This window comes from Oryx dammah, unplaced genomic scaffold, assembly GCF_014754425.2.
Source record: "Oryx dammah isolate SB20612 unplaced genomic scaffold, SCBI_Odam_1.1 HiC_scaffold_14, whole genome shotgun sequence".
NCBI classification, from domain to species: Eukaryota; Metazoa; Chordata; class Mammalia; order Artiodactyla; family Bovidae; genus Oryx; species Oryx dammah.
Genome location: NW_024070198.1, coordinates 36440375 through 36584553, shown reverse-complemented (window position 1 = coordinate 36584553; position 144179 = coordinate 36440375). Strand labels below are relative to the sequence as shown.

The 144179-nt window shown below is 41.8% G+C and overlaps 1 protein-coding gene across 1 annotated transcript; it reads left to right on the top strand.

The window, feature by feature from the left end:
• The first annotated feature begins 64455 nt into the window (after positions 1–64455).
• On the top strand, positions 64456–142172 carry PDZD8 (PDZ domain containing 8). Its single transcript, XM_040254768.1, has 5 exons — positions 64456–66072; positions 92006–92131; positions 106562–106664; positions 134607–134769; positions 138890–142172. The coding sequence occupies exons 1-5, from the start codon at positions 65201–65203 to the stop codon at positions 141082–141084; spliced, it is 3459 nt and encodes a 1152-aa protein (XP_040110702.1). The 5' UTR covers positions 64456–65200; the 3' UTR covers positions 141085–142172.
• The last annotated feature ends 2007 nt before the right edge of the window (positions 142173–144179 follow it).

The following is a 144179-nucleotide window of genomic DNA, read 5'->3' as shown; positions in this document are numbered from 1 at the left end:
ACTTAAAAAAATGTTGACCAGTAGCAAGAAGCTTGGAGGCCCATTCCTGACTTTGCTGCTTACCAAGGATGAGACTCAGACACTTTGCTTTGCCCACACTCTAAGGGGTCATGCAGTGATCATGGTTACCTTTCACTAAGCACCTACCACACGTCAGAAGCTGAATAGCTGCTTTCAGTGAGCATTGTCCTCTGTGGTTGCCTGAATTATCAACCCTGATTCTTCATTCCTCCCTGCGCTCATGCCCTTGCCTTGGGCCAATTGTGGGCAGACTGTGCTTCCTGATCCCTGTCACCAAGCTCAGCCACGTGACTTACTTTAGACAATGGCATGTTAGTAGAAAAGATGCAAGCAAGGACTTGAAATGTGCTTGAGCAGTCTTTTTCTTGTGTCTCTGCTCTGGCTATGAGAAGAGATTCCCCTAGGCAGCTGTTGCCACCTCAGCCTAGGCCCGCAGTAAGATTCATGGAGGAGACTGGAGTTATCCAGACACACAGCTTGAACCAGAGCTGCCCAGCCTAGCCCAGCTCTAGCAGCTGGTCCCAGCCAACCCTTGGAAACATTAGAAGTAAATATTTTGTTATTGGATGTCACTGAGATGTACTGGTTGATTGTTACACAGCAATAGCTAGCTGACACAGTATTTAAACCTCACAACAACTCTATGAAGTTTTGTTTGCTATCATTTTCTAGACGGATAAACTAGAATTGAGGTTTATTCTTTGGCCTATGTCATAAAATTAGCGTGTAGCAGAGTTGGGATTTAAAGCCAGGACTTTCTGGAGCTAAAGTCCTCCAAAAGGTTGGTATTGGTGCTGCTTCAATAAAGCCTTTGCATTGATACTGATTCTGCGATGATGTGAATTTGGATGTGATGTACTAGACAACTGGCCCCTAGAGCCTGGAGCTGCCTAGTTGCACAAGTTTATTCTAGTTGTTTTATAGACTTATCAGTGATGCTATCCTAATTCATTTGTATAAAAATTTAAGTGCCTGTTTAATAGCAGGTTTTGTGGTCCTGGGCTGTCCCTGGTATGCAGGAGACCCCGGTTCAATTCCTGGGTCGGGAAGATCCACTGGAGAAGGGATAGTCTGGCCACTCCAGTATTTTTGGGCTTCCTTGGTGGCTCAGCTGGTAAAGAATCCACCCACGATGAGGGAGACTTGGGTTCGATCGCTGGGTTAGGAAGATCCCCTGGAGAAGGGAACAGCTACCCACTCCAGTATTCTAGCCTGGAGAATTCCAACGACTGTATAGTCCATGGGGTCGCAAAAGAGTCAGACACGACTGAGCAACTTTCACTTCACTTTGTGGTATTACAGCAGGTTTTGTGGTATTAAAATTCAGTAGAAAGCAGGAGCAATTTTTAGAATAAAACTTAAGTGTCTTGGAAAGGGAGAAAGAGAAATGAAGGAGATGGATTGTATTTAAGAAGATAAAAATCCCAGTGAGGGAAAGAAGGAAAAAGAGATGATTACTATTATTCATTTCAGGAGGCTGGAGTGGGGCTAACAGTCCAACTAGGAGATTGTGAGAAGACGCTTGTGGTTATCATCAGGCAAGTGACAGTGGTAACTTGAGCGAGGGTGAAAGGGTTAAGTGAGCTCCTGGAGAATGGAAACATATGATGTGGCAAGTGTCCTAAAGCCACGCTGTGAGGGAACTGGGCAAGTCAACCAACCTAAGATCAATGGCATCCTCCAAGTTCCTCCTCCCCATCCAAACTTAAGAGCTACAGAGCCCAACTCTAGGTCAGGGCTGGTTTCCAGTTAACTGAGCACCTCATCTCTTCTTCAGCCTGGGTTGGGGTCCCCAGTTAGCTGGAGTCCCCAGCAGGATCCCACGTCCTCATAGCAGGAGGGCAGCTGTGTGACCTGGGCCGAGGTGCGTCCCCACTCCCCACTCTGCTTGGCCTGTTCCAGTCTCACAGGGAGGGTAGATTGCAGACCTGGGTCAAGGCTGAAGAGATGCTGGAGAAGCTTCCAGTTTTCATAGAGGCCGAGGTGGGGATGGGGAACAACGTGGAGGAATCCAGGCTTGAACTGCTTTGGATCAGAGACTGATCTGTCTGCAGGGCATGAAGTGAAAGCCAGGAAGGGGGTTGATTTATCTACCACAGGATGAACCAGACCTCTGCTCTTCACCCGATCAGATTCAACTCGCAAGGAAGGCCTGGGGACAGGGATCAGAAGCCTTTGTCAGGCAGTCTCTGGTGGTAGCGGACATCTGCTTCCTGCTCCCTTAAAACTCAGCAGTGGAAAGTTGGGCAGATAAAGGACAACCATGTGGGTCACCAAAAGATACCAGGACCCCAGCCTCGCTGCCTCCTGTATCCCTGGGCTTGGTTCCAGAGGCCAGTTCTGCCAAGGGTGGAGAAGCCTTTCCCTGCTTAAGCATCTGGGTCATGGCTTTGCTAAATGTTTGTTTCTGAGCAGGCTGACTTCCTTAGGCAGTGACTAAGCTTCAGAGTCATAAAACCCGGTACTAAACCTGTCAGTGAGGCTGTCAGCTGGGCCAGGATGCGGACGGTAGGTGGTGTTTGCAGCCAGGCAAGGCCCATACTTCCAGTTCCTCCAAGTGCCCCAGGCGGTCCCTGTCTGACCTGCTCTGAAATCCACAGGCTCTCCAGGTCCTTTCTGATGGGCCGGGAGGTCCAGCTGGCATCTCCCTCGGATGCAGAGCAGGGCTGTGCCTGGGTAGAAAGATGGGCCAAGATCAGTGTGACTTAGATGACCTACACTGAGTCACTCTGAAACCCTTTCTGAATCTGTGGGCAGAGAACCCTGGGATGTGACTGAGGGGGCTGTCTCCCAAGGGGTTTCAAACCCAGCTCATTGCAACACCATGCACTTCCTGTGGATGGTTTTCACACACAGTGGTTGTGAAACCCACAGTCTGAAGAGACTGACCTCAGCACAGCTCGGCCACATGACTTGGGCAGGAGGCATCTTTGCTCTAAGCCTCAGTGTTTGTCAGCCATAAAGTGGGAATGATAGTATCACCTGTCCAGCCTGCTCCACAGGCATTTGGAAAAGCTCAAGAGAAATAATATACTCAGAGGATTTTAATAAGGGCAGAGTGCCCCATAACAATGAAAAATAACAAGTCTTGAGTTCAACCCAGCAGACCTTTACCAAGTGCCTCTTCTGTGCCAGACCATGTCTGGGCATCAGAGATCAGAGACGAGGGACAAGGATACAATTCCTGCCCCCATGGGCTCAGCACTCTGCTGTATGCTCGGGAGAGACAAAAATGTCTCCTAATGGTAGATTCCCGGGTGGTGCTAGTGGTAAAGAACTCTTCTGCCAACGCAGGAGACTTAAGAGATGCAGGTTCAATCCCTGGGTCAGAAAGATTCCCTGGAGAAGGAAATGGCAACCCACTCCAGTATTCTTGCCTGGAGAAATCCATGGACAGAGGAGCCTGGCGGGCTACAGTCCGTGGGGTCACAGAGTCGCCGGACATGACTGAGCACACACACACACAATCGTAGCACTAGTGACATTCATTTTAGTAATAACAGCTTATTCACTGAGCACTTGCTGTGGCCCCGGCTTGAGTTAAATACCTCACATACATGTAATACTTGGACAACTAGGCAAGGAAAGCATGGCTATTTTCATTTTACAGATGAGAAAACTGAAGTTCAGTGGAGTGCAGTCATTTGCCCAAGGTCACTCAGCTAAGCAGCGATTTCAAAATCTCTCTTCCCAAACGTGCATTCTTCTCTCCTGGACTCAGCCACCACGCACTAGTTTCCTTTTGCAACCTTTAGCAACAGGACTAAAGAGCTTTGAGCTTTATTGTGTCAGTGTAGACAAGGATGTGAGTATAGAGTCTCTATATATCAATAGAGCACCAGTGTGGAATGGATGCTTTTGAGCTGCGGTGTTGGAGAAGACTCTTTAGAGTCCCTTGGACTGCAAGAGATCAAACCAGTCCATCCTAAAGGAAATCAGTCCTGCATATTCATTGGAAAGACTAAGACTAAAGCTGAAACTCCAATACTTTGGCCACCTGACGTGAAGAACTGACTCCTTGGAAAAGACCCTGATGCTGGGAAAGATTGAAGGCAGGAGGAGAAGGGGACGACAGAGGATGAGATGATTGGATGGCATCACCAACTCGATGGACGTGAGTTTGAGCAAGCTCTGGGAGTTGGATGGACAGGAAAACCTGGCACGCTGCAATCCAAATCTGAATCACAAAGAGTCAGACACAACTGAGTGACTGAACTGAACTGAACTGGAAGCATCTTGTCTGTCTTCCTATTTAGACTGGACCCATCTCCCGGCAGGTGAGCAGCCTCTCTGCGCAGTGCGCCCACAAGCAGCAGTCACAGCATGCCCTGGCCCAAACTTCCGCTTATTTAAAAGCAAGCAGACTGTTCCAAGCCAGGCCTCCTTTTCCTGCAGCAGAACCTTGGGCAAACTCTCTCACTGACCTAGTGTTCGCTGTGACACGAGAGGAGAGTGACACCTGCTTTGAGGTGCTCTCATGGAGGTGACAGAGAAGACGCTGCTACAAAGCGTGTGGATCCTGGAGAGCCTTCACCGCCGGCTCCTCCCCCACTCCTTCCTGCCCCCGCCTCTCCATTTCCGGTCCCAGGCCCTCAAGGTAGACGCTGCCCTCAGCCTTCCGGGCAGGCCGGGCTCCCGCTCTGGAATCTTCTCCCACTTCTCAGAGGGCTCAGCCCAGCAGAGGTTGGCAGTTTTTTTTCTTGTCAGGATGAGACGATTGTGGTGACTGGCTCTGGCACTCGGGAAGGTGGGGAGCCTTTCCCACAACACAGGCTGTCTTAGATGTGGCTCCAAACAGACATCTGGGCCAAACACCCATTTTCAATCATCAAGCGTGGGGTGGGCTCCAGCTGGTCTGAAGGCTCAGAGAACAGAGAAAGAAACCTGCCCCCAGGGGCTCCCCAAGGCCAGACGAGACACAGGCTCACGTCCATGCTATAGAGGGCTGCAAGTGTTTCCATGATGTCTTCCTGAGCTCTGGGGGCCCAAAGGTGAGGCTGGGGATTCCTGCAGGGAGGAGAGAGATCAGGGCTGGCTTCCTGGATGGGCACCCCCGTCGTGAGAACTGAAGATGCATTCAGGTGGAGGCAGGTGGAAGGAGAAGTGAAAGCAGTGGTGTGGGGTTTACAGGTTCAAGGAGCTCCCAGGCCTACCCTTCAGGAGTAGCAGCCCTTCCCTACCACAGCAGCCTACAATATCCATGGGCAGTACCTATGCAGAGGACTGTGTGCAATCTCAGTCGTGGCCGACTCTGGGACTCCATGAACTGTAGCCTGCCAGGCTCCTCTGCCCATGAGACTCTCCAGGCAAGAATACTGGAGTGAGTTACCAGTTCCTTCTCTGGGGGATCTTCCCAACCCAGGAAGCGAACCCAAGTCTTCTAGGTCTCCCGCCCTGGCGAACGGATCCTTTACTCCTGCGCCACCAAGACAGCTGCCTGCTCTCCCTGGGGCTCCAGCCTTTAAACTTGCCTTTGCCAGCAGTCACAGGCTCACTCTGCTATTCCGCGTAGCTAGCTCCAAAGGGCAGAATTAGACCAGAGGAGGAAGCTGTGGGTATTTTACTTTAACCACATCTAGTTGAATTTGTTGTCATGCAAATATAGGATTTTAAATACATTTGGGGAGATCAGTCCTGGGTATTCTTTGGAAGGAATGATGCTAAAGCTGAAACTCCAGTACTTTGGCGACCTCATGAGAAGTGTTGACTCACTGGAAAAGACTCTGATGCTGGGAGGGACTGGGCGCAGGAGGAGAAGGGGACGACAGAGGATGAGATGGCTGGATGGCATCACCGACTTGATGGACATGAGTCTGAGCGAACTCCGGGAGATGGTGATGGACAGGGAGGCCTGGCGTGCTGCGATTCATGGGGTCGCAAAGAGTCAGACACGACTGAGCGACTGTACTGAACTGAACTGAACTGAAAATAAAAGTGGGGATTGGTGGAGAGGAGAGGGATGAGGTAGGTGGATGGGATAAAGAGAACTTTCCATGGCTTGTTTGCAGTGAGAGATTCTGGTTGACCCATCCCAGACAGGGCCAGGGCAGAGTAGGGGAGAGAATGATGCCAAGCTCTTACCTTCTTCTTCTTCCCTTCCTGCTCCCAAACACTGGGTTTGGTATCCACAGGCTGAACCCACCCTTACCCCTTCAAATCTTGCTCACTCTGTCCATTAAGCTTATTCAGAGACAGCACTTAGACTCTCACACCAAAGCTGATCTGAACCCAGAGCTGGGGTGAAGCCTCAAATGGCGACCATTTGATTATTTTTCCATGTAGCTCATGGTCTTGCTTTGACACTATTTTTACCAATACATATAAAGAGATTTAATGTGTGATACTTAGATATACCCCCAAAAGTTTAAAATTTAACCTAAGTACCACCTGTATGCCCACCACACGTTAAGAAACAAACTTTTTACCAATAGAATTGAAACTTATCACACTCTCTCCTCCCTCTCCTCAAAAAAATCTGAATTTGGGGTCCATCCTATATATCTATTGGGATTAAATTTGGCTACAAATCAGAGAAACCCCAAAACAACTGCTTAAGCAGGATAGCAGTTTATTCACCTTTATAAAAAGAGAGCTGGAGAAAAACAGTTCGGGGCTGCTGTGGGAGCTGCACGATACTCAAGGACCAGCTGTGCTGTGTGCCAACATCCACAGCACAATTTCCACCTGCTGGACTGTGATAGCTGCAAAGATCCTGCCATTGCATCTACTTTCAAGCCAACAAGAAGGAGAAGGGAAGGAAAGAAGATGACTTCTTAAAACTGCTTACTATGATTATCACATATCCCATTGCCCGGAACGTGGTCACAAGGCAACACTCAGTTGCAAGAGAAGGTAGAAGATGTACAGTAGTTTCATTCCAGCTAGCCCTGTGCCCAGTTAAAAATCAGGAGTCTCCTTCTAAGGAGGAAGCAGAGAGTGAGATTGTGAGACATCTGGTGGTCTCTGCCACATCACAGTCTTAACCAGAATACCATTTTAGCACCTTGAAATGCTGAAGATGCCTGTTTTTGGTTTTGTTTTTGGTAAAGAAAATGCAAATATGAATAATAAAGCACAATAAATTTTCACAAATGGATCAAGATATAAAATGTTACCAAAAGCCCAGAAAGCCCCCGTTAAAAAAGGACTCAGAAAATAAAATGCCAGGTTAGGAGCTAGCTCTTCCTGTGTTGGCTCACGAGAATTCCATTCGCATTACTCCTTGGTCTTACAGTGCTGTATTCCTGCTTTCCCTTCTGGAAGTCTGCCTCCTGATGAACAAGCTGAAGTGGCACTTCCCTTAAGAGAAATCCTGACCCACAAGGGCTTTGTCCGTGGATTTGGTTCTAAGCTGCATTAGCTACAGAGAAATTTTATTGTGCAACTATGATGTTGTCAGTGGATGTACTGAATGAGGATGCCACTTTTTATTTATTTATGTTTGGCTGCTCTGGGTCTTCATTGCTGCACGTGGGTTTTCTCTCGTTGTGGTAAGCGGGTGTTACTTTCTAGTTGCGCTGCGTGGGCTTCTCACTGAGTTGGCTGCTCTTTTGTGGGGCGTGGGCCCGAGGGTGTGCAGGCAACTTTAGTAGTTGTGGCGTGTGAGCTGGTAGTTTTTGGCACCTGGGCTTTGTTGCTCTGAAGCATGTGGGAGCTTCCTGGACTGGGGATCAAACCCTTGTCCTCTGTACTGGCAGGCAGATTCTTAACCACTGGACCAACAAGGAAGCCCAAGATGCTGCTTTTGATGCCGTCCACACTCCTGGATCTCCCACTGCCTGGGGTATGTGATGTCACCTGGGATAATATTGTGATGATTAAAAGAGAAAAAAGTGGCCCAAGTGGTCTGTAAATATGAAACAACTTAAAGACGTTGCCCCAGGCTTGCTGTTGGTCCTTTGCCAACGGGATCTGAGCTGTGAGCCCTCTGCTTCGTGGACCGCAGCCTTCCCCTAGGTTTCTGGAACTCTCAGGCTGCCTACGTGCTCAACTTCCATGCTGCCTTCTTCCCTCCCTCCCTTTCATACTGTGCCAGCCCATAATAGACTTAGTTCTTTTAATCTTGCTTCATCAATCATTTCTGTAAGTCAAGTCCCTGAAAATGTTTCCCCTGAACTCCCTCCAAACCGTATCTAAAACACTTACCTTCTGGTAAATGCATCATAGCCAATTCAGTCTGCCACCGCAGTCGTCCTTAGAGAAAGAGATGTGGAAACTGCAGAGGAGAAAAGGCAGGCGCTGGCTCTCTGTGGACTGCTGTGTCTCTCTTTTGTCAAGATGCTGAAACAGCATTGAAAAGCCCTGAATGTAACCTACATTTTGGTCTTTACCATAGCAGTATAATCTGGTGGTTAAGGGTTTGGACTCTAGCTTGAGTGCCTGGGTTAATATCCTGGCTTCATCACTTGTTTGCTGTGGCCAAGTCACTTAACTTCTTGGAGCTCTGACTTCCTCAGCTATAAAATGGGAATGATGAGTGTTTTCTTCACTAGGCAGTTATGAAAATTAAATGAGATAATGCATGCATGGTATTTAATAAGTGCTCCAGAGCTATGAGCTGTTAATTTATCCTGTGGCCCACCCAATATCCAGTCTCTCCTTGTCATTATTAGCAGAACACCGATTTTATGCTGGGTGCCAATACACCTTGGTTTTAAAAAATGATGATACTAATGTTTCCTGGCTTCCTTTGCACCCAGTACTCATGTGAGACTGTTCTTGCCAAGGTGACATCAGCTGGAATCTCCAGTAATGCACCCAGGGAAACTTTTTAAAAGGAGCAGACTAAATTGGCAAATGCTTGTCTGCCCTTCTTCCCTTTCACCTTTTTCTTGTTTAGAATGTGAGTGTGATGTCTGGAGCTTCAGCAGCTATTTTCTAACCATGAGCCAACTTTGAGGATGGGAGCCATATGCTCAGAATAAAGGAACAGAAAAATAAAAGGAGCCTGGAACTCTTCCCCCAGATGATGCTGTGGAGCTACCATACTAGTTGTGGAGTGCCTGCCTTCAGACTTCCCATTACCGAATGAATGAACAACCCTCCCAATCTGCTTAAATTTTCACTTATCAGGTTCCTGTGGTGGCTCAGAAGATAAAGAAACTGCCTGCAATGCAAGAGACCTGGGTTAGATCCCTGGGTTGGGAAGATCCCCTGGAGAAGGGAATGTTTACCCACTCCAGTATTCTTGCCTGGAGAAATTCACGGACAGAGGAACCTGGCAGATGACAGCCCGTGAGGTCGCAAGGTGTCGGGCATGACTGAGTGACTAACACTTTATTACTAGCAACCATGCACAACTCCTAGATCCTACAAGCATTAGGCTTCTTCTGATGAGGAACAACTCCAATTAGAGCTGGGCAGGAGAGCATGAAGTGGTTTCCTCATTGCATGCCACAGAAGCTGGGCAGTTCCATGGATCCTGCTTCTCAGACTGGAGATTGGGAGTGGGGGCATAGGGGACCCCATTGCCTCTTCCTACCCCATCTTTTTTCCCAACTTTCATTTCAATGTGCTGGAGGGAAGAGGAGACCCACTTAGCTTTCATTTAAAGAACAGATTTCAGGGCAAAAAAAGTAAAAGGTTTAGAAACGAATGTTCTTTTCCAACCCCCTCATTTTACACACGAGTGATCTGAGGCCCCAAAAGGGAGGTCACTTGTCCAGTCGAGCTCAGCCAGGCAGAGCCAAGAGGAGAACCCAGGTTTTCTGCTCTTTCCGGGTGCCCTGCCAAGTGCTGGAACTGCCACAAAAAAAAAAAAAAAAAGCAGATCCAAAGAGTTTACAATGTCTGATGAAGCCCCAACCCTCTGAGCCCTGATCAGCTGCCGGCTTGGGACAATGGACAGACCTCTCCAGTTTGAACTAATGAGGCCTGGGAATGCCCTTTCAAGGATCTAGGCAGCCAGTGTGCCCTCCTGCTGAGAAAAATTTGGACGTGTTTCCTCTTCTAAGTAATTCATTAATTGTTTGTTTATTTTATTTTTTTTTTTAACACACACACTGGATGCAAAGGAGGTAAATGGATGGTGTGAAATCCTCAGTACATGGGGTTCTTTGTCCCTGTTCCTGTAGTTCTCCTTTTCAAAATGCTGGCTTAATCAATTCAAGATCAATGGCTGCTAAGTTGCAGCTGTAAACAGCGCCTTCTTTCAAGGTCAATTAGAGAGCAGCCCAGTGTTCTACAGCAGGAGGTTGGCTGTGGGAGGACCAGCCTGGAGGGCCTGGGAGACTGCTTTACCTGGCTGGAGGCCGTGTCCTTGCAGGGTTTCCCTATTCAGGCACACTTGATCTACTCAGTAGAAAATAAATGACCACTTGGGGGGAACTGGTGGCTCAGTGGTCAAGAATCTCCTGCCAAGCAGATTTCGATTCCTGAGTTGGGAAGTTCCCCTGGAGAAGGAAATGGCAACCCACTCCAGTACTCTTGCCTGGGAAATTCCATGGACAGAGGAGCTTGGTGGGCTACAGTCCATGGGGTCACAACAGAGTCAGATACCACTTAGCAACTGAATGACAACACTGGGTGGTATAGTAACAATTCAGAATATCTCATTCTAGGACTTTAACTAGAAACTCTTTTCCTTCTCCCTCCAGGCCATCCAACCATCCATCTACCTAGCCAGTACGTATCAAGCACCTACTCATGGTCTAGCACTGGTCCTGAAGAAGACAGGCAAGGTCCTCATTTGCAGCTTATTTTGCGGGCTACGGGGAGAGACTGAAAACCAGCACGTTAACAAGCAAACAAACAACAGAGCCTGTGGAAGCCGCCCAGAGGAGGCCACAGGGTACCTCCAGGGCAGCCAGGACAGTACAGCGCTCCCCCACTCTCCCCCAGAACCTGCAGTTCAGGCAACCCAAGTTTGATCCCTGGGTCAGGAAGGTCCCCTGGAGAAGGGAATGGCAACACACTCTAGTATTCCTGCCTGGAGAATCCTATGGACAGAGAAGCTGGGCAGGCTACAGGCCATGAGGTCACAAGAGTCGAACATGACTTACCAAATAAACCACCACCATAACTGTCTTATAACTATCTTATCATGCAGTCTTCAGTTCAGGTCAGTTCACTTCAGTCGCTCAATCGTGTCTGACTCTTTGCAACCCCATGAATTGCAGCACGCCAGGCCTCTCTATCCATCACCATCTCCTGGAGTTCACTCAAACTCACGTCCATCGAGTCGGTGATGCCATCCAGCCATCTCATCCTCTGTTGTCCCCTTCTCCCTCTGCCACCATTTCCTCCCAGCATCAGAGTCTTTTCCAGTGAGTCAGCTCTTGGCATGAGGTGGCCAAAGTACTGGAGTTTCAGCTTTAGCATCATTCCTTCCAAAGAAAACCCAGGACTGATCTCCTTTAGAATGGTTGCATCTCCTTGCAGTCCAAGGGACTCTCAAGAGTCTTCTCCAACACCACACTTCAAAAGCATCAATTCTTTGGCACTCAGCTTTCTTCACAGTCCAATCCTCACATCCATACATGACCACAGGAAAAACCATAGCCTTGACTAGACGGACATTTGTTGGCAAAGTAATGTCTCTGCTTTTGAATATGCTATTAGATTGGTCATAACTTTTCTTCCAAGGAGTAAGCGTCTTTTAATTTCATGGCTGCAGTCACCATCTGCAATGATTTTGGAGCCCAGAAAAATAAAGTCAGCCACTGTTTCCACTGTTTCCCCATCTATCTGCCATGAAGTGATGGGAGCGGATGCCATGATCTTAGTCTTCTGAATGTTGAGCTTTAAGATAACTTTTTCACTCTCCTCTTTCACTTTCATCAAGAGGCTCTTTAGTTCCTCTTCACTTTCTGCCATAAGGGTGGTGTCATCTGCATATCTGAGGTTATTGATATTTCTCCTGGCAGTCTTGATTCCAGCTTGTGCTTCCTCCAGCCCAGCGTTTCTCATGATGTACTCTGAATATAAGTTAAATAAGCAGGGTGACAATGTACAGCCTTGACGTACTCCTTTTCCTATTTGGAACCAGTCTGTTGTTCCATGTCCAGTTCTAACTGTTGCTTCCTGATCTGCATACAGGTTTCTCAAGAGGCAGGTCAGGTGGTCTAGTATACCCATCTCTTTCAGAATTTTCCACAGTTTATTGTGATTCACGGAGAAGGCAATGGCACCCCACTCCAGTACTCTTGCCTGGAAAATCCCATGGATGGAGGAGCCTGGTAGGCTGCAGTCTGTGGGGTTGCAAAGAGTTGGACACGACTGAGTGACTTCTTTCACTTTTCACTTTCCTGCACTGGAGAAGGAAATGGCAACCCACTCCAGTGTCCTTGCCTGGAGAATCCCAGGGACGGCGGATCCTGGTGGGCTGCCATCTATGGGGTCGCACAGAGTCGGACACGACTGAAGCGACTTAGCAGCAGCAGCAGCATTGTGATTCACAGAGTCAAAGGCTTTGGCATAGTCAATAAAGCAGAAATAGATGTTTTTCTGAAACGCTCTTGCTTTTCTGATGAGCCATTGGATGTTGGCAATTTGATCTCTGGTTCCTCTGCCTTTTTTAAAACCAGCTTGAACAACTGGAAGTTCACGGTTCATGTATTGCTGAAGCCTGACTTGGAGAATTTTAAGCATTACTTTACTACCATGTGAGATGAGTGCAATTGTGTGATAGTTTGAGCATTCTTTGGTATTGCCTTTCTTTGGGATTGGGATGAAAACTGACCTTTTCCAGTCCTGTGGCCACTGCTGAGTTTTCCAAATTTGCTGGCATATTGAGTGCAGCACTTTCACAGCATCATCTTTCAGGATTTGAAATAGCTCAGCTGGAATTCCATCACCTCCGCTGGCTTTGTTCGTAGTGATGCTTCCTAAGGCCCACTTGACTTCACATTCCAGGATGTCTGGTTCTAGGTGAGTGATCACACCATCGTGATTATCTGGGTCGTGAAGATCTTCTTTGTACAATTCTTCTGTGTATTCTTGCCACCTCTTCTTAATATCTTCTGCTTCTATTAGGTCCCTACCATTTCTGTCCTTTATTGAGCCCATCTTTGCATGAAATGTTCCCTTGGTATCTCTAATTTTCTTGAAGAGATCTCTGTTCTATTGTTTTCCTCTATTTCTTTGCATTGATTGCTGAGGAAGGCTTTCTTATCTCTCCTTGCGATTCTTCTCCTCCACCACCCCTGCCTCTTTCAGCAAGCCCTTAATTTACTAAAGCTCACTTTCCTAACCTATAAATCAGTGATAACACTATCTTACTCATGGAATTGTTATGAGGATTTTTTTTTAAGTGATGCTGAGCACATTTCTGGCATGGAGTAGAAGCTCCATGGATGGTGGCTGAATCTGCCTTGAGGCAGGGAGTCTCACTAAGAGTTCAGCAGGGTGGATTGAGGCCCGGGCACTGAGGGTCTTCCCTAGGCAGGAGCCTTGGGGTTGAGAACAAGGGCTGGAAACGATGTTGAAGTGCAAAGATAGGTGGGCCTGCACCACTTCCTAGGCAGGAGTGGGGACAGCCATTCAATGGGGCAAGAAACTGGGAGAAGCTTGGGAGACTTGCTGAGAGTGGTGCCATTGACAAGACTGGAAACCCCAGAGATGCTCAGTTTGGGGATGCCAGTGGACCACCGGGTAGGCCTCAGGAGACATCTGGATAACTGGGAGTTAGCCACATGGTGGTAGTCATGGCAACAGTGGCTGGCAGGCTCCTGAAGGAGACATCTGTTGTTTCTCACTGTCCAGCACATGAACACACACCTCTTCTAAGAGCTGCTCCCCCTTCATGCCCATTAGAAGCATCTGGCAGGACCACTGAGCCCTGCCCCACAATATACGAGGATACATAACACAATCCTAGCACACAACTCGCTTGGCCACATGACTGCTCCAGTGATGAGGATATGACCCAACACAGGGTGCTCAGAGCCCTGCCTTGAGACTTTTAAGTTGCAGTTGGAGGAGAAGGGCCTGGTTTTTTAGTCCCAGAGGGGGAAGAAATTGAGGGCTGCCAGGTACCAGCCTCTGTGTTGTGTGAAAAAGCTAATATTAAGGAGAGAATAAGCCAAGCAGAGTTGAAAAATAAAGAATTCTGACAGCAGCATGCTCCTGATTCCAGTTCACCCACATCCACAAAGTGAAACTTATGCTGTGCTCCCTTGAGTTCTTTGGGCTACTCCAGGCTTGTAAGTCTCTAAATTCTCTCTTTGTCCAACTTGGCTTAAGTTGGGTTTCTGTTACTTGCAACCCAGAGTTTCTTGGCAACCTCTCTTCTCAAAGGCAGAAAGATTATATAGCTGTGGCTTTTAACACTTTACTATTCATGGACCCATTTGAAAAGCAGATGAAAGCTACAGATGCATACACAAAATGTTATCTACAATCTAAGGTCCTAGCCTGGGGTGTTAGAACCTCTGGGATACAGGAAACAGCAGAGAACCCAGGCTGACCATTGAGGGGCAGTTCCTTTCAGAAGGCCAGGGGAGAGACTAAGGCCAGAGGAGAAGCAAGGATGTAAGATGGAAGGAGAACCAGGAAGGGGTGTCATGGTGGAAGCCAAGGATGGAGTGTTCCAAGAGGGAGAGTGCTACCAGTGACTGACTGAGGCCATGAAAGGCCATGAAATTTGGAAGCAACTGAGTGGATGGTGATTGTAGCCATGAAATTAAAAGACGCTTACTCCTTGGAAGAAAAGTTATGACCAACCTAGATAGCATATTCAAAGGCAGAGACATTATGTTGCCAACAAAGGTCCATCTAGTCAAGGCTATGGTTTTTCCTGTGGTCATGTATGGATGTGAGAGTTGGACTGTAAAGAAAGCTAAGCACTGAAGAATTGATGCTTTTGAACTGTGGTGTTGGAGAAGACTCTTGAGAGTCCCTTGGACTGCAAGGAGATCCAACCAGTCCATTCTGAAGGAGATCAGTCCTGGGTGTTCTTTGGAAGGAATGATGCTAAAGCTGAAACTCCAGTACTTTGGCCACCTGATGCAGAGTTGACTCATTGGAAAAGACTCTGATGCTGGGAGGGATTGGGGGTAGGAGGAGAAGGGGATGATAGAGGATGAGATGGCTTGATGGCGTTACCGACTCGATGGACGTGAGTTTGAGTGAATTCCGGGAGTTGGTGATGGACAGGGAGGCCTGGCGTGCTGCGATTCATGGGGTCGCGAAGAGTCAGACACGACTGAGCGACTGAACTGAACTAAACTGAACTGAGTGGATATTACAGGGAGCTCAGCAAATGAAGCATGGGGAAGGTTCATGGAAGCCAGGTTGGGAGATATGTAAGAATGAATGACAGTTGGAAACACTATGAAGTGAAAGTCACTCAGTCGTGTCCAACTCTTTGCAACCCCATGGACTGTAGCCTGCCAGGCTCCTCTGTCCATGGAATTCTCCAGGCAAGAATACTGGATTGGGTTATCATTCACTTCTCCAGGGGATCTTCCAAACCAAGGAGTCGAACGGGGGTCTCCTGCATGGCAAGTGGATTCTTTACCACCTGAGCTACCAGGGAATTTGGTGAAATGAGCCAGATACAAATGGCCACGTATTCTGTGATTACATTTATATGAACTGTCCAGGCTAGAATAGGTGTATCCAGAGACAGAAGTTTAGTGGTTGCCAGAGACTGAGGAAGGGAGGAATTGGGAGTGACTACTGATGGGTATAGGGTTTCTTTTTAGGGTAATGATAGTGTTCTAGAATTAGATAGTGCTGATGGCTTCACACCATAGTGAACACACTAAAACCACTAAATTGTACACTTTAAAAGAGTGACTGTTATGCTATGTGAATCATATCTGAGTTTTTTTTTTTTGTAAAAAAAGAGTGGGTAAAAAAGAATGGGAAACAGCAAGAGTAGACCCTCCTCCAAGGAGCTTAGCATGGAATCCAGGAGAGCTGGGTAGCACATGCACACAGGTAGCAGGACCAAAGAAATGGTTTTTCAGGATGAGAAATCCTGACTGCAGCGAGAAGGTGAGTACAGAAGGCAAAATATGACATGTGTATGCTCAATCGCTAAGTCATATCCTATTCTTTGCGACCCCATGGACTGTAGCCCGCCAGGCTCCTCTGTCCGTGGGGTTTCCCAGGCAAGAATGCTGGAGTGGGTTGCCACTTCTTTCTCCAGGGGGGGATCATCCCTACTCGGGGATCAAACCCGTGTCTCCTGCATCTCCTCCATTAGCAGGCAGATTCTTTACCACTGAGCCACCCGTTAAGCCCATGCAGAATATGATACACACACACACACCCCCCACCAAATGTTCCTGACTTAATCCCTGGAACCTGGAAATATGTTACCTATCATGACAAAGGGGAATTAGGCTTCAAATGGAATTAAAGTTGGTAATCTGCTAACCTGAAAATTGGAAGATTATCCTGGATTATATGGATGGGACCAAAGTGATCACAAGGGTCCTTAAATGTAGAAGGAGGCAGAAAGAACAGTGAGTGATTCAACGGGAGAAAGACATAACCAGCTACTGCTGGCTTTGCAGGTGGATGAAGAGGGGGCCATGCGTCAAGGAACATGAGCAACTTCTAGAAGCCAGAAAAGATAAAGGAAATGGATTCTCCCCCAGACCCTCCAGAATGAAGAGCAGCCTGGCTGACACCTCGATTTTGGCCCAGTGAGACCTGTATAAGACATCTGACCTAAGAACTCTAAGATACATTTCACATTGTTTAAGTTTTGGGTACTTTGTTGTTAATACATTAGCCACAGAAAACTAATACTGTAAGATATTCCAGTAACAGAGATGATTAAAGTCAAGTCAAGTGGATGTGAGATGGTGGTGATATAGGAAGAATCGGCTAAGAGTCACCTGACATGTGAAACCCCAAGCTGCCACTAAACTGACAGAAAGAGAGAGAGAGAAATCAACCCTGGCCAACCTAAGAGAAAATACCAAATCCTTACTGAAAGTATTGTGCTAAGTCTCTCAGTCGTGTCTGACTCTGCAGCCCTGTGGATCGTAGCTGCCAGGCTCCTTTGTCCATGGTATTTCTCCAGGCAAGAATACTGGAGCGGGTTGCCATTTTTCTCCTCCAGGGGATCTTCCTGACCCAGGGATGAAAGCCTACCACTAGCACCACCTGGGAAGCCATTGCTTAGAAAATTAAACAAGAAGCAGAAAAAGAGGCAAGACCAAGTTAACAGAGAACACAGTCACGGTCATGCCACAAGAAAAGCTTGATTAAGACATCACTCTTGGCACCAGGGGACACTCCTGGTCACAGTCATTACACCAGCAACAGCGGCTACCAGCCGGAACAGCCTCTGCCTCTTTGGGTCACTCGAGATTCCAGGTTCCAGGGGAGAGAGCCACTGGCCAGCACAGTTAAGTGCTGCCCCCTAGTGGACAAGAACGAAGAGACGCCCTCTGCTGGGCTTGGCCTTCCTCAGGGAACTGGAGGCTCCGCCTCCCACCTTAACCCATCCTGTGGGAGAAAGTCTCCTAGTACCAAGCAGTTTCACACGCTGCTGCTGCTGCTGCTGCTGAGTCGCTTCAGTCGTGTCCGACCCCATAGACGGCAGCCCGCTAGATCCCCTTAAAAAGGTCTAAGGTCCCTTGACTTCAGATAATTACCGTGGATGGGGGAATTCCTTGGCAGTCCAAGGGTTAGGACTTGGCACTTTCACTTGGCGTGCCTTCAGTCCCTGGTCGGGGAACGAAAATCCCGGAAGCGGTGCGAGGCAGTAAACATAGATCGATATAAATGGATAGATAACTACTGTGGAATGTTCCTGCTGGAAAAGACTTTTGAGATCTATAATGCAGCACTCCTCTTTGGGAAGCTCAGAGGGACTGGTCCCCAGCGGAGTTGGAACTAGAACACAACCTCCCAGCTCCCTTTCCAGTGGTTCTCTGCCCCCACTGCACTATCCTCCAGCCTGTAACTAGCCTGCTCCAGGGTAGCTCCAGAGAGGAGGCGGGTGTTGCCATGGCAACCGAAAATCACAGCTTTTCCAAGACTGGATGGATGTTTTGAACTGTCATACTTTTCTAAGGAGAGATGAGTAGTATTTCTCTGTGATTTACTCCTTCTACCTTTGTTAACATAACTTTCAAGTGATGACATTAACAGTTTAGCAAAACATCCCTTTGCCTGGTTCTGTATATTCTTTCTGAGAATCTGATTGCCCCAGGGACAGACAGGTTACAGAGCACCACTCAAGGGTCTCTGGGCAGCAGGGGGCCACAGTGCCTGGGGTGAGAGGATGAAGAGGAAGCAGGAGGGAACCTGGGCAGGCAGGGAGGGAGCTGGGACTTCTAGTGAATTCATTACTTTTCAGCAAGCTGGCCAGGCAGCACTGCATCTTGGCTGGATAGGGCAATTAAACAGCTTCCCGAGCTCCTAATGAGTCGCTTTCTTGAGATTTAAGCTGCCCTCGGAGTTTCCCAAGGGAATTTATTCTCAAAAGTGGCTTCCCCTGGATGCACCTGGTCCACTTCCACTGGGTTTGGCCAATTGGTGGGAAACCGGGAATTCTGGGTTCAGAGCCACAGCCTGTAATTTGCAAGGGGTGATCAGTTGCACAGTTCAGCCTTAACTCCAGCAGTCATAATCATGCCTGCCAAAGACTCTTCCCCTTGTGGGGGCAGCTCAGGGGTCTGCTTTCTCATAAACCTCTTCCAAGATGCCCGTGGAGGGTCTACCATGCTTTGCGCCTAGTTCACCAGGAGTTGGACACAGCCCCAAAGGCAGGATTTATGACTGACGAGGAGCCAAAGCTCTGTCCTAGAGCAGACGCTAAACCAACCAGACTCTCTCCTGGGGCACTGAGAGCTGCAGAAAATTGTTACTAAATATGAGCATGAGCAGTGGAACGATTTGCTGAGAGGAGGGGAATGATGTTGGAGGGAGAGGAGTCTTCCTGAGGCATGGCTGCTTGAGGAGGTGGAGCACTTCAGTTTCCGTTGTAATCTGGAACAACCTGAGTGCATCTCTGATCCTGTGACCCAAAAGATCCTCTTTCACACAGCCACACACACACAGAGAACCAGGTGGACAATGGTCCACTTCCATCTGACTGACTCAAGGCAGAAGGACTCCGCCTTTGCCTCACACTAAGACATATGTGTGTCTAGTTGCTCAGTTGTATCCAACTTTTTGTGACCCCAGGACTGTAGCCCACAAGGCTCCTCTGTCCATGGGGATTCTGCAGGCAAGAATACTGGAGTGGGTAGCCATTCCCTTCTTCAGGGGATCTTCTCAACCCAGGGATCGAACTCGGGTCTCTGGCATTGCAGGCAGATTCTTTACATCTGAGCCACCAGAGAAGCCCCAAGAAGACATATGGGATCTAGAAAAATTCAAGAACTGTCCTCAGTTCCTCACTTTAGTTTTACCATGAAACGTGGGCAGGGTCAAAATAGCCTCCTTTGAAATAGAGTGATCTTGTACATGTTTGGTTTCACCAAATTATGATTTGTGTGTTGATGGGCCCATCTCTCCCAAGAGACTGCGCTTATGGATTGAAACTGGGTCTTACTCATCTCTGGAAGCCTTGTGTCAATGTCCCAGTTACGTACTGCTACGTAACTATCCCAAAACTTACTCACTTAAAATAACACTCGTTTCACATCATGCTTTTGTGAATCAGGAATTTATACAGGAGTCATCTTGGTGATTCTTCTGTTATACACAGTCTCCACTGGGGTGACTCAGTGACATTCAGCTGGCCACTAGCTGGGCTGGAGAGTCCAAAATGGCTTCCCATATCACTGGTGCTGCAGTGGGATGGCTGGAAGATTGGGCTCAGCTGGGACCCTCTCTCTAGTCCCAGAAGTGTAATCAAAAGCAAACAAGACATAGGCTGAAAGAGGCTCTGAAGACCTATCCTTAGAAGTCCCTGAATATCATTTCAGCTGCATCTTATTAGTCAAGCACATCAGTCAAAGCAGGCCAGATGCTAGAAGGAAATTCGATTCTACTTCTTGTTGAGGGACAGCATTCATGAACTGGAAGGGAAGACATTGGTGGTCATCCTCCTTATACATAATCTACCACAGCCTAGTACAGTAATTGCCAATAATATTAATGGATAAATGAATTAATATGAAAACAGATTAACCCTACTTAGTTCACACAGATGATGGAGTGGTTCAATGAATACAAAGCACGTGAAAATGCTTTCCAAACCATCAAGTGCTACAAAGAAATAAAGGTTTGTCTTAGGAGAAAACTACGAAGCTTACTCTATTTACAAATGAGTGTTTGCAGGGTTCTCTCTGGGCTCTCCCTTCATGACAGACATCACTAATCAACCACAGCTCTTGTCCACTGATGCTGTACACAGTCCTAGAATCCTTCTCAACTCAACACTCCAGTCACCCAATACAAATTGGTCAAAGTTATCATGGGAGTTGAAACCTCTTTACTATCAATTTTCTTGCCTAAGTTCCTAGTGCTAACCCACCCCCAAAGAGTCCAGGCCCTTAGTTTCTTAAAACATACACACAAACTGCTTCCTTTTTAAATAGAAAAACATAAAGTTTAAGTCCTGAAGAAGATGAAATAGCAGGCACCATCACCTTCCAAAATTGGTTTTTTAATGGAAATTGAAACTGATTAATGGCAGTGAGCTCTGCCACTGTGAACTATTTTAAAATAAATAACTGCATGTAAGAATAGTCATAAGACATTTCAGAAAGGAGAGAATTTGTCTACCTTGACAAATTTTCCGCCATGGAAACTGCATTTCAAGGTGAGGCAAGGCAAAACTTGTGCATTTGGATGAATGCAAGTTGAGCTGCCTGGCCACCGTCTGCCTCCATGCTCATCACCCACCCACTGATTCCCCTCACACCCACCCTGCTGGCTGTTCAGCCTTTTGGAAAATACATTTTGATGACTCAGCTAAAGTAATTGAGGAAAGATAGAAAAATTCACAAAACAGCCTCTGGTTCTAACATGGCTTTCTGCCGTGTGATTGTTGATCCTGCAAGGCCAGCAGCAGGTCATGCCTCCCATGGGGTGAGTGGTCCTGAAAACTGCTTCTCTTCCCTCTGCAGCCTCCAGTCCTGCCCTGTTCTCAAGCAAGAAAACAAAAGGCTGAAAATCACTGATAGAATTTGGGGAGGCCAACTAGACAGCTGTAGGTCACAGGATTTGGAATAAGGAGACGGATTCCGGTCTCTGGGAGGTTGGGCTTCCAATGGCTCAGCAGGTAAAGAATCCACCTGCAACAATGGGGACATGGGTTCCATCCCTGGGTCAGGAAGATCCTCTTGAGAAGGAAATGGCAACCCACTCCAGTATTCTTGCCAGGAATATCCCATGGACAGAAGAGCCTGGCGGGCTACGGACCATGGGGTCACAAAAAGTCAGACCCGACTGAAGTGGCTGAGCACAGCACAGCTCACTTATTAATCGCAGGTCAGTTTACATCCCTGAGCCCATCTGCTCATCTGTGCAATGGGAGCTATACTAAGACTGGCCTCGAGGGAGCTGGACAGTTCAAAGGCAGTGACAGATGGGAGTTGGGATCCCTTTCTACACAACTGGGCCAGGAGCCACCAGCAGGGTATGGAACCACAAATCCGATAGTCAGCTTTCCATGTCAGCATCCCAGCTTTCCCAAATGTGGAAAATCCAGGTCTGTAAAGCTGCCCTCCCCTACAGAGAAGGAATCAGGCCATAGTGTCTGGGATGATGCTTCGTGGAGCTACGTTTCATGCCATCTGCTTAGAAACAACCCAAGTAGAGGAGTCCTAGCTGACCCTGCTGGAACCGCACCTCAAGCTTCTTCGTGAAGTATTCCCAAGGAGTCCTCTAAAGTAGGCATGAGGTGTTATTGTTCTCGTGTTACAAATGAGGCAACAAGGCACAGAGAGGTTAAGGAGCTTACCCAAGGTTCCCCAGATTGTAGACTTGGGATTCAAACCTACAGAATCCAGCTCCAGTGGCTTTAACCTCTAGGCTACACTACCTCCCCCAGAAGATGAGGGTGGCTGGAAAGAAGTTGGGACCCAGCAGCCCACTCAGAAAGGGTCTCTTTCCCTCCACTTCTTATACTTTGGGAGCAGACTTTTTATTCTTATACTGCAGGGAAAATAAATGAGCCAGAGTCCCAGCAAAAACCACAGGTGACATCAAGCATCCTGTAGAGTTAAAAAAAGCAGAAGGGATGATGTCATTTACCTAAATGTTTTAAAACATACAGAAAACATGATATTTTTTCTAGAGATTCAGACATACACAGCAGCACTGAGACATTCCTTAGAATGATAAACATCATCTGTAAGATTTACCTTGGGGGCAGGGACATATTGGGTAAGGGTACCCAAAAGGCTTCAAATATATCTATAATTCTGCAAATCATTTTCAGTGATGGGAACGTGAACATTCAGTAAATCCCTATACGTTTCTGAATGTTTGAAATATTTCCTAATTTAAAAAATAACTTTCTGCCTTAGAATACTAACATCTCAACATTGACATCTGATTCATTTGTTGCCCCTTAGGTTATATATCAGCTCCCATTTCTTTGTCAGCTGATGATCAGATTGCCTTGAGCATCTGCTAATAATAACATTAATAACAACAGTAACTAACACTTATTGAGAGCTTAGTATGTACCAGTATGTGCTTCCCTGGTGGCTCAAACAGTAAAGAATCTGCCTACAGTGCAGGAGACCTGAGTTCAATCCCTGGAGAACTTCTGGAGTCAGGAAGTTCTCCTGGAGAATGGAATAGCTACCTCACTCCAGTATTCTTGCCTGGAGAATCCCATGGACAGAGGATCCAGGCAGGCTACAGTCCATGGGGTTGGCAAGATTCAAACACAACTGAGCAACTAACACACACACATATACACACACACGTACCAATTTTGTTAAACGCTTTTTAAATATCAACTCAGTATTCCCAGCAACTTTGTAAGGTAGGAACTGTTATTAGTCCCATTTCATAGGTGAGGAAGCTCAGGCTTAAAGGAATTGGAGCATGTCTATGGTTCCTCAGATAATATGCTACAGAGCTGAGATTTGAATCCATTACTGCCTGACTTCAGAGCCCGATTTTGAAAAAAACTCAGGTGCTAGGGGAGGGGAGAGGCAAGTAGGAAGAATGATGTGGCCCCCAATTTCAAGGGGCTTCCGGTCCACAGTGGATGCCATGATGGCCTCATTTCCCTGAGTCACTGGAGGCGCTGCTAGCCGCAGCCCTCCGCTGAGCCCCTCTCCAGGACTTGCCCTGGGCTGAAGAGAGAGAAGTGGCCCAAGGTCACGCCTTCTTCCAGGACGAGCTGCCTCCAATGACTCGACGAGGGGGTGGAAACGCCCAGTCTTTGCCCAGTTCTGAAAGTGCTCCCATCTTAGCGCTCCTGGAGGTTGGCTGAGACCAAGGTTGCAGGGCTGCAGTTCATCTTCTCCCTCTGCCCACTCCTGCACCGGTTACTCCCCATGAGCCTGGGCATGAGAGTATCTCCAGTAAACTTCTTGTGTGCAAGAGCCTGCTTCCCAGGGAACTGGCCTGGGACCCCATCTGACAAGAGAAGAAAGGACACAGGGACAGTTCCATACTACACTGAAAATATCCCAGGGAGAGGTCTAGAAGGGCCCGAGGAACTACAGAGCCTTCCTGGAGGAGACGAAGATCCAGCTGAACTTTGAAAGATAGGGAGAATGAGAATATTTCTATTTGGCCATAGAAAGGAATGAAGTTCTGACACACGCTACGATACCCAGAAACCTTGGGAACATTATGCTAAGTGAAAGAAGCCAGTCACAAAAGACCACGTGTACCATTCCATTTATATGAAATGTCTGGAACAGGGAAATCTATTCAGAAAGGAAATAGATTATGGGTTGTCTAGGGCTGGTAGCCTGGGGCTGAGGGGACTGGGGAAGTGATGGCTAAAGCTTATCGGGTTCTTTTTAAGGTGATGAAAATGTTCTAAAATTAACTGTGAAACATTGCACATACCTGTGAGTACACTAAAAACGATTTTATCTTACACTTTTGGTGGATTGTGCGGTATGTGAATTGTGTCTCAATAAAGCTGTTTTTTCTTTTTTTTAAGAGGAGAATCTGGAGGAGAGTGGGAGAATCGCAGATGGGCAAAACCACAGGCAAATACGTGGAGACTTCCATGAATGTGTGTGGGTATGTGTAGGTGTGATGAGAAATAGCAAAAAAAACAAAGGTGGCAGGAGGCCGTGGCCAAATAAGGAAGGTCAGAACTCCCTCCAGAGAGGAAGTTTGTTTTGGAAGGTCTGGGAGTAGTGAGATGAACATGATGCTACCTTCCCCTCCTTTTACATTTTGTGACTGCTTTGTAACATTTTTTTCTTCCATTTTATTCAGACTACACGTTGCCATAATTTTAATTTAAAGAATCTCAGAGGTCTCCAAGGCTTCCGATTTCTCCATCTCAAAGGCAGCCACCAAGGAGATCAGCCCTGGGATTTCTTTGGAAGGAATGATGCTAAAGCTGAAACTCCAGTACTTTGGCCACCTCATGCGAAGAGTTGACTCATTGGAAAACACTTTGATGCTGCGAGGGATTGGGGGCAGGAGGAGAAGGGGACAACAGAGGATGAGATGGCTGGATGGCATCACTGATTCGATGGATGTGAGTCTGAGTGAACTCCGGGAGTTGGTGATGGACAAGGAGGCCTGGCGTGCTGCTATTCATGGGGTCGCAAGGAGTCGGACACGACTGAACGACTGAACTGAACTGAACTGAACTGAACTGAACTGAACTGAAACTCTTTGCTTGGTGATATTTTTGCTACATCTGAAGTTGTACCATCCTGGGAAAGGAAATTAACCAGCCAACAGAGATGTCCTCAGCTTTGCTTGGAATCTCAGTTGCTCTCTCTCCTGCTAGATCAGGTCCAGAACAGCTAAGCCAAACAACTTAGAGGGGGAATCCAAGAACAGCAGCCTTCAGAGATGGGGCTGCAGAGACCCAACTGTTTAATTAAAATATGAAGTCACAGGACACTTAGCTTTTGATCAACATGCCTCTCCTGTTCCATTTTAAATCCCAGTGCTGGTGGCTCTGCCGGGCTTGGGAAGAGGTTCTGCCATCTGGTGTAGATCAGTACTGACATCCAGTGGTCGCAGAGAATTCTCTGCCTGAAGCTCTCCATCTCTGTCTTCCCAGAATCCAGTGGGTGCTCACCCAAGGAAAGGAGGAGCCATGGAAGCTGACAGCTACCAATACGTGCTGTTAACTTGGCAAATGGTGTGATCTGTAGCCAGAGGCCAAGCAACTCAGTCGAAAGCCTTGCCAGTTTACAAGATGCCCAGGGGTTATCTGAATGACGACCCTAGTGTCATAGGGAGAAAATGGGGCCATCACTGGCAATGCAGTAAGACCATACAAAGTTAAAATGTTAAAGAGCCACAGAGCCTTGAAAAACACACTGGCTTTTAAGTTAGAAAGCTTGGTTCAAGGGACTTCCCTAGTGGTCCAGTGGCTAAGACTTTGCACTCTCAATGCAGGGCACCTGGGTTCAATCCCTGGTCAGGGAATTAGATCCCACGTGCCACAGCTAAGAGTTCAAATGCTGCAGCTAAAGATCCTGCAGGGCACAGGGAAGATCGAAGGTCCCACATGCCACAGGTAAGACCCAGCACAGCCAAAGAAAAAAAACCTTGGTTCAAGACCTGCTGCTCTGTGTCACCTTGAGCAAGCCCCTTAAACTCTCTGTGCTTCAGCTTCCTCACCTTCAAAGTGAGGCTGGTGCTACCTTCTTAGCCAGCTTCATAGTTCTGTGGTAAGTGTCACATGAAAATGTTTGCAAAGCATTTTGTAAGCTGCAAAATGCTGTACAGCTGGGGCTTCTGGGATGAAATGGTGATGGACAGAGTAGGGCAAACAGGAGCTGGTAAATACATGTTGAGAAGTGACTCTGGAGGTTTGGACAAATGACAAATAACACTTCCAGTTTCCAATTTCACTGAGGCTTTGGAGACTCAGCCTTGGACTGCCAGGGTGACCTCATCAGAAAAGGGCATTCTACATTTTCCCCTGGACTCAAGTCTCTGAGAGTTGAGTAACTTCAGAGCCCATCTAACTTCAAAAATCATATATCAAACAGGTTTTTAAAAATAGAATCATAACCCAAAGGAAAAACACAAAGCACCATTTCTTCTAATGTCAAAGGGAGATATTGTTAATGCTAATTGCACTAGTAGACTACACCCTTGTACATTTCTTTTTTATTTTTTCTCTTGTTTTTCCATTTGTATTTGGACTAGGGTTTTGGCAAGGAAGACTAGTCTTGCAAAGTGGCTCTAACTGAAGTTATGAGATGACCAGAGATAGCAAAATGGGATGTGCATAGGAGAGAAAATGTGGGGAGGTGATTTTGGAGACTCAAAGACCATTGTTCTGACTCTTTCAATGCCACCAGATTTCATAAATTACCAGAGAGGAATTTTTTAAAGCTCAGTCCAGTCTTTCTACTTGAGCTTAATTTGAAAGAACTATAACCCAATTATCCCCTGCTTCCTTGAGGTATCAGAGGGTGTCGAATCCAAAGAAATAATTATGTTGCTGTGTAAGTCTATCTGTCAAGGAAAAAAATTCTATTCTTGCCCTGCAAGTGCTGCGTGCTAAGTTGCTTCAGTTGCAACCCTATGGACTGTAGCCCACCAGGCTCCTTTGTCCACGGAATTCTCCAAGCAAGGATACTGGAGTGGGTTGCCATGCTCTCCTCCAGGGGATCTTCCTGACCCAGAGATCAAACGCTGTCTCCTCCTGCTTTGCAGGTGGATTCTTTACCACTGAGCCACCCGGGAAGTCCATTCTATCCCTAGAAGGGTTGTTTTGTTCTGTTTGGTTTTTTACAGTTTATAGAATTATAGGAAGGGCTGGAAAAAAAAAAAAGGTATAATTTCCAGTCACACAGCAGAATCAGGCCACAGGGAGCAGGTGCCTCTTCTGTTACCAGGAAACCACCTACTGAGCTGGGAGGACTGGAAGCTTCCCTCCCTTTTTTTTTGGTGCCTGGCAAGATCTATTGCCATGACTCTAGATCCAATTCATTGGAATGAGGCAGGTGCAGTTCCTTGAAAAGGGGGAGCAAAGCTGAGAAAGAGAATAAGGGATGCTGACAAGTCATGATAAAAATGTCCATGACACCTCATGGAGCAATTGTACAGATCAACTGATAATGGGTACAGAGCTCCCACAACATGGCATTGTTTAAAGCCTCCTACAGTATGCTTCCTGTCATTTGTAGGCAGAGCCACTGGCAAAGCTCAGAAGCCAAGTGGCTGGGCAACCAACCCAGGACTGAGAGGCAGGCGTGATTGGTTTGTAACTTGTGACCAAGGCTGAGTCACAAAACCTCACCAAGTTCAGTCCTGTAAGAATTAAATGATGATATGTGCCTGCCACAATGTCTAAGGCGTTAGTACCTTCCTTCCAACAATTAGAATCATTATGGAAGAAGGATTTAGAAGCCCGATGGTGAAAGTCAGATTTCTAAAGATGTCAGCAGCTGGGCAAACTGAGTGGGACCCAATTGTCTAAGGGGGGGGGGGGACAAAAAAACACTGATACCAAATCAGCCTTAACCTGGAAAAGTTTTAAGTTACTATCCATAGCAATGAAATGCCAAATGAAGTGTGAGTTCAGATGTGCATTTTTTTCCTTACTCAAGCCATTGTTCAGTTAATACCCTTTTTTTAAAAAAGTTGAGTCTGATATCAGTTCTTTGGGTTGCAGAGACCAAAACTGGGTAGGCAGTGTGCATGGGGATTTCTTCAACTGTTTGTCCACATCCTTCATTGGCCATAGGCCCATCACTGCATGCTGGGTGTACAACCTAACAAGACAGGTTTATTAGCATGGTGCCTCATGCCCCAGGTCTTCTAGGACTGGCCCCATTTCAAATAGCCTGCCCTGCTCTCTTCAGGAACTCACGCACTCACTCTGCATCCCATTTTGCTTTCTTCATAGCACTTCTCTTGTTTCAAAGTGTCCCTGTGTGTTCATTTCTTGGTTGACTTATTTATTTTTCTGCTGCCCCCAGTAGGACATCAGCTGCATAAGAATAGCCCTCATCTCCCCAGCTCATTACAACATCACCAGCTCTTAAAACAGAACTGGCTCAGGGGGGTGACTCAGCAATATTTACTGAACGGAACTGAACTGAATCAAATGACTGAAGAATTGTCAGACCATGGGGTCTGTTTTTCTTTTTCCCAAGAGATAGTCACAGCACTTGAATTTGGAACTTCAGTCCCATTTGGGCCTCCATTTTATAGATGAGGAGACATCCACAGAGGGTGAGTGGTTTGTCTGACATCAAGTGACAGAAAGAAACAGCATCAGGGCTCCCAGTCCAGCGCTCCTTCTACCCTAGAAACACATGGATGGTTAGAGGCAGCATAGCAGATCAGAGCATCAAAGAGGAGGTGCTGAGGTCAGAAGCAGTTAGGGAACACCAGAAGTTGCGCTTTGTTTATTTGTTTGGTTCTGAAAGCTCTCCCTGGGAGCCTAATGTAATTTATATATAGATACTTCCAATTTACAGAACTCTCTTCTGATATCATCTCCTACAGATGCTATGATCTTTCTTAAGATCCAGATAGGGTTTTAAGGACAACCAGCTCCAAGCCTGTGAGTCAGGCTTTCTGTTTCTGTGAGTCAGGACACTTTGGGTTGCAAATGCCAGAAATGCAACCAAAGTAGCTCAGACAAAAAGTCTCTCATCCAACCATGGAAAGAGCTGCAGCAGGGCTACAGGAATGACTGAAACCAGGAACTCCAGCACCACCTTTCCTCCGCCCGTTCAGTTAATCTCCATGCAGCCCAGTTTTCTCCATGAGCTGAGAACATGCTCACTCACATCAATCTCACATCTCGATGCTCCCACCTCCAAATAGTTCCAAATTTTTAATCTTTTTTCCACTTTTTAAAAACTTTTTATTCTGAAATGGGGTATAGCTGATTAACAATGTTGTGACAGTTTCAGGTGAACAGTGAAGAGACTCAGCCATACATGTACATGTATCCATTCTCTCGCAAACTCCCCTCCCATCCAGGCTGCTGCATAACACTGAGCAAAGTTCCCTGTGCTCAACAGTAGGTCCTTGGTGGTTAACCATTTTAAATATAGTAGCGTGTGCATGTCCCTCCCAGGTTCCCTAACTCTCCCTTCCCCCATCCTCCCCCGGCCCCACCCCTGGAAACCGTAAGTTGATTCTCTTAAATTTGTGAGTCTTTCTGTTTTGTAAGTAAGTTCTTTTTTTTTTTTTTTTGACTTTTTTTTAAAAATTTTAATTGGAGGCTAATTACTTTACAATATTGTGGCGGTTTTTGCCATACATTCACATGAATCAGCCATGGGTGTACATGTGTTCCCCATCCTGACCCTCCCTCCCACCTCTCTCCCCATCCCATCCCTCAGGGTCGTCCCAGTACACCAGCCTTGAGCACCCTGTCTTATGTTCTAAATGGTTCCAAGTTTTTGAATTCCCAGGTAAGAACTCTGATCGGTCTAATCTGAGTCAGGTGCCAGCACTAAGCTAATCAGTTGCTTGGTGTGGCATAGGCATGAGACCACTTAGCCCAAACTTGGTCCTATTTCTGTGAGTTTCCTTCAGGGTTGTGATCTACGTATCCCCATCATGGGTATCTACCACAGTTTGGTGCTTGACAATTTTGACCACCATGTTGCTTCTTCAGTTACTTCATAGCACTAAATGGTTTGTGCCCTTCATAAGTTAAAACAAAACAAAACCCTCCAACTTACTGCATTAAGTTTTAAGACACAAATGGGTTGACTGACTCTCAAGTCCCTGCCAGCTCCTACCTGTGAGTGACAGTTGCTCTATCGTCCCAACATTCTCCTCAAATGTGAACATCCCTCTGCTCTATCTTCTAGGACGAGAAAACCAGGTACCCAGGAAGAAAAGTTATGACCAACCTGGATAGCATATTCAAAAGCAGAGACATTACTTTGCCGACTAAGGTCCGTCTAGTCAAGGCTATGGTTTTCCCAGTAGTCGTGTATGGATGTGAGAGTTGGACTGTGAAGAAGGCTGAGTGCCGAAGAATTGATGCTTTTGAACTGTGGTGTTGGAGAAGACTCTTGAGAGTCCCTTGGACTGCAAGGAGATCCAACCAGTCCATTCTGAAGGAGATCAGCCCTGGGATTTCTTTGGAAGGAATGATGCTAAAGCTGAAACTCCAGTACTTTGGCCACCTCATGCGAAGAGTTGACTCATTGGAAAAGACTCTGATGCTGGGAGGGATTGGGGGCAGGAGGAGAAGGGGATGACAGAGGATGAGATGGCTGGATGGCATCACGGACTCGATGGACATGAGTCTGAGTGAACTCCAAGAGTTGGTGATGGACAGGGAGGCCTGGCGTGCTGCGATTCATGGGGTCGCAAAGAGTCAGACACGACTGAGTGACTGAGCTGAGCTGAGCTGAGCTGAGAGAACCTAATGGGGCTGGAGAATAAGCCTGGCTGAAGAGGATGAAACTCTGTTGCACTGTGACCAGCAGGAAGAAACTCACAGTTTACAAGGGCAGAATTGGGCAGAAACCAGGTCTTCTAGCTCCCTGCCACCAGCCTGCCATCCCTGAGAGCCTGAAACTTCTGAGGCCTCACTGTCCTACAAGTGGACACTTGGGTGTGCCCTGCCCATCTCTCCCTGCAGAGATGTGGGTGTCCCCCTCCTGGTGGAGCCCAGGGGCTCCTGAAGACACATGTCTGTGTGGATATGAGAGTCACACATCTAAAAGGCTCCAGCCCCACAATGGTGCTCTGCCCTTTGCCCTGTGATAAAGAGACAGTGAAAACCAAGGAAGCCAGCAGCACTTCCCATCCACAGGGATTAGCGCTCCTAGAAGTTACTGCTGAATCTTAAAATGAAAAGCAGTGCAAGCAACCTAATGTCTCTGATGGTGGCTCTCAGGCTCAGGAAGACCTTCTGGATCTTAGAAGAAAACTGGGGGTCTGAGTCTGGTGCCTCTGTAGCAGGATTCTGGGATTTGGAAATGGATCCAGTGCTTCTCACCCCTCTCACGTGCCTGCATTTTACCAAGTTGTGCCTGAGATGCCTCTCTTGGGTGTATTTCTTTGGGATGCGGCCCTGAACTTGGTTTAAGAAGTGTACAGCAGTTAACTGGGTGGCAATTACCTGCCATTTAGATGGCAGACAAGATGTGGGGATACACGCAGGAGGAATAAGGCCTTCTAAGGACCAGGGAGGAGGTGATGCTGGAGCTAGGACTTCAATAGCCAAGTAGAGGCATGGAGAGAGAGCATGGAGAAGGTATAGAGCATGGGACATTCTGGAAGATTCTTGACTAGGATATAGGATGTGAGGTGAAGGGTAAGCTTATGATCATGAATGTTTTCTGACACATTTAAGCTGTACCTTCTAAGAACTGAACAAGCACAGACCATCTTCCAGGTGAGCTAACCATGACCAGAAAGAGGAGGGGACTTGTGAACCATACATGCCCAGAGCAGGGCACAGTTTGGGTTTCTCTGCCACCCCCAGCGGACAGTGACCCACTCACTTACCAGCTTCCTTACCACAGGCAGCTGCTGGGAGAAGGAGAAAGATAAGAACAGGGAAAGGCAACATGCAGATGGTCCACTCAAGACCCACCCAACCCAGGAGGTGACGGACAGCAGTTTGCAGGCTGGCCATGATCCATCAGCCCCAAGTTAGAGCTGCTGGTGCCAGGTCAGTATTAGAAGGAGGGTGATGTTGACCCAGGAGACACCATGCTTTGCCAGCAAGGCTTGAAGTGCAGGGTTCAGGACCCCAGAAGGTTTATCACACCTGGACCAGAGGAAGCCCCTCCTTCATAGGCAGAGAGATTCCCCATGGAGGAAGAGAGACCCAGGAGACTCAGGTTCAATCCCTGGGTTGGGAAGATCCCCTGGAGAAGGGAATGGCAACCCACTCTATTATTCATGCCTGGAGAATCCCATGGACAGAGAAGCCTGGCGGGCTACAGTCCCTAGAGTCTCAAAGAGTCGGACACTGGAGCAACTTCACGTGTATGCATGCAAGCACTCAGGCAGCCCAGAGAGTCATCTGGCTGCTTCCTCAGCTCCTAGGAGCCACAGGGGCCCCAAAAGAAGCAGGCACAAAATCAACAGGAGTTGGTTATAACAGCTGCGCCCTCCTGTCTGCTCTCTCCCCCACCCCCCGCCTTTAGTAAAAGACAACTCTCCTGGTTGGTTTCTGGTTGCCTGTCATTGTTCCTGACTTGTCATCAATCTCAAGGTGTTCTGTGATGCTTTATATTTACTTGGAGATGCTTGCTTAGGCATGCTGAATCGGCAAACCTATTAGCAGAATTTTTCTTTTCATTGTGTTTGTGAAATGAAATAAAATAAACAGGCCCTGTCTCTAGGGAGCTCTGCCTGCCTCATTTCTCTGAACACTGTCAAGCTCCAGGGAGATCCTATGAGGGCTTTCGATGCAGCCAAGGGTACACCTTTACCTTTGGTACTAAGAAGGCCTGGGAGGAAACTTGGGTGGCTGGCTCCTCCAGCCAGGAAGAGAATCGTGGTGAAGAAGAGAGTCCTGACTGGCCACAGTGAAGGGGTCCTGCAGCTGATCATGGCCCTCGGCTGCGGTGCTGGACAGGGCAGGTAAGGTAGGGAGATGGGTCCTAGTCCCCGTTCTGCCCTTCTGACCTGGGAGCCCTGCGTGCTAAGTCATTTCAGTTGTGTCTGACTCTTTGCAACCCTATGGACTGTAGCCTGCAAGGCTCCTCTGTCCTTGGAATTTTCCAAGCAAGAATACTGTAGTGGGTCACCATCTCCTTCTCCAGGGGATCTTCCCGACCCAGGGATCGAACCCATGTTTTTTATATCTCCTGCGTTGGCAGGCAGATTCTTTACCACTAGCGCCACCTGGGAAGTCCTGGGAGCCTTAAGCATATAATTCAAGCTCTGAGTGTCACTTCATTCATTTGCAAAGTGGGGAGAACAAGTCCTGCCTCATAAAGATTAAATGAAATCTCCTACACGTAATGCCTTGGCACGATGCCTGGTGCAGACACATCTGGTGAATATTTCCATCCTTCCTTTTTGGGCATTGCATACTATAGGGCTGTACGTTAGAGAGTGCTTTCTGATGGTGCAGAAAGAGGAGGGGACCTTTTGTTGGGTCCTTTGGAGGGAATAATAAAGGTATGGGAAAGGCTTTGAGAACCTGAAATATACATATGATTAATGAGACAACAGGGCAGTGAGCTCTCCTGAAAGCTCCAAGGAAGTGATTTATTGCCCAGAAGCAGCGGTGCTCCAGCACCACAAATTTGGGAGCACTTTTCTGGGTCACAGACCTTGACCATGCACTCGCCATGCTCCACATGAATAGTGTTTGTGTCAGAGAATCCCAGGGATGGGGGAGCCTGGTGGGCTGCTGTCTATAGGGTCATACAGAGTTGGACATGACTGAAGCGACTTAGCAGCAGCAGCAGCAGAATTTAAAAGAAGTTCATTTCTAGCTGGCCTTTGGGGCTGCCTGCTCCATCACTGTGAACACAAGCTCTGAGCAAAATGCAACCCTCTTGCTTCGTGCTGGAGAGAGACAGAGGGGAGGGACCTCCCCACTCAGTGAAAGGTTGAAAGTGAAAGTCGCTCAGTTGTGTTCAACTCTTTGAGAGGCCATGGCTGTACAATCCATAGAATTCTCCAGGCCAGAATACTGGAGTGGGTAGCCTTTCCCTTCTCCAAGGGTCTTCCCAACCCAGGAATTGAACCCAGGTCTCCCACATTGCAGGCGGATTCTTTACCAGCTGAGCCACAAGAGAAGTCCTAGAACACTGGAGGGGGTAGCCTATTCTTTCCCCAGTGGATCTTGCCAACCCAGGAATTGAACCAGAGTCTCCTGCATTGCAGGCAGATTCTTTACTAACTGAGTAATCAGGGAAACCCTCAGTGCAAGGTTAGGACACATTTTAAGCAATTTTCATAGAAAAAGGAAACCCTCCTGTAAACTCCCACTTGTAGGGAAATCTTGGTCCAGTACTGCAAAGGGATTTTACTTGATCAGTAAAAACTTCATGTTGAAAAAAGATTGTGAAAAAAAGCAGAGTACAAAGTTGTACTACATGCTGTATGATCCAAGCTATGTTGAAATGCATTAAAAAATTTTTTTAAAGATGAAAACACCTTCTTGTGTCTAGCCAGCGGATGATGATTTTTTTTTGTCTTCTGCCTACTTTTCTTTTCTTTTCTTTTTTAAGTCATTTTTTAATTCATTACAATATTGCTTCTGTTTTATGTTTTGTTTTTTTGGCCAGGAAGTATGTGGGATCTTAGTTCCCCAACCAGGGATTGAACTTGAACCCCCTGCACTGTAAAGTGAAGTCTTAATCACTGGACCACCAGGGAAGTTCCCTTCCTACTTCTCTGTGTTTTACTAATTTTTCCATGAGCATGTTTTTGTTGTTATTGTTATAAATTTTTTGGCTGTGCCACGTGGCATGTGGGATCTTAGTTCCTCAACCAGGGATCAACCCCTATCCCCTTGCAATGAAAAGTGCAGAATCTTATCCACTGGACTACCAGAGAAGACCCCAGCATGTAACTTTATCAAGTTGATAAAGATGAGGGGAGAAAGGAAGAGGAGGAGGTGAGAAACCTTGAAAGGTGTCTCAAGACTTTGTGTATTGCTGGTTTCCATTTAAAATCACACTTTCCCTCTCTGGATACCCAGAAGTCACTGGGAAGGTGGAGGCAGCATGGCAACAAGTGTATGGGCCTCAGGACAGAATTGACAGCTACAGGACCCAAGGCCACTTCCCAGGCCTGCCCAGTGCTGAGAGCCTAGTCTTTACCTTAGTCGATAAAGAATCTGCCTGCAATACAGGCGACCTGGGTTCGGTCCCTGGGTCGGGAAGATCTCCTGGAGAAAGAAATGGCAACCCACTCCAGTATTCTTGCCTGGAGAATCCCATGGAGAGAGGAACCTGGCAGGCTACAGTCTGTGGGGTCCCAAGAGTTGGACACGACTTAGCAACTAAACCACCACCATGTTGACTTACCTAGCATCTCATATGCTAGAGAAAGAAAAGGTCAATGAGGCCAGTTGTTCTCCAAAGGCCATCTTATACACAAGTGTTGTGTTAGTTGTTCAGTCATGTCTGACTCTGCAACCTCATGGACTATAGCCCACCAGGCTCCTCTGTCCATGGCTTTCCCAGGCAAGAACATTGGAGTGGGTTGCCATTTCCTTTTCTAGGGGATCTTCTCAATCCAGAGATTGAACCCGGGTCTTCTGCCTTGCAGGCAAATTCTTTACTGTCTGAGCCTTGTACACAAGCTTAGTATATAAAACAGGTTACAAAGGAGCCAGACAGCTAATTAAAAGGAAGGAAGGGAAGCAGGGAGGGAAGGAGGGAAAGACAGGGAGGCTCCACCCATCCCCACCTCCATCCCCTGGTCTATGAGGCCCCTCTTTTGATTTTTGTGGAAAGGAAACAGAGCTTGAAAACCTTGTAAGATGGGCTTGGGTTCAACGGGCCCATCATGTGGAGAATAGAGACTTGAAGAAGGTGGGATAGGAGGGAGGAGTCTATTTCTAAGGAATTGAGAAATATGTTTTTTGCTGAAAATCCATTTTCAATCAAGCAGGTCCATCCAGCTCTGTTTTTCTGCTGCTGCTGCTGCTAAGTCGCTTCAGTCGTGTCCAACTCTGTGTGACCCCATAAACAGCAGCCCAACAGGCTCCCTCATCCCTGGGATTCTCTAGGCAAGAACACTGGAGTGGGTTGCCATTTCCTTCTCCGATGCATGAAAGTGAAAAGTGAAAGTGAAGTCACTCAGTTGTGTCCGACTCTTCAAGACCACATGGACTGCAGCCTACCAGGCTCCTCCGTCCATGGGATTTTCCAGGCAAGAGTACTGGAGTGGGGTGCCATCGCCTTCTCCGAGCTCTGTTTTAGAAACAGGCAATAAAGATGTATTTACCAAACAATTCTGTCTCCTGGGAAAAGGGTAAGGTTTTATATGTGAATACATTTAAGTCTGAATTATCTACTTGCTTCATGAGCCCTACAATTTATGAGATTGAATAAAATCATGATTGCTAGCAGTTCATCCAGGCTTACACCAAGTTGTTTCCAATAAGTTATGTGCTGGGCTTGCAGAGTCGGGAAAATATCCTTTTGGATTTCCTTCTACTAATACCTAATTGTCTCCTGGAAAGCAGATTGCTGTGGGTGTTATTGATAGTTTCTTTTTTTAAATGAAAGGTGAGTTTGTGTATTATTGGAACTCATTTGCAAATATGATCTAAAATATCAGTATTAAAGGCAAGAAATGTATTTTTCTGCATTTGGACTGTCTCGGCACCTTTTTGAGGTCTAGATCCTGGTGAATGGGAAGCTCTGGGCAGCCTTCAAACACATCTGCCTTCTCAGTCTGTTCAGCCACTGGGCTGCTGAGTGTTTTCTTTCTTCTGTCTTTAAAGAGAGGCAGCCAGAGGCTGCAGGCAACATTCTCAAAAGTGCTGGTGTGAGTGAGGGTATATGTGGGCGGATGCTCAAAGGGTCACTCTGAGTGCGTTTCTGGTCAGTCATGTGCTTATGTGCCAAGGGGACTCAGCTGAGAGGAATCACAAGAAAGGGTCTGCAGAGGGGCCAGCCTTGCATGTGCCCCAGAGAGGACCCTTCACTGGGTTCACATCTGAGACTAGGGAGCCCTAAGTACAGGCTCTGGTGGACAACTGCCACCCCACCAGCTAGTTCCGGGGTGACCTTGGGCAAGTTTTGCCGCCTCCCTGGGGCTGTGCTCTCACCTGTAAAATAGAGAGAATCCCAGTAGCTTGTTGTGAAGACTTTTTACATAATTCCATTGGCATTACGATTATATAAGAAAATGCCCATAACTTTTAGAGAGACTCACAAAATATACAGAAAGGAAACAGCATGAGATCAGGGGTTTTAAAAAATTGAGTAAAAATATAGTGGGGGATGAGTCCACATACATCAAGCTCAAGAAAGGGCAGAATGAATTTATGATGATAAAAATGAGAATGAGAATTGAAGTGAAAATGAAAGAAAAGCAATGAAAAATGAGAAATGGAAAAGAGCACCAGGACGCCTTCTGGAGTGCTGGAAATATTTTATAATCTGATTTCACTGATAATTGCTTAGATGGCAAAACTCACCAACCTGCAAATGGTTCAGAAAGATGATGACGATGACGATGACAATATGTGTATAAAGTATGATAAAGCTAAATGGTAAAATTTTAACATGTAGGAAGTCACATTAAAGAGTATATGGGAATTCTCCATGTTATTTTTGTAACTTTCTACAATTATGAAATCGTTTCAAAATAATAAAAGTTCAAATTAAAAAAACCCACATACCTGTACACTAAATATATCTGGATCTCACTAAATATGAATTACATGTCAAAGAAAAATTTAAAAGGGGGATTAGGAAGTATACACAGCAAGATCTTTAAATGTTGAGTCTGAGCGATAGGTGTATGGAGGTTCGTTGTACTAATTCTTTCTACTTTGGTATATGTTTGACTATTTTATTACATTAAAAAAATTAAAAACAGCCAAAATATCTGTCAAGCTCCTGGCCCTGTGCCTGGCAGAGGGAGGCTTCCGCCCCTGAGAATGGCCACCTGTATATTCTTGTAGGGTGAGGGGGATTACACATCCGCTGCCACGGGCGTTGCCCGAGACGACGCTGGACAAACAATGCACCTGGAGCTGGTTTTCTCTGCTCTTCAGCTAAAGAAACAAATAACCAGGCTACGCTGGGAATACGTGTCCTTTCCTAACACCCACCGGGCTGAATCTCTTGGCCTGAGAGTCTTCCTCCTGCACAAGCCACATTCACTCAGCTGCAGCCTCAGCCAAGCCACAGGGAAGTCGGGGAGGACGAAGGCGGAGTCATGTAAACGCCTTGTAAAACAAGCGGGAACCACTCAGGATCAAATTTCAGTTCTGCAAGGTAAACATTTGCCTTGGTAGAGACAGAGGGAAAAAGGAGGGCTGATGACCTTTAAAGTGAAGCAAGCACATCTCTTAAGGAAGTCTCAGTTTTTATGAGGACGGGAGCATTGACCTAGGAGGATGGAGATCTGGGTACTTTCCCATCCCATCACGGATGACCTGTGTGACCTTGGATGAGTCACCTCCCTCTCCCTGGGCCTCTTTCTTCCACCTCCAAATGAGCATTTGGACCAAAGTCTTTGACTACAATCCAGCTTTGTGATTCTTTATTAAAACATAGACCCAGGACTCTAGGTCAAGGAATGAGCAGCAACCCACCCATGGAATCTACCAGAAATCTTTGCATGTTTCCCAAACCCAGACGGGAGACAAGTGAGGATGCAAACAGGACAGAGATTGTGGGAAGGATACGTGGTATGGTTAAATCATCTGAATTTTCCAGAGAAGCTGAAAATCTAGATGTTTATGTCTGATTTTCAAATGATAGTAATGATTTCAAATTTTTTTGTCAGTGCAGTGCTAGGCTACCAAAAATATCCATGAGCAGAACTGAGTCCTTGCTGCTCAAGCGTGCCTTGGTGATTGATGTCATAGTCTCCTGGCTGCAGGCTGGAGGTAAGGTCTCTGATCTTATCAACATTAGGATTTGGTGTCTCCCTAGCTCTCAGAGATGATCACCTCAAAGCTGAAAACAAATTTAATAACAAATATTTCAAACATTTTTTACCATAATCTACAGTAAAAAAAAATCCATTTATGCTCCATCAGTGGTGACACACAATTGCACCGAAATATATAAAGCTGAAAGAAAAGATTAGCAAAATAAGAGTGACTCCCCCCGCCACTACAAGTAATGCCCTCTGATATTTTCTATTCTATTTTTATCTTACTTCATTTTTTTAAATGCTGGTGGCAACCCACTAAACTGATTTCAGGGTCATGTTAGAAAAACATGGCTTTAGAATTCAGTTAATTTTCATTTAATTCTCCCTGTCACCTTATGAGGTAGGAATTATTGTCATCCCCATTTTACAGGAGAAAAATGAACCTCAGGCTTCACACACCAGATCTGATTTTTCTTTTATTTTATTATTAAAAAAAAAAAAAGAATGAGAGGAATTAGGAGACTCCAAAGGGCAAAGTCAGAGACGAAGAAGTCCCAGGGATTAAGTAATCAAGAAGGACCTCAGGGAGAGAGGGGACATACGTATGCCTATGGCTGATTCAGGATATATGGCAGAAACCAACACAAAATTGTAAAGCAATGTAGTCTCTAATTAAAAGTAAATAAATTTTGAAAAATTTTTGAAAAGGAGGACCTTAGAGAAATAGAAAAATCAAGCAGAAAGATTAAGCTGTATGCTGTGGGGCATGCAACATAAAGGCTCCCCTTTGTCCACCCTATGAAATCTGCAGTAAAATCTGCATGGCTCCTCACACCATGGGTGAGTGGTTTCTCCCAGGAGGAACCAGATTTGTCATCCAGGTGACCCCAGCGGACTCAAAGGGGATGAGGAAGTTGTTAATCCCTAAAGTCATATTCATGAACTTGAAACTCCGGTTCTCCAGACTTGTAGGGAAGGGTAATTGGTGGGAGAATGGGTAGGATTTCACATCCAGATCTATCTGACATCCAGGGTGGCCTGGGAAACCTTGTCACTCACCTCTGCTACTTCCCAATTCATCATTAGTGAACTGACAAAAGCTCCGTATCTTCTCCATAGGCGATGACAGAGAGGACAAGAGACAGAAGCCTAGCTTAGGGATGTCAGTGGGAGAGGTTTGGTGTTTTAAGACACTGATGAACTTTGCTCCTAATTGGACCAGTCAGCTAAGCCTGATAAAACTGCATCTAATCAAGCTTTGCAGCCATCTGGTCTGGAGCAGAGAGCCTGGCAGCTTTCTACACAGCCCGGCACAGTCCAGCATAGCCTGGCCTGCACTTGTAGCATGTCTGAGCTGCATTCTAGGATGGCTGAGTCTATCCCCATCTCTCTGCATCTTTTCCTTGAGTCTTCCACTTCCAGACTCCTAAAGAGAACCAGTGGAGTTGTGTCTGTTTATATAACCCAGAGGCAATGATTTCAAGCATTTGCATTGGGTGACTTTCTGCTTTCTCTAAAGTGCTTGGTGCAAGCCCAGTTGTTGAGTAATGTTTAAAGGCAAGGAGTCCTAGATTAGCATCACAAAAGTCAATTAACAAGTCAATTTCTTCCCTTGGTTTGTATTTGTATATTATTAATGAACTACAAAGCCTGCCAGTGCAGTAAATTAGCCTAGGTAACTGGGGATCAGAGTACATTTTTTTCCCTTAATGGCCCCAAACTTTTATCTCATACTGAGAAAACTATATACAAGTACAGGGAGAGCTCCTTGTTCTGGCAGCCACTGTAGAAGCACACTGGAGCAGCTCTGATAAATATTGATGTCTGTTTATCCAAATGCCACAGACCATGCTGGCAAGTCGCCACCCCCTCCCACCCTTGCATGGCCCTAACTGGCAGGACTCATTATGCAAGGAGGAGACTTAGGAGCTTCAGCTGCCTTTGCTGAAGGACTTTGAGCCTTTGTTTTCTGAACAGGCATGTACACACACACACTCACAAATTAGGGGAACTAGTTGTCCTGATCTACCAAGGTCAAGAATAAGACACAAAACAACAACAAAAGAAGCCTATGTCCTATCTTTAATGGAAGGGCAGAAATATATTCTCTTATGTAAAAAAAGAATGGTAATTGGAAGATTCTGCCTCACTGAAATAACTAGCTTAGGAATGTGTGAATCCTGCCCAAAAGTGGTGCTTTGTTACAAAATCAATGCCTTTAAGAACTGAATTGTGCTGCGTGTGTGTGTGTGTGTGTGAGTGTGTGTATGTGTGTGTGTGTGCTCAGTCCCTCAGTCATGTCCAGCTCTTTGAGATCCCATGGACTTTAGCCCTCCAGGCTCCTCTGTCCATGGGATTCTCCAGGCACGAATACTGAAGTGGGTTGCCATGCCCTCCTCCAGGGGGTCTTTCTGACCCAGGGAACAAACCCACAGCTCTTGCATCTCTTGCATTGGCAGGGTTCTTTATCACTGCACCACCTGTACCAGAACATTAACATGGAGATGTTAGTAACCACCCACTCGGTATGTCACAATTGAGCAACGACTCTGTACAACAGTGTGAACCATATCCTTCATCCAGTCTCCTCTCATCTATTACTAAGCAACATGATTCAGCTTCAAAATGTTTGGTACTCAACAGAGTGTAAATTAATAAGGTCTGTGTATTCATTCGGAGAAGGCAATGGCACCCCACTCCTGTACTCTTGCCTGGAAAACCCATGGACGGAGGAGCCTGGTAGGCTTCAGCCCATGCGGTCTCGAAGAGTCGGACACGACTGAGTGACTTCACTTTCACTTTTCACTTTCATGCACTGGAGAAGGAAATGGCAACCCACTCCAGTGTTCTTGCCTGGAGAATCCCAGGGATGAGGGAGCCTGGTGGGCTGCCGTTTATGAGGTCGCACAGAGTCGGACACGACTGAAGCGACTTAGCAGCAGTAGTAGAAGTATTCACTCCTTTAATGAATATTTACTGAATGCTTATCATGTGACTGCTAGGTGCCAGGCACAGAACGAAAACTGAAAAACACACGGTCCCTCAAAGAGCCCGGTAGCTAGCTGGGGAAGCAAACAAATAGGAAAGCACTATAAAGTGGACCACAAGAGAGGTGTAGCCCAGGCTCCCGGGACAGGTGGGAAGGAGAGGGCCATCGGGGATGGCCAGTGAAGGTCAATGTCCAGGGGAGAAGGGAGACGCTCCTACTAACGTCGCCAGCATTGATTCCTTCTAGGGTGATAAACTGACTCCTCCAGGTAGCCTTCTCAGACAAGCACATCATCAAATAGAAAAATCTCAAGTGGACATCTCCCCATGCCCTAGGAATCCCACTTTTCCCTTTGTTGTTGTCGTTCAGTTACTAAGTTGTATCCAAGTCTTTGCGACCCCACAAAATGCAGCATGCCTTTCCCTCACCATCCCCTGGAGTTTGCTCAAATTCATGTCCACTGAGTCATTGATGCCATCTAACTGTCTCATCCTCTGTCATCACCTTTTCCTCCTGCCCTCAATCTTTCCCAGCCTCAGGGTCTTTTCCAGTGAGCTGGCTTTTCACATCAGGTGGCCAAAGTATTGGAGCTTCAGCTTCAACATCAGTTCTTCCAATGAATATTCAGGGTTGATTTCCTTTACAGACAAAATAAGACAAAACAGTTCCTCATTTCAGAATAAATTTTCTTTCTGACAAAATCTGTTTTATGTCTGCCTAAAGCACCTTTACTTATTTTTTTTAACCTTTTTATTTTGTATTGGGGTATAGCCAATTAAAAATACTGTAACAGTTTCAGGTGAACAGTGAAGGAACTCAGCCATACATGGACATGTATTCATTCTCCCTCAGACTCCCCTCCCATCCAGGCTTGCCTAGTCTTCTTTAGACTGAGCTCCTTGACACACTTTAGAGGATGTCGACCCTGAGGAAGCCCTGAGGAAGCCCTGAGGGAGCCCTGAGGGGTCAGGCCAGGGATGCCAGAGGCTCTAGTGAGAGTTATGTGGAGTCAGAGGCCTGGTGGAAAGCTGCATGCAACCTCTTGTATCTGTGGATGTGCAGAAAAGCAGCACATAACTGCCTTATGTCTCATTCCTTCACACGTCAGTCGCTCTGTGTGTGTATGAATGTCTCTACATCGTATGACTTTCTACCTGGATGGCATAATGAGAATCTACATGCATTCCCTTTACCTGGAATATCCCTCATCTCCCCACCTCTATCAGCTTCATCTAGTTACACACCAATGCACCTTCAGATCTCAGGGAAATGTGCCTTCTTCAGAGATGACTTCCCTGACTCCTCAGGCTAATTGCCCAAGTTATTCCTACTCTCTGTGCCAAGCCCTCTCCTCCATGACCTTAGCTGTAGCTTGCAATTATGCATTCATCTGGGTCATCTTCTTTTATCTCTGCCTGCCTCCCCCATGGTCACAGGCTCCATGTGGGAAACACAGAGTCCAGCTTATTCCTCTCTGTAATCCCAGCTCTTACCTGGTGCAGGTTCAACCCCTATGTCAAGAAGATCCCCTGGAGAAGGAAATGCAAGCCCCTCCAGTATTCTTGCCTGGAAAATCCCACGGACAGAGGAGCCTGGTGGGCTACAGTCCATGGGGTCGCAAAGAGTCGGACACGACTGAGCGACTGAGCATGCATACATGCACAATCCTAGCTCTATTTCTGTGCATATTATGCACTCAGAAAATTCTCCTTGGTTATTCAATGAATTTCAAGTAATGAGATTCTCTCCCAGAACTTGTTTCTCCTGTTCTGCCACACCACTGCTTGGCTTGGATTTCTGTTTGGTCTAAGGCTTTGTTTTGTGGATCAAAGGCGTTATAGGCAAAGGCAAAGTCCTTCCACCTCCAAATATCTCCTGTGCCAGTTGGCCAAAAGGAGCCCTTCAAAGGAAGAATGCAAAAATAGTAAATAGGAATTTTTAAAAATTAAGATCTGAGATCAAACAAGCCAAATATTTTGCCAAGAGTAGCATACACCGGTTGTTTCAGAAGGCTATCATAGACACAAATCAATAATGTTTTTCTTCCGGTAGATTAACTTCATGTTTAAAACAAGAATCTAATGGACAGCTCTTTGCTTTCTCCCCTCTATGATATGATGCGGTTATACCATAGCGAGGAGTTTGAGGACACAGAAGGTTAGAAAGCTAAGGACATTGTCTAAAGCAGGAAAGAAGACTTGGAAAGAAGGTCAGATTCTCCCTGACCTGTCAAGGGGGATAGAATTGTTTATGCACTTGAAATGTGATGTGCAGATAAGTCACGTTGAAGGTGACTGTGTTGGCTGCACGTATGAAGAACCAGAGAAGGCCAGCCTGCTGATAGGGAGGATGACAAGAGGTCAAGTGTCCATGAACAAGACAGCCACCCCATTCCCACCTTCCTGAATCCTGATCTTTGTCCCTTATGAGGCCAGCCTGAACTTTCCATCCTTGGAATCCACGATACCCCTTGTGTCTCCTGAGAAAATGCCCGCTCCTCACATTTCTTGTTGCCAAAGTTACTTACAGTGAGTGAGTGAATGAGTGAAGGTGCTCAGTCGTGTCTGACTCTTTGTGACCCTGCGGACTGTAGCCTACCAGGCTCCTCCATCCATGGGATTCCCTAGGCAAGAATACTGGAGTGGGTTGCCATTTCCTTCTCCAGAGGATCTTCCCAACCCGGGGATCAAATCCAGGTCTCCCTCACTGTAGGCAGATGCTTCACCCTCTGAGCTTTGAGTGTATTTCTGTTCCTTATGTATTAGTTTCCTATGACTGCTGTAACAAATTACCACAAACTGGGTGACTTAGAACAACAGAAATTATTCTCTCACAGTTCTAGAGGTTAGAAGCCTGAAGTGAAGGTGTCAAGATGGCCAGACCCCTTCAGGTGCCTCTAGGGGGAGAATCCTTTGCTTTTTCCAGGCTCCTGGCATCCCTTGGCTTGTAGCCACATCACTCCAATCTCTGCCTCCATTTTCACATGAACTTCTCTTCTGCCTCTCTCCCCATTTGTCACTTCTAAAGACATTTGCCATTGGATTAAGAGCCCACTTGGTTAATTCATGATCATCTCATCTCAAGATCTTTAACTTAATTACATCTGCAAAGACCTCTTTCCAAATGAAATCAGGTGTATAGTCACTGTGGGTTAGGACTTGGACATAGCTTTTTGAGGGTCGCTATTCAGCTCATTATACCTTGCAACCCACTGAGCCCAGGGGTGAGTTGACCAAACATTCCTGATTAGGCTTGCAATGTGTCAGTGACCAGTTCATGTATAGCCCACAACACAGACTGTTTATAGATTCTAAAGAATGAATAAATGAAATAAAAGGCAATTTGTATTTTTTTTTTTTTTTGGTAGGGGAAGTGCTTTGTGATCAGTTGTTCTTGAATATTCTGGGATGGAGTCAAGCCTTGGTCTGTCATATCTGAACTCACTGTCTTCTCTAGACCCTTCTGGATTTGTATTGATGATAATATAGTGTGGTGAATTGAGCACGTGCTAGGTATCAGACACTGTATTTGGCTCTTTATGGGGCAACACCATGATCTTCTGAGGGTGGTTTTCATATCCCCAGGAGTCACACTCAAATTGGTCTGGTGCAAAGTCAGCATTTTCATCACCAGGAAGACCTTTTCGAGATTTGGCACCTTTGAGGGCTGTGGATATTAGAGAAAAGAGAAGGACCTAGTATGGGCAGCCCCTACTATGTGTCAGCTTCCCAGGTGGCACTAGCTAAAGAACCTGCCTGCCAATGTAGGAGACACAAGAGATGAGGGTTTGATCCCTGGGTCAGGAAGATCTCCTGGACGAGGGCATGACAACCCCACTCCAATATTCATGCCTGGAGAATCTCATGGACAAAAGAACCTAGTGGGCTAGAGTCCATAGGGTCGCAAAGAGTTGGACATGACTGAGGTGACCTAGCACACACACACATTACCACGTGTCAAGCACTGCCTTTGGGTCTTCACAGTTATCTCCTTTGATCTTTATAGATCCTCCATAAGAGAGATGGTACAGAAATTCACAGGAGGCCAATCAGGCTAACCAGGTCTTTCCCTGGACATAACCTGCTGAAGTCAGTAGGACAAAGTCCCATGTGCTCCTGCTCATCAGTGCCCAGGAGTTACCAGCCCCTACAGATCTATTTCTACCAACCTAAGGAAACACAACACAGGTAGACACCAGAGTGGTAGTTGTAAACTGAAGGTGAGAAAGTGCTTCCTGAATTAGAATACTCCTCTTGCTGGAGAAGCTGCTAATATCACCTCTCAAGTTGTGGGCTTGGATGAGAAGTGAAGCAGCCTTCAAGGTCATGCCCCAAAGGGACAGCTTCTCCTGGTACATGTTTTGTCTTGGTAGTTTTCTACCCCAACCCCAGGGAAGAATTTATTTCCAAAAGCCTATTCTCATAGTTTCCCTCTTCCTCCTTATTGTCAGTGGAATTTTTCCCGACACACGGTGCAGATCAAGATCATCAATGACCTCTCCCTTGATTCCTACTCACTAGCTCTACCCACACAGTCACCTAAGTCAGCCACCAGGACATCATCCTGAGCTCTCCCATGCCCAATCAGTCATCAAGTCCTGCTAGTGCTAAAGAACCTACCTGCCAATGTAGGAGACATGGGAGATGAAGGTCGATCCCTGGTTCAGGAAGATCCCCTGGAGCAGGGAATAGCAACCCGCTCAAGTATTCTTGTCTGGAAAATCCCATGGACAAGAGGAGCCTGGAGGGCTACAGTCCATGGGATCACAAAGAATCAGACACAACTGAGTGACTAACGCTTTCACTTTTCACGTTTTTGCATACATATGACCTCTGAACATGAAAGGTAGGGGAAAGGAATAATGCAAGGCCATTTGCAGTGGTTTTGTGGTTAAAATTAGTATGAAGTCCCTTGAAGGATCTTTTGCAGAGTAGAGAGTAGTTTCAAAGTAGAAGTTTCCTAACCTTCATAATACATTGGGAACATGTGTCAGATTTGTTCATTAGACAACATGGAGTATTAAGTGTTGGAGTAGGAATTTTTCCTTGGTCAGACATTTTGGTTCCCTTTCTTTAAGAATGAGACCCCACCCTAACCTACCTCCAGAGACCTTTGAGGTCACTAAAGAACGTGGAAGAAGAAAGTCTGCCCAGATAAGCAGTTTTATGGAAAAATCATACACTTGTCAGTCGAAGTCTTAATTACTCTCACTGTGATGGGAATAACCATAAAAAGTCATGTGGTCTAAACTGGACAGGATAGATGGTTTTGAATTGTCTTCAGTCCAAAGATATTTTGGTCTGAGCCAGGAAGTGAGACACCGAGGGTAAAAACATCTGAAACCCATGAGCACCTTCCACCTATTGATCAAAGGTATTAGAGGATGTTATGAGCCCAAGCGAGGTTTGAGGAAAGTAGCTTTAGCACAAATGAAAGCAGAATTTCCTGGGGCTGAATGAGCATCTCGGTCAATTTCTATAGAGTTCCAAGAAAAGAGAAGTTTTGACAGTTTACCTGATCAAGGCATTCTGGTCCTCAAATGGATTTCTTTTAAATATGTGTGTATAAAGCCTGATCAGGCTCTTAATAAACCATCAATTACTTATCAATGAATCCAGTAATTGTCTAAGCTCCTGTTCAGTATGTTTAAGAAACACTCTCACACATATGACTTATAGTGTCAATAGTTGTACAATATCAGTGTGCTCATCTACCCACAGGAGTAGGCATAAACCAAATGCATCCAAATCATTCATTCAACACACTTTGAATTCCTGGGCTGGAGTTACAAACACAGATAGAATGTAATCCCTGCCTTCAAGAAGCACAGTCATGTGGGAGTGACAGGTATGTTAGCAAATTAAAAGTCCCTGTGGAGTGACTGAGTCAAGGATAGAAGTTTGTACTGAGAAAAGGAAGGTCTGGAGGCAGGGGTGTCAGAAGGCTCAGAGAAGGAATTTCAAGAAAAAAGAGGGAAGCTGGCAGGAAGACAAGGGCATGCCATTATGAGAGAACTGCTTGTGCAAAGGCCCTGAGGTATAAAGTCTTAGTACTCAGGGGACTGCTGATGGTTAGGTATGATGAGTATTGAAACAGGGACGTACGATAAAGGTGAAGAAATATAGGGAGAGATCTGATCTTTTTTAAAATCAATATTTTTATTGATATACAGTTGATTTGCAATGTTATATTAATTTTTGCTGTACAGCAAAATATTATACATATATACATTCTTTTTTCATTTTCTTTTCCATCAAAATCACAGAGTTTTGAATACAGCTCCCTGTGCTATACAGTAGAACCTTGTTGCTTATCTACTACATATACATATATATATACATATCATCTGTTGCCTCTGTTAATCCCAAATTCCCCGTCCATCCCTCTCCCACCCCACTTCCCTTTGGCAACCTCTAGTCTATTTTCAATGTCCCTGATTCTGTTTCATAGACATATTCATTTGTGTCATATTTTAGATTTCACATATAAGTGATATCACATGGTTTTGTGTTTGTCTTACTTCACCTCGTATGATAATCCCTAGTTGCATCCATGTTGCTGCAAATGGCATTATTTAATTCATTTTTGTGGCTGAGTAGTAGTCCATTGTATATATGTGGCACACCTCTACAATAGACATTTAGAGGTCTTTGGTATTGTGAATAGTGCTGCTATGAACATAGAACTGCATGTATCTTTTTGAATTACAGTTTTGTCTGGATATATGCCCAGGAGCAGGATTGCTGGATCATATGGTAATTCTATTTTTAATTTTCTGAGGAACCACCATACCGTTTTCCACAGTGGCTGCACCAACTTAAGTCCAAACAGTGTAGGAGGGTTCCCTTTTGTCCACACCAGGAGAGGTCAGATTTTTCACTCACTGCTTCAGATAGCATTGCAGACTCTACCATCTGAGCCACTAGGGAAGCCTCAGATAGCATTCTGTTCAGTTCAGTTCAGTTCAGTCGCTCAGTCGTGTCTGACTCTTTGCGACCCCATGAATTGCAGCATGCCAGGCCTCCCTGTCAGATAGCATTACTGAATACTTATTACTTACCAGGTAGGTACTTCTTGATACATCACTAAACAAGACAGATGCAGTTCCCGAGCTCATGGAGTTTATGTTCTGATGGGCTGAGACAGGATAAACAAGCTAATAAACTTAATTTCACATAGTGATGAGTGCTGTGAAGGCAATAATCAGGAGGCGAGACAGAGTAATGGGTTTGGAAAGCAGCTTAGAAAACATGGTCTGGGAAGGCTATTCTGAGATGAAGGCTGTTAAATGAGGCCAAGGATGAAAAGGCCAGAAATGAGGACTAAGGACCCTAGCCTTTCCCTTCTCCAGGGGATCTTCCCAACCCAGGGATCGAACTGGGGTCTCCTGCATTGCAGGTGGATTCTTTACCAACTGAATTATGAGGGAAGCCCCAGAAATGAGGACTAAGGACCCAAATGTGGAGGTTCTTATCATTTAGGGGACAGAGAGGAAGAAGAGGCAGCAAAGGAAACCAAAAGAAATAATCAGAGATTAAAGACAGGAGTTGGGAGAGGACAGCGTAATGGAATCCAAGGGGAAAACAGACTACAAGGAGAAGAAAGGCCTTCACTCCATCCTTCTCCCTTCACTTAGTGTTTTTAAAATAGATGGTTATCAGATTCCCAGGCAAAGATGGTGTATTAAGCCAAGCATCTGGTTTTCCTCCTCTTAAAAATCTCACTTAAAACTATATTAAAGAAAATTTTCTAATGCCTAAATCCACAAGGACAGAGAAAGTTGGCAAGAGACAATATCAGAATTCTGAAAAGCAGATGTGTGTGTGTGCTAAGTCAATTCAGTCATGTCTGACTCTGAGACCATATGAATTGTAGCCCACCAGGCTCCTCTGTCCATGGGATTCTCCAGGCAAGAATGCTGGAGTGGGTTGCCAGTGGGTCCTCCAGGGGACCTTCCTGACCCAGAGATCAAACTGGCATCTTTCATGTCTCCTGCATTGGCAGGTGGGTTCTTGACCACTAGCACCACCTGGGAAGCCCAGAGAGCAGACAGATGAGTGTTAATTGACTTGACAAACACAAGGAAGCCAAATTCTAAATTGGCAATGGGGAATGTGGAGAAAATTCAAAAGACTCAGGAAATGGTGGCACCACATACCTTTAGAAATGAAAGTAAAGGTAGGAGATTAAAATTAGTTAAAATTGGGAGGAGTTAGTTGAAAGCCGTGTGAGAAATAATTCCCTCCTCCCACTCCACATCACTACTCCTCTCTCACCCTGGCAGAGACTGGGATTATAATATTTGGAGGGAGTAAAACACAGCTGAGGGCATGAGTGCTGTAGTAAAATAACTTAAAATTTGTAAATGGATGCAGCTGATCTCTGAATTCCTCCTGATTTCTGCCCTTACACAGTTCCCAGAACCCTGACATTCTGGTCTGTATCTTTAAGACAGGAAAATCAACGGACGTTCTCTAAGGAATCTAACTTGCCTGAGAGGAAATATCTAATGATACAGCATGAGCAATTACCCTAAGGGTGGCTGATTCAGGTTATTCTACAGACAGTTCAAAATCTAGAAGCAGACTAACATACACGAAGTTCCTATCAGCTACCTGGCCCACCTCTCTTAAATATATGCAACAAGCAGGATCACCTGACTCCTGAGAAATAAACACTCACATTTATGGTCAACTGATTTTTGAAAAGGGCACAAGAGAGGACAGTGGAGGAAAGGACAAAGTGTTTCCTACAGATGATCTGGGACAACTGGATATCTACATGAAAAAGAATGAAGCTGGACCCTTACCTCACACCATACACAAAAGTCTACTCAAGGTGGATTATGTACTACGTACACGTAAGAGCTAAAACTATAATTCCTACAATAAAATATAGGGGCAAGTCTTCATGACCTTGGGTTAGGCAATGATTTCTTAAGTAATGATGCAAACTGCACAAGAAAACAGATAAATTTGACTTCATCCAAATTGAAAACTTTTATACGTCAATGGACACTATCAAGGAAAAGTGAAAGTGAAAGTCGCTCAGTCGTGTCTGACTCTTTGCAACCAGTCCATGGAATTCTCCAGGCCAGAATACTGGAGTGGGTAGCCTGTCCCTTCTCCAGGGGATCTTCCCAACCCAGGGACTGAACCCAGGTCTCCTGCATTGCAGGCAGATTCTTTACCAGCTGAGCCACAAGGAAGCCCAAGAATACTGGATTGGATAGCCTGTCCCTTCTCCAGCGGATCTTCCTAACCCAGGAATTGAACCAGGGTCTCCTGCACTTCAGGCAGATTCTTCACCAACTGAGCTATGAGGGAAGCCCAATCATCAAGGAAATGAAAAGGCAACTCACAGAATGGGAGAAAATATTTGCAAATCATATATCTGAGAAGGGACTTATAACCAGAAATACAAAGAACTCTTGTAAATTAATAATAAAAGACAAGTACCCCAATTTAAAAATAGACAAAGGATTTGAAAAGATATTTCTCCAAAGAATATCATCATTAGATGTGAGGGAAATACACATCAAAACCATAAAGAGATCCTACCTCACACTCATTAGGATGGCTAAAATCAAGAAAACAAGCAATGGCAAGCAAGTGGAGAAATTGGAACCCATATGCACTGCTGGTGGAATGTTAAATGGTGCAACTGCTTTGAAAAACAGCCTAGTAGTTTCTCAAAAGGTTAAACACAGAGCTACCATAAGATCCAGCAACTGTAGTCATAAGTATATATTCAAGAGAAATGGAAACATATGTCCACACAAGCATTTGTACACACTGTTTCATAGCAACATGTATTTGTCATAGCCAAAAAAGCAGAGAAACCTAAATGTCTAACATCTGCTAAATGCATAAACAGATTGTATATTCATACAAGGGAATATTATTTGGTCCTAAAAAAGAATAAAATACTCATAAATGCTATAGCATGGATGAATCTTAAAGGGATTATGCTGAGTGCAAGTTGTTGTTATTCAGTCACTGATTCACTTCCAACTCTTTGTGACTTCATGGACTGCAAGGTGCCAGGCTCCTCTGTCCTCCACTATCTCCCAGAGTTTGCGCAAATTCATGTCCATTGAGTCAGTGATGTTATCTAATCATCTCATCTTCTGCCGCCCTCTTCTCCTTTCACCTTCAATCCTTCCCCGCATCAGGGTCTTTTCCAGTGAGTCAGCTCTTCACATCAGGTGGCCAAAGTGTAGCCAGTGACAAAAAAAATCACATATTGCGTCATTTCTTTTACATGACATATCCAGATTAAGCACACAGGTAGAAGATGATTTGTGGGTGCCTGGGGTTGGAGTGAGAGGAAAAGAAGAGTGATTGTTAATGGGCATGAGGTTCCTTCTTCAGGTGACAAAAATGTTCTAAAATTAGATTACGGTGATGGCATCACAACTCTGAATATATTAAAACTAATCAAACTGCACAGTTTAAATGGATGAATCTTATAGTATGTGAAAAATATTTCAACAAACCTATTAATCTCACTAATCATAAAGATATCAACAAAATATAAAACATAAAGATATGCCAGTATCATCCTAGTACTACAGTATGTTTCCTCAGCTTGTTACTCAAAACCCTCTTGGCACTTTTTCAACTTGTAATAACCTTGTAAAGCCGGTTGGTCTTCAAAAGATGAAGCAAGTCAAAGTTTTGTAATTAGAGGAAAGAAGTACTTCTAAGTTCAGAGGTCAGGTTTTTACTCAATAGGAAAGGGTAGGTCAGAAAATATTGTTTTACAACATCTTAAAACTAACTTTTAACACATGCTTATTAACTGTTTGCTTGTGTTAATAAGCTTTATTTGTCTTTCTGAAGAATCTGAGGAGTAAGAACAATAAAGATGCTTAGCTAGGGGTCCCACTGAATTTTTCTTCACTAATGTTGATTATTTGGTTCTCTGGATGTGAGATGGTAGGCAGCAAAGAGCCAGTATGTCAAGGTGGTCACCAGGTTGGAATCCAGACAAGTGAACCTGGATTCATTTTCTTCCTTTGCCACTTAGTGGCTGTATGACCTTCTGCATGTTGCTTAGCCTCTCTGTGCTTCCATTTCCTCTCTGTAAAATAGGAATTCTATCTCGATCCCATGAACAGAGGAGCCTGGTGGACCCCAGTCCATGGGGTCGTAAAGAGTCAGACATGACTGAAGCAACTTAGCACGCACGCGTCCTGATTCAGTTTTTATCTGAGGGCCTAGCCCATTGCAGTTACCTTTGTTTTTAAAAAGCTTTTAACAGGCGCTTATGAGCAATATATCTTGGTTACTTTGTCCTGATTTAAAAAATAGTGTTGGCATTTTCTGCAGATCAGTATCTTATTCCTGTTTCATTAGTTCTTTATTTTGATATGTTTATTATTGAGTTACTTGTCAAGTTCTTCCTTGAAAGTCTGCTATCAATCAGGAAATAAAGAATTAAAGTATTTGATTGCTGTGTATTTTGTTACTGAACAGTTGTGGCTCTACTGCTGCTTAGCTAAAAAATAGAGTGTAGAAGGGGTGGGGGGCAGTAAGGGACAGTAAGGGCAGGTGGCACTATACAAATTTCCTTTTAAAGGTCCCAGGTGGCAGCACTCGTAAAGAACCCACCTGCCAAGGCAGGAGATGAAAGAGACACAAGTTCGATCCCTGGATTGGAGGATCCCTTGGAGTAGGAAATGGCAACCCACTCTAGTACTCTTGCTTGGGAAATCCTATGGACAGAAGAGCCTGGCAGGCTATAGTCCACGGGTTCACAAAGAATTGGACATATAATGAACACATATACATTATGCATTCACTCCAGAAATTCTCTGGGGGGTTGAGTAGGAATCTTTGTAACAATGCAAATATTTCTTGGCCATCAATAGCACATAAAAAATAATAATTAAGTTCAGTTGTCCTTGATATTTTGCCAACTTATAGCCACGTAAAAATTAGAATGTGCAGATTTTTTTAAAGCTTTGCCATTGTGAATCCATAGTCATAATGCCGAAAGAGAAGACAAATCCTGGTTAACAGCCTGATTTATAATTTTCAAACGTTTTCAGTATTCCTACTCTAGCCCTGAGTCCACATACTTTAAGACTGGGCCCCATTGCTTCAATCAGATAATCAGATTATTCTTTTCCTGAAGTTTAGCTAGTAATAACTTACTGACACTAAGCATGTGTCAGACTTCCTATTAAGTACTCTCCACATATTGCCTTATTAAATCCTCTTAATAGTCTTGTGTCACCAGTAATTTTATTATCCTTGCTTTACAGAGAGGACTCTGAGGTTTGTAGAGTTTAAGTGACTTGTTCAAGGTCATATAACCTCTAAGTCCTGCAGCTGGGATCTGACCCCAGGAGGCCAGAGTAACTTTGGGAAAGGGTAGTTAGGAGAGGCAACCTTGATGCACAGTACCGTGGGGAACTTGGACAGAGGAAGGTGATGTGGGAGGGTCAAGGTATAGGGAGAAAGGGCTGCAAGGACACGTTCCATTGGACTTTGCAGTCAGACCAGAGATTTGAGGTCACCTCCAGGGGGCATCCCCAAGCACCAAGGACTACCAGATATCTGAACAGGTGGGCAGGAGTGCCAGTGTTGCCAGCTTTTCATATTCTCCTGATTTTAACACACACAGGGAAGAAGAATGTCCCATGTAATTGTGTTACTCTTAGATGCTCATTCTGAGGTCTGATTTCTTCTTTCCTTCCTTTCTCTCCCTCTGTCTCCGTCTCTCTCTTTCAGGAAATACACACTGAGTTAATACTATGCACTAAGAACTATGCCTGGTTCAGGACAAAACAGACAGAACCTCACCCTTAGGTCCAGAGGAGAGACAGAGAGCAAACTAACAAGAAAAGACTGAAAATTGCCACGATGATCCAAAACACTATGAAGGAGAGGTAGGTGCTTTGGAAAAGTGGGAACTAGGGGAATCTGGCCCAGTCTCAGGGCGAAGTGGAAGTTGCTCAGTCGTGTCTGCTTAGGCCAGAATACTGGAGTGGGAAGCCTTTCCCTTCTCCAGGGGATCTTCCCAACCCAGGGATTGAACCCAGGTCTCCCACATTGCAGGGAGATTCTTTACCAGCTGAGCTACAAGGGAAGTAGGGACAAATTCCCTGAGGCAGTGACATTTCAGCACTGACCTAGGTGGTAGTAGGGGTTAACCATACAAAGGCTCAGGAGAATGTTTCAGGCTGGGAGCCCTTTAACGAAAGAGCCCTTTGGATTTGAGCACAAAGATTCTGAGAGGAGGCTAGTGAGGCTGGATTGTGAATAGAGGGCAAAGTTCCACATCTTCCAGACCAGGAAGTAGGCAAATTATGGCCCCCTGCTTAGTTTTGTAAATATAGCTTTCTCCGAATAGGCGACATTTGTTTATCTACCGCCTGTGGCTGTATTTGGCTACAATGGCAGAGTTGAGTAGTTACAATAGAGAACTCATGGCCCACAAAATCTAAAATATTTCCTTTCTGCTCCTTTACAGAAAAAGTTTGCAGACCCCTGATCCAGTGGGAGTTTCCAAATGAAACCAGTGCTGGGCAGACAAAAAAAAATATCCAGTGACATAACTAGGCCTGCTATATCTATGCTGGCCAGGCCAGTACCCACACGCTTTGTAGAGGAAGCCGCTTCTGCTCCTGTGGCCAGAGCGGAGTAGACCAGAGATGGGTCCCAGAGCAGCCTGCAACAACATCAGTTGAACAAAAGAGAGGCTAAACAACACTGAGATGACTCAGCACAAATGCGGGGTGAGGAGGCTTGGGGAGCTAACCAATCAGACCTTCTCTTTTGGAAATATAAGTGCCAAGTCAGCAAAATAAGGAGGGCTATTTGCACTCAGATTGTCAAGGCCAACATTACTTAGAAAAGAGTCTTGGTTTCTAAATATGTAGCTCACCCTACATCCCAGGGTGTAAACAGGAATCCACACAGTAAATACCTCCTTGACCGAAGGAAAACCACACTTGACTCTTCCTCCTAAGAAATTTGCCTATCTTGATCACTATAGTCTGATGCCCTGGGAATATCTTCCTCTGCCTTTTTAAGAACCGTTGAGTTTTTGAGTTTTATTTATTTTATTAATTTGATTGTGCTGGGTCTTAATTCGGGCACACAGGATATTTAGTTGCAACATGTGGCATCTAGCTCCCTGACCAGGGGTTGAACCCCAACCCCTCTGCATTGGGAGCTCAGAGGCTTAGACACTAGACTACCAGGGAAGTCTCTATCTTTGAATTTTAGACAGCAAGAAACGAGCTACTTTTCTGGCAAGGAATATGGTCAAAAGAAAGACTCCCTTATTGAAAGAGAATTTAAACACTTCAGTAGGTGGTTAGGAAAATGTAACCATGTTATGCCCAAGTCGCGAAATCTCCCAATGACCACCAGGGAGCCGATATCCGATGCAAAAGCAAGAGAGTTTTTATTACCAAGCTCGAGCTGGGGCTCCCACCGTTACTGATGCAGCGGCTAAGGAGAGGAGCCCCGAGTTTTGGGTTACACTGCTTATATAGGGAATATTCAGGTGAAAGGGTAACAAAGGGGGTGTTCAGGCTGAAGGACTACTGATTGGTTACCCTCTTCTATAGGGTTGTGTGTGGATTTCTGATTGTTTTTTTTTTTACTTCCACGGTAAATCATTACTTCCAAGGTAAATCACAAATTCTTGAACTTAAAGTCAGGAGGTTTAACCTAAGGGCTGATTGGCTCGCGCACAGTGGGGCAAGTTTAGGCAATATCCAAAGTCTAAGTCTGTTTGTCCAGTACCTTTGCAAAATGGAGCTCTTTTACAAGATGGAGTAGCTCAGGCTCTACAACCACAAGACGTTTTAGGGAAGGTAACTGAAATAAAAGCTAAGCATCACGGAATTAGTAACCCACTGGCAGCTGGGCAGGAGTCCTGAGTTCAAGTCCCTGCTGGGACACCAGGGCAAGTCACTTCTTTCTTCTGGAAAACAAAGTTTCAAGTCATTCATTCCTTCTACAAAGCTGTGGATTAAAAGGGTGGCTGAAGAGTGAATGAGGTGGAAAGTGGAAGATGATAGGCAACAGGGACCAGGTCATCTGGAACCTTGAACTTCACTGTTCAACATCAGCTTTCACCTTGCCTGAAACAGGGAACTGTGTGAGTTTCTTGTGGCTCTTATAGCAAATTAACTACAAACAGTGGCTTAACACAAATTTATTCTCTTACAGTTCTGGAGGTCAAAAGCCCAACTTTCAGCAGTCTCACTGGATGGAAATTAAAGTGTTCCTTTCTGGAGGCCTTCTCCATTGGAGAAGGAAATGGCAACCCACTCCAGTATTCTTGCCTGGAGAATCCCATGGACGGAGGATCTTGGTGGGCTACAGTCCACAGGTCGCAAAGAGTCAGACACGACTGAGTGACTTCACTTTCACTTCCTGGAGGCCACCACAGTTCGTGCTCTTGGCCCTCTTCCATCTTCAAAGTCAGCAATAGTGGACTGAGTCTTTCTCCCATCACATCATTCTGATCTTCTGTCCTCCCTCTTCCACTTAGAAAAAAGAAACAACTTCTGTTTGGTTATTTGGCTGTGCCAGGTCTTAGTTACAGCACGTGGGATCTTAGGTTGCTGCATAAAAGCTCTTAGTTGTGGCCTGTGGGATCTAGTTCCCTGACTAGAGATCAAACCCCTGTATCAGGAGTTCAGAGTCTGAGCCACTGAACCACCGGGAAAGTTCCCTCCCTCTTCCAATTTTAAAGACTCTAACAATCATACTGGACACAATTGGATAATCCAGAATAATATCCCTCTCTTAAAGGAAGCTGAATAGCAACCTTAATTCCATCTGCAACATTAATTCCTTTTTGTTGTATGACATAACTTATGGAAGGGTCCTGTTGATCATGGCATCCGGTCCCATCACTTCATGGGAAATAGATGGGGAAACAGTGGAAACAGTGTCAGATTTTTTGGGGCTCCAAAATCACTGCAGATGGTGACTGCAGCCATGAAATTAAAAGACGCTTACTCCTTGGAAGAAAAGTTATGACCAACCTAGATAGCATGTTCAAAAGCAGAGACATTACTTTGCCGACTAAGGTCCGTCTAGTCAAGGCTATGGTTTTCCCAGTAGTCGTGTATGGATGTGAGAGTTGGACTGTGAAGAAGGCTGAGCGCCAAAGAATTGATGCTTCTGAACTGTGTTGTTGGAGAAGACTCTTGAGAGTCCCTTGGACTGCAAGGAGATCCAACCAGTCCATTCTGAAGGAGATCAGCCCTGGGATTTCTTTGGAAGGAATGATGCTAAAGCTGAAACTCCAGTACTTTGGCCACCTCATGAGAAGAGTTGACTCATTGGAAAAGACTCTGATGCTGGGAGGGATTGGGGGTAGGAGGAAAAGGGGACAACAGAGGATGAGATAGCTGGATGGCATCACTGACTCAATAGACGTGAATCTGAGTGAACTCCAGGAGTTGGTGATGGACAGGGAGGCCTGGCGTGCTGCAATTCATGGGGTCGCAAAGAGTCAGACACGACTGAATGACTGAACTGAACTGAACTGAACTGGGGATTAGGATGTGGACATCTTTGAGGGGGTCACTATTCTGCCCACCAAGGCACCACTGGTGGTTTTGAGCACTTGAATGAAACAATTAGACTTATGCTTTAATGCACAGGGGCATCTGTGTTTGAACTGACATCAGGGTGGCCAGGGAAGAAAGAGAGAGGCCAGTGAAGAGTCTGCTCTGAAAATCCAGGCCCAATATGGTGCTTGAACCAGGATGTTGAATTGGTAAAATTTCAAATATATATTGAAGATAGAACCAACAGGATTGATCAACAGAGCCAATGTAGATATATGCAAAAGATAGGTGTCGAGGACAACATGGAGCTTTTGGCTTGAGTACCTGGAAGAACAGAGGCACCATTAATAGAGGGCTGCCCAAAGAACCAGTAGTGGTGAATATTAGCTTAGTTTTGAACAGTATTAATATGTGAAGCCATGTGGTTGAATTAGATCACCTAAGGAGTGAATCACTCACCTAGAGCCAGACATCCTGGAATGTGAAGTCAAGTGGGCCTTAGGAAGCATCACTACGAACAAAGCTAGTAGAGGTGATGGCATTCCAGTGGAGCTATTTCAAATCCCGAAAGACAATGCTGCGAAAGTGCTGCACTCAATATGCCAGCAAATTTGGAAAACTCAGCAGTGGCCACAAGACTGGAAAACGTCAGTTTTCATCCCAATCCCAAAGAAAGGTAATGCCAAAGAATGCTCAAACTACCACACAATTGCACTCATCTCACATGGTAGTAAAGTAATGCTTAAAATTCTCCAAGCCAGGCTTCAGCAATACATGAACCGTGAAATTCCAGATGTTCAAGCTGGTTTTACAAAAGGCAGAGGAGCCAGAGATCAAATTGCCAACATCTGCTGGATTATTGAAAAAGCAAGAGAATTCCAGAAAAACATCTATTTCTTCTTTATTGACTATGCCAAAGCCTTTGACTGTGTGGATCACAATAAACTGTGGAAAATTCTGAGAGAGATGGGAATACCAGACCACCTAACCTGCCTCTTGAGAAACCTGTATGTAGATCAGGAAGCAACAGTTAGAACTGGACATGGAACAACAGACTGGTTCCAAATAGGAAAAGGAGTATGTCAAGGCTGTACATTGTCACTCTGCTTATTTAACTTATATGCAGAGTACATCATGAGAAACGCTGGGCTGGAGGAAGCACAAGCTGGAATCAAGATTGCCGGGAGAAATATCAATAACCTCAGATATGCAGATGACACCACCCTTATGGCAGAAAGTGAAGAAGAACTAAAGAGCTTCTTGATGAAAGTGAAAGAGGAGGGTGAAAAAGTTATCTTAAAGCTCAACATTCAGAAAACTAAGATCATGGCATCTGGTCCCATCACTTCACGGCAAATAGATGGGGAAACAGTGGAAACAGTGGCTGACTTTATTTTGGGGGGCTCCAAAATCACTGCAGATGGTGATTGCAGCCATGAAATTAAAAGACGCTTACTCCTTGGAAGGAAAGTTATGACCAACCTAGATAGCATATTCAAAAGCAGAGACATTACTTTGCCAACAAAGGTCCGTCTAGTCAAGGCTATGGTTTTTCCAGTAGTCATGTATGGATGTGAGAGTTGGACGGTGAAGAAAGCTGAGTGCTGAAGTATTGATGCTTTTGAACCGTGGTGTTAGAGAAGACTCTTGAGATTCCCTAGTACTGCAAGGAGATCCAACCAGTCCATCCTAAAGGAGATCAGTCCTGGGTGTTCATTGGAAGGACTGATGCTGAAGCTGAAACTCCAATACTTTGGCTGCCTGATGCAAAGAACTGATTCATCTGAAAAGACCCTGATGCTGGGAAAGATTGAGGGCAGGAGGAGAAGGGGACGACAGAGGATGAGATGGTTGGATGGCATCACCGACTCTATGGTCATGGGTTTGGGTGAACTCCAGGAGTTGGTGATGGACAGGGAGGCCTGGTATGCTGTGGTTCACGGGGTCCCAAAGAGATGGACACGACTGAGCGACTGAACTGACTGACTGGCTGAAGGAGTGATTATAAAAACAAAAGAGGTGAATGTGCCCTGGGACCCCACTGTTACATTGATTCCCAGCAGTAGATCTGATCCGCCAGTAGATCTCAGGGGCTTACAAACTTCAAGTCTCTTGCAGTTGCAGCCTATCATTCTCCCCCCGGCCCAGTTACCTTCCTCTGCTTTGCAGGGGAGTACAGCCAAGGGCAGTGTCTCTCCTCTCAGTCTAATGGGGCATTCTGGTAACAGTGCTGCCTCTTCCCTAGCCTTTTCCTTCAAACAAGTGGTCTCAAAGTTTCAGAAAAATAGGGTAGCTCTCTCTCACCAAAAGTGGAGAGGATGACATGTGAATATATTCATTCATTTAATAAATATCAGTTGAGCACTTACTACATTCCAAGCTCTACATTGACTGGGAAACACTGTGGTTTATAAGACACATTGTACAAATGATGACAAAAAGATGATGAACCTATATCAGGATTGAATCCCATGGGTTCGCAAAAGAGTTGGACACAACTTAGCGACTAAACAACAACAGAGACCTGAGAAATAGCTAGATAGTTTAAGGGATATATTTCTCTGAAGCAAAAGAGGTCCAGAGGTGGGACTGTAAGGTTGTATATAGGTTCAGTATCATCAGTGTTCTAAGATTCTTCTTTCTGTTTAACTGTCTTCAGTGCATTCTAAACTCTATGGGGTTCTCCATATCTTGTGATATTTGCATTATTTTGTATCATTTTTATGAACAGTAGGTTACTCACAAAGTCTCCATATTCACATGCTTTGGCTTTCTCATCTTATTTGTTCCCTCACCAAGAGGAATTCAGAATTTAACAGCAGAAGTGGTTCATGCCTCTATCTGGCTGGTGAGAATGCTGGTCTTATTTGTCTTACCATCTTCCAGTATTCAACTGCCTTTCCCCTTGAAATGGATACTTCCCAAGAAGGCTGGTGGGGCAGATACATTCCAATGACATCATTTGAAACTCATTAAAAGGTCAGCAGGCTGGCTAAGTACTCCTTCAAAAATATACTCAGAATCATAAATGTTGAGAGCTGGGGGTCAAAGGTTCTCAGACTTTTGAGTTTCTGTGAACTAGTCTTAATATTTTTAAAAGGTTGCTGAATTTCTATTTTTCCAGAAAATGCCATTAAAAATAACAAGCTTCTAGGAACACAGTATTACCTCCCACAATGCACAGGACATCCCTCATAACAAAGAATTTTCCAGCTCCAAATGACAATAGTGCCCAGGTTCAGAAACCCTGGGTTAGCTGCCCTTAATGAAAGGCAAAAAAAGAGAACCCCCTAACCTGGCAGACATCTGTATTGGCAGACACTGTTGAAATGTGGGAGTGGGTTGGCCAGATGGGCTATGATGAGGTCAGCTAGACAGGGGGTAGACTGGCTATCCCAGGCCTGGGCAGGGTGGAGGGACAGGGCCAACGCTTATGGACATCTTGATTTTAAAATGGGATAAGGCACATAAAATCTGTAACACTAAGCCTGACACGTGGGCTTTCCTGATGGCTCAGCAGTAGAGAAACTGCCTGCAATGCAAGAGACACGGGTTCAATCCCTGGGTTGGGAAGATCCCCTGGAGAAGGAGATGGCAACCCATTCCATCATTCTTGCCTGGCAAGTCCCATAAACAGAGGAGCCTGGCAGGCTACAGTCTGTAGGGTAGCAACAATTAGAACATGACTGAGCATGAACACGAATGAATGAACCTTAGGGGACAAACTCTGCTGGGTGCCTGATCAACCCTACATAATGGATTGAGAAGATTTGAGGTTCTCAGAGGTGATCTGAGGAGTAAGGATGAGGTAGGAGGGCAGAACAGGGAAGAGCCTGCAAGATGGAGTCTGAGACCGAGACTCCCAGGAAAATCATCAACTTGTGTGTGGGGGAGGGAAGTGGGCGAAGAATATTTTAAGATGCATAATGCATTAACGCACAATTTGAAGTGTCTCAGTAATGTGAAGATTACTCAGACAATCTTCCACCTCACCTCCAGCTTCTGTGATATTTAGTACAATGTGAATGTGTTATTGGCTCAGTCCTGTCTGACTCTTTGTGACCCCACGGACTGTAGCTCACCAGGCACTTCTTGTCCGTGAAACTTCCCAGGCAAGAATACTGCAGTGGGTTGACATTTCCTTCTCCAGGGGATCTTTCCTACCCAGGGATCGAACCCAGGTCCTCTGCATCACAGGCAGATCCTTTACCCTCTGAGTCATCAGGGAAGTCTTACTACAATGGTGCAGGAGTATTACAAAGGTTTTTGGTGGATATTAAGGGTCTACATTTCCCACTGGGGTTGAAACAGTGTAGAACTGAGACAGCAGCCCAGAAGCAGAGGCAGGAGCCAGAGGTGATCACAGGAAAAGAGGCTGCTTGGAGCTCCCAGATATCCCTGCAGGGTTCTGGACTTCCACAGTACGTGGAATATGGTTTTGAGCCTAGTTCTCTCATCAGGATTACATTTTCATAGTAAAGGAGCCATTCTGGTCTCATACTTGGGCATGCTGCTGCTGCTGCTAAGTCGCTTCAGTCGTGTCTGACTCTGTGGGACCCCATAGATGGCAGCTTACCAGGCTCCTCTGTCCCTGGGATTCTCCAGGCAAGAACACTGGAGTGCGTTGCCATTTCCTTCTCCAATGCATGAAAGTGAAAAGTGAAAGTGAAGTCGCTCAGCTGTGTTAGACTCTTAGCGACCCCATGGACTGCAGCCTACCAGGATCCTCCATCCATGGGATTTTCCAGGCAAGAGTACTGGAGTGGGTTGTCATTGCCTTCTCCGACTTGGGCATGAGTAAGTAAGATGAGATCAGCTTGGTTCCAAAGTTCTATACCTGCTCCTGCTGGGTCAGAATTCTGTTTTCGTTCTAGACTCGCCCAGACTCAGGACAGTCACTGGCTTGGGGATCTTCCAGGACTAGAGAGGAGCCCTGCCCTGGCCCCTTAAGGCTATCCAGAACCAACGAGACTTTTAGGTATGGAGTATTCTGACCTTTAGGTCAGAAAACTAAGATCATGGCATCTGGTCCCATCATTTCATGGCAAATAGATGGGGAAACTGGAAATAGTGACAGACTATTTTGGGGGCTCCAAAATCACTGCAGATGGTGACTGCAGCCATGAAATTAAAAGATGCTTGCTCCTTGGAAGAAAAGCATGACCAACCTAGACAGCTTAAAAAGCAGAGATATTACTTTGCTAACAAAGTCCATCTAGTCAAAGCTATGGTTTTTCCAGTAGTCATGTATGGATGTGAGAGTTGGACTATAAAGAAAGCGGAGTGCAGAAGAATTGATGCTTTGAACTGTGATGTTGGAGAAGACTCTTGAGAGTCCCTTGGACTGCAAGGAGATCCATCCTAAAGGAAATCAGTCCTGAATATTCATTGGAAGGACTGATGCTGAAGCTGAAACTCCAATACTTTGGCCACCTGATGCGAAGAACTTGACTCATTTGAAAAGACCCTGATTCTGGCAAAGATTGAAGGCAGGAGGAGAAGGGGACAACAGAGGATGAGATGGTTGGATGGCATCACAGACTCGATGGACCTGAGTGTGAGCAAACTCGGGGAGTTGGTGATGAACAGGGAGGCGTGGCGTGCTGCAGTCCATAGGGTCCCAAAGAGTCGACATGACTGAGCGACTGAACTGAACTGAACTGATCTGATCCGTGTGGGAGTAGGGGCAGATCTTTGTGTTGTCCCTGTGGTTGGAGCACAAAAGCATTTATGATGTAACCAGATGGCAGGAGGAGTAACATTGTTGCTGGGCAACCTGGCTTCATTAACTCGTTGGCTTTCCTCAAGGGGCTACCCTGTGCAAAATTTCCTGAAGTCTTTCCTCACCTCTCCCTCCCTCTTTCCCAACTCCCTCTTCCTGTGCCCCAGGGAACCAATCAGCCCCCTTCCAACTCTAGCAATCTTGTTATCCTAGTGCAGAGTGGTGATTTAGGATTTAGTTTTAGACAAACCAGGCTCCATTGTGTAACCCGGCAACTTCCTTTGCCTCTGTGCCAGCGTTTGTATTTGTAAAACGGATGGTGGCTAACTAAAACTGGTGGCTAACTAAGACTGTCTCTTAAATGGACTAAATGTGGCAATACACTCAGGGGCTTAACGCACTCCAAGAAATTGACGGTGACTATTCATCTTCCAAGCATCTGGCAAGTTCATCTCACTCCTCATTCATTCCTTGTAGCGGTTCTTTTCTGTCCTTCTGGATTAAATCTCAAATATCTATCTAGGTAGTAAAGTTAGTTCGCATCTGAAGCTTTTTTTTTTTTTTTTTTGGTCTGTCCCTCCTTCCCAGGGCCCACCCTCTGCGGACGCAGAGCGTCTGTTGGTCAGACTGATGGTCGGTTACGGCAGTCTCCGAGACAAGGCAATCTTGTCCTCGGCTTGGAAAGTCTCCGAACCGCTAGCTCAGATCTTCTGCGGCGCTGCCCTGCATGGAAAGCCGCCAGCCCATTCTCAGAGGCGAGAGTGGAAGAATCACACTGCAGCAGAGGTAACAGACAGGGACCGAGGCCAATGAAGGGGGATGGGCGCATTAGAAGATAACGGGATGACCGGGATCAAGAACACGCCGCCACGCCCTCTCCGCCCGGCCTCTTCTCCTCCAGCCGGTGGCCCGGGTTATCCTCCTAGATCCGGACAGAGGCTTCCGAAGTGACAGCCACGTGGACTGCGGGGGACTAGAATGTTGCCGTGGGGGGGCGGGGCTGGAAGGGCGCCCGAGAGGTGAAGAAGGACCCGCGTACGCATGCTCGGGCGCCGGCTGCCAGGCGACGCCGCCGGGAGCGAGTACGCTCCTGACGTCACGCGCCGCTTGTCCAATGAGCGGCGGTCGGAGGGAGGCGCCGTTCCGCCCCCTCCCGCCTCCGCCGCCGCCTCCGCCGCCACCACGGCAGCCGCCTCCGGGAGTGTCTGAGGAGGCGCGGGGCCGCCGCAGGCTCGGGCGCCGCATCGCGCGGTCCGGAGCCGCCGGACGAGGCCCAGCGTGCCGCTTGCTCCGACCCCCGCCGCCCGATGTCCTCAAGATGGAGGCAGCGGGGAGGGCGGCGTGAAGAAAGCGGCGCTGTGGGCGCTGGGGCAAGGGCCCAGGCGTCCCGGGCGGAGGCGGCGGCGGCGGCGGGATGGGGCTGCTTCTCATGATCCTGGCGTCTGCCGTGCTGGGCTCCTTCCTCACGCTCCTTACCCAGTTCCTGCTGCTCTACCGCAAACAGCCCGAGCCGCCGCCGGACGAGGCCGCCCGGGCGGCCGACGGCTTCCGCTACATCAAGTCGGTGCCGGGCCTGCCCCTGAGAGAGTACCTTTATGGCGGCGGCGGCGGGGCTGAGGAGCCCTCTGGCGGGCCCCCCGAGGTCGGCGCGACCCCAGCCCCCGAGACCCCCGCTCCGCCGACGCGGGAGACCTGCTACTTCCTCAACGCCATCATCCTGTTCTTGTTCCGGGAGCTGCGGGACACCGCACTGGCCCGCCGCTGGGTCACCAAGAAGATCAAGGTGGAGTTCGAGGAGCTGCTGCAGACCAAGACGGCTGGGCGCCTGCTGGAGGGACTGAGCCTGCGGGATGTGTTCCTGGGCGAGACCGTGCCCTTCATCAAGACCATCCGGCTCCTCCGGCCCGTAGCGCCCTCGGCCACCGGGGAGCCCGATGGCCCCGAGGGGGAGGCGCTGCCCCCCGCCACCACCCCCGAAGAGCTGGCCTTCGAGGCGGAGGTGGAGTACAACGGGGGCTTCCACCTGGCCATCGACGTGGACTTGGTCTTCGGCAAGTCCGCTTACCTGTTCGTCAAGCTGTCACGGGTGGTGGGGAGGCTGCGCTTCGTCCTCACCCGCGTGCCCTTCACCCACTGGTTCTTCTCCTTCGTGGAGGACCCGCTGATCGACTTCGAGGTGCGCTCCCAGTTCGAAGGGCGGCCCCTGCCCCAGCTCACCTCCTTCATCGTCAACCAGCTCAAGAAGATCATCAAGCGCAAGCACACCCTCCCGAGTTACAAGATCAGGTGAGAGGAAGGTTGTGGGGGAAGGTCGCCCGGGAGCTAGGGCCCCCTGGCTGCTGGGACCCTGAGCCTGGCAGCGCCCTGCCTCTGTCGTTGGGTGGGAAGGGCAAAGACTTATACAGCCCCCGCTTTCCAGGGCTCTTCCCCACCCTGGACAGGGCCCTCGATTAAGTGCCCACATTCTTTGCTTCCGAAGGGCATTAATAAGGAGCTGGAAGCCTTTCCGTGTGCTCTTGGCCATCCACGGTGCTGTCAGCGCGGGTCGAAGCAGCATATTGAAAATGGAAGGGAAGTCGCTCTCTCCCCGGACGGCTCTGGGACTGTTGAGAAACTATTTCTCTAGGTGGTTGCTGCATTGAGGGCATCCTTGCAGCATCGCCTTGGCCACATTGAGAAATTGTTCGTGGATACCAAGTACGGGCATGAGGAGTGTGCTGGGAGCCCAGAGCTGTTGTATTTTGCAACCGCAGGCCAGTTTTGCCGTGGTGCTTTGGCAACTTTCAAGGCAGAGGCAGCATCTATCGGAAAGGAATACTTTTCCACTGCAAATTGGAAACGAGTTGGGAGCCTATACATCTTGTACTTCTCTATACCTTTTGTGTTAATGTCGTCTGGGGTAAATTCTGTAGCACAACCCCAGGCTGCCCCGTGACCTTTCAACTCTACTTGGCTGTAGGCTCCTCCCACAGTACCTGAAATTGCCCAACAGGTAGTATTTTAAGATGGGTAGTGATTTTAACTTTGTAAAGCCTACCTATATTTGGCGGCTTGATTTTTGTGTAGTATACTATTTTGATTAATGTACAAGGGTTTGGGTTTTTATTTATTTTTAATATCGTAAAAGTGGAAGGGACATGGAACAACAGACTGGTTCCAAATAGGAAAAGGAGTTAAAAAAAAAAAAAAAGTGGAAGGGGAAAAGAAGTTTTGTGGGGCTAGAGTCGGTGTTGAAAGGTCATATATGGTTATTCTAAAACAGATACATTTTTAATTTTACTTAAAGTGTTTAACCCTTTTGGATTTTGTTCTTTACCATAAAATTATGTCAGTCTGGTATTTGGCTTACCTAGTTTCCTTTAGTGGAAGTTACATGTTTCTAGATCACTAACTTGCTACCACAGTTTAAAACATCAATGACCCAGGTAATTCAGGAATGTTTTATGTTTGGGGCAGAGTATTGACTTGTGTTATGTGGCAGGTTTACCTTAGTAATTGTGTCTATTTAGGCTAATAGCACAGTGACAGCTTAAAACCGTCAGGTGGCAGGAATTTATAATGGAAAAGTTCCATAGATTTGCAGAAGATGGTGAACTGGTCACTGTCTGATTTCCTGTTCTGTGAAATAGAACATACTTTATGAAACCTACTCTTTCAGCTCTGGAATATGTGACTAAATTCTCAATGAGTTGCAGTGTTTAAGCAGTGAGGTGTTTATAGCAGTGTGTGGCTGAGAAAGTCATGAGAGAAAGTTGTTACAGATTTTGATATGTTTTCACAACTTCAGTTCTAATATTTTCTAAATGGCTTTAAGATGCCAAACACTTGACTAAGCTGTTACTAATATTTGGGGGTTATTTGCAGGATAGCCAGTAGTAACAGGGAAGGCAATGGCACCCTACTCCAGTACTCTTGCCTGAAAACCCCATGGATGGAGGAGCCTGCTAGGCTGCAGTCCATGGGGTCGCTAAGAGTCTAACACAGCTGAGTGACTTCACTTTCACGCATTGGAAAAGGAAATGGCAACCCACTCCAGTGTTCTTGCCTGGAGAATCCCAGGGACGGGGAAGCCTGGTGTGCTGCCGTCTATGGGACACGCCTGAAGTGACTTGGCAGCGGCAATGAGATTACATGTCATTTTGAATTGTTTGGTTGTTTGTTTTCAATGTCGACTTGAAATTCAGTTTGTTTTCAATGTTGACTTGAAATTCAGTTAAATCTGAAGGAAATTATGATTTTAGGACTTATGGAGCCATTAATAGGTTTATTTCCTTTGAAGGAACTTTAGCACTGTTTAATTGAACAGCATCATTTAAAATATAGTCAAATTGCTTTTATTTATTGTATCCAAAAGGATTTTTAGAAAACCTAAAAATCTTGGGTGTGTTTGGGTATTATGATATTTCAACTTTTAAACCTTAAATGTTAAATGGTCACCTCCAGAAGTCTACACACTTGTGCTCTATATTCCAAAGCATTTCAGTAGTCAGTAAGTACTGCACAGAATATATCACTCAATTTGTAAATATTTACTGTGCATCTGCTATGTGCTTATCATTTTTCTGGGTACAGAGTTTCAATACAGTCTCAACCCTGATGGAGGTTGGAGTTTAGTGAGGATTGAATTAGCTGTACTTCATAAGATTTAGCTAGAATGTCATTGATGGGCTAACATTGAAGTAACTAGGAAGCTGATTTTAGTTTAGTAAAAGAAAATGATAGAAGTATGAGGATGGAGAGTGCTGCTTCAGAAAGTGTTGAGTTCTCTTATCTGTGTGTAGCTGTTCTGCCAGGAATATTTTAAACTACTGATGTTATGGAGCAAATTCAAGTTTTGGCAAAGAGAATAAATTAAAATACAAATACATTAAAATACATTAAAATACATTTAAGATGTGTCACAATTCTCATAATGAGAATTAAAATAGCTATGGTTTCTCCTTTTTTATAGATGGGAGAAGAGTGCTCAGAGTAGTTAAGTAACTTGCTTAAAGTCACACAACTGTCAGATGGTGAAATGCAGCTCAGATAAAGCCAGACTACCCTTTTTTCTTAAACTATACTGTGTTGTCCTTAAGGGATTTTTAAAGTATGCCATCAAAATAATGTATGTGGGGGGTATCCTTCCAAATTAACTGAGAACTCTTAAGAGGCATATGACTGTCCAGCTTTTTTCCCCCCCTTAAATTAGAAGTTTTGGGAAAGATTCTTTTTAAATTTAAATCATAAGGTTAAATCTTTGGGTGCTGCTCTATTTAGCATTTCATTTTTAATCCAGCAGATTTTGTTTCCAAATAGAAGGTCTTGCTAGTTTATCCTTTTTAGCTGTCTACTCTACTCAATCTGTCTACTGTACTCAGTAGAGCTAAAGCAGTAAAGAAAACTGTTTTGAGTCTTAGGGTCTTTTGGCACTTGAAACTATTATAAAGCAGAAATATCTTAACAGTTGGCCTTGTTGTCACTTATTCCCCCTCTTCATTTGTTTTTCCATTTTCATGTTGCTAAAGTAAAAGTGTAAAGTGGCCCATCAGGGCTAGTAGTTCTCATCAGATGAGAGGGCAGCTCAAGTGGTGGTTGGCTGCTTTCTAAGGACCTAGCTGATAGACACTTCATTTTACCCAGCTAACATAGTTGGTAAAGGTTGTAGTATTTTTTTAATGAGTATACATTTTTTACATATTATTCTAATTTTATTAATATTCCAATGTCACTATCTCAGTGTTAATTTTTTTGATTTTTTTTCTTAAAATGTACACTTTAAAATAGTAAAGCCATAATTTTAAAAATTATTATTAACCAAAATTAGTCTTCAAGAGAAAAAGATTACCATCAGTGTTCTATTCTTTTTTGTTGTTGTTGTTCTCAAAAAAATTTTTTTTAATTCAGTTTCCTATTAGCAGAGAATTGTGGGTTACCAGCTCTCTTGACTATGTGGAGAACCCATCTTCAACATGAAATCTGAGTAATAGTCCTGAGGAGTTTAGGGTTTGCAAGTCAGATATTTAAGATTCTTACTGATCCTCCTCTTCCTGGGGTATCATTGCGGAGTAGTCAGCAGTGGTTGCATACTGAAAGGCCAGATCTGGTTCGCAGGTACTTTCAATTTGGCCTGCACTATAGTTTTTTTGTTTCTTCATTGCCAGCATTTAAAAATGGAAAATATTGCATGATTTGGATTTCTGGCTTCTCTTAGGAAAATCTGGAAGATCTTAAAGCACTAGGCCTGCATTTGTCCTAGCAATAATAAGATGGGAGAGATGGAGTCTAGTCACAGCTGCAGGAAGCTGGTACATAGAGTGAGTCCCCACCCACTTGCTACATTTACTGATGACACTTGCCTGGCCTGGCATTATATACATTTGAAATTGCTTACTAAATGAAGAACATTACTGTTGCTCTTCACTGCAAGTGGGAAGAGTGTTAGTAGCTGGGCAGTAGAGGGTGATCATTTTTATCCCTTTTTAAACATTATATCTTTGAAAATCCTTTCACTGAACAACTTTATTTTATAAAAGATATTATTATAATGTTGAATGTTAAAAACACCATTCTATTGGAAATCTTTTTAAAATCCCTTGAAATGTTTTTTGTTTATCTGATGTATAGTGATAGTAAGTAGATAGTGGCTGCTTTTCCCTTGAGTTTGCTGGACTTTTGCTTTAGTCCAAAGTGTGGGTCATCAATTAACTATGTATAAGTGTTTACTTCTCTGAGTTACAAATAAGGGGACATCTACTTATTGACACTATTTGAATTTAATAAATGAGTATGGAACAAATATTGGAAAACTTCACTTTTCAAGTTCATGGAATGTCTTCTGAGTATGACTGTTTTGTCAAAACTGTTTCATTCAATGTTCTGATATTTGTAGAAAATTTTCATACATTCTTAATGACTGGAGATTGAGGATAGGTTTGTATTTAGTTCGATAGGCTCTTTTAGCATAATTATCTGTATCTTCTCTGATACATGATTAATTTCAGAGAACTAAATTAGGCTTGGTCTGGAAAGCTTCATACTCTATAAAGTAGCTTGTAATTGTGTTATTTCTTCCTTGGTCTGAGATGAGAAAGAAAAACATTTATTCTTAATGTTAATTATAACTTTAAAAAATTTTATTGAATATTGGAGGTAAAGATAGTTTCTAGTAATCAATGTCTTCTTAAAAATTTTCAAAGTGAATTCTCTGAAAGCTGACAAAATCATTTGTAAAGTTAAATGTATTCTACTGTGTTTATTCACTTACACTTTCATACTTTTCTTTCTGTATATGGACAGCTTTTAAAAGATATCTTTGCTTAGGCTGGAAAGTACTTTAAAATAGCTACTAATCATAATTTTACTTACATTGGTAGGAAATAAAGCTCACCTTTGGTTCTTTGGGATAGTGAAGACAAAGAAATTGGGATATCACTCTAGCTATTCTAGAGTAATGTAATGTATTAGCTAATTTTTTATTTGTTATTTCTTGTACTTCTGCTCAGATGAGTATCTCTATATAAATGGAATTGTAAGATAACATTGTCTTAGATAAATAATTGTCATTTTAAAAATAGTCACTTAATTTTAGTAACTATTTCCTGAAGACTACCATACCAGGTGGCGAAGGAAATGGCAACCCACTCCAGTATTCTTGCCTGGACAATTCCATGGACAGAGGAGCCTGGTGGGCTAAAAGTCCATGGGGTCGCAAACAGTTAGACAATACTGAGTGACACACACACACACGGACAGAGGAGCCTGGTGGGCTAAGTGCATGGGGTCGCAAACAGTTGGACAGTACTGAGTGACACACACACACACACACACACACACACACACACGGACAGAGGAGCAAGTTGAGTTTTCTTCAGCTATTTTGAATTATTATGATTTAGACATTTAAAACTCGCCTGGTGGGCAAGTTGGGTTTTCTTCAGCTATTTTGAATTATTATGATTTAGACATTTAAAACTCTTTAGATGGAAAATAGTATAATGAAAATTAAATCTTTGCTCTAAAAATTTGACTTACATATTGAGAAGAGAAGAATAATAATGAGGAAGCTGTTGGAGTCTAATCAGTAGTGTAGAGATCTGTTGGCTTCTGAGAAAGCCCTACTGTGTTACTGGAAATAGCCAAAGCAGATCACTATAAAGTAGATTGCATTGAAGGAGCATGCCTGGTCAAACACTTAATATTATAAATATTACTAGTCTATCATATGAGATAGAGGCACAGGTAATAAAATCAGTTTGCTAACTATATGCAAAGCGCTGTGTGTGTACTTCCATATACTTGCTATCTTTTTCCATAGTTCCAGGAACTGTGTAGGAGAAGTCGGTATCTCATTTTTACAGAGATGTTGGAAACTGGAGACTTCCAGGGGGTTAGTGACTTTCTCAGAGTCCTTTTAAAAAGTTCTGGACTCCCAAAGCCATGCTGTGTTATTTCTACAGAGATAAATCAATGGTTACTCTAAATACACCAGGAGTTTGCAGATAAACTGGTGCTAGACTCACAAATTAAGAATGGCTTTTGCATTTGTTAACTTTACATTTTAAAGTTATTCAAACAAAAAGAAGAATGTGCAACAGACCATATTCGCCCATGGATTCTGAAATAGTTTCCTTTCTGGTCCATTATTAAAAAAGGTTTGCTAATCTCTGGTCTAAACCCTGAAACAAAGCCCTAAAAACAAAAAACAACAACAAAAAAAAAACTGTGCTTAAGTGTTTACAAAAAAGGAACATGTGTGCATATACAGTACATTGAAAGGTACTTTTAAACCTTTTTTTGAGGGTCCTGTCTTTTTGGAAAGCTAATGATAACTGTGGTGCTTTGCAGAAAAATGCATAAACAGTTTAATTTCATGGAATTTTTGGTGCCCTAGAAACCTGTCTGGGGTTCTTACCCCAGGTTGCATATTAAACACAAAGGAATACAATTTTGTTCCCATAAATACAACTAAAACTAATCTTCTGAAATAAATATTAAGCACTTCATACTTTTGCTGGCCTTCTTATGTGGCTTCTATGGCTCACTGACCCAGCATTTCTTCCCTTCTCATTCTCCGTACTCTCCGAATATTGTCACCAGGAAGCAAGTGCTGTCAAATCCCTTTGTTTCTTGCTAGAGTCATAGGACCTACCAACACTTTTGTCATGATATCAGAGCATATCACACTTCGTTGGAAAGTCTGGTCATTAGCAGAAGTTTTACAGAGTAGTTTCAAAATCGCTCTTGCCAAATTGCTGCTGCTGCTGCTAAGTCACTTCAGTCATGTCCGATTCTGTGCGACCCCAGGAACTGCAGCCTACCAGGCTCCTCCATCCATGGGATTTTCCAGGCAAGAGTACTGGAGTGGGGTGCCATTGCCTTCTCTGCGCCAAACAGCTAGGACTCCGATAAAACCACATACTTTTGTAAGGAAAAATGAGGTGTTAAGTGTTAATTATTTACCTTCAAATGAGTAGAACTGCAGGTGTTACAGAGAGGCTGCCAGTACTGTGGAATTATTTCATCCTGTTGTTTGAGGCTACAGAGAAGTACTTCAGTTATCTATTCCAGTATATAGAGTTTGGGATTACCGTATACCTTAATTCAGCACTCTGCTGCTCAAAATGACCTTGGACAAAAGGCTTTTATCTTCTCTTAGTCTTAGTTTCCATATTTGTAAAATGGAGATGAAATAATATCTATCTAATTAGAGGTAATAAATGTCATATATGATACCTACTGAATAAATATATCTTTGCTTCAGTAACTAGTTGAATGTACACATTTATTGATTATCCTACATTTGTCACGTTTTGCTAGAGATATGTCAGAAATTTGTTAGGTGATACCGTAAAAAAAATTTCTCTTTTCAAATGAGTGATAAGCTCATTGTAAAAAAAATAGAAACAGGGGAAGCCTAACTGTTAGAGAAAATCACGGTGGAAAATCTCCTGTTATATGTTTTCTTAAAGAAGACTGTTAAGTCAGGGACTATTCTTCCATATTTTTTTCTAAATGTATTCTAATTTGTTGTTGTTCAGTCACTAAGTCATGTCAGACTCAGTGTGACCCTGTGGATTGCAGCACAGCAGGCTTCCCTGTCCTTTACTATCTCCCGGAGTTTGCTTAAATTCATGTCTATTGAGTTGGTGATGCTATCTAACCATCTGATCCTCTGCCACCCTCTTCTTCTCCTGCCTTTACTCTTTCCCAGCAGCAGGGTCTTTTCCAATGAGTTGGCTCTTCACATCAGGTGTCCAGAGTATTGGAGCTTCCCTCCGTCCATGGGATCCTCCCAGCAAGCACACTAGAACAGGTTGCCGTTTCCTCCTCCAGGGGATCTTACCTACCCAGGGAATCCAACCAGTGTCTCCTGCATTGGCAGGTGGATTCTTTACCCCCTAGTGCTACCTGGGAAGCCCCTGTAATTTGTTACTAGTTTATAAAAACAGTTGGTATCCCACTGTTAGCATCTTGCTTTTTTTGTTTGTTTTACTCACTGTATCTTAGATTTTTAAATGTACCTGCTTTATTTTCTTTTTAAAGGTGCTTGGAATTACACTGATTGCAAGTACCACAGGTTAACCAATTTCTTGTTGATTTTTTTCCCCCAGTTTTTCACTAATATATATAATGGTACCACAGACATTTCTCTATCTATATATCTTTGAGTAGATACTAGTTTTTTCTTGTGATTTGTTTTTTTGAAGGAGTATGTTTTTTTTGTTTTGTTTTGTTTTTCCCTCATTTTTTTGGCCAGTGTTCAAGTAGTATTTAGGAGCATTAAGGAGTTGAAAATATACTCCTCTCCCTTTTAATTTCATTCCTCAATATACCCATTGTTAAGTTTGTGGTGTACACCCAGCTTTGTGCTCAATCACAGGTACATCAATACAAGCCTTTGAGGCGTACACCAAACTCTTATGCTCAGACACACATATACAAGCCTCTTACATGCTGAAGAGGTGCCTGTCTCTTCCTCTTTCCCTCCCTCTCCATGTCCCCATCCTTTTCTCCTTAATAAAAAAATGGGGAGTGTAATATAAATGTGACCCTGAAAATTGGTTTGTAGATGTAACCCGAACATCCCTCCAGGTAGTAGGTATAGGTCTGACTCACTGATTTATTCCACCCCTGGCCATACCTTATTTTCTCTGGCTCTGACCTTATATTCTATACCTCTTGCTGTTACTTAGTTTGTTCCAGCCTCCTGAGTGTTCTCACACTCCAGTCTTGCAGCCATCTCGAGGCCTTGGCTAGTTGTTCTCCAGGAATATTTTTCCCACAGATAGCCAAAGATCTCACCCTGTCACTTTTCAGGTCTTTGCCTCCTTATCACCTTTTAGTTATCCTATATAAAAAGTACATTAGCCTGTTATATGGAATTATTATTTTTTGCACAGACTTTTTACTGACACACTGTGTGTGTGTTTCTGTGTGTGATATAGAAACTGCCCAAATCCTAAGGATACACTTAAATTCTCACAAAGTGAACTAGGCCTTGTAACTGAAGTGTTGGGATTTTGAATTTAGTCTGAAGAATACCTGTTCATTGACTTTCTTTAAATAGAATGTAGAGAGTATATTAACTTTTTTTTTTTAATGGTTGAAGGTTGTCGTTATAAACACAGACTGATGATGTAATCCAATTCTGATTGTAAAATCAGTACTGAAGAGGAATGCCTTCTCTCCCAACACACATACATGCACACAAATGATGCTAATTGAGGTTTCCAAAAGTTCGCAGTGCTGACTTCAAGGTCTGTCAGGCACCTTATGGACACCATCTCTCTTCCTCTGATTCTTACAAAGACAAAACATGAATCCATTTGCACCCTTCTCTAACACTCTAGAAACCTTGGTTTTTGATTTCACATTCTTTGGAAAGGTCAGTATTGATAAACTAGATTATCAGCCTTCCCTTGGACTGATATCGAATAACAATAAAACTTATTTTCACATAATTACCAGTTTTCTTAAAACCAGCTGAATGCTTCAGAACATGTATTTCTTCTGTAATCAGCACATTGGGTCTTTATTTTATGCCCATGAATTCTTTATATATTGTAGGGGGAATGGAGCTGATGATATGCTAGGTGAATTACTGAAATATCTGTGCTTTGATTTGCATAACTTTGATTAAAAAGCTGCACAATTTCCCCCTCCCCAGCATAATTAGTTTTTCTTGATATGTACTTAAAACAAACATGCTGATTAGCAAGCACAACAGTAAAGATCTTTTAGAAGAGTTTATTCTTTTGTATCTGGCTTTCCATGTGGCTCAGTACTAAAGAATCTGCCTGTAGTGCAGGAGACGCTGGGGAGACAGGTTTGATCCCCGGAGGGGGAAGAGCCCCTGGAGTAGAACATGGCAACCCACTCCCAGTATTCTTGCATGGAGAATCCCATGACAGAGGCCTGGTCGCAGAGTCGGACACAACTGAAGTGACTGAGCATGTGCACACTGTTTTTTGTTGAGTACCTGTTAATGTTTACTTGTTTCATTGGGTGAGGTATGTGGCTGTTATTGAATAGGTGTTTGTTTAGAAATGGTGTTTCTGCTAGGATCAACTCCATATCCTCCTAGATAATCTGCAGTTATAAGTGACTATTGTTTTTAATTTTGTTTTGTTTTGTTTTTTGCCATAAAATCTTCAGTAGCAATATGGGGAGATAGTATTTCTGTTTAGTACCTGGCTATAAGAATGTCTGTTTTGAAAATGACTCTGATCTTAGTACAGCTGTTTCATGCAGGCATCAGTATCTACTAAACAGAGTATCTAGTGGTGTGTATCCTCCTCACACAATAGCCTTTCATGCATGTAAGATTATACTCATACTCATTACTAAGGGTGGGTGTGGTTGCTGACTGCACAGTCTCTTTACCTTAGTTATTTGGTCAAGCAAGTAAATTATTCAAAGCTTTTAGTTCTGTGAAACTTCGTATAGCTGAAGTTAAGAGTCATTCTTCATAGCTAATTTCATCGTATGATAATTATTTTTATAACACACTGAAATTTTTGTTTTGTTCTCACCATTATTAAGTACAATATTCTGTAAAATTCAGGAGATGATATCTGGTCTATTTTAATATTTGGGAAGGTTATTAGTTCTCAATATTTAAGTTTGGATTTTAATCAGGACTAGAATTGCACACTCTTAACATGAGAAGAATTTAAGTAAATGTTTGTAACAAAATATGGTAGCTTTTGTTTACTCATTCTGGAATGGTAGATAGCACAGATTTAGTTCAGGTATTTTGAAATTCGTGAAGTATAAGGAGACAAATCATGGCAATCTTAGTCTGTAGTAAAGCCCATGAATATAGTTTATCTAAATGAAAGGCCATTTTAGGGATCAATTGCTTACCTTTATTTTAAGCTTCATGAAAGCTTAGAGTTTCAATGTAATTGGTCATAGGTCATGGTAAGAGACCTTCACGTTGTAGGTTGTGATGAACATAAAAAGATAGATTTATTAGACATGGTCAAGAGAATTGTTTTGGTTTCCTGAGCAACTCATCTCGATTGATACTTTATCTCTCTCATGCGTAGGATATCAGTTAACACTGACTCACCTTTGAGTCACCAGCTATTGAGTTCTTTAGTGAGGGACTTTCAGCCTCTGTTATCACTCTTGTCAGCCTATATATAAAACCACTTCAGAAAATTTTGTAACATTTTAGACCTAGATTAGTCTATGCAGAATTAGGAGTTTGGATAAAAGTGAACCCCTCATATTAGGTAGAGGGTATATGGATGAATGAGCAGGAGGGAAAGTTTTTTTTGTAATATTATTTGTTATCCTTGTTTTTATTAGTTTCATTACCACTTAGAAGTACTTTTTTCTCCCCAGGAGTACAGAAATTAAAATCATTTCCCAAGTATGAACTTTATTCACCTAGTGTGCCCCAAGGAATTCCATAAATAGAACAATTCTGTGTGGGTTTCTTAAGGAAACCCATATCATAATATATTCAATTTAATATAAGCCTTTGTTTAAAAAGCTTAATGACACAGAAGTATAAAGGTGATACCTGAGGTAGGGAAGCATACTGGCTATTATTAACTTGTTTCTTTGCACTTGCAAGTTTATATCCACACAAAGGACACAGTTTTTAAAAGGTCAGCTGGTAGAGTGACTGAAATCATGGTCATGTGAAATCTGAAGTCCAAGGAAGACAGACAGCTACAATCTTGAACATCATCCATGGTGAATGCTAAGTCCTGAGATGGTTCCTTGTGGAAGGGAAGAAGTTTGCTGTCTGACATGTCTCTAGGAGACCAGCCTTCAAATAAATAAAGTTTGACAGGAAATATTTCTAGAGCATCTCCCTATGCCAAATGCTTTATGTGAACTTTCTCATCTAATCCTGAGTAACCCTATAAGATAGGTTCTAATTATTTTTTAATATAAATTTATTTATTTTAATAGGAGGCTAATTACTTTACAGTATTGTATTGGTTTTGCCATACATCAACATGAATCCGCCACGGGTAGGTTCTAATTATTATACTACATTTACAGATGGGGAGACTGAGGCTCTCAAAGTTGAAATAGCTTGCCCAGGTCTCAAAGCTAATAAGTGTTGGACTTGAAATTCAAAACTAAGTCTTAACTGAAATCTGTATCCTTATCACTGCTTTAAACTACCATGTAAAAAAGAAACTGAGAAGTGAGGGATGCTAAGTGCTTTACATTATTTCTTGTAATCCTTATAACAGCACTGTGAGATAGTTATTATTGTCCTCCTTCTGATTTGAGGAAACTGAGGCTTAAAGGCAAGAGTGGACTCAGGGTCATGTTGCTGCAAAGTGGCAGAACAGGACCCCAAGCCCCGCTGTCTGGCTCCAGAGTCTGCTCTTAACTGCTCTTCTGTACTACCTGCTATAGATGTTTCCTCTCTTCAGGCAACTCCCTGTCTCGCTGGGAGGGCTGGAGGGGTGGGAGAACCACAGAGAGACAGACATGTAAACTGGGTGATCAGTGACAGAAGTGTGTGTAAAGTGCTTTCAGAGTGCAGTTGAGGAAGCTGTGACCAGACGATGGGGGTTGGGAAGGGGGCTGCTGGTTAGAGAGGAGGTGACTTTGAAGGAGAACTTGAAGAGTGTAAATTAGGAACTTACCATCTGGGGCTAGTTACAAGATCACAGTGATTAGCAGACAGACAAGTCTCTCAGGAGAAATAAATAATAGGGCTGTGCTAACCTTGCTGAGTGGGGGAGCTTGGTCTATGAATTGTCTTTTTAGCGTAATATCAGGTGAATTGTCTACACAAAATAGAAGATTTGAAATTTAGCTCCATAGTTTACCAGTATAGAAAATAAAGAGTGTTTCGAACTACTTGTACTTTGTTTTCTTTCTCATTATGTACGGTTTTGTATGTGTACCATACTTTGCATAATAATGGGCACCATACAAGTTATGACTAATAGAGGTTTGTGATGATGTTTAAATGCACCAGGAGAACTCTTTCTTTAAATGACTGCTGAGGTGCCTCTGAAGAACAATGAATGGAGACACATTTTGAAATGATCACCACTGATTTATCTAGTTTATATATTTGGTCTAGGAGATTTGGGAGCACATTTAAGTTTGCCAGTTCCTAATGTGAGAAAGTCAAGACTGTCAGACTAAAAGGCAAAAACCACTCAGAACTCCCAGTGGCCTGCTCATATCTGCTTGTTCTGTTCATTAGGCAAGATGTAGTGCTGTTCATGTTCCTGAGCCTGAGATAAGACTGGTCTCTGAGAGCCTGACTGTAATTGGTCTCTCCATTCTTGAACACAGTAAACCTTTGTTGAAGGGATGAGATGACATTTAAGCTGACTGTTGAAGGATGGTGTGGCTTTAGACCTAGGGAGATGGGATGGAAGTTTAGTGTGGGTAGAAGAAATAGCAAAGGAACAGAATCAGGACACTGTGTACTATCTTTAGGGACATTAAGAAGCCAGTTTGATGAGACTCAAGCACAGAGAAGGGAGAAAACTAGCATCTGTATACCTGTTACCTGCTGAGAACTCTGAGGTACTTCACATGTGTGAACTCTCTAATTAATAGTCCTGTGAAGTAGATTTTTATTTAAAGAAAATAAAGGTCAAAGGCTCTTGTTTTGGGTTCAGAAAATAGTCTTTTTTAAGAAGAGGAAACATAATTTTAGAAGTCACAAAATTCTGAGTAATCGTTGATAACCTGAACCAAGCTAGTGGGGAACGCAGAAGAATAGTAGAAGAGACAGTTTAGCAGTATGAAATTGGGGGAGCGGAGGTGGAACTGGATGGTCGTGAGGAGGAGGTACAAGTTAACTTCAGGTTTATAAGAGTTCATGAAATCAGTGATGCCAATAAGAGAAAACAGGAGAGGAGGAGCAAGTTTGAAGCAAAGGTATTCCATTTACTTTTAAGCATAAATATATGGAATTCATAGATGGAGTGAGAACAAATGATGTTGCTAAGGAAAGTATAGAAGAGAAAGGAAAGAAAAAGAATCCAAGTTGTTTTAGTATACAGAATAAACTTCTAATTCTCCATTATGGGAAATTTCAAGCTTACTCAAAAGTTAAGAGAAATAGTTTGATAAACCCCATTATCTGTAGCCAGACAGTCATTAACTTGTAGTTACTTTTGATCAACTGTATCTTCCCATGCTCCCCTCCTTTGATTATTTTGAAACAAATATCTAGGAACTGGGACCATAATCTGTGTTTGTATGACTCTAAGTCATGTTTACACAACGCCTTGCCTCCTTGACAAGGCCTCATCCAATTTTTACATGAATATTTTGAGAAATAGAAGGCAAGCAATGTTTCGAGACAGTTGTGCCTTTTTTATTGTTATTATTATCTCTTAATTGGTCAAAAGTTTTCCATTTTATTGAGTTGAAAACTCTAGCTGATTTATTATTATGGCAAGGATGCAAGAACCCATGGTGAAGTCCAAAGTAGATTTAGGCCTGAGAATATTTTTACATTGGGTTTGTAGTAAAGCCTTTTCTCTAAAGATCACAGTGTTTGCAAACAGTTCTACTGCTGCCATGTGATGGAGATGTCACCAGCTGGCATTCAGGGTGCTTATAGAACAGTCTTGAAACATCTTAGAGCAAAAACATATTTTAGATGTTAAAAAAGATTCTCTCGGATCCACAAATGAGAAAAAGGCTTGGCATTTCTTGTAAGTGTAAAATTTTAAATATGTATTTTTAAAATGTTATCAAAGTAACATATTTTAAAATTAAACATGGTTTTTCTTTTAAACTTTTACTGCAGTATAACTCACTGCTTAAAAAGCATACTAACTGTAAAAGTTCAGTGAATTTTTACAAAATGAATAAAACAGCATTCAGAACAAGGAATAGAATATTACCAGCAATCAGGAGGTCCCTCATATGCTACCTTCCCTGCTCTGCTTAGGAGTAACTACTGTCCTGCCATCTACCACCATTGCTTTTTGTGGGGGGGCGGTGAGGCGGGGTGCCTGTTTTTTAACTTTTATAAATTGAGCCATAGTGTTTACACTCATTGTTTTTCTGGTTCTTTGACTCAACAGTACATTTGTGAGATTGTTTCCATGTTATTGTGTATAGATATAGTTTGTTCATTATATTTGCTGTGGTGTCTTCCACACGTACCTCGATTTATCCCTTCTGTTGATAGACAGTTGGATGTTGCTGTTATGAGTATTCTTACACATGTTTTTGGTGAACATTTATGCACATTCTGTTGGGGATCTGGGATTGCTGAGTCATAGGTTAAGCGTCTATCCTGGTGTAGTAGATATAGCCACACACTTTCACAGTAGTTACAATAGCACACTCGCAGTTTCACATCCTTTTCCACATTTGATATCATCTGTCTTTTCATTTGGAGAACCTGTCTGCCAGTGTAGGAGACTTAAAGACACGGGTTTGATTCCTGGGTCGGGAAGATCCCCCGGAGTGGGGCCTGGTAACCCGCTCTGGTATTCTTGCGTGGATAATTCTATGGACAGAGGAGCCTGGTGGGCTACAGTCCATAGCGTTGCAAAGAGTTGGATACGACTGAAGCGACTTACCATGTATTCATGCATGTCTTTTCATTTGAGTTAATGTACATAATTTTAAAATCAAACATAATAGAAGGACTGATAAAACCAATGATTACTTCCCTAAACCCTCTACTTTCCTCCTGTAAGTCACAGTCTTCAGTACCATTTATATTTCTGTTTTTAGCGACTTTTAATTCAAGAGGCAATGATAAATAGCATAGATTTTGAAGCCAGACTGCTTAGATTCTCTTCTTGGCTTTACCACTTACTAATTGTGTAACCTTGAGCAAGTGTTTTAAACCTCTCTGTGTCTCAGTTTCTTCATCTACAAAATGGGGATTAATTATAGTATCTGTCTTACAAAATTGCGAGAATTAATAAATGACTTATGTAGTAAGTACTCAGTAAACATTAGCTGTACTAATTAATTATGACATTACCTATATTGTTCAACCAAGTCATACAGTCAGTTGTCTTGCTTCAGCATCTTTAAATATTTTCTATTGATTGACTTCCTTCTAAGATAGATGAAGATTTAGCTAAATGATACCTTCTCACCTTCCTTTTGGAGAAGGAAATGGCCACCCACCCCAGTATTCTTGCCTGGAGAATCCTGTGGACAGAGGAGCCTGGTGGGCTGCTGTCCATGGGGTTGCACAGAGTCAGACACGACTGAAGCGACTTAGCATGCATGCATGCATTGAGTCGGACATGACTGAAGCGACTTAGCAGCAGCAGCATGCATTGGAGAAGGAAGTGGCAACCCACTCCAGTATTCTTCCCTGGAGAATCCCAGGGACATGGAAACCTGGTGGGCTGCCCTCTGTGGGGTCGCACAGAGGCGGACACGACTGAAGCGACTTAGCAGCAGCAGCAGCAGCAGCGCGTTCCTTTCTGTCTTTTCCCAGTCCAGTTATGTCGCTATTTTCAGCTCATTCACTGAACTGCACCCTTCATTATATATGATAACAATTATGTTCTATTCAGACTTAAATCTTCCTTGATTGCTATATATACCTTATTGCTAGGTCTGTACAATTTGCCAAATATGCTGGTTTATGCTTCCTTTTCTATACTACAGTTTAAAAATCTTTGAGCCATTCAAGTAAGTTCCTAGAGTCAAGTTTGAATTCTTTTATATCCTCTTACCAAATTGTCTTAACCAAATCTTCAAGATTTAATTGAAAAATGAACCTCTTCCTTATTTCTTCTTTTATTCCCTATTTTCTGGAGATTTCCTTCTTGGAGTTTTCATCACCTTCCCCAAACTGGACTTGTCCCTTGGTTTGCCACAGTCTGTCATCTGGGTTCAGGACATCATTGCCTTCTTGACTTGGATCCCCTGTTTCCTGGATTACATTCTTCTTTCTTGCTTTCGACCCTCATTTTGTTGGCATGTATGTCATGTAACTTTTTAATAAAGGATACAGTCTCCAGCAAGGCTCTTTGTTCTCTCTGAACCTATTGTGTGAAATGGGGAAATGATCTGCAGCTGTGCCTCACCCTGTTGTTGCTGAGTGAGAATCAAGCACAGTAGTATATGTGAAACCATGCCCATCCTTGTCAGATCACTGCAGACCAGGTTTAGAGCATGTGTTCCAGCAGAAATCAGGGTGGTCATCAAGTCAGCCTCAGAACTGTAGACCAGGCTCTGGAGTTATGTTGGGGTTCTTTTATGGACAAATTGTGCCCCCAAAATGTTAAAGCCCTAACCTTCAGTGTAATTATTTGAGATAATAGGGCCTTTAAGGAGGTAATTAACATTAAAGAGTTCATAAGGATGGAGTTCTAATCCTAGTGAGACTGGCTCCTTACAAGAAAAGGAAGAGATACCAAAAGTATGTGTGCAGAGTATGTGTGAGCAGAGGATACAGCAAGAAGGTGGCTGGCTGTGAGCCAGGAGAGAGCTCTTACCAGAAACCAGCTCTCCTGGCATCTTGATCTTTGACTTCCACTGTAAGAAAACAAGCTTCTGTTTTTCATGCCACCCAGTCTGTGGGATTCTGTTGTGCCAGTGCTAGGAAACTAATATAGGTTCCAGTTTTGGCTCCAGTGTGTAGTGTTTGTGAGGCATCTAGGACTGTTTCCTTATGTACAGTGTGCTAATGCCTGGTTTGGGGGAGTTAAGTGAGCAAACAAGTGCTTTATACAGTCAGTCCCTGGTATGGTAGCCATTCAGTAACTCTTTCTCATAACCCTTAAAACAACCTGTAAGTTACTTTATTTTATTTTAGTTAGGAAAGGAGAGATTTATTGTTTTGTCAGGCAAAGGGGGACACACTGGGCTTCTGCCTTGAAAAACTGTGTGTCCCCTATAAGTTATTTTAATGGAAAGTGTCGTGTATGGTTTTGTTTCTTTAATCAGATAATTCTAACCAAACATTTACATATCAAAACAATGACAAGAACAATTATCTCTAGGTAACTGGGTTAGATTTTTTAAAAGTAGCTTTATTGAGATATAATTCATACTCCAAATTCATCTATTTAAACCTACAATTCAGTGGTTTTCAGTATATTCACAGATACGTACTACTGTCATTATTGTCATTTTAAACCATTTTTTATCAACTCAAAAACAAAACCCCATACCCTCAACCATCATCCTCCTTACCCATCTATCACCCTAAACCGTAAGCAACCACTAATTATTTTCTGTCTCTGTAGATGTCTTTATTCTCGATTTTCATATGAATGAAATCATGTAATTTGTGGCTTTGGGGCTTATTAGCTACCTCTATTTTAGAGAAGGAAATGGCAACCCACTCCAGTATTCTTGCCTGGAGAGTCCCAGGGATGAAAGAGCCAAGGGGGCTGCCTTATGTGGGGTCGCACAGAGTCGGACACGACTGAAGCAGCTTAGCAGTAGCAGCTACCTCTATTTGAATATTTTTCTGCTTTTCTCTCTCTCTCCCCGCTTCCCACTGGCCCTCCCATTATGTTTATGTTGGTATACTCAGTGGTATCATTTATCTAAGGCTCAGTTTGTGTTTCTTCATCCACCACCCCCCACACCCACCCCCTGTTCTTTGGCTTGGCAACCTCTGTTGCTCTGTCTTCCAGTTCACTACTTTTTTTTCTTCTACAAGTTCATAGCTACTGTTCAGAGCCCTTTTGTTGAACTTGAAAATTTCTCTGTACTTTAAATTTTATTGTATTTTTCAAGCCCAGAATTCACACTTTTTTTAATATATATTTTTAAAAATATATCAATGCATCCATTGATATTAAAGATTTCATGTGACATTGTCATAATACCTCCTTTTACTTCTATAATCATGCTTTAAACATTTTTTGCACAAACATGTTTTTAGGAGCTATTTTAAAGTCTTTTTCTGTTAAGTCCAACACCTGGTCATTTTAACTGGCAGGTTGTAGTTTGTGTTGCCTGCTTTCTTTCTGCTTTACAGATTATGCAGTCCTGTTTATAATCTTCATATTTTTTGTTGGAAACCAAGTATTTTAGATAATACATTATAGTAACTGGCTACTGTCCCCCTCGCCCAGGGTTTAGTGTGTGTTTGTTTAATGATTGTTTTAGTGACTTGCTTGGATTATTTTAGTGGCGTGTTAAGCCTCTGACATGACTTTTGTTTTCAACAATGCCCTGGAATGTTCCCTGGCTCTAGCTGTTGGATGTTAGATGGAAGTGAGATGCGGGGGTGGCAGAAGCCTAAAGTCCTCTTGGGTTGCCTCTCTTGGCAGAGAACCACTGTGTCATGAACCAGGGCAAGGACAATCCAAGATGTGTTATGCCCAAGATAGAGTCTGTGTTTCTCAAGTGGGGACAGGGTCAATGAAAGGAGCTCCCAATTTCTTGAGCACTCTTGCCCTGAACTTAACCTCATCATAGATAGTTGAGGGCCAGATGAGAAACACTGATGACCTGTTCTTTCCTCTGACAGGGATTTGGAGTTGGGGTGGTGGTGATGGCAAGGCAGCCTGTGTTCCTGGCTTCAGCAGTCCAGAGTGAAATCTCTTTCTTGCTGAGCCTATTGGTGGGAGCAGTCTCGACTTCAGCACCACAGATTGTCATCTTTCTTACCACGTTTCTATAGGTTTTCTTGATTAGAAGTTTCTTTACTTGCTGTTTGCCCTTGGAACCATTTCCAGAGGCCTTGATATTTGTTTTAATAATTTCCCCAGTTTTACTGGGAGCAAGTCAATGGAGTATCTCATGCTGTTGTTACGAAAGACCATCTTCCCAGATTGGTTTTTAAAGTTTTCTACAAGAGGAAATACAGATAGCTTGTAAAAGGTTTGTCTTCTGGGAACTTGAGTGAGAAAACTGACAGTTTTAAGTTGATAGGTTAACAAGAGATAAAGGCTAATGAAAGGATTTTGTGAAAGGGTGGGAAGACAAAGTTCAGTTCAGTCACTCAGTTGCTCTGACTCTTTGCAACCCCGTGGACTGCAGCACACCAGGCTTCCCTGTCAATCACCAACTTCCGGAGCTTACTCAAACTCATGTCCATTGAGTCTGTGATGCCATCCAACCATCTCATCCTCTGTTGTCCCCTTCTTCTCCTGCCTTCAATCTTTCCCAGCATCAGGGTCTTTTCTAGTGAGTCAGTTCTTTGCATCAGGTGCCAAAGTATTGGAGTTTCAGCTTCAGCATCAGTCCTTCCAGTGAATATTCAGGACTGATTTCCTTTAGAATGGACTAGTTGGATCTCCTTGCTGTCCAAGGGTCTCTCAAGAGTCTTCTCCAACACCACAGTTCAAAAGCATCAATTCTTCGGGGCTCAGCTTCCTTTATAGTCCAACTCTCACATCCATACGTGACTACTGAAAGAACCATACCTTTGACTAGACAGACCTTTGTTGGTAAAGTAACATCTCTGCTTTTTAATATGCTATCTAGGTTGGTCATAACTTTTCTTCCAAGGAGCAAGTGTCTTTTAATTTCATGGCTGCAATCACCATCTGCAGTGATTTTGGAGCCCCCCAAAATAAAGTCTGTCACTGTTTCCCCATCTGTTTGTCATGAAGTGATGGGACCGGATGCCATGATATTAGTTTTCTGAATGTTGAGCTTTAAGCCAACTTTTTCACTCTCCTCTTTCCCTTTCATCAAGAGGCTCTTTAGTTCTTAGCTTTCTGCCATGAGGGTGGTGTCATCTGCATATCTGAGGTTATTGATATTTCTCCCGGGAATCTTGATTCCAGCTTGTGCTTCCTCCAGCTCAGCATTTCTCATGATGTACTCTGCATACAAGTTAAATAAGCAGGGTGACAATATATAGCATTGACGTACTCCTTTTCCTATTTGGAACCAGTCTGTTGTTCCATGTCCAGTTCTAACTGTTGCTTCTTGACTTGCATCCAGATTTCTCAGGAGGCAGGTCAGGTGGTCTGGTATTTTCCATGGTTTGTTTGCATCCACACAGTCAAAGGCTTTGGCATAGTCAATAAAACAGAGGTAGATGTTTTTCTGGAACTCGCTTTTTCCATGATCCAATGGATGTTGGCAATTTGATCTCTGGTTCCTCTGTGTTTTCTCAATCCAGCTTGAATGTCTGGAAGTTCACGTACTGTTGAAGTCTGGCTTGGAGAATTTTGAGCATTTCTTTACTAGCATGTGAGATGAGTGCAGTTGTGCAGTAGTTTTAGCATTCTTTGGCATTGCCTTTCTTTGGGATTGGAATGAACACTAATCTTTTCCAATCCTGTGGCCACTGCTGAGTTTTCCAAGTTTGCTGGCATATTGAGTGCAGCACTTTCACAGCATCATCTTTTAGGATTTGAAATAGCTCAACTAACATTCCATCACCTCCACTAGCTTTGTTTGTAGGGATGCTTCCTAAGGCCCGCATTTCAGGATGTCTGGCTCTAGGTGAGTGATCACACCATCGTGATTATCTGGGTCATGAAGATCTTTTTTTATAGTTCTTCTGTGTATTGTTGCCACCTCTTCTTAATTAATATCTTCCGCTTCTGTTAGGTCCATACCATTTCTGTTCTTTATTGTGCCTGTCTTTGCATGAAATGTTCCCTTGGGAAGACAAAAGGAAGGTATAGAAGTAGCCTGCTTCATTGTTTAGATTCCTTTATGAGCTTGAGCTACTAAAGACCTGAACTAAAAGTTTTGAAAACCAAGTGTTCTTTGAAAGTGTGTGGATTCTGTTTATTAACTTGTGAACAAGTGGCTTTTGTTTTGTTTTGTTGAAGTATAGTTTAATTGGCAGTGTTGTGTTAATTACTGCTATACAGCAAAGTGACTCAGTTATACACACATATATTAATACATTCTTTTTCATATTCTTTTCCATCATGGTTTATCACAGAATGTTGAATATAGTTCCCTGTGCTATACAGTAGGACCTAGATGTCTATCCATTCTATATGTTAAAACTTACATGTGTTAACCCCAACCTCCAACTTTATCCCTCTCCCAAATCCCTCCCCCTTGGCAACCACCAGGCTGTTCTCTGTGTCCTTGATTTTTCATGGATAGGTTCATTTGTGTCATATTTTAGATTCTTCAGGGACTTCCCAGGTGGTTCAGTGGTTAATGCAGGGGTCCCTGATTCAAGACCTGGTTGGGAAACTAAGATCCCACATGCTGCGTGACTTGGCCTTAAAAAAGAAACAGTGGAAACAGTGGCTGACTTTATTTTGGGGGGCTCCAAAATCACTGCAGATGGTGACTGGAGCCATGAAATTAAAAGATGCTTACTCCTTGGAAGGAAAGTTATGACCAACCTAGACAGCATATTAAAAAGCAGAGACGTTACTTTGTCAACAAAGGTCCATCTAGTCAAGGCTATGGTTTTCCAGAGGTCATGTATGGATGTGAGAGTTGGATTATAAAGAAAGCTGAGTGCCGAAGAATTGATGCTTTGAACTGTGATGTTGGAGAAGACTCTTGAGAGTCCCTTGGACTGCAAGGAGATCCAGCCAGTCCATCCTAAAGGAAATCAGTCCTGGGTGTTCATTGGTAGGACTGATGTTGAAGCTGAAACTCCAGTACTTTGGCCACCTGATGCGAAGAGCTGACTCATTTGAAAAGACCCTGATGCTGGGAAAGATTGAGGGCAGGAGGAGAAGGGGACGACAGAGGATGAGATGGTTGGATGGCATCACCGACTCAATGAACATGGGTTTGGGTGGACTCCAGGAGTTAGTGATGGACAGGGAGGCCTGTCGTGCTGCGGTTCATGGAGTCTCAAAGAGTCAGACACGACTGAGCAACTGAACTGAACTGATAAGTTACATTACATGGTATCTGTCTTTCTCTTTCTGACTTACTTCACTTAGTACGATAATCTCTAGCTGCATCTGTTGACCTGTGCTGCTGCAAGTGGCGTTATCTTGTTCTTTTTTATGGCTGAATAATCTTTGGTTGTATGTGTGTAGCACATCTTCCTTATTCGTTCATCTGTCTGTGGACATGTAGAGGTTGTTTCTCTGTCTTGGCTGTTGTGAATAGTGCTACTGTGAACATAGGGGTGCATGTATTTTTCTGAATTATAGTATTGTCTGGATATATGCCCAGGAGTATGATTGCTGGATCATATGGTAATTCTGTTTTTAGTTTTCTGAGGAACCTCTCTGTTGTTTTCTAGAGTGACTATGACCACACCAACTTGCATTACCACCAACCAGGTAGGAGGGTTCCCTTTTCTCCATACCCTCCCCAGCATTTGTCGTTTGTAGACTCTTTAATAATGGCCATTCTGACCAGTTTGAGGTAGTACGTCATTGTAATAATTTTGATTTGCATTTCTTTGATAATTAGTGATGTTGAGCATCTTTTCATGTGCTTACTGGCCATCTGTATTTATTCTTTGTGGAGAAATGTCTTTTTAGATCTTCTGCCCATTTTTATTTTGGGCTGTTTTCTTGTTCAGTTATATGAATTGTTGGTATATTTCAGAAATTAAGCCCATGTCAGTTGCATCATTTGCAAATATTTTCTCCCGATCTGTAGGTCATCTTTTTGTTTTGTTTATTTATTTATTTTTGCGGTACAAAAGCTTATAAGTTTGATTAGGTTCTATTTGTTTATGTTTATTTCTATTGCCTTGGGAGGTTGACCTATGAAAATACTGGTATGATTTATGTCAGAGAACGTTTTGCCTATGTTCTCCTCTCGGAGTTTTACGGTATCATGTCTTAAAGTCTTTAAGCCATTTTGATTCTGTTTTTGTGAATGATGAGAGGGTGTTGAACAAGTAGCTTTATCCCACTGTTTAGTGTGCTATTTTTTAATGGAATACATTTTTTAATTTTAGTTTATTTTTGTGCAGAAATCCTTTCAGCAACACCCCTAGAAGTATTAATAAACCCAAATTAGATTTTATTGCTTGTAACATTGAAGTCACACACCTGTGAGAAATTTCTTAATTGAATTTTAGCTTTATATTTGACAAGAAAAGGTAATTCATGGAGCAGCTGTGATTTAGCACCTGGATCATTCAAAGTTGCTAGTGTATGTAGTGCTTTTTGCGATTTTTTGTTTCTAATAGAGTGACTGTAACATGTTCTTCAGGAGTCATAAGGCTTATTAAAAACACTCAGCTACCACATCATCTGTCATTTCTATGATAGATGTAGTTTCTAACTTTTTTCCTCTCAGAAATTTGGCGCCAGTCTGTCTGAATCAAATACCTTCAGTGGAAGTTAAGAAACTAAAGGGGCCTTTCTGCTCTCCATCCATTTCAGAAACAGCAGAAGAGCACTGAGCGTTGTCTGTGTGCCTTCTCACCTTTCCCTGAGAAGTGCCTTTCTTTACTCCTGTTTTAGCGGGCAACCGTAAAATAGTATTTCTCTCCCTCTAACAATCTTTTTCAGTATAAACTGTTGAGGGCCATTCATATTTTCTTAATGTTTGTTTCATTTTTAATGTTGGATTTTTAGAAACCAGATCGATTTACATGCTTCAGTCCTGATGGTATGTGTGAGGGGTTAGATAATTGTAAGACCAGATTACATCTGAGACTTCAAGGCGTAAATGCCCAGCAGTTTTTAAATCACCATAAGATAAAGAAGAATGAAAGCAGTGTGTGTGGTCTACCATGATACAGGACCTAAAGCCGAATGTTTAGGGTTTGAGTAGGCTTTGAGGAATAGGAGAAACCTTCACTTTGTGCAAAAGGCTTGAAAGCAGGAATACACATGGCATCTTCTGGGTTCATGAGGTGACTACTCTTCTAGATTGGAAAGTTTCTATTAAGGAAAAATGCTATTGGAAACATTGGTTTTGGTAGACCTTGAATATGAAACCAAGAACTTTTGACTATCTTTTATATTGTATGGTTAGTGAGAAGGCATAAAGCTTTTGAGCAGGCAGATGTCATACCTAGTGACAGCAAGTAGGGTTAATTGAAAACTATAGACCCTCACCTCCAATTTTCTCTTATTTTCTTTATCCTTTGCTTAAATGGAGAGGTACGAATTATGTGTCAAAGTAAAGATTTTTAAAGCTGCAGTTTGTAACTTACCACAAGCATCTCCATAAAAACCTAGAGTATTAACAATGAACACATAAAGACCTGAATAATTCATAGGTAACGGAAGTGTTTGTTTATAAACACTACATAATGGAAATGTTATGTAGTTTGAGCTTTGATGAAGTCAGAATAGCTTGAATTCTGGTTGTGCTACTCACCATGTAATGTTGAACAAATTCTTTAACCTTTCTAACCCTCACTTCATCTGGAAAGGGAAGCTAGTAATATTGCCCACTCAGGATTGTGAGCATGAATAAGATACAAAGCATGTAAAGCTCTTAGCACACTGCCTGGCAAATAGTAAACATCTCTGATAAATACCTTTGCTACTGTTAATTGTTGTTGTGTTATTATTTATCATTATCTAGTACTAATCACTATCCAGTTATATTGTTTCCATGGAACAGGGCATTCTGAATTTTGATCTTGTTACTGTAGGAACAAGATCCCATCTGGTCCAGAAGGAATCTCTCTCCTCCCCACTCAAGTGTCAGAGCCCACTGGTTGGCCTTAGATTTTCTTTAACTTTCTTCCCGGAGTCCTGCCTGGTGAGTGAGGTCATGCCAGAAAAACCAGGAAGTTTTGACTGCCGCCAAGAAAGCACCATTTACAGCCAGTTATGCGGGGGAGTGGTAAACTTTGGTTTTATAATTTAAGTATTCGGTGTTTTGTTTTGTGTTGTTTCCTACAGGTAGGTTTTGTTACTGTGCTTTAAAGTGTGCTGTTTATTATTCAGAAATTTAGACTTATCTTTACTTTTGTCAGGTATAAGCCTTTTTTCCCGTTCCAAACCTTGCAAGGATTTGAAGACGACGATGAAAAGCTTATCCATATACAACAATGGGCACTTACTGAAGGCCGCCTTAAAGTTACATTGCTGGAATGTAGCAGGTATGTTCTTTGTTATTACTACCTTAGAGGAAAGAAGGTATTCCAAAAATGCACTTGAGCAGTATTTGTGCTTGTTCCCCTCTGTGTTAATTTATATTATATTATCTGTAAATTCTTTTGTGGTAAATTTCATAAGAGTAGTCCTTTCCAACTTATAGAAAATATAAACTATATTTTAAAAAGCATGCTAATGGGGGGAATCATTTATCCTGCAGTAATTTCCAGACTTCTTAGATACATAATGCTCTGTTGGCATATTTCTTACTACCTGTTAGAAAGCTGTTCATAGCATAACAGTTTGGAAAATTGTTTTTGATAATTAAAAATACCCTGGAAAGTTGCAAAACCAGACTTGTAAACCCTTGTGATTCTTAAATTTTAAGCTGGAAGGGAATCTCAGAAATAATCTGGCCCAGCCTCTTTATTTTTCCATCCCTATAGTCTAAGCTGTGTCTATACGTTGCTTGAACTACTTACTACATTAGCCTCCTTCCTTATCTCCTAACACTGGTTACCAATGTGACAGGCAGAATAAGCTTTTCAAAATGCGTATCTGATTGGCCCTTTCCTACTTAAAATCCTCTTAATGGCTTCCCCATTCCCCTTAGACTATAGACCCAAATCATTACCATGACATGCATGCCCCTCTTTACCTCTCTAGTTTCTTTTTGTACTCAGCCCCTCACTCACAGTGCTTCAGCCAAATAGGCCTTCTTAGAGAAGAGGATGGCAGATTTTTCCTCTAAAGTGCCAGATAAGTAAATAGTGTAGGCTTTGGCATTCACATGGTTTCTTTTGCAATTACTCAACTCTGCCTTGTAGTAAGAAAGCAGTCATAGATAAGACAGTAGGCAAATGAATGGGCATGACTTGACTGTGTAAGCATAAAGCTGTATTATATGAATTTCATAATTTTTGTGTGTCATAAAGTTCTTTTGATTTTTTTTTTTAACCATTTAAAAATGTGGAAACCATTGGTAGCCCACAGGCCATAGAAAAACAAACAGTGGACTGGATTTGGTCCATGGACCATAGTTCGCCATTCCCAGCCTTAGATATTTAAACATACCAAGCTCCTTGTGTCTATTGCTTGTGGCTTTTAACCACTAGCTACTGTTGTCTCCTTTGCTCACTATTCTCTTGCTGCATCTGAGATACTGCTCACCTAAAGCCTTGGGTCAGTCTTGGACCCAAGACTATGAAGGCATCAAGAGAGTATGGTAAAGCATTATTTAGGTCGTGTTGAATTGAGATCAATGATACGAAGAAAAACATGACAATTTGTGAAGTATATGTATCCTACTTTATTTTAATAAGGACCTGTATAACAAAGAATATATAAGAAACCAGTAAAGATTTTTATGGGGAAAAGGTGAAGGAAACTGGGTTAATGATGCTGGACAAGGGTGAAGGTGGGAGCCAAACTTCTCACTATAAACTTTTTTTGTACTGTTTGTTTTTTTGTGACTGTATCACCTTGTCAAAAAATAAAAATAAAGACCAGTATTTTTGGAGAGTTGAAGGACAAAGCCTGGACAGTGGTTCATGTTCTTATGTTAGTCCTTGTAGGCTTGGGTTATATAGTGCTAGCACCTTTTCCCGGGTGACAGCTTAATCTTGGAAACAAGCACGCTGTCTCAATAGTTTTTAGTCACTATGGTTACACACCTGACCGTGTAAAGTTACTTAGTGTTGTGGTGCTGTGTATTATTCACATAGTTTAAGGCATACTTAAAATTGTTAATGGAGGAGAGAATAAATTATTGTTTTCAACTCATCCTTGCTTTTTTGTCTTTGTGTTGAGAAGTTGAAACATTCATCTCATTTTTATTAAAATCTTTTTTACATTATTTTCTTCTAACATTTTTGTTACTATAAAAATAGAACTCTCAATTCATATAGTGTCCAAGTTTCTAGAATTCACACTAAAGGAAATATACTATTATAATCTCAGTATTTTAAGTTTTCCCCCTACTGAATATAAATTCATCTTGTGTGGTTTATTGTAACTTCTAAAACAGAAAATGACACTCTAGAAAAAACAGAAGAACAAATAATAATGCCCCCCTTTTTGGAGGAAGAACAAAAAAATACTTTTCGTTTATTTCAATTTTGGAAGCTTAAGGCTTAAGAGCTCTTAAGATATTTTTACCATGACTGCTTCACTTAGTGATGTGAAAAGTTGTTCAGTTGCTAAGTAGTATCCGACTCTTGGTGACCTCATGAACTGTAGCATGCCAGGCTCCTCTGTCCTCCACTATCTCTTGGAGTTTGCTCAGATTCAGGTCCATTGAGTCGGTAATGCTATCTAACCATCTCATCTTTTGCCGCCCACTTCGCCTTTTGGCTTCAGTCTTTCCCAGCTTTAGGGTTTTTTTCCAATGAGTCAGCTCTTTACATCAGATGGCCAAAGTATTAGAGCTTCAACTTCAGCATAAGTCCTTCCAATTAGTATTCAGTGTTGATTTCCTTTAGGATTGACTGGTTTGATCTCCTTGCTGTCCAAGGGACTCTCAAGAGTCTTCTCCAACACCACAGTTCAAAAGCATCAATTCTTTGGCACACAGCCTTCTTTATGGTCCAACTTTCACATCCATACATGACTACTGGAAAAACCATAGTTTTGACTACATGGACCTTTGTTGGCAAAGTGATATCTTTGCTTTTTATTTTTTATTTAATATAAATTTATTTATTTTAATTGGAGGCTAATTACTTTATAATATTGTATTGGTTTTGCCATACATCAGCATGACTCTTTGCTTTTTAATCTTTGCTTTATAATATGGTGTCTAGGTCTTCCAAAGAGCAAGCGTCTTTTAATTTCATGGCTGCAGTCACTGTCAGCAGTGATTTTGGATCCCAAGAAAAGAAAATCTGTCACTACTACTCTTCCCTTTCTGCTTGCCATGACATGATGGGACCTGATGCCTTGATTTTAGTTTTTTTGAATGTTGAGTTTCAAGACAGCTTTTTCACTCTCCTCTTTCACCCTCATGAAGAGTCTCTTTAGTTCCTCCTTACTTTCTGCCATTAGAGTAGTATCATCTGCATATCTGAGGTTGTTGACATTTCTCCTGGCAATCTTGATTCCAGCCTGTGGTTCATCCAGCCCAGCGTTTCACATGATGTACTACTCTGCACAGAAGTTGACAATATACAGCCTTGTTGTACTACTTTCCCAATTTTGAACCAGTGAGTTCCATGTCTGGTTGTAATTGTTACTTCTTGACCTGCCTACAGGTTTCTCAGGAAACAGGTTAAGATGGTCTGGTACTCCTATCTCTTAAAGAATTTTCCACAGTTTGTTGTGATCCACACAGTCAGAGACTTTAGCACAGTCAATGAAGCAAAAGTAGATATTTTTCTGGAACTCCCTTGCTTTCTCCATGATCCAGCAAATGTTGGCAATTTAATCTCTGGTTCCTCTGCCTCTTTGAAACCCAGCTTCATGTGAAAATATTTGAAACAAATAGAAGAGTGTTTTAGAATGATCACATTTTTGAAAGAGTGTAAACCAGTTAAGATTAGAACATATCTGTAGACCACTTGTATGTAGATAAAATTGTTCTAAATTAGCATGCTATCATGATTCGAAGTTTCTTGGGTTTTTAACGTTTAGGCATGCGTGTTCACACTTCTCCTCCTTGAGACCTATTTAAACATGTCCAAGTTGTTACAGTGTCATAGGGATCACTTAGTATTGTCATGTTCGTGCATGCTTAGTCTCTTAAGTTGTGTCAGCCCATGGACTGCAGCCTGCCAGGGTCCTCTGTCCATGCGCTTCTCTAGGCAAAAACTCTAGAGTGGTTTGCCATTTCCTCCTACAGAGGATCTTCCCAATCCAGGAGTCAGACCTGCATCTGCTGCGTCTCCTGCATTGGCAGGAGGATTCTTTACCACTGAGCCACCTGGGAAGCCCAATGTTGTTATAGTTTTAATTTAATATAATATTTTTTTAATTTTTATCTTTTGGTTGCCCTGGGTCTTTACTGCTGCACATGTGCTTTCTCTAGCTGCCATGAGAGGGGCTACTCTTTGTGGCAGTGCAAAGGCTTCTGACTGTGGTGGCTTCTGTGGTGTGACACAGGCTCTGGGCACGTGGGCTTCAGTAGTTGCGTCACGCAGGCTCAGTAGCTGGGGCCTGTGGGATCTAGAGCACAGACTCAGAAGTTGTGGCACATGGGCTTCCGTAGCGTGTGGAATCCTCTTGGACCAGGGATCAAACCCATGTCCCCTGCATTAGCAGGTAGATTCTTATCCACTCTGCCACCAGGGAAATCCCCTAGCTTAATATTCTTTTAAATGTTTGTTTCTTAAGCATTTTTGAACTTGACCTTGAATCAAGTAAAATATAACTTTAATAATGTTTTCCTGAAATCCAGGAAAGGATCATACTCATCACCCACAGACAGTGATGGCTTTCTGCAAGGATTTCTTTATTTTTTTAAACTTTATTTTGAAATAATAAAATGGTTGGTTCTCTGTGAGGATTTTTTTCTTTCTTAACTTTATTTTGAGTTTCAGACTGCCAGAAGTCTGTGTGAAGATTTACCAAACTTAGCTGTTGTAATTTAAGAGTAAATTTTGCCAAAGAAGAAACAAGTTAGAAGTATTCATAGACAACCATTTACTGAAAATATCGGAGTTGTACAGCTTTATGCTTCAGAAGGCAACGTGAAGTAGAAATAATCCTGACTTTTGAGTTAGCAAGTGCTATGTTCACATCCTGGCCTTACGGTTTTACTGTTAGTTACATGTTCTTGGGCAAGTTACACATCTGTAAAAATGGACAAGTGTGCTGCTTTGCTGGTGATTGTGATCAGAGATGGTAAATAAACTATAGTGCCTGTTGCTGCTGCTAAGTCGCTTCACTTGTGTCTGACTCTGGGCAACCCTAGGAACAGCAGCCCACCAGGCTCCTCTGTCCACGGGATTCTCCAGGCAAAAGTACTGGAGTGGGGTGCCATTACTACACACTAAGGCCTCAGTAGATGTAACTTCTGTTATTATGCCTTGATATAATCATTCTCATATTTATCAAGAAAAAAGTAAATCTTTATAGAAAACTGGGTTTTTTGGACATTTAGTTGTGAGAACTGGAATTTGAATTTCATTAATTTGAAAGAATGTTGCACCGTGAAGGGAAGTTGTTTTCTAATTATATGAAATACAGTTTTGAATTTCCCAAATAAAGCTTGGGAATGGAAACATAGTTGTGTTTGTAAAAATTGGTTCTTACACCTTGCTTTTATCAAATGTTTTAGAAAGCAACACAGTCATTCTGAAGTTGCCTTTTTTTTTTTTTTTTGCATTGACTAAAGTTAGTTTTTTAATCACAGAAGATCTCAACTGCTGTGTTTGTAGTACTGCTATTAGAAGACTAAATTATTTCACATTAGTGTTGCAGTCACTAAGATTATTAAGATTATTTTTATAGTTCAGCTTCTAAGAGGATTTTAGATACTTTGCAAAAGAAAATATTATTCCCATGTGCAGTTAAATAGAAGATCAGTTAGATCAAAAACAGTCTTGTAGAAAAGAGGTCAGTTTTCTGGAGAAGGAAACTTGATAGGTTTCTTAGTTTTTAATCTCTTGATAAACCATGCCTGCTTTTCAGGGGAAGAGAGATTCTGATGTCAAATTCTAGAAGGGATTTGCCCCTACATCTTTGTACATTAAACAGTGTAGTGGGCCTCTTCTCATCTCATCTCATCTCTTCTGTTTTCCTGGTTTTAGCAACCAGTGATATTTTTAAGAAACAAGCTAAGATTATAGTCAGTGAAAGCAAAGCCTGTAAAGTTTTGTTGTGTGAGAGTTCTGTACTCTAAAGCAGTATATTTAGGATAGCCTGTCCTTATTATAGATAAAAGTTCTAATTAAGGTCAGTTCTTCAGTGAGTCATACTTACAGTGTTGTAGAGCTTCTGTTTTCTCAGCACCTTTTAGAGTGTTGTTTTGTTTTACTGGATTCCAAAAATACATCATTTAAAAAATTTTTAAATGTTAACACAAATACAGAAAAACCATAGCCCTTGGCATTCTACTTTTATTATCAAGAGTTCTGCCTTATCCCATAATTATCTGTTAACAGCATGTACTCATGGATTCCTGTTTTTTTCAATGGTTATAATTCTTTACCATGCTTAATTATTTTGGTGCCTAAATTTTCTCAGATGTAGCTTCTTGGAGCCTCTTCAAACTGGCTCCTATATGCTTGTGACATGACCTTGTCTTTTTTTCTTTGCTTTTCTTTTTCTTGCTGCTGCTTCTTGAAAACTGGACATTGGAAGTAATGAGTTGTGGAGACTCTGGATTCTGTTATATTCTGGAATGGTTGATGTTATGTTCTAGAGGGCAGTTGGCTTTCCTGTCCTCAAGTTGCAAACTTTGTCTCCTTACCCTTCCCGCCTTTCCATCTTCCCCGCAGCAGCGTGTTTCCGCTCTCTGTTTTGTCTTCGCACTGCTGCCGTGTTAGACTGGTGTTCCAGAGTCTCCTCCTGTATATAGCAGTCAGCCAAGGATTTGAGCAGAGATGGAACTTACCCTCTCAGTGGTTTCTTTGCTCCTAGGGGTCACCCCATAATTTCTAGCTCCTCTGTCGGCTTTGCACTCCATCCTCTGATAGTTAAAACCCATAAAGCTTCAACTTTCTGCTGCATGAACTATACCACCATTTTCCTGCAGCTCTAGCCCTGAGCTATATAAACCCCAAGCTAGTAATTTGTACTCCTTGAAATTTTTTGAAATTAGACTGTCCTCTGGTTTCTCTCTGCTTTGGGAAGGTTTTCATTGCCTTTAAATGTGTTTTTACAATTCTTTTTATCCACTTTTTATAACTGCAGTCTGTTGGAGAGTTTGTGTGACCACTTTACCACTATCACCTGAAGTACTGTTCACCTGGTTTTGTTGTAGATGTTGTTGACAGGTTTTGCCTTTGTTTTCCTGATTGTTCTCTGTGCTTTTATGGGTAGATTTTGGGAGACTCAAAACCATGCTATCACTACCACCATCCTTCTAGAACCACAAATACATATTTTTACTTAGATTTTTATAAGGCAAAGGGAAGGGTTTAATCGTGTGATTAAACAATTTTGAAATAAAATTAGCTGATCTTGTTTCTTTTATTAGAGGCAGCTGAAATAAAAATTTGGCAGAAGGAATTAATACTTTAAAGTAGCGTTATATCCATATTATATAGTGAAGTACTTAGTTCTTCCATGGAGAAGGCTGTTAACATGGAGTTTTGAAATTCATTTCAAATTCATGAGCTATTTAAAAAGTTAAAACCAAGGATATAATTCTAGCTAACATTTGTCTGTAATCTTCCATTTATTTTAGGATTGAGTTTGAGTTCATTCACTTATTTATTTTTGACTCAAGTGGTAACTTAAAAAAAAATTATCTGCAGTAAATAATCCTAAATATTAACTTTCCCCTTCTGAGTAGTTGGTAAATAGATGTACCTTATAGTCTGTATTTACTTTAATATTTGACAGTTTTATCTTTTTTCAAAAGAGAAAATATCTAGCTAAATTTGAATATATTTGGGGGCATGATACTTTTATTGTTGTTAATAGCATTTACTTATTATCTGCAATATACATATATATATATATATATATAGTAGGCACTTTGCATTCATTATTTCAGTCCTCAGAACATCTTCATGAGATTAGTAATATATCTGTTTTATAGATGAAGAACTGAGATCCACAAGTTACTTGCTTAAAACCACATAGCTGGAATTTGAAGCTAGGTTTGTTTGACTTCAAAATTCTTCACTCATTCTATCTTCATAGTCTTTTTTTTTTTTTTTAGCTTGCTGAAGAAAGTTTTGATTCTTAAATTTTTCATATTGTGTTAGAAGTATATAAATTTTGGAATTTTTTTTTTAATCTGTTTGAAGGCAAGTCATTTTTTAAATTACCTTTTCAGGAAGATCTTGAGATACAGAAATGTATATTAATAATGAAGCATCATTTATATAAAGGCCGGAGGAGAGAGCAAAGGAAATTAGCTCAAACATGAGATATTTAATTTTGTTTAAGGGAAAACTTCCACTCAAAGTGAGCTGTTGAAAAGCAGAAGAATTACTTGGCACTGTTGCTGAATATTATTCCTAAAGTTTTTTTTAAAAGCTATGTAGATCTGTAACAATAATGGTCTGTAACTCTGAATTTGGACATAACTCTACAAGATGAACTGAATTCCTAGAGATCTTATGCTTATGCCTGTATTTATTTAACTGTTTAAGTTCCTCTAGCAGTAAGAGATAAATAAATCAAATAAAATAATTGAATGATTTCCCTTTGATTCTATACACTTCTCTGGGGTATAATTAAGTAATCTTCCTGTAGTTAGGTTGTTTTTGACTAGAAGCAGGCTTCTCAGAAGTTCCTAAATTTGGAGTTCACTTGCCCTAGGTTTATGTAGGTATTCTTTTCTTCCCCCGCTTCCTCTTCCCTAAGATTATTGTGTTGGAAATAGTATTGTTTCTTTTGTAATTGTATAGGCATAGTTCCAGAGCACCACAACATGACGATAAAGCAAATCACATGAATGTTTTGGTTCCCCAATACATGTAAAATAGACTGTAGTCTATTAAGTGTGTGATAGTATTATGTCTAGAAAAATGTACATACCTTAATTATAAAAGACTTGACTCTCAAGCGATGCTCACCCCCATATGAGCCTCCAGCAAGTCATCAGCTCTGCTGGTGGATGATCTTGCCTTCATGTTGATGGCCCCTGTGACTTGCCAAGGGTGGTGGCTGCTGAAGGATGAGACGGCACAGCAATTTCTTAAAGTAAGACAACAGGGAAATCGGCTGCATTGATTGACTCTTCCTTTCATAGACGATTTCTCTGTAGCATGCAGTTCTGCTTGATAGTACTTTACTCAGAGCAGAACTTTTTTCAAAACTGGAGTCAGTGCTCTCAAATCCTGCCACTGTTTTATCAGTAAAGTTTATGTAATAGTCTAAATCCTTTGTTGTTATTTTCAAAAGTCAATTGAGTTTAAAACAGTAAATGCTAGAGAGGATGTGGAGAGAAGGGAATTCTCCTACACTGTTGGTGGGGATGTAAATTGGTACAGTCACTATGGAGAACAGAATGGAGGTTCCTTAAAAAACTAAAAGTAGAGCTACCATATGACCCCGCAATCCCACTCGCCGACATATACCTGGAGAAAAACATGATGTGAAAAGATACATTCACCCCCATGTTCAGCGCAGCACTATTTTCAGTAGCCAAGACATGGAAGCAACTTAAATGTCCATTGACAGAGGAATGAAATGAGATGTGATACATATATTCAGTGGAATATTACTCAGCCATTAAAAAGAATGAAATCATGCCATCCGCATCAACATGGATGGACCTTGAGATTGTCATACTGAGTGAAGTAAGTCAGAGAAGGAAAAATATCATGTGACATTCCTTATATGTGGAATCTAAAAAGAAATGAGACATGAACTTAACAAAACAGAGACTCACAGAATGAACTTAGAGTTGCCAGGGGGAAGGGATACTTAGGGAGTTTGGGATGAACCCGAACACACTGCTATGTTTAAAGTAGATAATCAACAACTACCTACTGTGTTTAGCACATGGAACTCTGCTCAGTGTTAGGTGGCAGCCTGGATGGGAGGGGAGTTTGGGGAAGAATGATACATGTATATGCATGGCTGAGTCCCTTCTCTGTCCACCTGAAACTATGACTGCATTGTTCAACTGAAATAAAAGGTACATTAACAGATTTTTTTAAAGTCAAACAAGTTTGCCTTCTTCCTGGTACTCCAAAATAATTACATAATAGCATCAAGGATCATTCATCATAGGTCACCATAACAAATATAATGATAATGAAAAATTTGAGATACTCTGAGAATTAACAAAACGTGACACAGACACAGAGTGAGCAAATGCTGTAGGAAAAATGGTATTGATAGATTTTCTTGCTCAATGCAAGGTTGTCACAAACCCTCAATTTCTAAAAATTGTAATATTTATAAAATAAAGCAAAGAGCAGTAAAGCAAGGCGTGGTAAAACAGGTTTGCTTGTATATACCTCTACTGCTATTTCATGTAGTACAACAACTATTTTCATGCTTCTGATATCTGAATAGCAAAAGAACTTAAGAAAATTAAGTACAAACCCAGATGACACAAAGCCAACACTGTTAAAATGCCAGACTCCAGAATATTTCAGTGTGATGTTGGCATGCTATATACTTAAATATGATACTTTCAACAAAAGTGAACTGTGAAATGAACTGTGGTCAGAAAAATAAAAATCCAAGAGTATTATATCTGAATTTTCCCTCTCTTTGCACCATGATGCCATAACTGTCAATCAAATGCTTCTGATGAACTTATTAAAGATACCTGAAGGGGACATTAAGATAACACTTGTTTTCAGAAATTGCTGTTTATAGTATGGATTGCATAGTAAGAGAAATTGAAGGCCCAGAAACAAATTAAGAGGTATTATAGGTTAAAAGTGAGGAAGTAAGTTCTTGAAATACATGTATTAGTAGAAACGAAAAGGGACAAATGGTATAACTAGGACAGGATTTAGTGAGTGACAGAATATGTGGGTGGGTGTAGGTAGAAGAAGCCAAGGAATGTTAAGAATTTGAGTCTAGGTGAGTTATGATCTCATTGAACTTTGATTTGGCCAAGTATTGGTTATTTTCTAATATTAGAGGTTATAAAGTTCAAGACAAAGTTTCTCTCTCCAGGACTAGTAGGGGAAATAGTGACACTTATTTCAGAGGGAGAAGAAGGTACAGCCATCCTCACAGTCTGATTTTAGAACATTTTTGTCCCTGTCACAGAAGCTCCACACTCATTAGCAGTCAGTTCCTATTCCCTCTAGTTCTCTTCCCCCAGACCTTATGTAACCAAAGTCTTTTGAATTCTTATTTTTCTGACCACGGTTCACTTCACAGTTCACTTTTGTTGAAGGTATCATATGTAAGTGTATTGCATGCCAACATCACACTGAAATATTTTGGAGTCTGGCATTTTAACACAGTGTTGGCTTTATGTCATCTGGGTTTGTACTTAATTTTCTCAAATTCTTTTACTATTCAGATATCAGAAGCATGAAAATCGTTTTAGTACACGAAATAGCAGTAGAGATACACAAGTATACCTGTTTTACTGTGCCTTGCTTTACTGTATTTCATAAATATTACATTTAGAAGTTGAGGGTTTGTGACAACCCTACATTGAGTGACAACCCTACACTGAGTGACAACCCTACATTGAGTGACAACCCTACATTGAGCAAGTCTGTCAACACCATTTTTTCCAACAGCATTTGCTCACTTTTTGTCTGTCATATTTTGTTAATTCTCAGAGTATTTCAAACTTTTTCATTATTATTATATTTGTTATGGTGATCTATGATCAGTGATCTTTGATGCTACTTTTGCCTCTATAAATTTGCTTATTTCCAGACATTCCATCAGAGAAGGCAATGGCACCCCACTCCAGTACTCTTTTGCCTGGAAAATCCCATGGAGGAGCCTGGTGGGCTGCAGCCAGTGGGGTTGCTAAGAGTCGGACATGACTGAGCGACTTCCCTTTCACTTTTCACTTCCATGCATTGGAGAAGGAAATGGCAACCCACTCCAGTGTTCTTGCCTGGAGAGTCCCAGGGACAGTGGAGCCTGGTGGGCTGCCGTCTGTGGGGTCGCACAGAGTCGAACACAACTGAAGCGCCTTAGCAGCAGCACCAGCAGACATTCCATACAGTATGAGGTCTTTTGTGACTGGCTTTTTTCACTTAGCTTGTTTTCAGGGTTTAACCTTATTGTAGCATGTATCATCACTTCATTGCCTTTTGTTACCAAATAATATTCCATTGTGTATATATGCCATATGCCATATCTTATTTACCTGTTCATGACCTCATGGACATATGGGTTGTTTTCACTTTTTGGCTGTTGTGACTAATGCTTTCATGGACATTCATGTCAAGTTTTTGTGTGAATATATGCTTTTATTTTTCTTGATTATATATCTAGGAGTAGAATTTCTGGGTCATCTGTTAATTCTATGTTAACTTTTTAAGAAGCAAGTGACTACATCATTTTCCAACCCCTCCAGCAATGTGTGAGGATTCTAGGTTCTCCATATCCTCACCCATACTTCTCTCTTTTTAAATTAGCCATCTAGTGGGTATGAAGTATATCTCATTGTGGTTTTAATTTGTATTTCCCTGATGACTAATGATGTTGAGCATATTTTCATGTGCTGATTGGCTCTTCGCATATCTTCTTTGGATAAATGTCTATTCATATTCTTTGTCCATTTTTCAGCTGGGTTATACTAGGTCCTTATGAGACACCTGATTTGCACATTCTGTGGATTATCTTTGCTTACTTGGTGGTATCCTTTGAAGGAGAAAAATTTTAATTTCAGTAAAGTTCCATTCACCTATTTTTTTTTGTTGTTCTCCTGTTTTAAGAAATTGTTGCCTGATTAAGGTCACAAATGTTTGCTTTTATGTTTTCTTATCAGAAATTTATTTTCTGAAACAAAAAAGAAATTTATTTCTTATCAGACATTTAGTTCTGTGGCTTACTTTTTGGTTACTTTTTATTACATGTTTTTAAAATTAAAAACAAGTGTTGTCAAAAATATAGAATGATTTATGGTTTTAGGGAAGGATTGCAAGAATTATGCTTTCTCATTCCTGAATCCTGTAATACCTGTTGAGAATTTGGAAGTACTAGATGGTGCATTGGAAAAGGCAGTGGCACCCCACTCCAGTACTCTTGTCTGGAAAATCCCATGGACGGAGGAGCCTGGTGGGCTGCAGTCCATGGGGTCGCTAAGAGTCGGACACAACTGAGCGACTTCCCTTTCCCTTTTCACTTTCATGCATTGGAGAAGGAGATGGCAACCCACTCCAGTATTCTTGCCCAGAGAATCCCAGGGATGGGGGAGCCTGGTGGGCTGCCGTCTATGGGGTCGCACAGAGTCGGACACGACTGAAGTGACTTAGCAGCAGCAGCAGCAGCAGCTGGTGCATAGCCTTCTCTGGATTGACAGTAAATCCTTCAGGTAGTTTGCTCTTTTGAACAGATGGTGGCAGCAGAGCTTTGCTGAATGAAAATTCTCAATTTTTAAGCCTAGTATTTTTGCATTATGAAGACTTTTAATGCTCTTGGCAATAAATTGTTAGGCAGTAAGTTTAAATTTCCATTTAAGATTAAAAATTATTTAAATTTAAGGACTTTTTTTGCTATGAGTTTATTCTGGCTTTTTAGTTTATGAAACCAGTTTGTGAGGTATGAGCATGGTTTTCTTCAGTTCTCCACCCTTAGGACATAATTTTCTCTTAATACTCTAAGGTCTTTTACCCACTTTTCTTTCATTATCTCACTCCTATCCCTATGATCTTTGTGTAGAGATAAAGTAATAGAGTAATAGTCAAAATGGTGATTAATGCTAAAGCTATTTGCAAACTTACTCCTAAAACACATTGGCAGACTCACATTCTGACTTAGGAAATATGTCATATAGAAATTGAACATGTGGGTAACAGTTTTTTTCCCTTCAATAAGAAAAACTGCTTTATATCATCTCAAGATTGGATTAAAGATTTCCTTTTTAGATCTAAATATTAAACAGTAAAATTAAGTGATGCAGTTATTCTGTGACAGTTGTTTTCAAGGTAATAGAAATAGTAAACATATATTGAGCACTGACTGTTCGCTAAGTATTAGTCACTCAGTTGTGTCTGACTCTTTGAGACCCCATGGACTATAGCCAACAGGCTCCTCTGTCCATGGAATTCTCCAGGCAAGAATACTGGAGTGGGCTGCCATTTCCTTCTCCAGACTGTTTGCTGAACACTGTGCTAAAATGCCTTATGTGCACTGTCTCTTATTCTCACAACAGCTGCTTCTGAGAGGTAAGTTACTGTTTTTGGCCTGAAGTTTCCAGAGGAATATAGGAGTTTAGAGAAGTTAAATAATTTGCCCAAGTCACATTAGTGGATGGAGAGGTGTGTGTATGTGTTCATAAGCAAGTATATTATACTATTTTATGTGTGTTTAATTTTTACAGAGATAGTATCATATAGTATATATGCATCACTTTGTAACTTATTTTTAAAATTCAACAGCTTGCTTTGAAAATCTATAGCATTTGCTACTATGTATAGATGTCTGATCAATTTTTTTACTTCGTGAATAGACACTACTTTCTTTGAATAAGCTGCTTAAAAACAGCTTGTCCTAGAATTTCATCTGATTCACTTTTCCTCTAGAGCATGTACCAAGTGTTTAATTAAATTTTTTCCTCTGTTAACAGAGTAATTTATTAATTTTTGGTGTAATGATCATGAAGAAACAGTTTAATACATATAATTGGTGTAATAGTCCCTGTATTTTATTTTATACTTCAGATTACTTATTTTTGGATCATATGACACTGAAGCAAATATTCATTGCACACTTGAACTGAGTACTGGTGTTTGGGAAGAAAAGCAAAGGAGTTCTATTAAGACGGTAAGATACATTTGCTTAGTTTTACATCTGTATAAAGTTTATGTTCTATAAGTATTTTTTTAATATTTCTGTATCCTTGAGTTATTTTTAGTCATTTGCAAATAATTATGAACAGCTCTTATTTGTTTTGTTGTAATGCATCCATAATAAAATGAATCACATAAAACTATAATATTAATTGCTTGCTTGCATCAAAAACCTTGTCTGACTAATTTTCTTTTTATAACTTAAGTTGTTTCATAGTTGTAGGATCAGAGGGAAATAATTCTGAAAACATTGAAAAGTATGTACATTCAGAGCATTCATTCACTCATTCATCAGATATTTTGTGAGCACTTACTTTGTACCAGGCACTGTGTTAGCTGCTGGGGAAACAGTCTCTTGTCTCTCAAGACAAGAGACCCTGTTTTTGTTGTGCTGTCCTAGGGGAGAGGTTTGATATTCGTCTGCCTGCACAGAGAAATAATTACAAGAGGACAGGGGTAAACCTGCAGAGAGATCAGATCAGTTAAGAGGCATTTAGGGGAGGCGTTGGCTACTTTAACTAGGTGGTAGCCAAGGAAATGGAAAGAAGAGAATGGATTTGGGACCTACTTTTGGTGTGTGAAGGACTCGGAGTTCTGGTTCCTTTTTTGATCTCTCTCAAAAGAAGCTGTCACCTAAATTGCAAAGAGTTTGAAAAAACTGTAAAAGCATTTTAAAAATATTTTAAGTGCTATAATTAAAAATAAAAACAGTGCTTTAATCTCATTATGTTTTATTTGGACTTGTCTGTGTTCTTTGGGTTCCTAAATGAGTAAAAATTGTCACTAGTTATTAGCTAATTTGTTTTCAAAGTTGAGTTGGTGTTTTTGAATGTTCTGCATAGCAGTTTTAGTAGCAGTTATGTCTTGCTTCTTGGAATTTGCATAAATCTAGTAGTCTATTAAAGATTTTAGCGCATTTATTCAAGATATTGTCTACAGAATTTCATTAAGCCCATGAAGTTACACAATGAAAATAGAATCCCAGAATTTTATGGCTGAAATAGAGAAGAAAAAAAAAAGTCAGTGTCCTAAAGGGACCCTCAGACTGTGGGGGGGGGGGGAGGTTTATTTAGTTTACTGCATATACTGAGATATTATGGATTTAGTAATAATAAAATTTCAAGAGTGCTTTTGGAACCCCAGACCTCTCCAAAGTTACTTTTAGTCTGTTTTAAGGTAAGATCTGTTTAGTACATCAGTAGTTTTTTGCAGGAATAAATTATTGTGTTTTTAAAGTTGTGTTTAATAAGTTAGATATTTAGCTGTTCACATTTAACACTTGGTGGCAGTATAACTAATCCTGTGATTATTATTTTTTAGCCAGTATTTAAGAAAGCTCTCTCTTTTATCTTCATTATACTGGTGAATAAGTACTTTTGAACTGTACTACCTAGCTGTTTCACAGTAGTAGTAAGGGTACTTTTTGGAATCTCTAGAATAATCTGTTATTCTTCATAGCATTTTAAAAAAGACAGTTCTCAATTTTTTAAACAGGTATGTAAACATATTACCATGCTTTCAAAAATTTTGACTTAACGGTTATGTGGTATTTTTATAGATGTCCCTTTGGCTTTTAAATTGTTGCCAGCTTCTCTATGTAGTAATTGTTGTGAACATTCTTATGTAAAAAAAATTGAGCACTGTCAAATTCTTTTGGAATAGAGTAATTTCAATGAGTATGGGAAAGGAGAGAGAAATAAAGCTGAAAAGGGAGGATGGGCTGACCCCCAGAGTTTGAATATGTGAAAGTAATTGGGAGCATAGGATTTGGGACATGGGAATGCAGTCCATAGGGCTGCAAAGAGCTGGACACAACTGAACGACTGAACTGAACTGAACTGAGTGACAGGGTCAAAGTAGTTTTTTATAGGAAAACCTCCCCTTTCTCTTGTGGTTGTTCATGCCACCTTTCCTTTGTTACATCTCAAACAATTTGAAGCAACTTCTCAGAAAAAATAGCCAGGTTTACAGTTTGTTCTCAAATAAATAAATACATGAAAACCAGCATTGTTTTGTCTAGATATGAAAGGGCCCTAATTTGCCATTGCTGTTGGCATTTTCAGTTTCCTTTATTATACTTGCAAAGATATGAGATTAGACAGCTTTAATATTTTGTAGCAAAGGTTACTGAGACTTTAATCTTGAGTCATAATTTTAGATCTTAGCATATGTCATAGGTAGTTTTGGGGAAGGAATTCTAGGTTAGTAATTACATCTGGTGTCAAAAATGGCAGCAGTACTGAAGTGTCTGCAGGCATTAAATCACATGTGTCTGAATTTAGTAACTCTAGGGAGGAGAATCACAGTGTTTCTCAAGACTACGTAAAGCATTACAGAATAGGATTTGATAATTTGAGATACATTGCAAATTTGGCTAGAAAAAAGAATATCATTTAAAAATAAGTGTGCTAAAAAAAGTATTTGAAAGAAACTTAATTACATGTTTTAAATATGCCTTTGAGTTTTTCAAACCTTTTTTAAAGTGTAATGTACCTTATGCTCTTAAGTTGGGTAAGATCAATAATAAATGGAAAGTTTTGAATTTGTGGTATTTGCACAGATGTTGGAGCTGGGAGTAGAAGTGGAACAGTTGTAATGCAGTAGCTGTAAGTCCTAACTAAATCTAATGAATAGTGGCTTAAGCAAGAAAAGAACTTAATTGTCTTGTGAAATTTTTCTTAAACTGGGATGTCAGAGAATAATTTAAAAGAATAATTTAATAAATACCCTGCATAGAACCTACTTTCTACCTTATTTAGAAATCTGAGGAAAGTTTGGATCAAACTCAGACACTCAGTTCGGTGCCCTGTTTGTTAGCTTATTTGCACAATAAAAGAGCTCATAGGGTAAATGAAGTACTCTATGGTAGTGTTTGTTCTTTAAAAATAATAAGTAAAGATTCCTCATGAGATAGAATGAGGAATAAATTGGAAATTAGGCTTAAACATAAATTACAGGATCATCTTGCAAGTGATGACAGTGTCAGTACTAAAAATGTATTTACTAGCACTAAAAATTTATTTACTTGCACAAAAGAGACAGGACACTTTATGATTTATTTCAGTCTGTTGCACTATACAGGTTTGGTGATGATAGTTTGCTTTTTTACTAAGGAACAAATTTAAGGAGTTTTCAGATTCTAAAAAAAGTTTCAGGCGATGATATTTCAGTAGGAAGCGATGAAGACAACAGTATAGCTCAGCTCTATTGACAATACGGTTAACCTGACATCTATTAAACATGGGACTTCGCAGGTGGCGCTAGTGATAAAGAACCCACCTGCCAATGCAGGAAACCTAAGACACACTGGTTCGATCCCTGGGTCGGGAAGATCCCCTGGAGAAGGGCATGGCAACCCACCCCGGTATTCTTGTGTGCAGAATCCCATGGACAGAGGAGCTAAGCAGGCTATGGCCCATAGGGTTGCAAAGAGTCAGACATGACTGAAGCAACTTAACATATACACATATTAAACATATTGATCACAATCATTATTGTGTGCATGGTAAAGCAAACAGATCTCATAAATGTCGCTTAGACACACATGGTTTTAAAGAAGGAGAGATCTTGAGTCCTACCCTCCCAGAATTGGAGTTCACTCATCCTTGACCACCCACTTGCTTTACCCTTGCTGCTGCTGCTGCTAAGTCATTTGAGTCGTGTCCGACTCTGTGCAACCCCATGGATGGCAGCCCACTAGGCTCCTCTGTCTCTAGGATTCTCCAGGCAGGAATACTGGAGTGGGTTGCCATTTCCTTCTCCAATGCATGAAAGTGAAAAGCGAAATTGAAGTCGCTCAGTCGTGTCTGACTCTTAGCGACCCCATGGACTGCAGCCTACCAGGCTCCTCCATCCATGGGATTTTCCAGGCAAGAGTACTGGAGTGGGGTGCCATTGCCTTCTCCGCTTTACCCTTACTCCTGGACATAAGATAGGTTATCTGTAAATGCTCTTTTCTTTTACTCTCTCTCAACTATCCTGTCTGTGCCATCCATGGCTTCTCTTCCATCAGTTATTCAAACTGTCACTGGAGTCTTCAAACATTGTTTTATTCTTGGTGCAACTGAAATTCTTGAGGCCATTTGGGGAGAAGAGAAGGCACCATGAAAATGAGCTGTGGAACCTCTGAATGTGGAAATTCTGGGGTTGAGGGAAAAGCAGTGTGGGCCTTTTGGCACCGGCTGTTCAGTCTAGCTTTCCCTTGTTCTCCATTTTGAATAAAAATATAAAAGGAGTTTTAATTTTTAAAAACAAACTTTTTAATGTACATTTTTGATACTAGCCCTATTCCCTCTCCTTCCAGCCTACCAGACTATGCCCAGAGACCCTTTATAGCAATTGTCCCTTGTAAGATTTAAGTTTTCCCTTCTCTAATTAGAGATAGAAGGCTAAAAATCTAACTAACTGTTAAGGCAGTCCATCCACATAAATATGTCACTATCAAACAGGAAGAAAGAATATCGATTTCCTTTGAGGTGATGAAGAATTAGCACGGAATCTTCTCTGGATATATAGTAGGTGGACAAAAGAGAGCTACTGTTACAGTCACGTGTTCAGTATGAAAAGCAAAAGCACTTAATGTCTTATTAAGCACTTATGTAGCCCAGTATGTAGATGCCAGAGAGAACTGTTAAAGACATTAGGAGATGTCATGACATTTCAGATTTGTCTGAAAAATAAGAAGTAATAAATTCCTGAAAAGCGTTCGGCTAACCACTTGGGGAGAGTCCATAAATAATTTGAAACTCTTAATCAGAACGAATGTATTCCTTTTAGAGGGTTATGTGTTGTCAGCTGGCAACTTGAAACTGGCCACTGCTCTAAGAAGGGCTTTAGATAGGATCAGGCACCTCCAAAATCATGAAGTCAGAAGTCATCTAGAGTCTAGACTTTATCTTTTATTTTACTTGATTGGTACTTTTCCTTCTCTCTACTACTGCTTCCCTATCAAAACCTCATTTTTTGAAAGGATTTGATTCTGAGAGATAAATAATTTATATCAGATTCCCTTCCATTTTCTTTTAACCTACCCTTAGAATTAGACCCCCAGTTTGATTCCTGGGTCAGGAAGATCCACTGGAGAAGGAATAGGCTACTCACTCCAGTATTGTTGGGTTTCCCTTGTGACTCAGCTGGTAAAAAATAATGCCTGCAATGCAGAACACTTGGGTTCTATCCCTGGGTTGGGAAGATCCCCTGGAGAAGGGAAAGGCTACCCACTCCAGTATTCTGGCCTAGAGAATTCCATGGACTGTATAGTCCATAGGGTCTCAAAAAGTTGGACACAACTGAGCAACTTTGACTTTGACTAGAATTAGAGAAACATTTGATGACATGATGCCTACTTTCTAAGAACTGTCTGTGTAGGAAAAGAAACATGTAAACCAAATATGTCACATAAGTAATACTTAAGAGTCTACGAAATACTGTATTCTTTTACCATATATAAAGAACCAAAGTCTTTTTGCCCATAGGATCTGTTCTTGTTCCTTCAAATCCCACTACGTCTTAACAAAAATTAGACTGTGTGTGGTAGTCTGATAATTAGGAGACAATTTGGGAGTGGTGTTAGTGGGATTATTTTAGACCAGAGGCAAGGAGAGCTTTGAGACTGTGGGGAGATGGAAGTTGAGTGGAAGAGCCTTCATAATAAGGTCAGCCATGTTTAATTGCCAAAGATCGAGCTTGATAATCTGCCTTAATATAGAGTCCAATGAGTCTGCTACTGGAGATCAGTGGAGAAATATCTCCAGAAAGAATGAAGAGACAGAGCCAAAGCAAAAACAACACCCAGTTGGGGATGTGACTGGTGACAGAAGCAAAGTCCAATACTGTAAAGAGCAATATTGCATAGGAATCTGGAATGTTAGTTCCATGAATCAACGCAAATTAAAAGTGGTCAAACAGGAGATGGCAAGAGTGAACATTGACATTCTAGGAATCAGTGAACTAAGATGGACTGGAATGGGTGAATTTAACTCAGATGCCCATTATATCTACTACTATGGGCAAGAATCCCTTAGAAGAAATGGAGTAGCCATCATAGTCAACAAAAGAGCCCAAAATGCAGTACTTGGATGTAATCTCAAAAACAACAGAATGATCTCTGTTCGTTTCCAAGGCAAACCATTCAATATCACGGTAATCCAAGTCTGTGCCCTGAGTAGTAATGCTGAAGAAGCTGAAGTTGAACAGTTCTATGAAGACCTACAAGACCTTTTAGATCTAACACCCAAAAAATATGTCCTTTTTATCATGGGGGCCTGGAATGCAAAAGTGGGAAGTTAAGGGATACCTGGAGTAATAGGCAAATTTGGCCTTGGAGTACAGAATGAAGCAGGGCAAAGGCTAATAGAGTTTTGCCAAGAGAACACACCGGTCATAGCAAACATCTTCTTCTGACAACACAAGAGAAGACTCTACACATGGATATCACCAGATGGTCAACACTGATATCAGATTATATTATTTGCAGCCAAAGATGGAGAGGCTCTATACAGTCAGCAAAAACAAGACCGCGAGCTGACTGTGGCTCAGATCATGAACTCCTAATTGCCAAATTCAGACTTAAATTGAAGAAAGTAGGGAAAACCACTAGACCATTCAGGTATGACCTAAATCAAATCCCTTACGATTATACAGTGGAAGTGACAAATAGATTCAAGGGATTAAATCTGATACAGTGCCTGAAGAACTATGGACAGAAGTTTGTGACATTATACAGGAGACAGTGATCAAGACTATCTCCAAGAAAAAGAAATGCAAAAAAGCAAAATGGCTGTCTGAGGAGGCCTTACAAATAGCTGTGAAAAGAAGAGAAGCAAAAAACAAGGGAGAAAAGGAAAGATATACCCATCTGATTGCACAGTTTCAAAGAATAGCAAGGAGAGATAAGAAGACCTTCCTCAGTGATCAGTGCAAAGAAATAGAGGAAAGCAATAGAATGGGAAAGACTAGAGATCTCTTCAAGAAAATTAGAGATACCAAGGGAACATTTCATGCAGAGATGGGCTCAATAAAGGACAGAAATGTATGGACCTAACAGAGGCAAGGAGATCCAACCAGTCCATCCTAAAGGAGATCAGTCCTGGGTGTTCATTGGAAGGACTGATGCTGAAGCTGAAACTCCAATACTTTGGCCACCTCATGCGAAGTATTGACTCATTGGAAAAGACCCTGATGCTGGGAGGGATTGGGGGCAGGAGGAGAAGGGGACGACAGAGGATGAGATGGCTGGATGGCATTACCAACCCAATCGACATGAGTTTGAGTGAACTCCGGGAGTTGGTGATGGACAGGGAGGCCTGGCATGCTGTTATTCATGGGGTCGCAAAGAGTCGGACATGACTGAGCGACTGAACTGAACTGAACTGAACTGAACAGAAACAGAAGAACTGTACAAAAAAGATCTTCATGACTCAGATAACCCCAATGGTGGGATCACTCACCTAGAGCCAGACATCCTAGAATGTGAAGTCAAGTGGGCCTTAGGAAGCATCACTACGAACAAAGCTAGTGGAGGGGATGGAATTCCAGTTGAGCTATTTCAAATCCTAAAAGATGATGCTGTGAAAGTGCTGCACTCAGTATGCCAGCAAATTTGGAAATCTCAGCAGTGGCCACAGGACTGGAAACGGTCAGTTTTCATTCCAATCCCAAAGAAAGGCAGTGCCAAGGAATGCTCAAACTACTGCACAATTGCACTCATCTCACACGCTAGTAAAGTAATGCTCAAAATTCTCCAAGCCGGACTTCAACAGTACGTGAACTGTGAACTTACATATATTCAAGCTGGATTTAGAAAACGCAGAGGAACCAGAGATCAAATTGCCAACATCTGTTGGATTATTGAAAAAGCAAGAGAGTTCCAGAAAAACATCTATTTCTGCTTTATTTACTATGCCAAAGCCTTTGACTGTGTGGCTCACAATAAACTATGGAAAATTCTGAAAGAGATGGGAATACCAGACCACCTGACCTGCCTCTTGAGAAATCTGTGCAGATCAGGAAGCAACAGTTAGAACTGGACATGGAACAACAGACTGGTTCCAAATAGGAAAAGGAGTACGTCAAGGCTGTATATTGTCACCCTGCTTATTTAACTTATATGCAGAGTACATCATGAGAAATGCTGGGCTGGATGAAGCACGAGCTGGAGTTAAGATTGGTGGGAGAGACATCAATAACCTCAGATATGCAGATGACACCACCCTTATGGCAGAAAGTGAAGAAGAACTAAAGAGCCTCCTGATGAAAGTGAAAGAGGAGAGTGAAAAAGTTGGCTTAAAACTCACCATTCAGAAAAGTAAGATCATGGGATCTGGTCCCATCACTTTATGGCAAATAGATGGGGAAACTGTCCTAGACCTTACTTTGAGGGGCTCCAAAATCGTTGCAGATGGTGACTGCAGCCATGAAATTAAGAGTCTTAATCCTTGGAAGAAAAGTCATGATCAACCTAGACAGCATATTAAAAAGCAGAGACATTACTTTGCCAACAAAGGTCCATCTAGTCAAGACTATGGTTTTTCCAATAGTCATGTACGGATGTGAGAGTTGAACTATAAAGAAAACTGAGCGCTGAAGAACTGATGCTTTTGAACTGTGGTGTTGGAGAAGACTCTTGAGAGTCCCTTGGCCAGCAAGGGGATCCAACTAGTCCATCCTAAAGGAAATCAGTTCTGAATATTCATTGGAAGGACTGATGTTGAAGCTTAAACTCCAATACTTTGGCCACCTGATGTGAAGAATTGACTCATTAGAAAAGACACTGATGCTGGGAAAGATTGAAGGCTGGAGGAAAAGTGGACGACAAAGGATGAGATGATTAGATGGCATCACCGACTCTGTGGGCATGAGTTTGAATAAATTCCGGGAGTTGGTGAAGGACAGGGACGCCTGGCATGCTGCAGTCCATGGAGATGCAAACGGACACAACTGAGCGACTGAACTGAATGATTCTTCCTCTACTTCCAGAGTGAAGGTTAGGCCCACTGAATACAGGAAGCATTTTGTAGAAGGAAGCTAGTCATTTGGGAGAAAATCAATGCATATGGAAATCTTTCCTGTCTAGTATGAAGATGCTAAACAAACATATAAAAGAAATGGAAACAGTAAATGCATTCTCAACTTTCAAAAAGCTTTTGATGACTATCCATACTATAGGTTCCCAAAGCATCTAATTACTAGGAGAATATTTTGTCACAGATTTGCCTTAACGATAAGGGGAAACAGGGTAAAAATGACCAGATGTAATATCCTGGATGATTGAGTTCAGGACTTTGATGAGTTTTCACAAACGATCTAAAATAAAATAGCACTCTCCAATAGAAATAAAATGCGTGCCACTTAAGTAATTTTAAATGTTCTTGTAACCATGTTTGACAAAGTAGAAATTAGCCAGTAAACAATTTTAGTAATCTTTTATTGGACCCATAAACCTAAAACATTGTCATTTCCGCATAACATAAAATTTAAGGAGACTATTTTTTTATAGTCTTTGAAATGTCGTGCATATTTTACAATTAGAATAGATCACAGTTCATCCTAGCCACGTTTCAAGTGCTCAACCATATGTGACTGTACCGACAACACAATTGTAGAGAAAGCAACTCAGCTTTGCACATATCATTAAACTTCTAGACTGTGCCCTGTTAAGAGGTACAAAATTGAGAATGCGCTCTCAGGACAAATGTGTAAGAAAGAATTCCAAACTGTGCCTAAAATATGTGAAATCTAGGTTCCCTAAAGAAATAGACAGTTATATCATTGTACCTCCAAAACAAGACAGCTTTTCATTAGAGTGAGTGTCACAAAGTGAATATGCTTATTTTAAAGCTATGAAATTCTCAGAATAAGTTGTTTGTACATTTCTGTTTTCTATAATACTACAAATTTATATTTGCTAGATAAGCTAGGGAGAAAGAACTAAAGTTTACATGTAAGTGAGGTAGCCATATAAAAATAAATGGATGGGAAAAAATTAATGTTCTTCAGCTGAAAAGACAAATGTGGGTGAATGATTAATGGAAGAATATAAATATAAAAAGTAAACAATAGAATGATCAAATTTACGGAGTCAAGGAACTAAGTCTATAGGTCTGTGAAGGAAATCTCATAGCCCTGATGATAATCAGATGATAAATGCTAAAAGAAGGGTACTTAAAAGGTCTTTGGTAATACTGCACACTACGTACTTGCTGATAGACCTTGCAGGAACACAAATATATTCTATTCTATCTATGCTATGTGTCCTACTCCTATTAGAATTCCTGGCATGTTGCAGTTCTGTGAATGTCCTGGGAGGGGACAAGGAGGATTGGTGGCCTTCATGGCTCCATACTTCTCACAGGACACAAACTCACTACACTTGTACCTTCTGGTGGAAAAATCTGCTTGATGCTCCAGCCTCTAGCCTCTGCCAATAATATTATAATTCCTCCCTGTGTTCAGCAAGAGCTTCTAAAACTCCCTACAACTTAAAGGGAAGTAAGGCTAGTAAAATTTAGATCCCACAGTGTTTCTTCCAAACTTTCAGCATGGCTTAGTCACATTTCTGTCCCCTTTCTCCCTTCAAGTCTGTTTCTGATGTATGTTTTAAGCAAATAAAAATATTTAGGTTAAGGATAACCACAAAATGAGATTTACGGCTCAGGATTCAAGAGGCCTAGTTTTTACAGTGAGGAATTTACACATGTGGCACATAAAAGTATAATGGCATTATTAAAAATATCAGAACTTCTTACCCAATGTGTGTAATTCAACATATCCTGAAATAAAATGACTGGGATCTAAATTTTTACCTGCCTCACTTCTTTCTTAGTTTTGGAGAGTTTTAGAAGTTCATGCTGAATATTATTTGTCCATGAATTGTGTGTACACACAAACTGTCGAAAAGAGCTCCCTAAAGAACTGTGATTTTAAGTAAGAACATAAGAGACAAATTTATAAGCACATTAAGCTAGATACTTCAGAGTTGGCATTTTGGTGTGTTTGTTTAAGGCCAGCTGCCTTGCAGATGGTATTTTTTGGTGCTCCTGTTTAACCATTTGCCATTTACAGTCTTAATCTTGTTGAAAGGAAGAGAAAGATTAAAACAAATAAAGCTTTTTTGAAAATGTCAGTTTTTAAACTCTGCTTTAGTTCCATTTTATAATATTTATGAATTCAATAGGGACTCTGAAATTTTAACCATATATAACCCTCTATAATTTGGCTTCTTAAATAAACTAAATACCTTTGAGCTTTAGGAGTAAATCCTATTTAGCATTTCCACTCTTAAGTTCATCTTGGTTAGAAATGAAGGATGCAGTTTTCTGTCTCGTTTTCTGTGTTTAATATGATTGTGAAATCCTGTGAAAAGAATAGAACTTAGGTTAAAATACAGAAGTATCTCCAAATCAAGTCAGTATAAAGCACTGAGTATGAGAAAGAGGAAACTGAGCAGGAGGTGCAAGGCGATGAGATTGTGGTCCTTTCCTTCAAGGAGGAGGAAATAAGATCAGCAATATAATGAGCATACCTGAATGTTCATTGGAAGGACTGATGCTAAAGCTCCAATACTTTAGCCACCTGGTGCAAAGAGCCGACTCATTGGGAAAGACCCTGATGCTAGGAAAGATGGAAGGCAAAAAGAGAAGGGGGCAGCAGAGAATGACATGGTTAGATATCATCACTGACTTAATGGACATGAATCTGAGCAAACTAGCAGATAGTGAAGGACAGGGGAGCCTGGCTGCTGCAGTCCATGGGGTCACAAAGAGTCAGATGCGACTTAGCAACTGAACAACCACAACACAATGAGCATCAATATTCCTGTTAGCACATGAATGCTCTAAGAGAGTTTCATGATAAAGTATAATAAGGTTCCATTGGAGGGTAGATAGCTTTCTTTTGGGAAAACCAGGAAAGAATATTTTGAGGTGACATTTGAGCCAAGCCTCACAGTGTATGTAGGATTTTGAAATGTAATAGGGAGGGCATTTAAGGGTGGAAAACATGGGGTAAATTCAAATAAATAGTATGAATGTTTGAGCATGTTTAGGATACATTGTGGAGAAGGAAATGGCAACTCACTCCAGTGTTCTTGCCTGGAGAATCCCAGGGACAGCAGAGCCTGGTGGGCTGCTGTCTATGGGGTCGCACAGAGTTGGACACAACTGAAGCGACTTAGCAGCAGCAGCAGCAGCAGCAGCAGGATACATTGGGGGCTTCCCAGATAGCACTAGTGGTTAAAAAAAAAAAACAAAAACCCACCTGCCCCTGCAGGAGACATAAAAAGACTTGAGTTCAATCCCTGGATCAGGAAGATCCCCTGGAGGAGAGCATGGCAATCCACTCCAGTGTTCTTGCAACCCACTCCCAGTATTCATGGGAGAATCCCATGGACAGAGGAGCCTTGTGGGTTACAGTCCATAGGGTCACAGAGAGTCGGACACAACTGAAGCAACTGAGTGAGTGAGCATGCATTGAGTCATCCAGGTTGGCTAAAGAATTTGGTAATGCAGGTAGATCATGCAAAACAAGAGTAAAAGCGGTGGGATCATGTTAAATTTGACAACTCCCAGACAGCAGTTATGGAGGCTTTTAGAATGAAACTGATGTCAGCGCAATCTTGATTTAAACAGACTTGGCTCTCACTTTGAGTCTTAGCTGTTTCACTTATTGGCAGGAGGATCTTAAAGTCCCCAAACCTGTCTTATTCACAAGTATTTTGTCTCTCAAATACTGCTCAGTCGTTTCCAACTCTTTGTGATCCCATGGACTGTAGGCTGCCCAGCTCTTCTGTCCATGGGATTCTCCAGGCAAGAATACTGAAGTGGGTTGCCATTTCCTTCTCCAGGGGAACTTTGCTACCCAGGGATCAAACCCAGGTTTCTTGCAATTGCAGACAGATTCTTTACCAACTGAACCAGTAGGTAAATGAGATTATGTATATTAAAATGCCTAGTACAACACCTGGCATATAGTAGGTAATAAAATGTTCACTAAACCTGGCAGCAGATGGATAAAAGCAAGGATGATTTGACAAGGGAAAGACTTGAAATAGAAGAGGTGAAGGGTAATGGAAGTCTAAAATAGAACAATGGTGAATGTGGAAAATAGAATCAGTGTGGCTCAGATACCACTGGAAATGGAGGGTTTTGGAGAATGAGAGAGAAAACCAGAAAGACAAGAGCCATGAGGAGGGTAAAGGAAGAGGAGAAAGGAGGTCTCATTCTGGATGTGCTGAGTACACACACATCACTGTCCCTGTAATGTGTTAGGGTACATTGATGGTCAGAGGTCAGTCCGGAGATAATTTTTTTTTAATGTGCTGCTTTTATTGTTTTGTGTTCATTTGTTTTTAATATTTTCAGTGCTGTTGTTCAAAGTTTTAATATCTGGTAAGTTGAACACTTTATTTGGAATATCTCTTGTGGCTCAGCTGGTAAAGAATCCGCCTGCAATGCAGGAGACCTGGGTTCGATCCCCAGGTTGGGAAGATCCTCTGAAGAAGGGAAAGGCTGCCCACTCCAGTATTCTGGCCTGGAGAATTCCATGGACTGTACAGTCCGTGGGGTTGCGAAGAACTGGACACAACTGAGCAACTTTCACTTCACTTCATTCTATTTTTAGATTTCTTTATTTAAGGATAAAAAGAAGCAGAATGGTTTCACAAAAGAATAGTAAGAATCTAATTTTTTTTTTTTTTAAAGAGCCTTTGAGAACACATTAAGGAAATAATTCTAATGAGACCTAAACACTGGTTTGGGGTTTTTTTTAATTAGAACTCTCCAGTTCACCGCAATCCAAGTAAAACTGATTTCCTAAGTCCTTACTTTGTCATGAACTAAAACATTCTGTTCAAGGTACAGTAGCACCTTCCCATAGAAATCCCCTTAGCCAGATAGCTCATTTTCTGACTCATACACTCAGATGCAGGATACAGAATTAGGAAATAGACAATTTAGAAAAGTGTTAGGTTTTATCAGAGATCCTGCAGTGTATTACAGCTCCTTGCCCACATGTGTTCATTCAGTCCGGTGGTATTTAGGAGCAATAACAAGATACCAGTGATTTCTGTGTGCCTCTTGGGATTTTAAGACACATGCATTAAATTCTTATAACAACTCCTTGAGGATAGGCACTATTATCATCTCCATTTTATGTATGAGGAAACTGAGGCACAGAGAGAAAGTAACTGACTCAGATCATCCAGCTAAGCAGATGGTAAGATAGTCTGCACACCCAGGCAATGTGACTCCAGAGCTGGGGTTCTGCATTACTATGCCATCTCCATGAATGGTGGCTTCAAGTCCGGTTCTTCCACTCTAGTTCTATGCCAGTGAACAAGTTATTTCATAATTCTAAAAAAGAAATACCAGTAACAGTTGGACACTTAGCCCAGTGTCATGGTAACTATAACAGTAACTATTATTATTTAACTTGACCCAAATGCCACCTCTTTTGCACCAGTGTTTTTAGTGCTATCTGATATTTTGTACATTCTTATAAATCCCCCTCTCCCTTTTTAAATCCTTCCTATAACAAGGTGAGGAGGACAAGGAAATAGCTTTCTGAAGGGATAGGATTGTTTCAAGAGTTTCAGATGGTTACTTTTAAAAACATCTACAAGGTTATTAAAGACTATTAGAAGAAAGATAGAGATCAACTAGCTGTTGCTCATCACAGCTGATGATTATCTTTTGTAAACTGATCAGAACTTTGGGCTTCCCTGGTAGTGCTCATGGTAAAGAACCCACTTGCCAATGCAGGAACCACAGTGAGATACAGATTCGATCCCTGGGTTGGAAAGATCGCCTGGAGGAAGGTATGGCAACCCACTGCAGTATTCTTGCTTGGAGAATCCCTTGGACAGAGGAGCCGGGCAGGCCACAGTCCATGGGGTCACAAAGAGTTGAACATGACTGATGTGACTTAGCACACGTATGAGAATGTTGTCACAAGTCTAAGTAGGAAACCATTGAGCATGAGGAAGTAGGTATCATGAAGCAGAGTTCTAGTTTTTGTTACACTCATTTGTGAAATTGGAGGATATTTGTGTATTTTAACAGTAAAATCAGTAATTTATATAAGATAAAAATGATACATGTTTGGAAATTGGTATGAGCTTTCTTTTTTTGCCCAATTGAAGGGAAAAAAAAAAGAGAGAAGGCTATAAATAAAGCTGTAAAAGCCAGCCATATTCCTGCTTTCCAGAGAAACCGCTAATAACTTTTAAGAAGAACTTTATAGATACAAGATATACACAGAGATGTGCATATGGTTCTGTAAATAAGAGTAAAATGAGATTGTATATTTTATAGCCTACTTTTTTTCCAACTTAGCAATATACCAGGGCATATTTTTATCTCAGTACATACGCTATTGTTTTTATGTCTGCGTGGTAGTCCACCGTGTACTATAATCTATTTAACCAATCATTTGTTGGTAAACATTTGGACTTTTTCCAATTTTTTGATATTGTAGAGAAATATATAATGGCTGTGTGTGTATATATATGTATGTATTCACATACATTCATTAAGTCATGGTTTGGCACACTTTTTCTATAAAGGATCAGATAGGAAATATTTTAATTTTTGTGGGCAAGATGATAAGTCTCAGAACTACTCAACTCACTTGTTTAATTCTAAACCAGTGAGAGACAATACATGAACAAATTAGTGTGGCTGTTTTCCAATACAACTTTTTTAGAAATAACTGTAGTTTGCTGACCGCTGATCTAAATGATCAAAGATTATGCCAAAAAAGAAAAGCTTTTAGTAGGTATTTCAAAATTGCATCCCAGCTAGAATCAAGGCTATACATTAGATAATAGTATTATATCAATGTTAATCTTCTGACCTTGATAACTGTGCTGTGGTTATATAACAAAATGTCCTTGTTAGGAAATACACAGTCAAATATTTAATGGTGAGGGGACATCATGCCTGCAACTCATTTTCAAATGGTTCATGAAAAAATATGAGAGAGGAAAAAAGTAGGAAAACGTTAATAATTGGTAAATCTGGATTTAGGATAAATGGAAACCTTTAGTACAATGTTTCTGTATGTTTGAAATTATTTCAAAATAAAAAATAATAAAAAATGGTTCAGCTCTAAAGCTCTCATACTCTCTTAGTGAGGTGTAAATCACCCTGCAGAAGGACGGTTGACAATACATGGAGCTGCGAGTTGACTTGGTGATTCAGAATCAGCTGTTTCTGTTTGACAAAGGAATTAAAAAGGGCGAAAGTGTTCCACTGCATTGTTTCCGCAACACCTCAGACTTGATGTACTTTTCAGAGCTTTTTATTTCACTGGAGATCAAAATATTAATGTAGACTTCAATCACATTTAGAAGAGAGAGAGGAGAAACCTAGGGTATGGCAAGGCAATCATTTGGCTCAGCTTACTTTCCTAAGAGCCTTTGAACCTGGGCAAAGGGTCATTATTATTCTTTGGATCTCTTAGGTCAGTGGTATTTTTATAATAGACTTTTTTTCTCAGCATATCTGTACATCTTTGTTGTCTCTCAGATGAGGCAATGAAAGGATGCAGCCCTAATTTACCATCCAGTTGCTTTAGAGACAAGATTATCAGGTGGCCAAGCTGGCATTCCGTTTTAACACTTCAGGGGTCTCGCTTGTATTTTTATCCCAGAAAGAGGTCTTCCTCATCCACCTGAACAGAGGTAATTAAAGTGCCTGGATTGTACTAGTCATTTATTCCTGGAGTTCATTTAATCTTGACAACACCCCAGTGTGGTAGATATTAGTGTCTGCTTTTCACAAAGAAGACCCATAGAGGTTAACTCAGTTGCCTGAGACCACAAAACTAGTACATGTTAGAGCTAAAATTCAAATCCAATACTGAATACAGGCCATCTCAGACATTGCAGTTTTTCTTCAAAGAAGAATTTTGAATTGGTCCTAGTAGTGAGGAGTTTATTTCAGTATTTTTGTTGTTTCTTTTGTTGTTGTTTTTTTTACCTATTCATTAAGATGTGATGACTGAAAATTTAGACATTCTGCTAACAAAAAAGATGTGTACTTGTCTTTGTGAGAGAATTTACGGTTTATCCCCTGTACTATTAAGATATGCCTTTTTAAGAAACACCCATCTCTTTTAAAAATAATTTTTGTCATCATTTGGGACAGGCATGAAAATTTACTTCTGTGGTGGCACTTCTCTATCTGACAGATTCTTTTATTTTTTATTTATCTGGCTTATGAGTTTAAATCTGTTATGATTTAAACCTTTATGAAGTGGTTAACTTTAATGCCAGGTCTTTGAAAAAGTTTACTGAGTTGATAGTTGTTAAAGCGATAAAACAAGACAATTGCCATATGTATGTTTTAAGAGTTACACTTTTTTGTGAAAAAGACAGTGAATTTTGAATTCTCTTTGCTGATAAGAGTTTGAAAGAAGACAGCCAATAAACATAGTATCTCCTTTTTTCTGGTCGAGTGATAAACTTTAGTGGAAGACAGTTGAGAATTTAGTTGAATCTTTGGAAGCAGCATAGTTACCCAATAGTCTAGAGCCCCATGACTAACTAATGGAGTTAGTGGAATCATCAATTATGGTTTGCTTTTTAAAGGTGATAGATGGTAAAATACACATGGGTGAAGGTGATCGTGGGAACAATTGAGAGTAACATTGGCATATATACACTGCCATGTGTAAAATTGCTAACCAGCAGGAAGCCGCTCTATAGCACAGGAAGTTCAGCTCCTCAGTTCGATGCTCTGTGATGACATAAAGTGGTGGAATAGGGGTATGGGAAGGAGGCTCGAGAGGGAGGGGATATATGTATGCTGCTGCTGCTGCTAAGTCACTTCAGTCCTGTCCGACTCTGTGCGACCCCATAGATGGCAGCCCACCAGGCTCCCCCGTCCCTGGGATTCTCCAGGCAAGAACACTGGAGTGGGTTGCCATTTCCTTCTCCAGTGCGTCAAAGTGAAAAGTGAAAGTGAAGTCGCTCAGTCGTGTCCAACTCTTCGCAACCCCATGGACTGCAGCCTACCAGGCTCCTCTGTCCATGGGATTCTCCAGGCAAGAGTACTAGAGTGGGTTGCATTGCCTTCTCTGGGATATATGTATACATATGGCTAATTCACGTTGTTGTACAACAGAAACTAACACAGCATTGTAAAGCAATTATGTTCCAATTTAAAAAAAACAATCACACCCACAAAAAATGTGAAATCTGGCTCTAGCTCTTCAACGGCCTCATTGCTGCTTCTAATTGAGATGGACAGTAAACTGTTGGTCCCAGGCCTGGCTGTATTCTGTGCCCTATAGCCATAAACAGATTGATCTGACATCTGGAATCCAAGCAAATGACCGGAAAGTTATACCTCTAAGACACTCTGGGCCAAGTATGTTGTACTTCGAAGTTTCCCTTGCAAACAGCTCAGAAACTTATATTTAATATAAAAGTTGTTCTAGTTTTAGAAATCTTGACCCCTCAAATATAAATCAGAGTTTGGGGATAAATCTTTAATCATAATGGACTGGGCCCCAAATATTCAGAATTTAAATGCCACATCCCAAAGCAAGCCAAGTAAAGGTGACCTGTTAAAAAGTTCAGTTTTATACAGGTGCTGTGTACGTATGTGTACAGGCTGTTGTGTCATTTCTCCTCCTTTTCCCCTACTCTACTAAAAAAGCTAGGAAATAGTCCTCACGATGTCTTTTTCAGAAGCTTTTTTGTTGAAAGAATACTCAGAAGTGTACATGGTCACAGTAATTCAAGGGTCTTGCACATAGACCCTTTTATTCTTTCTTGCATTTTTGGTTTTTTGCTCAATGTTACAAGCTCAAGTAAGAGAACAATTTGTAAAGGAGTTATATTGATGTGTTATTAAAATAAATCCTCTTCTTATCAATTATATAAAATTATGTCCCCGTTAAGAAGGGATTTAAAAATCAATATGTTGTTTCCCAACCTCTTAGGTGAAAATAAGACATCACAGCTGGGTCCAGGAAAGGCTAAAATTATGTCAGAGTGTGAGAGCTCTTAAAGGCTATCTTGGTGTTTTTACTAAATCGCTGTCCACCAGATAGGTACACATACAGTTAGAATTTTTTAACCTGAGTCCAACATTATTGGCAAAGTTAAATGTAGGCTTTCTGCAATCTTGTATGTATTGACTAGTGATTTAGCTCAGGTAATTGCGTTTAGTTAGTATGTGTCAGCAGTTCTCGACAATTGATAAACTTTTTTTGGTATATCATGCAAAAGAATACTGGAAATAGTATTTCTATTCCAGTAGAAATTTATCTTTTGGTTTCAGTAAAATTCAGACCAATTGATACATGCTAAGCCACAGAGAAAACACTTGTCCATCCTACTTTTTTTTCCTATTCCTATTAGAGGTTGGTATACTGATTATGTTTACAGCACAGTTAAAGAATTTCTTCATAACAGTTCAAAGTATAATCAACTACTAAGATACAAGTTACAGATATTAAAGCCCACTTTACTTAGCACATGAGGGTCCTACAAGGGCAGGGAGCAGGGATGTACTCCTGCCCAACAAGGATGTCTTCTAGCAGTTCCCTGCTCCTCCCAGACTCTCTCAAGCCACTGTGCTTCTCCTGGGAGCAGCTTAAGCCTCATGGAGACCCTGGAGATGCAGCTTATGAGTTTGGAGATGCCTAGACCTGCACCCTTCCAAGAGCCTCTCTGTCGCTGACACTCCAGGACCTGGAGCTGCCAGCCTGGGGGTCCTCTTGTTATGGAGCAGGGCTCGTGTGCCCGAGATGTAGAAGCCCAACATTGACAACAGGTGTATGAATCAAAGTGAGGGTTTATTTGTAGGGTGCCAAGCAAGGGAGTGGGAGACAAATCTCAAATCCACTCCAATTTGGTCTTTGATTTAGGGGCTGTTTTAAAGGGTAAGAAAGTCACAAGATTAATCATCACCTTGTGATTTAATTGAGGCATAAGTGATGTAAGGTATTACATAACTTTCAGGGGAACAACATAATGAGTCACTGTTCTATAGGTCGTATACCCTTTATAGTTATTCTAAAACACTGGCAATCTTCCTTGTTGTGTGTGTGTCAGTCACTCAGTCATGTCCGACTGTTTGCGATCCCATGGACTGTGGCCCACCAGAAATCCTCTGTCCATGGGATTTCCCAGGCAAGAATACTGGGGCGAGTTGTTATTTCCTGCTCCAGGGGACCTTCCCAACCCAGGGATTGAACCCAGGTCTCCTGCTGGGACTTCCCTGGTGGCTCAGACGGTAAAGTGTCTGCCTACAGTGCGGGAGACCCAGGTTTGATCCCCGGGTCAGGAAGATGCCCTGGAGAAGGAAATGGCAACCCACTGCAGTACTCTTACCTGGAATATCCCATAGACAGAGAAGCCTGGTAGGCCATAGTCATGGGGTCGCAAAGAGTCAGACATGACTGAGAGACTTCACTTTCTTTCTTTCTCCTGCATTGCAGGCAGATTCATCTTCCTTGTGCTGCATGTATAATACATCTTTGTAGCTTACTTATTTTGTACATAGTAGTTTGCTGTTTTTTAACCCGTGGTGGTGGTGGTAGTCACTCAGTCGTGTCTGACTCTTTGCAACCCCATAGACCATAGCCTGCCAGGCTTCTCTGTCTATGAAATTCTTCACCCAAGAATAAGAGTGGGTTGCCATTTCCTTCTGCAGGGGCTCTTCCTGACCCAGGGATCGAACCCAGGCCTCCTGCATTTCAGGCAGATTCTTTACCATCGGAGCCACCAGAGAAGACCTTTTAACCCCTACTCCTGTCTTGTCCCTTCCCACTTCCCTCCTCCCACTGGTAACCACTAGGTTGTTCTACATGACATTTCTTTTTTTAAACTAAATTATAGTTGATTTACAATGTGTGTTAGTTTCAGGTATACAGCACAGTAATTCCGTTTTATATATATATTTTTTTCAGATTATTCTTCATTATAGGTTATTATACAATATTGAATATATAGCTCCCTGTGCTATAGAGTAAATCTTTGTTGCTTTGGTATTTATCTTTTGTCTACAGTAATTTATATCTATTAATCACATAGTGTATGTCAGTCAGTCAGTTCAGGCACTCAGTCATGTCCAACTCTTTGCGACCCTGTGGACTGCAGCACACCAGGCTTCCCTGTCCATCACCAACTCCCAGAGCTTGCTCAAACTCGTGTCCATCGAGTCAGTGATGCCGTCCAACCATCTCACCGTCTGTTGTCCCCTTCTCCTCTTTCCCCCCTTCAATCTTTCCCAGCATCAGGATCTTTTCCAGTTCTTCACATCAGGTGGCCAAAGTATTGGAGTTTCAGCTTCAGTATCAGTCCTTCCATTGAATATTCAGGACTGGTTTCCTTTAGGATGGACTAGTTTGTTCTCCTTGCAGTCCAAGGGATTCTTAAGAGTCTTTTCCAACACTACAGTTCAAAAGCATCAGTTCTTCAGCGCTCAGCTTTATTTATAGTCCAGCTCTCACATCCATACATGACTACTGGAAAAGCCATAGCTTTGACTAGACAGACCTTTGTTGGCAAAACAATGTCTTTGCTTTTTGATATGCTGTCTAGGTTGGTTATAGCTTTCCTTCCAAGGAGCAAGCGTCTTTTAATTTCATGGCTGCAGTCACCATTTGCAATGATTTTGGAGCTACCCAAAATAAAGTCTATCACTGTTTCCACTGTTTCCCCATTATTTGCCATGAAGTGATGGGACCAGATGCCATGGTCTTAGTTTTCTAAATGTTGAGTTTTAAGCCAACTTGTTCACTCTCTTTCACTTTCCTCAAGAGACTCTTTAGTTCTTCACTTACTGTATATGGCATGTCTTAATCATAATTTTAGGAGTCAGGGTGTCTCTGGTTTATGATTCTCAGGCCAGGTGTTCCTCAGGGAGTTGTTAGCTAAACTTGCCCTGGAGAAACAACTTGAGTTTGTACTTTAAAGATGATATCTACAACAGCAATTTTGATACATTAATGATGTTAGCAGTAATCTTAGCTATGACAGTAGTTGATTGCTGTTCAGTTAGCACAGGATTGGAGTAAGAGGTGACAAAGAAAGGAAATAAAGCTTTAGATAGAATAACCACAAACTCAGTAAGGGAACTCTGCTTTAGAGGGACTTGGTTTTAGCGAGGATAGCACCCCACTTCTGAAGCCTCAAGTCCCCTTGAGCTGCTAGACAGGCCCCTGTCTGTGGAAGAGGCAGCTGTGTTGTCAGGAGAAGCTGCTGGTACAGTGCTGGCCCTCATGCTCCTCCCTTCTCTGACCCATCCCGCAGGCCCCAAGTCCCTGCAGGGGCAGGCAGCAGAGGCCCCTGGCTAGGTACAAGCAGATTCCCCCTACACTCACATGCATTTGTAGCTGTGTAGCTAATAAATACAGCAATTTGAGTTTATGACATATTGTGTATCATGATTTCTAACACAGGGCCTGGTCAGCCTGAACATGTTTAAAACAGATACCTACTAAAACTTGCTTAAGCACAAAACGGGGACTTATTGTGAGGATTCCATGGTGTTTCATGCCACAGTCAGGTGTCCCGGTCACTGTTCAGGGTTGTGTGGGCTAGGTTCTGCATCGCTTTTAGTAGGAATCCAGCTAGGCTTTAGCCACAAACTGGAACCCGAAACTAAACCACTCTTTTTCCTCCCTGCTCCTGGCTGTTCAGTGCTTTATTCTTCACTCTGTAGACTTGCTTTCTCCCCTTCCCAACCCATAAGAAGATACACAGACACCTATAGCCATGTTTATTTTTATTCCATTCAAGGAATCTCTGAATCTGAATACCTGCCAGCCAGGAAAGGACTCTGATTGATACAGCTTGGGCCAGGTTTGTGCCCCTGGACCATCCAGTGAGGCAAGGCAGTAGAGCATGTTATATAAGCATGGCTGTTCCCACTGTAACTGTAGCAAGGAATAAAGGGTTGCAGACATAGTCCCAGAGAGGAGAATTTGGCAAACATTACCAAGCCTGTGGTAAGTATTCATTTCATTTCTGATTCCTCTTATAAAATATCTGCCATTCAGGAACATGTTTATAGCAACTAGATATTAGTTTCTATATTCTTTATACATTTATACTCTTTATATATTAATTGCAAACTCTATACATTTACAAAACAACTTCCTATAGGACTTTTTCTCTGTAGAATAATCAGAATATGTAGGATTCTATGATAGGTAATGAAATGTTCTCTGAAAGGCTATTTCTTTTTCCTAGTAAAAGGTGTTTTACTGTAATTCAGTTTAGTTCAGTTCAGTCACTCAGTTGTGTCCGACTCTTTGTGACCCCATGGACTGCAGCACGTCAGGCTTCCCTGTCCATCACCAACTCCCAGAGCTTGCTCAAACTCATGTCCATCGAGTCAGTGATGTCATCCTACCATCTCACCCTCTGTCATCCCCTTCTCCTCTTTCCCCACTTCAATCTTTCCCAGCATCAGGGTCTTTTCCAGTGAGTCAGTTCTTCACATCAGGTGGCCAAAGTATTGGAGCTTTAGCTTTAACCTAAGTCCTTCCAATGAATATTCAGGACTGATTTCCTTTAGGATGGACTGGTTTGTTCTCCTTGCAGTCCAAAGGACTCTCAAGAGTCTTCTCCAGCACCACAGTTCAAAAGCATCAATTCTTTGGTGCTCAGCTTCCTAAAAGTCCAGCTCTCACATCCATACATAACCGCTGGAAAAACATAGCTTTGACTAGACGGACCTTTGTTGGCAAAGTAGTGTCTCTGCTTTATAATATGCTGCCTAAGTTTGTCATAGCTTTTCTTCCAAGGAGCAAGCATCTTTTAATTTCATGACTGCAGTCACCATCTGCCATAATGCAGTGATTTTGGCATCCAAAAAAATAAAGTCTGTCACTGTTTCCACTGTTTCCCCATCTATTTGCCATGAAGTGATGGGACCAGATGCCATGATCTTCGTTTTTTGAATGTTGAGTTTTAAGCCAACTTTTTCACTCTCCTCATTCAAAATATATGTTCTTATTTGTCCATAAGAAGTATACATTTTTTAATCTCCCTGCTATTGTTTTTCTTGACTCCTTCCCCTTTCATTTGATATGTCTTTAGTCTTCTATAGAGGAAACTTTCTAGTGGGATAGAAACATAATTTAGATAGAAATACAAAAACATTATTTTGTAAAAAGGTAGATATCTATCATCACTGCGCTGGTTTCTAGATTTCAGAAATGTTAATAAAGACCATGCTTGAGCCCATTCTTCTCCTAGTGGGTTTGAACCAGCTGCCGTTCTCTTATTGAATGTTGACATCAGTCACCATCTTTATCTTTTCTAATGAGACAGTTTTTAAATTTTTAAATGTGATTGTAAAATTATTTTTAGCTTCTCAGTCTTGATCCTATAAAGGTAAATTAACGTTTGTATGATATAAAATAGTTTAACTATTCTGATGTCCTGAATTAATGTTTGTTTCATGATATGTTTGCCTTGTTTGTTGAGCAGTATATTAAGTTCACAGGACTTCCCTGTGGCTCAAGATGGTAAAGCGTCTGCCTACAATGCGGGAGACCTGGGTTCAATCCCTGGGTCGGGAAGATCTTCTGGAGAAGGAAATGGCAACCCACTCCAGTATTCTTGCCTGGAAAATCCCATGGATGGAGGAGCCTGGTAGGCTCTAGTCCATGGGGTAGCAAAGAGTCGGACATGACTGAGCGACTTCACTCACTCACTCACTCATGATATGTTTGCCTTGTTTGTTGAGCAGTATATTGAGTTCATTTACAGCAGATTGGTTTTTAAATTTGCTTTTGTATCCCATTTTGACTAGTGATGCCAAGTCTTACTAATAGGAATAATAATAAATGCTGAAACTTTTCACAGCTCCACATACGAAAAAGACATGTCATTTTGTCAATGACATTCACAGAACTTAATATTTGCCTAAAGACATAGGCAAGGATTGTTGAAGACATTGTATTTCACCTCTAAGTATTTCAGTATGAATCTTCTAAAAATAGAACATTTTACTACATGTTCTATTGGTAGATAGATGCTACAATAGCCATCATCACACATAAAAAATTAATAATTCCTTAATTTGTTTGTCTATATTAAAATACTCCCAATGTCCCATAAATGTTTTTGTGAGTTTTACCCACCCCCCCGCAAGCTTACATCTTACCAAGATTCACACGTTCCATTGTGTTGTTTACATCTCTTGAGTCTTTGTCTCTCTCTTTTTTAATCTAAATGCTTCTCTCTGCTTTTGGGAGATTATAAAAGAGTGATTTTTCAAATATAATCATTCTTTCTGTATTTATTAACTGGCTTCTTTTAGGCAGGAATGAGTGAGAGGTAAAGAAAAACTTCCCTTTGACCAAATGCTAAATAATTTAATATGTAAACAAATGAATAGGTGCATTTAAGAGCTAATTACAGAAACAGTACTTATTACATGAATCCTGCATTTAAAGTGAAAGCTGTTGTTTTAAGAAAAACCTCCAAGAAAAGCAAGAACAGAAAATGTAAAGATGTCCAGATCTCAATGAATAATATTTATATAGTTATAAAGTTTTAAACATAGCTGACTTTCAGTCAACCTTGATGGCTTAAAATAGTTTAAAAATGAATATAGTAGTTATCAACTTTGATGATAGAGTTTAGAAAGTAGAAAGTGACCTATACTATTGACTCCTGGCTGCTTGTATCAGCCTTGAATTCCTGAATCACCTCCACTTGATTATCTACTAGTGAAATTCCCTAAAATTTTGCTACCAGATGTAAGGAAAACATTTAGGATTTCTATTTTCACTTCATCATTTAAAAGTTTATCTGTTTTGTTGTATGTTTTATAGTACATGGTATATCCAATAATCATATAAAAATTTAAAATATAGATACATGTATATAGGGGAGAATTATATAATTATTTTGCTATTCTTAATTTAAAAATAGTTTCACCCCAATGGACATGTCAGTTTTGTTTTAAAAGTATGGGATATTTGAATGGTCTTGTAAACATTATCTTAAATTTTCATTAAAATAAAAATGTTTTGTGATATTCATCTTTAAATATTTTCTTTAAAATTTTTCTCAGGTTTTTAATTATTAGGGGTTTTTATACTTTAAAACTTTTGAATCATTGTCACAACTTAATTTTAAGTTTTTGAATCATTTTAAGTTTTTAAATTTGTGTTTCAGAGAAGGCTGGAACTAATTCTGAAAGTAGATGGGTCAGCAGTATTAGCTTAAAAGGAAATAAGCTTTTAATAAGAAAGGAGATGAAATAGTGTCTTAAGCTCTGTACCCTATGTATGAAATTAAGAGCATTTACTAATAATCAGAAAAGTTGGGAGAAGGAAGTAGTTTAGTATTTGCCCTTATTAATTATTCCTACAAAAACCTTTTTTCCATCTGGAATGTTTACTTCAAGGATCATTGGAAATAAGAAAAGCAAAGGAAATAATATGATTGGTTGGGAGAAAATAAATTAAGAAACTGAATTGTGCAGAAGCCTGTATTAGACTTAATTCCCTTCTCAACCCCACCATCCTCCCATCTCTATTCCGCTTTAGGAGTAAGGAGTATATCACAAAAAAGCACATTCTAAATGTTAATTTGTAAAATTTACAGTTCTCAGACTCATACAGTTTAGCGTTTTTTTATCCATTTGCCATCGTTAACTTTTTGAAAGTAGAAGAATTTGCATTCTTTTTAAGCTTTGGTACTCTGTATATTAAGAATACATATAGGTTCATGGATTTGAGAGAAAGTTTTGTTTAGGGCTTTTATTAACTGAAAAATGCTTTTAACATTATAAGGTGATTGTTTACTATATCATGAGGCAAGAATTGGACCAATGTTTTTGGAGGTTTAAACAGAAATGATGTTTTATGGAAGGATTGTTTTGGTAGATTTTTTGGTAAACTTTTAAATAGTCAAAAACTTGACTACATTTTCCATTTCTTGAACATATTATTAATGTTGGTAAGATTTTTCTCAATATCAAAATAACTTGTCAATATCTATTAACACCCATATTAAAGAACAACACTCAATAACATCATTAGGCCAGCATCATTAGGTAGGAGAATTAAATTTCTGGCTTTTAAATGGGATTTATCAATTAAAGCACTACAGACAGTGATATATGTGGATATTAGCAGATTATTTGGCAGAGTCCTTCATGAGATAGCTTGAAGAATAGACATGGCCTGAATGACAGTACAATTAGACTGATTTATAATTTAGCTTAATAAACACAGATTAAATTCTTGTCTTCTAGAGGGTTGTGGTATTCTATCCATTTTTTAAATCAGTGATTCAAATGAGGACAGATAGCATATGTTGTTTTTCTTAATTTATAGATGATATGAGTCTGAGACACATACTCCTAATAAATTGGATGGTATTTCTTTAGAAAACAGAATGATCTTGATGAGTTCGAACAGGATATTTCACAAGATAATTCTTAATAAAACATGAGCATAAACTGCCCCCCCCAGAAAAATTTAACAATATACTATAAAAAATGGAAGTTCCCAAGCACATCTTAATAGATATTAATAGAAGATTATTCCCATTTTATTTCAAAAAAGCAAGATTCAGGATTATATTCATAATGGGATCTCCACTTTACACACACACACACGAGAAAGTATGAAATGCAGCAGCTCTAGATTAGGAGTGATTTTCTTTTCATTTTGCCTTATTTTCAAATTTTCTGCAGCAAGTATGCATCTTTCCTAACATATGTGAGATAAGGTGTTTCATGTTCCAGTGGCCCAGATGTGCAATCCAAGCGTAGGTTAGTCTCTGTTACAGTAGAGATTTCCTGCCTTGTATCGGTCTGTAATAATCACCAGGCGCAAAAGCATCAGCTGTAGTGCTCTGTGTGTTCGTGTTTTCTCACTCCACCGCTATGAACCCACTGAATCTGTTTCCATAATTTTTTTCTCTTTATCAAAGGTTGAATTAATAAAGGGGAATTTACAAAGTGTCGGACTTACACTTCGTCTTGTCCAGTCAACTGATGGCTATGCTGGGCACGTCATAATTGAGACTGTGGCCCCAAATTCACCTGCTGCAATTGCTAACCTTCAGCGGGGAGATCGACTGATTGCTATTGGAGGTAATTATGCTGATGGGCAGTATACTTGACATTTACCAAGAAAACCAGAGAGTGGATGTGGGGCTTTTTTCCTCTTCCTTCTTTGTTTCTATAAGCACATTACGTTTATAATGGGAAAAAAATCATTACTATAAGTAAAAATCTGAAGGAAGCCTTAAAAAATTTGAAACAGGTATCATTCTAGTTCTAATGTATAAATCTTTAAAAGACTTCCTCTCTAGACCACTTTCCTCCTTTTACTTCTCTATTTTTTACTGAGTATGAAAGGGCAGGTCAGCAGTTATCTTTCTGTATGTTCACCACCATTACTAGTCTGAGCCTAAAAACTGACAGAATGAGCACTGCTACCCCCATCACTTAGGACTAGATAATGAACAGGAGAGAGATTCCTTGTCTAACAGGGCATACCTGATCTATCCTGTGCCCCCCATATTGCTGGCCCATATTGTTCCTTATTGGCCAGCCATTTGTTGATAGACTGTCATTCAGAGTGCAGCCCAAGTCACTGTCACTAGCAGAAAAATGTGTCCCCTGCATGCCTGCCTATCAGTTGTATTGATGTAACAAAAGCTGCAGGTCTGTTGACTGGCAGATTATTTGCTTGCCTGTGTATAGACTCTGAGTAAGGCCAGCTCACAGACGCCGGTGGGGAGAGTCTAAACCTTTTCAGATCTTTGCAGTATCTGGCCCACCCATTCTAGACTCATCAAGAGGTTTTTAAACACATGGTTGGTTACAGCTGAGCTTTTAAAGGCAATGTGGAATATTCTCTCACAGCTAAGACAATAAATAACCAGGTAGGTTAGTTCCTAAATTAAGGAGCAGTTTGGTTATACTCTGCCTTTATTTTAATTCATATCCATCATGACAATAAAATAATGAAATTTTTTAATTTTCAAAATATTGAAAAATTAGAATTTGAAAATTTTGAAACAGTGCTTTTCAAAGTCTTTGTGTATTCCAGTCACCCAGGCATGGTGTTAAAATGTGGGTTCTGACTTAGTAGATCTGAGGTGGGGCTCCAGGTTCTACATTTCTAACAAGCTCCCAGATGATGACTCTGGTTCACAAACACCTAGGATAATAAGGCTATAAAATTAGGCCTCATCTGTTACATCGTCATTTAACATAAACATAACACTTATCCCTCAGCCAAAAATCACAGTTCAGTATAAATTTTTTATATTTATATATACCCTGTTTTTATTTTACCTACAGCATAAAATTTTCCTTTTTAGGCCCTTTTACGGGAGATTTTTGTTTTCAGTTACATAAGTCATAAATATCTATTATCAAAAGTAAATCCAAGCAATATAAATATAGATGGGGTGAAAAAACAAAAGTCACCTCTTCATGTCTAACATTTGTTAAAAATTATAATATTGAGATAAGGGGCAGGTATAATACACATTCTTTTTTTTTTAATCACTATACTTCATTTATGCAGGTATGTATCATTTAAAAAATATTTAGTAACAGGATTGGTGATAGTTGAAATAAGACTGACAAAATGTTATATTTAAGCTCAATGATGGGGTTCATTTTACTATTTCCTCTGCTCTTGTGTATATTTGAAATATTCCAAAAGGAAAATAATCCGGATTTGGCTGGCTGGTTCTGAAGGATGAGTTTAGATTGATGTGAAGTTTTGCCTACCTCAGATCTTCAGATGGACTTATTTTTTATGTCAGACTACAGTTTTTCTGGAAAATAGTATGGTTAGAGGGAGGCAGTAGAGCTTAAGGCTGGATGAATCATGAAGTCATGTTAGCTCTCGATTTCTGTATGACTGAGTTTAGCTAAAGGGTTTTGAACCAATGTTTTAGGAAAGTTGGAAAGCAGCATATGTTTGGTGATTAAAATAAGGACGCTCCAAGTGAGGGATCATAGTAAAAAGCTGTTTACTACTATAGTTGAAACAAGTGGTCAGGAGGATCTGAGCCAGGAAGGAAAATGGACTGGAACTCTTGGATTCACAGCAGAATGAACCTCGAGTCCACCATCTTCACAATTCAAATCAGGTTAACTGGGAGGGCAGCAGATTGATTCATGTACTAGTGAGGACAGCAAGATGAGAATGTCAAAGAGAAGTTTTAACTTTATCAACAAAACATCCAGGTGGTGATATCCAGAAGCCTTTGGGAATGTATGACTAGATTGAAGAAGAGGGGTCGCCACCCAGAGAAAAAGTTGATGGTTGAAACTACTGAATGGGTGTAATCTAAGGAGAGAACAAAAAGGTCAAGGAAACTAGTGACAAAACCATGGGAACGTTTGCATACAAGGGACCGATATAGGTGGGGGGAGAAAGAAAGTAAAGGAGAGGTGATCAGAGCTAAATTACCACAGCATTGTAAAAACCAAGGGAAAGGAAGGTTTTAAAGGAAAAGAAGGACGGGAATTTACATTTCAGCAAGAATAATTGACAGAGCAAAGTCCTGAAGGAGATGGGGAACAGAATCCAGAGTACAGGTGAAGGGCAGCTTCCCCCTCTCAGACAGCTCAGTCTGGAAGATGATTGGGAGGGAGAAAAGGCAGCAGTTTGTTGGTTTTTTCAGTAAATAAAGTGATATCATCTATAGAATAAAAGAGCAGGAACGGTGGGTTTCAGGGGAATAAGAAAGGTTTGAAGCTGGTGTTTGGAGACTTAGTTGTTTAGAGACCAATTCAAAGAATGCTAAAGCATCACTGAGAAACATGCTGGAGACAGATGGCATAACTTGATGCTGTCTCCAGGTAGGAAGCTCAGCAGCAGGAAAGGGCAGGGAAGGGGCTAGCCCAGCTAGGGATCATCGGGACAGGCAGATGGTAGAAGAGGAGAGGGCTGGAGCAGAAGCATAAAAAAGCTTGATGTGAACACCATGATGGTGAAGAGGACAGGCTAGGGCAAAAGCATAAAAAAGCTTGATGTGAACATCATTAAGGTCTTGAGACTGAGCCTGGGGAGGGAAGCAAGTGGACCAGCTGGACCATGAGAGCAAAAGGAGGAATGACCGGGCATGGACACTACCTCAGAACAGATTCAATTAGCAGACAGACTCATTAGAGTGGAAATAGGAGACTGTGATCAGAAGTTCATTTCCAAGTAGAAGATCTTTGATGTGGAAAAGTTCCAATTGATGACCACATCTAAAGCATGCTCTTGCCTGGGCAGCTGAAGTTGGAGAATATAGAGGTTGGGAAACTCTGAAGTCAGGTTACTAGATGGGGCTGATACTCTTTTGATCTATTGAGGATGGCTGTAGGATCTTTGGAAAGCCAAGACTCACCTTTCTCTTAAGTCCTATAGCAGCGGATTGCTTAGGTAAGTACTGTTTGAGGGAGGGCAGAGAGAGCTTTTAAAGTTACACCTGGACTGTCCCTAGAAGAATGCATCAGAAGCTGCTGGCTTTGCTTGCCTCAGGGAAGGGAGACTTTCCACTGTGCTTCTTTTTGTGCCTTTTGAATTTTGAATTAATGTAGCACCTATCAGAAAATAGAATGAAAACTTAAGATAGGTATTATTGATACAGATACAGGTAATAAACAACTTGGTTAACTTTAAAGCCCTCCTATCCCTTCCTTATTCTTTCTCGTCCTGAAAAAGATTTGTTTCATGGGTAGGGCTAGTAGAATCTGTAAGCGTCCATTTTGCTAAGTTTAGTTCAAGCACCGGTCTCTTAATTTGAATCATTCATCACCTAGCTTATAATCCCTGAAGCGCTGTAGAATTTCCTTCAGTAGAATCACAGTTTCCCATCATTTTTAAGCCTGGTTTAACCATTAATAAAATCCTTTTCAATAGGTTTCACTTGGTTCACTTCAATTCAAACTGAGAAAAAAATGTCATTTAAACCTAGCAAGGAATGGGAAGCAGTTGAGAGTTAGCAGTTTGACACCCTCCTGAGATTTTCATGGCACCATTTGGTTTGGAAAGGTAAACACTTCCAGGACATTGGAGCAGTCAGAGTTTAAGAATCAGTACACTGATGTATCCATAAGCCCATAACATATTTTAGAGTTTTCACTATTGCTCTTCCATTAGTTAACTGATCATGAATTAATGGCAGTTATACTTGGTGAATGGAGGTAATTTTTACTGCAGTAATTTTCTGTTTTCCCTTTTAAAATCTTGAAACAGGTGTGAAAATCACATCTACACTGCAGGTGCTGAAGCTCATCAAGCAGGCTGGTGACCGAGTGCTGGTATATTATGAGAGGCCTGTCGGCCGGAGCAATCAGGGGACAGTGCTGCAGGATAACTTTGGACAGCTGGAAGAAAACTTTCTGACAGGCTCCTGCCAACCGAACTTTGAAGAGGAAGCAACTGGGTTGGCAGTAGATGCTGAAAATAGAGACCTGGATTCTGAATTTGAAGACTTAGCAAGTGATGTCAGAGCACAGACTGAAGCCAGAGAGGAGGTACAGTCACTAAGTCACAGCCCCAAGCGTGCTCCAACAACGCTTTCTGTTAAACCCCTTGGAACTATATCACCTGTTTTAAACCGTAAGTTAGTTGTAGGAAGTTACCCACCACCACCAAAACTTCCATCCAAAGAAGGAAATAAGCCCTTAGCCCTAAAATCTTCTGAGGTAACAGAACCAGCACAAGTGTCAAAACCCACCCAAGGATCCACTTTCAAACCACCTGTGCCACCACGACCACAAGTCAAAGTTTCTTTGCCTTCTACTGATGCCCCGACTCAGGCCGAACCAGATATTTCTGTTGAAAAGCCAGAGAAGGTGCTGCCACCACCTCCTGCAGATAAACCTGCTGAAAAGCAAGTGAAGAATCTGGATCACATAGAAGAAGCAGCTGCAGCTAAGCAGTTTTTAGCCAAGCAAGAAGTGGCAAAAGATCTGATTTCTGAAAGCACCTGCGCCCCTAAGGACAGTTCAGATGACCATCAAACGTGGGAATCATCGGAAATCCCTTATCGCAAGAAGCTGGGAAAATGGACAAGAACCAGAGCCAGCTGTTTCTTTGACATAGAAGCCTGCCACAGGTACTTAAACATTGCCCTGTGGTGCAGGGACCCTTTCAAACTAGGGGGTCTCATCTGCTTGGGGCACGTGAGCTTGAAACTTGAAGAGGTGGCGTTAGGATGCTTAGCTACTTCGAACATGGAGTACCTTTCCAAGTTCAGACTGGAAGCCCCGTCACCTAAGGCCATGGTCACAAGAACCGCACTGCGCAATTTGAGTATGCAGAAGGGGTTCAATGACAAGTTCTGCTACGGCGACATTACTGTTCACTTCAAATACTTGAAAGAAGGAGAGCCAGACCACGCAGTTACTAACTTAGAGAAAGAAAAAGAACTCCATTTGGTCGAAGAGGTTTCTGCCCTGCCTAAAGAGGAGCATTTTGTTGGACAAATGGGTTTAACAGAAAATAAACACAGTTTCCAGGACACTCAGTTCCAGAACCCGACTTGGTGTGATTACTGTAAGAAAAAAGTCTGGACTAAAGCTGCTTCCCAGTGTATGGTCTGTGCTTATGTCTGCCATAAAAAATGTCAGGAAAAGTGTCTAGCCGAGACTCCTCTTTGTGGAGCGACGGATCAGCGGATAGACCGGCCCCTGAAAAATCTCAGGCTGGAAGGACAAGAAACCCTCTTAGGCCTGCCCCCTCGTGTTGATGCCGAAGCTGGGAAGTCAGTCAACAGAACAACAGGTTTGACGAGACATATTATCAATACTAGCTCTCGTTTGTTAAACCTGCGTCAAGTCTCCAAAACTCGCCTGTCTGAGCCAGGAACTGACCTAGTAGAACCTTCACCAAAACAGACACCCAATACATCAGACAATGAAGGCAGTGACACAGAGGTCTGTGGTTCAAACAGCCCTTCTAAACGGGGCAGCAGCGCGGGAATAAAGTTAGTGAAAAAGGAGGGTGGTCTGGATGATAGCGTTTTCATTGCCGTTAAAGAGATCGGTCGTGATCTGTACAGGGGCTTGCCTACAGAGGAGAGGATTCAGAAACTAGAGTTCATGCTAGATAAACTGCAGAACGAAATTGATCAGGAGTTGGAACATAATAATTCCCTTGTTAGAGAAGAAAAGGAGACAACTGACACAAGGAAAAAGTTACTTCTTTCTGCTGCTTTGGTTAAATCTGGTGAAAGACTGCAAGCTCTTACACTTCTTATGATCCACTACAGAGCAGGCATTGAAGACATTGAATCTTCAGAAAGTCCAGACCAGCACTCCAAGAAAATCAGCAAGTACACAGACGACACAGAAGAAGACCTCGACAGTGAGATAACCCAACTCATAGACTCTCAGCCATTCAGTAGCATATCAGATGACTTATTTGGCCCATCTGAGTCTGTGTAACAGTCCATATTTAAACTTTCAAGTGATTGAGAAGTTGCATCTAAAGTACCATAGATACAACCATGTTTAAACCCTCTTATTATGCACTTTGGCCTGCTTCTTCACAGTTATTTACTTGTGTGAGAACTAGAGTGGAAAAGTGGTTTTCCAGCAAAAACATGACCAGCCCACTAAATTGGTTGTTTCAGATTGCATTTATAGCTATGCTTTTTTGGGTTTATACTGGGAATTTATTTTTACTAATTTATTTTTACCTTTTTCTAATTATGTAATTATGTAAGCTAACTTTCTGTGTTTATGTATGTGTGATGTCTCGTCGTGTTTTTTTCCCCCTCCTCTTCCTAGTTTTTGAATTAGTGTTAAATAGCATACTGTCCAGATTCTTGAAATATTTTCACTTCCATCACGGTTGTAACAACAGATTTGCTGCATGCCCAACTTGACAACAGCAGTCATTGAGGGAACAGGTTTTGAATCTTACTTTGTGTTATGAAGTTTGTAAGTTCTACTTGCTTGAGATTTTTGTTATTTTGGGGTTTGGAGGTTATGCTTTCTGTTTTGATTTTGCCAAGTGTAATATGAAAGCAGATGCTGCAGCTTTAGTTAGTTATGCTGATTTAGTAAAAAAAAAAAAAAAAATTACATATATTGCTTGTTTTTTATGCTTCTGTGAAATTTTTTTCTAAAGCTTCTGTGCAGTTTAAGTATAGTAAGAATATAGTGATAATTTGAAGAGCTTGCATTGAACAACAAAATGTAATAGAGAATAAATATAGAATATAGTTGGTTGAGAGGATAACAAGATTACTTTAAGAAAAACAGTAACCATAGGATTTTGAAATATAATCTTTCAAAATATTGATACTTTCCTTTCAAATAGAAGTTTTAAACATATTATGATTATTTTTCAGCTTCAGTTCTCCCATAGGAAATAAAGCATGTGCAAGGATATTTGAAGTTTCAGAGGACTGTTCTTAAAATGACCTTGTTGATATCTGGTTTGGCTGTTTTGTTTTAGAAATTTTTTCATGCATGAGAATGTTGTGAACGAGAGGAATCATGCAAAATACATTTATTGTTTTATCTGACATCTGCAGACTTAAAGGAATGATCATTCTGAGTGCTTCTATAGTTCGGACTGTCTTTTATTCATTAAAAAAAAAAAAAATTGGACAGCATAGATACCCAGGAATTGGGACCAGGTATCTCAAAAGGAAGGTCTACTGTAATAGTTCATTGTGTGGAGCCTCGGCAACACATGACTGAGGGAAAACGTGTGAGCATGACCTTAGCTGGTATACCATAAAAGTTTTGGCCTTTTATATGTCTATAAAAGATATGTACATGTTTTTCCCTTTCATAGGTAGCTACTATGATAATTGCTATATAGTGAAACTGACATGAATTTAAAACTAGATAGCACAGCTTTTATAACTGGCAGGAAAAGGCATTGTATAATAGTAAGGATTCTGGCCCAGGTCCATAACCCAGGATTCCATACAAGAGTTTAAGTTGAAGCTCTTCTGTTGGCCATTAGCAAACTGTGTAAGCATAAGCAAGCCACAAAAGGGCTCCATGCTGCAGTCTCCCCGGCTCTAAGTTAGAAATAAACCAAAACTTCCTCTTAACTACCTCACAGAATTGTTGTGAGGATAACAACAGCATAACCGTGGAAGTTCTCTGAATAGTAAAAAGCTGTTCAAATAAAAAGGATGACTTACATGGATGGTAAAACATTTTTATGGGTAGAAAAGCTATTCCAGTTTTAAAATCAATAGCCAGTTCTCAATCTTGCTGTTTTATTATCAAGTAAAATATAAGGAAACTAAATACCTTTCTTGGCCAAGTTTATAACAAAAATATATCTCTACATGCCCCCCTTTTTTGTTTAAGCATGCTTGCATTTTAAAAGAACATTGCTATAGAAGTCTCTATACACCAAATTCACTGAAAGCTAAAATACTGTTCTGTAAACAATAGTTTAAAGTAATCTGCCAGTGTGATCACAAACTTTCATCTTAACGTAAAAAAATCACTTACCAATGACAACCTGGAAGGCAGAGTAAGTGACTGGTGGTTTTGGATTATACCATGGAAGTTTTAGTGACATCCAAGCATGCTGCTGAAACGGATGCATTTGAAACAGCTGTAGAAATAATGCAGAACTTTGCTTTCATAAAAATCTCATGTTTTTAAAGTATCTAACTGTAGAACCACAATTATGGAAAGCTCAGAAATGCTGCTAATGATAATTGTAAAATGTACCTTCAGTGTAGTACGATATTTTTCTATTTACTGGTGAGAGGCAATAGAGGCATCACAGGTGTATTTTAGGGCAAGGGAGGGGAAACCTCCCAGCCACCTAGGGAATAGTAAAGTCTAAAGCTTCAACGAAAACAGTTGTATTATATCACATTCCTGATGTAATCTTTCTGCCATGCTATGTTATCAATAGCTTAAAAATAATAATAAATAAAAACTACCAAGAAAACAAGAATATCTTCATTTAACGACATCTGGAAAAAAGTGATTACTGCATCTTTGTGGAATTATTGCCTGTGTAATTGGGCCGTGAGAACACGCTTAACAAAGTCCACTTTTGCTAAACAAAATTGCTATTCTGAAAACTGTCTAAAAGCATTAAATTTGGTTTTACTGTTTTTTTATGCTGTGAAATATCAGATTTATCTAATTGCCTCTGCTATCTAGGAGTAACGAGACGATTTAAAGTGTACTTTCCACATTTCGGTATTCAGATGAATATTTAGACAGTCAAGTTGAGCAACGTTTTAGTATTATTTTAAAATCAATTCATATGCTACATTTCTTAATATCAAGCCTTACATTCTTCAGTATCAGAACTAGCTAAAATATTCTGTGGCCTTTTGTGATTTTGAGAGGAAAAAACACATGGTAGTGAAAATTTGAGGGTTACTGTCAATTCTAAATTTAAGTATATCTGAATTTTTTGAAAGAGTTTGAAGACATTTGGCTGTTACTAATAGTAAGATAATAAATAATCTTAAGTTCCCATAAAAGTGAGTAACTTCAAAATCACTTTAATTTTAAAATATATTGAGTGTATTTCTAAACTG

Coding starts and splice junctions, on each gene's coding strand:
- PDZD8 (XM_040254768.1), top strand. CDS start 65,201: ATGGGGCTGCTTCTCATGATCCTGGCGTCTGCCGTGCTGGGCTCCTTC. Junction 106,665..134,606: donor AAAGGAGTTCTATTAAGACG/GTAAGATACATT, acceptor TCTTTATCAAAG/GTTGAATTAATAAAGGGGAA. Junction 134,770..138,889: donor TCGACTGATTGCTATTGGAG/GTAATTATGCTG, acceptor ATCTTGAAACAG/GTGTGAAAATCACATCTACA.